Here is a 114,548-nt window from a genome sequence, read left to right as displayed (position 1 = left end):
TACAGAGGCAACCTGTCAAGCTGACAGGTACTATTTGTTGCATTGCCACAGCAGCGTGGTGTTTATGCCTGCATCTGATTGTTGCATCGCTGGGCGACGCAAGGGAATACAGGGAGACTTCACAGGTGTGTGAAACGCGCACCTGCAGCCTGCTCTCGTAATAGCTGCGCGTCCTGTGGTCTTTCGTGGAAAATCTGCCACCCCAGCTTCCTAGACTTGTTCATTCATTCATCTAAAGTAATCTCCATCCTCATTCCACTGTGCTTGCACTACTTCTGCATTACTGAATGTGATATATTTCCTGCATTATTACGTTATTTCAGGTCAAACGCATGTGGATGCAGTAAATTGCAACATAAAAGGTTTAATGTGGGATTCTGCTGTGTTCTGAGCAAAAGGTTAAGGAAGGACCAGAATACAGCCCTGGAAGAATACGTGCCTCGTGGAAGATTGGAGCGATTGTGGCTTCTCTTTCTCATCTCAGTCCCTCTTCTAAGAATCGAAAGTGACTAACAAAGAGAAATACTCCACTGCCTGAGGAATATTCATGATCTGGCTTCCAGGTTAAAAATGTATATGCAAATTTACTACATTAGAGCATGCACAGGTTGTTAATAAATTAGCACGTGGCAGAAATAATTCCGCTTAGCGGGATGAATCTCTGTGCAAGCTGTCAGCTGTCGCATTGTTCTGGATAGAATGTGACGCTGAGACGGCAACACAGCCAGTGAACTGTGATGTTTTAGTGTACCGACTCCTAAATCTCGGGGCACTGGCAAAAATCGTGTCTTTTGTGTGTGTGTGTTAGCGTGAAAGGGATGGTGTTGGTGTGCGTGCATTCGTGAGTGTTTTAAAGCTCAGGATTTATGAAGTAGGACAGACAAAGCCAGTATAATATTACCTCTCTTTGGAATGAAATGATGCATAATTTATTCCGCCTCAAAAGGAAATATCCGCCTTTTTCTCATCTCTTAAATTACGGATATGAATTTGGTAGCACCGTGTCTGGATTGTCTTCTGTGAATTTACAGTCGCCATTTCCTGAAAATGATGCGATATACCTGATCACTATTATTATTTTCGCAACTACTGAAGAAGTCAATGAGCAGTTATACATTTACCCAGAGGGAAGTTTTATTATTCAGAGGTTGCTTTGTCATAGGATTTTAGTTATGTTTTAATATCAACTTTGTCTTAGATATTTCACCTAAGGTTGCTTTTGGAGCAATATAATTATGCAGTTGTCATTATTGTTATTAAATTGTTATTATGCAAACCTACAGTAGGAATTAATAGCTAAAATGTTACTGTTTGCAGATTTCTGTTTTATAGCTCCAGAAATGTAATTCAATCATGACAACTCTCTGAAGATTTTAGCATGGTGATTGGTGATGGATATGACAATGTTAATTTATTTGGTCTTGGCGGAATAGATCTGCTACGCTGCTGCTGAATTGCTGCTGCTGTTGTAGATTGCTATAGCTATAGTTGTAGATTTTTGCTGCTGCTGCAAGCAAGTACAAGAACTTGCTACTGCCAATGCATATGGCGATACGGTGCCGTGAATATTTAAGACATACTGCTGCTGCATAAATAGCATATAAAATAACCCGTAGCAGATCTATACAGGTGGAGCTGGGCAAGGTGGAGGGTTTCAGAGAAACTCTAAAAGCGCGCTGCAGGAATCTCAAGTGAATGCTAGCCAGCCAAAATGCAAGGCAGTAAGCAATCAGCTTGTGCCAAGTCGTTTAACTCTGAATATCATCAGTTACGTTAACAACCCGTCAGCCTGCACCATCTAGAGTTTCATGACTGACCTATATATTTAACTTACTTAACCTAATTATTTTCCTAGGAAACTTAAAGTTATCATTTTTCATTACAGTAACAACTTTAATCTCATTTGTTTGTCCTTGATTGCACTCAAGAGTAAATGCAGAGCAAATTAAGACTTTTACTCGCTGTAAGTCTCCTCAGATGTTTCTCCTAAAATTATTAAAACAGAAATAAATGAGACAATTATTGACATACAGTAGGGAGTGAACACCTATAGCGTTTTGATGTTGGAAGTATTTGAGAAGTGTTTGAGTTAAAATTGAGATCTTTGACTTCGATTGCACTTGTCAGCACAATTTGAGACATCAGTGAGAGGAGAAACAGGAGCCTTGAGAGGAAAACTCGCCATTTTCTCTCCATTTAATCTCATTGCTGTCTAGGAGAAAAAAAATCTTGTTTATGATTTTTCTTCCCTATACTGTCTCTTCAGGTATCCTCAGTCTTCCAAAGTGCAATCCAAGCAGGGTTTACCTATGTGTCTGACCATGCATGAGCGTATCGGTGCGTGTCTGCTTGCATCAGCTCTTTGGACTGCCAAGCTTGTGATTCCGTGAGTGTTTACATCCTGTTGTGCCAGCTGGTGTTGCGTGGCACTTCTTCTTGCCCCGTCCCAGATTAGCATAGCAAGATCTATGGAGCACCGCAGCCTGACATTCTATTTGTGAAGCCCTAGTTGCAGTCGTGTAAGATGTCAAGTGACTCACAGCGAGTTTTAACAAGCTCCATTTGTTCAATCTCCTGTTTAAACATTCCGTACACATCGTAGCATATCCTTAAAGAGGCTGCCCTATCTTTTAATTAAGTCCCAGACTAATGTGGCACTTAATTGACTAATCAGGAGATTTTGTTTTCTCTAATTTACTGGAAAAACCAGCAGCACATAAGCTTTTTAATATCAACAGAATGGGACAGTCACAGCTGCCGCAGAAATTGAAGGTGTCGCTAGGGAAGGGGGATGTTGGGCAGGGGGTCTCTTTATCCTTGGTTTAGTCTGCGACTAAAATTCTTTGACAGCGCTACAATGTGTCAGTTGTGGGTAGATTTCTTTGTTTGTCATAATGAAACTGCCTTCGTAAGCCATTATACTTCTACAGTGTGACAATTTAGGAACTTAACTTGATTTTATCTGTCAGGAGTTAGCTTTGTTTCCATGTTCTGAATATAATTTATGCAAAAAAAATAAAAAATCAGTATACTGTACCACAAAAAAGCAATTTTGGAATACAGCAGAATTTGTATCCCATGTATTTAAAACAAAATTTTAATTGGCAAATTAAATAAATAAATAATCTAAAATAAAATAACGATAATTTATGCAAAAAAGAATTTTAGAATAAAGCATTTCAATTTCGTGCATTCGGGAAAACAGAACCGTCATTGCCAAGCTAAATAAATAAATAAATAAAGTTGTTCATTAAAAGTTATTCTTGAATAGAGCTGCATTTCCGTGCCATGTGTTCAAGAAAACACTGTCATTGGCTAAAAATAAAATAAATTAATTAATATATTTTTTTGCTACAAAGGTAATTTATGCAAAAACTAATTCTAATAAAGCAGCATTTGAAACCCATGTCTCTAAGAAAACAAGAAGAAAAAAAAAACATTTTGCAAAAACTATTTTTGAATAAAGCATCTTTTTTTTATCACAAAAAAGGTTCATTACTTGTATAATAGTTTAGTTCAAATGGTTTTCAAGTTAAAGACAAAGATAAAGGCAAAATCAAACACATGCACTGGTAATACCCCTAAATAGTTGGTGCGTAAATACAGGCTGTAAAAAGGTCTGGGTGGTAGATAGTTTTTGTTTACTGTAGCCGGTAAACAAAGCTCTAATTCAAGCGAAATGATTCCAGCATGTACGACAGAATCTGTGGGATTTAATGATGTGTATCAATGCCTTTAAGACATAACAACTGGCTTGTATAGTGAGTGGAACCGTGTTGCATGGAGTGCAAATGTTTGATACTGTCCACAGACGCCTTATAGGACTTCTGGTGAGACGTAACAGCTTGTGTGTGTGTGAGAGAGAGAGTGTGTTTTTGGACAGCTAGCTTTCATTTCATGTCTACATGGCCCAGAAGAAGAAGAAGAGGAGTTTAACCTTAGATTGTAAAAAGGGCTTGTTCAACTTCAGTGTCAGGCTTCGACATGCATGGATTCTGAGTGAATGGAAAAGTCCTGTCAGGAAGGTTGCTTTGAGGGCAGCTGATCTGAAAAGTCGGTAAACAATGACCCATCGGCATGTGCCAGAGCGAAAAGGAAGGAAGGCAGATCTCCTGTCCATGTCGCTCACAGGAAGAACGCTGCGGCCTGGACAGAGACACAATCAGGCCTCTGTTTTAGTCTTGCAAATCAGAGATGCATGCTTCACGAGAAGCCGGCCATGCTGTGTAATACACAGAAGGTATTTTCCTATCCACTTTTTTTTTTTCCCATTTCACTTTTTCAGCAGAAAGAGACTTTTTCTGCAGTGCATGTTGTGATGCATGTGGGCTGGGCGATACATTTTATTTTACATTTACATTTGTCGCTAGTAAGTCAGCATGTTTTATGTGTCTCAAACACATGTGAGGCCCGATGTTTTCAATGTCTGCATCATGAACTTTATCTCCACAGCTGCTCTGTGAGACACCTTTCAGCTTTTCACCATGTCATTTGAGAAAAGCTACCATCAATTACACAATGAAACTCAAACGACAAACCGCCAAAATAAAAGTTTGATAACAGTATAAATGTATTAAAACGTACTTTTCAAAGTAGTAATAATAATAGTATTTTTATTTTTAAGGAATATTGTACACCCGAGAGATATTCTTTCATAATTTGTACGGTTCTGTTGTGCAGCATCTTATTTCACAAAATAATAAAAAAATACAACATTTTATTGTAAATCAATTGTTGCATTCATTTCATTTCATTTAAAACTTTTATTAATTAATTTTTATTATACACAATTGATGATAAATTTGTATTAAATCATAAAACACATAATTTAGGGCCCCTATTGGAGTTTAATTGTGAAAAGCATTTCCTTGCCCGTTATAATGATGATAAATGTCATATAATATGGAAAATAATAGTATTTTTGACCATATCGCCTAGCCCTAGCCAGTTCACATATGCAAAATAAGATTTAGTGCATCTCTAATCATAGCGATGACCAAAGGTGACCAGATTGCATACTTTTTCTGGTAGATTTTCAAAATGTGTATTCTTTCTTTGTGTTGTAAAAGATGAGGTTGTGGCATAATTGTTTTGTTTTGGCTGATTCTTTCTCGTTGAATGTCCTGTTTTGTATCTGAAATATGTCAGATTGCGGTCGAAAGTGAGAAGCTGCTTTAGTGTTGACTTAAAATATATAAAGCTACATGACTTGGATAAGCTACATTTTAATGCTTGCATGTGATGAGGGAGACTCAGTTTTATGGTGTGGTTTTATGTCTCACTACTGGTTCATTGTCTTATGACATATTCAAAAGTATGTACTTCATCAGAGATGTACATTCTATTAGTGTGATTTGGAACACAGCCACGCTCATTAGCTGTAATAAATATAACAGAGAATCAGTGTATAAAGTAAACACACAGAGTCATTAAGACAGCAGTGCAAATACATCAGACGTTTATTAGCATAAACACTTCAACCAATATACGTGCTTTGAGGTAGACGCTATCACACGTATGCGGCAAACATACAAGAAGAAAAACAAAATCCCTGGATAAATAATTAAATCTCTTGTGACAGCACACAAAGCTTCTGTGATACATTAATTGGGTGAAATTAGCATGAATTAAAGCAAATAAGTGTAACGTGTAATTTATTACTTTCTAAGCATACTTTTGCCGTGGAAGTCTCAGATTTCCCCCAAGATTGCTTTAACAGCTATAATGCATTTCTTAATTTACTCTGTGGAAAATCAATTTTTTCAGAGTTCATTAAGCACCAATATGTTACAATGCAGCTCCCCAGAGCATGCGGCTACAGAAAAACATTATGCAAATTGCTGCGAGCGCATTCTCAGTATGTAAATAGATACTAACACCAGTGTCAAGTCTCTGTGGAAAGCTTTGTTAGTGAAACCTTTTGTTTCACTGCTTTCTGCGATATTGCAGATGAAAATAGCTTTCACCTCGTTGCTTTCGAGCAATGTGTCTACAAGTTTTGCAGTTTGCAACGTTCTTTGCTTCGGTTTTGCATCTGTTCTGTCATTTTTGGCAGTGCTTCTGAATTCCCTCACTCACGTGGACTGTAATTGAAACATTCTGGTCCGTGCCAGCGAGGGGCCGTTGTCCAAAGACCTCACCATGCAGCCAAACCTTGAGTAGAAAACCCCCTCTGTAAAAAGTGGAAGTCCGTGTTTTAAAGCAGTAACAGGCCACAGAGTGAGCCCACAGCACTTTAATATGATCATCAGTTTACACTCAAATATGCTCTTTTCCATTCCTTGGCCTTAATGTTTATGTACCCACATGAGAGTTTCATGGCACAAGCTCCATATCTACCTCTCTCTCTCTCTCTCTCTCTCTCACTCTCTCTCTCTCTCTGTTCATTCATCCATTTTTTTCTACTAAATCTGTTATGTAGCTCTTTTGAAATTCTGAAAGATTTGCAGTTGAGAAGAATGTCAAGGAAGTATCATGGATGGTATCAGATAATGCAATATTATATTTAGTTCCAATCATATTTCACCTCATGCAAAACAAAGAAATAAATTATATTTTTTCCATCTATTCTATATATTTTTCTTTTTCATAAGGTGACATCTTCAGAATTAGCATGACGCTAAAATATACATAAAATAATAAATGAGCGAATGTATGAAGAAATAACTTCAATAAAATATTATTAGTATGTATAATAAAATATATTAGTAAATGAATTAATAAATAAGTAAATAAATGAATGATAATTCATTTTTTAATGATTCATCACTGTATCACAGTATGTATGTGTGGCGTGCATGTAGTGTATATGTATTACAAATTTAAAAAGACAGTTCTACTAATAGTAATATTAGTAATAATACAATTTGTAGCACTTTTTTGCATTTTTTTATTACAGTACTGAAAATTGAGAAACATCTCCAAAACATCTAAAAAAAAAAAAAAATTAAATAAAATGTACTTAAATACAAAAATAATGATCTCGGAGTGAAATATAACCTAGTCATTTATATTATATATTATTGGTAACACTTTAGAATAGGGAACACTTATTCACTATTAACTACGACTTTTCCCTCAATAAATTCCCCCCAACAGCCTTTTTATTAATAGTTAGTAAGGTAGTTATTGGGTAGGATTAGGGATGTAGAATAAGGCATTAATATGTGCTTAATTAGTACTAATAAATTGCTAATATTTTAGTAATATGCATGCTAATAAGCAACTAATTAAGAGACCCTAAAATAAAGTGTTACCATATTATTTATTAATATAAAAATATGATTCATTGTCAACTATTATTCTGATGTATTTCTAGATTGTAATGTGTCTTCAGGAGCAGTGGCTCTCATCTGTGCTGCTATAGAATGAGTCGCCTCACAATAATCATGTCTTTAACGTCACTTGTCCTTAAGTATAATAAAGTCATTATCTTGAAGTCCCATCTCTGTCAAACCACCGCCTGAGAACAATAGCATACCCAGCTCTTCAGGACACATGCTGCATTTAACGTCTTTCTATCTCTGTATGATCAGGGATCAGAAGTACGTCCTGTAAAGGACACTGATGACTTCACCCTAAGAAAACAGAATTTGGAGAAAAAATAAAATGGATTTCATAGGGCCCTACTGTAGACCAACTGTGATTCACTCTTTGCAGTCACACATGTGCAAATTGAACTTGTTCCAGCACTTCCAGTATTTTTCCTATTTGTGATCAGTATGTTTGGAGTAACCTAGAATAACTGCCAAGAAAAACATGATTATGAGCCACATGAGTCATTGAGCATCTGTTAAAATAGCACTGTTTTTGTAGAGAAATGATTGTAGTTTAATGTGTGTACTACCTTGGTTAAAAAGTACCATAGTGTTACCAAAAGTGTTCTCTGATACCATTGCTGAAGCATGTTACTTCTAATAAGATGTCTTTAGAACCAACATTTGATGCTTCTAGGTCTTGCAGCTTTTGTGGTTTGCTGCAGAGATGTTGTGTTTTGTGGTTGCTCAGGACAGCTGAAGTCTTCCCACTGCCGCCCATGTGCTCCTAAGCTGGAGGAAGTACTGCTAGCCTAAAGGGGAAGAGAGAACCACAGGCAACAGGAAAGAAAACCTGCACTGATCCTCTTTCTGTGCATCGCTGACATAATGGCAGCTTTTATTCATTTTTTTTTTTTGCTTCCTGCAACGGCTGGAATTTAGTCGTTACATTCTTCTTGTTTTTTCACGACCACATACACACACTATAGCTATTGTTCGTATTTTTAAATAAAAGTGAAGTGAATGGTAGAATAGAAATTATGAAGTAACCAAAAATATTTGGCAAATCAAAACTCTTATTTTAGTTTCTTAAAAGTGATCCTCCTGAAAGTCATCCTTGAAAGTCATTTTCCTTCCCAATTTGACCCAACTTGTCCATAAACAATATAAATAAATAAATAGAGTGAAAAAAATTATATTAATTATAAGAAATATTAATAATAATAATAATAATAATAATAATGCACTTTTCTCATATCCAAAGCGCTACAATGTTAAAAATATAAAAATTAAAATATAAAATAGTTTTGTAAAATATATATGCACAGTTTATATTTGCATTAAAAGAGAGACATACATTCTCACATTTATAAAACTAAGAGAACTAATAATAAGATATAATCATCTAATTAATCATTCTTAGTTCTTTTGAGAATTAGTTTGAATATATAATAGTATAATATAATATAAATTCCAAACGGTATATCTAATATTTGATTTTGCTCCAGTGTAGATGTCATATATTCAGTTTACAAATGAAAATGAGGTTCTGATGGTCAGATGTATGGTCTGTTCATTATGTCATACTGCCTTAAGGTCTTAGGTCCTGTTTAATTTCCACAACTCATTTTCCAGAGTTTATGACCACTGGAAATTTGACGTTTTCAGTGTTTTTTGGCTGAAAGGGATGGCATATTGAACAGGCTGTACTTTTATCCCAAAGCCTCGTTTTCATTTGTTGAATTGAATATGGCATCTGCTCTGACTAAAGTCTACGAAAGTAAAGTGTAATATTCACCACAGTGTCTGAATCTCTGGTCTCACCATGCTGTGAGTGCTATGGAGTCTATACCACATTATAATAGATGTCAAATAAGACCCACCAGACTGACTGGGGGGAAAAATGAGCAGCAAGGGTTAGACATGCAGGAGAAGTCTGCCATCAACTTGGCATGCTCCATTAAATGACTCTGTGTGTGTGTGTGTGTGTGTGTGTGTACTGGACCCCAGCTGCAGTCGAGCAGCCCAATTGCCTCTCCCCTGACAGGTAGTCATGTGTCCAGAGTTGGGCTTTGGGAGTATGAGATGAGTTTAAGCCCTTGGGCTAAAGACACTCAACCCAATGGGAGATCACAGAGCTCTCCAAAATCAGCAGTCTGGGAATGGCACATCGCACTGGAACTATCGCTCGTGGCAGCTGTCCACATCAATATGACCCGTAAACACACTGGGAAGATGCATGAATGTGATAACAAAATGGAGCCAAGAATTTTGACCTATCAGGGATCAATCAGCCGACAAACTGAAATAAAAAGTCTTGTTCTTTCTATGTTTTGACAGTATGTTTTTAGAGGGTGAGTTCACCCTAAAAATGAAAATTGCCATTCACACATCTGTGTGTAATGCCAAACCTGTTTGACTTTTTATTATTATCATTTTGCAGATGTTTAGCTTTCTGAAGTCATGATAACTTTGTGATAACACAAAAGTTCAGAGTCAATAAGATTTGCTTCTGAAACAAGTCTCTTATGCTCACCATGGCTGCCTTTATTTGAACCAAAATACAATGAAAACAGCAATATTGTGAAATATTTTAAAAATTTAAGGTAACTTGATTTCTATTTAAATATATTTTAAAATGTAATTTATTCCTGTGATGCAAAGTTGAATTTTCAGCTCCAGTCTTCAGTGTCACATAATCCATCAGAAATCATTCTAATATACTGATTAGCTGCTTAAGAAACATTTCTTATTATTATCAATGTTGAAAACAGTTGTGCTGCTTAACATTTTGTGGAAATCGTGATACTTTTTTCAGAATGTTTTGATGAATAGAAAGTTTAAAATAACAGCATTTATTTGAAATGGAAATGTTTATAACATTATAAATGTATTTACTCTCTCTTTTAATTAGTTGCATCCGTGCTAAATAAACCCTAATCTTTCCATTTCCACGGAAGAAAGAATCTTATGCAGGTTTGGAATGATATGAGGGTGAGTAAATGATGCATTTCATTTCATTTCCTTTTAGTAGTTCAAGTACTCTAAATGATTTTCATCTTACGTTCTGTATTCCACTGGGTTCAAGTTTTGTTTACTGATGTTAATTTTACCTTTTGTTTAAGTCTAAAGTGTTTGCATGCATTTCCAGTGGGACATTTGCCTGTCATGCTTGTTTATGTGATGTACCCTCAAATGAGAGCGTTTTATTCCTCTAGGTGGTCCTCCATTGTGTTCCTCAGCTTGCCACTTTGATGGATCCACCTGAGAGATTCCTCTAAATGGGTCTTTTCCCCCCAACAGCCTCTCTGCTCTGTGCTTGTTTACTGACAAATTTCCCCATAGCAACAGTACATTTCTTTTTTCTTGGTTTATTTTCAATGTATAAAGTTAAGACTGTTAAATTAGGAAACAGAAACATTTATTTCTCTCATTCTGATTCGCACACTTCTGTCCTCTGGAAAAAAATGGAAATACGGGCCTTTCTCAATGTCCCCGGCTCCCAACTCTTGCTGTCTGGTTTGCCTAATTGCACTAGAAGTAGCCAGCATGCTAATTGCACAGGGCCCCCTGTTGTCACAGCATTTACATGGGCTGCTTGATTCTGAATTTAATCTGCTTGAAGGGTTTGGATTTCATGCTTGCTTTAAATTCAAACACCCCTTGGGATTTAATATAGCATAGAATGAGAGGAACGAAAGGAAAAAATGTGACTAGTTTTGTTTGTTTGCAAATTGTTGGCACACATTTACACGTATTTAAGTGCAACTTATCCACTAAAGTGTCAGATCACTGGCTGATTGCCAAAGTTTGGCCCAAAGTCATGCCATTTTTTCTTTTTAATACACACTGAAATAGCTCTGAGCGGAGAAGATGTGCAGGCTTGCCCTCGATCCTGACTATTGGAAAGCTGGACGAGTTTATGCAGTACACAGTTTGTGGCCTAGCCTGGTGTTTCACGTTTGATCCAAGGCTGAAGGAGCTCATGATACGGTGAGATATGAGCCCACGTGCCGCAAAGCAATCAAAGACGGGCGGCTATTTCAGATTCGGCGAGGTTCAGTAGATTCGAGTTCAATACAACCACCGAGGCCACACATGACCATATCGCTGAAATCACAACCGTAGCTCCTCAACCGAAGCAATTCCCACAGCGACAGAAAACTCCAAGATGGTTTGTGCTGTAGTTTTCAGTCTAAGGTATTATATTTTGCGGTTTTATTAATGGAAAACACTAAGCAGAGATGTAGAAGCAAACCTTTAGGTGACCTAGTTGTCAAACGCTGGCCCTCTGCTGAGACTTCCCGGTTTGATTCTTTTTTTTTTTTTCCAAGGCAAACTGTTTGTGTCTTGGAAAAAACATGCCGTCATATCAAGTCTGCTTGCTCTCTTTCCCTCCCTTTTTTCTCTCTTGCTCTGTCGGGGCAGACGGGGAAGGCTGACAGCAGTCCGGAGAGAGCTGTTTTAGACTCTCAGCGGGCCAGGCAACAGAAGAATAATGAAGCCATTGTGGCTGTGTCCAAATTCCTCACCCTGAAGCCCTTTCTAGAAGAATAGTGCCCACTGTGTGGAGATTTACTCCGCCGCAATACTCCGAGGACCAGAGGAGGCTCGGAGCTCCTATTTGGAGAGGAGATGTTGATGTTGGATGGCCCTGTCGAGGTTGTTCGGCGGGAAGAACGAGGGAGTCACCCCTGTCAGGCAATATATAGCATACGTCTTATGTAAGACAGATGCAGTCTGGGGTAAAACGTGCACGACAGCCGTGCAGAGACGGACACTGCTGCTTCCTGCGCTCTCAAATGCTTTTCAGTGACGTTCTCGGGTTCTGGATCAGGTTCTTTTGCGTTTGGATATCCGGTTCCAAATTTTCCCCGCCGTCTCCCCCCTTCGTTTCACTGTCACCTCCCATTACGCGAGAACCGGCGAGCTCCCGTTGACTTCACCCTGAACCCAAGGAGCCGTGCGCAGTCCGCAGAGGACCGCACCGCACGTCAGCGCTGACAGCTCCAAACTGAAATAGCTCCACTCATTAACTCGCGGAAAAAAGTGGCAGCGCTCAAACGCTAGCCTTATTTATCAGCGTGCCATGCCATCTGCATGCCATATTGTGCTCTAAGATTTACAGCGCTGTCTCCTTGCCTCCCTTATTTCAATAGATGCAGTTGGCAACTCAGCGGCGCTGATATCAACCCAATTATAAATATTTATAATCTGCACATTTTAAAAAAAAAATCCTGTCAATCACAAAGACAAGGCCAGATAAGCTCAGAGTGTATCCGGGATGCAATTTGCATGCCACAGAACTTGTGATCCATTTTGTTTTTTTGTACTTTGCACACAAGACGTTCTCTGTGCAGATTAAATATAGAAGTTTTGTTCTCGGAGAGAGCCAAGCTTATTTTCCTCTTCTCTGCATGTTGATGCTACGCTGATGGCGATTCATTATTGAGAGGGAAAACCATCGTAACTGAGCTCCGGTTTGTTATGTGCCCTTTTTTGTGTTCTTGTCATCTATTTTGCATGGTTTTTTGTCAATCAGTACAGAGAAATAGCTCTAGTGTTCTTTCTCTCTTAGGGTGCGTGTTTGTTGGAGTAACCGTCCTCTGATGAAGGAAGTTGTTTTGTGTAGCGGAACGAGAGAAAGAAGTTGCGATTGGAGTCTGAGCTGCTGGAGTGCAAAGTACCACATCTGTGAGTTCAGTTTGACTCATATTTGTTCTCTAAAAGTTTTCACTTTCTGAGCAACTTCAAAACTTATACATTCCTCACAATCCTCTATGGGCAAATGTTTATTGTAAGATAACTTTGGAGTCAGTAAGAAATTCATTTTTTATATTGATGAGGATGCATTAAATTGATCAAGAGTGACAGTAAAGACATTTACAGGTGCTGGTCATATAATTAGAATATCATCAAAAAGTTGATTTATTTCACTAATTCCATTCAAAAAGTGAAACTTGTATATTATATTCATTCATTACACACAGACTGATATATTTCAAATGTTTATTTCTTTTAATTTCGATGATTAGAGCTTACAGCTCATGAAAGTCAAAAATCAGTATCTCAAAATATTAGAATATTTACATTTGAGTTTGAATAAATGACCATCCCTACAGTATAAATTCTGGGTATCTCTTGTTCTTTGAGACCACAATAATGGAGAAGACTGCTGACTTGGCAATGATCCAGAAGACGAACATTGACACCCTCCACAAAGAGGGTAAGTCACAGAAGGTCATTACTGAAAGGTGTGGCTGTTTACAGAGTGCTGTATCAAAGCATATTAAATGCAAAGTTGACTGGAAGGAAGAATTTGGGTAGGAAAAGGTGCACAAGCAACAGGGATGACCGCAAGCTTGAGAATACAGTCAAGCAAAGCCGATTCAAACACTTGGGAGAGCTTCACAAGGAGAGAACTGAAGCTGGAGTCAGTGCATCAAGAGTCACCACGCCAGACGCCTTCAGGAAAAGGGCTACCAAGCCACTTCTGAACCAGAGACAACGCCAGAAGCATCTTAACTGGGCTGTGGAGAAAAGAACTGGACTGTTGCTCAGTGGTCCAAAGTCCTCTTTTCAGATGAAAGTAAATTTTACATTTCATTTGGAATTCAAGGTCCCAGAGTCTGAAGGAAGAGTGGAGAGGCTCAGAATCCATGTTGCTTGAAGTCCAGTGTGAAGTTTCCACAGTCAGTGATGATTTGGGCTGCCATGTCATCTGCTGGTGTTGGTCCTCTGTGTTTTCTGATGTCCACAGTCAACGCAGCCATCTACCATGAAATTTTAGAGCACTTCATGCTTCCTTCTGTTGACAAGCTTTATGGAGATGCTGATTTCATTTTCCAGCAGGACTTAGCACCTGCCCACACTGCCAAAGGTACCAAAAGCTGGTTCAATGACCATAGTGTTACTGTGCTTGATTGGCCAGCAAACTCGCCTGACCTGAACCCCATAGAGAATCTATGGGGTATTGTCAAGAGGAAGATGAGAGACACCAGACCCAACAATGCAGATGAGCTGAAGGACCTGGGCTCTCATAACACCTGAGCAGTGCCACAGACTGATCGACTCCATGCCACGCCGCATTGCTGCAGTAATTCAGGCAAAAGGAGCCCCAACTATGTATTGAGTGCTGTACATGCTCATACTTTTTTTTCATACTTTTCAGTCGGCCAAGATTTCTAAAAATCCTTTCTTTGTATTGGTCTTAAGTAATATTCTAATATTTTTAGATACTGATTTTTGACTTTCATGAGCTGTAAGCTCTAATCATCAAAATTAAAAGAAATAAACATTTGAAATATATCAGTCTGTGTGTAATGAATGAATATAATATACAAGTTTCACTTTTTGAATGGAATTAGTGATTAAATCAACTTTTTGATGATATTCTAATTATATGACCAGCACCTGTAGGTTACACTTAATTTTAAAGGGATAGTTCACCCAAAAATGAAAATTTTGTCATTAATTACTTTCCCTCATGTCGTTCCAAACCCGTAAGACCTTCGTTGATCTTCGGAACACAAATTAAGATATTTTTGATGCATTCTGAGAGCTCTCTGACCCTCCTATAGACTGCAATGTAATTACCATGATCAAGGTCCAGAAACGTAGCAGGGAGATTGGTAAAATAATCCATGTGACATCAGGGGTTCAATCGTCATTTTACAAAGCTACGAGAATACTTTTTTGTATGCAAAGAAAACAAAAATAACGACTTTATTCAACAATTCGTCTCCTCCGTGTCACCCTAGCGCCATTTTGGAGAGTATCCACTGAACGTAAACAGCATACGTTGTTCTGTGTCAGCTGTGCCATGCGGATACATTGTTTTCGTTCAGATCAAAGTGTAAACGACGTAAACAACGAATCCACGTGACACAGAACAGCATACGCTGTTTACGTTCAGTGGATACTCTCCAAAATGGCGGAATTTCATTTTTTGGTGAACTATCCCTTTAAGGTGTTCTTGTGTGCTTAAGTACTGAGTAACATTAATTAACTACATGTACTTACTATATGGTTAGGGTTAAGATTTGGGTTACTTGCATGTAATTATGCATAATTTATTGTTATTATAGTAGTAAGTACATGTAACTTGCAAGGACACCTTAAAATAAAGCGTTACCGACATTTATAATGTTATAAATGATTTCTATTTCAAATAAATACTGTTATTTTGAACTTTCTATTCATTGAAGAATACACAAAAAATAAGCAGCACAATTGTTTTAAATATTGATAATAATACATGTTTCTTGATCGTTAAAGCAGCATATTAGAATGATTTCTGAAGGATCGTTTGACACTGAAGACTGGAGTAATGATGCTGAAAATTCAGCTTTGCATCCCAGGAATAGATTACATTTTAAAATGTATTAAAATGGAAAACAGTTATTTTGTTTTGGTAGAATATTTCAATATACCGCTGTCTTTGCTGTATTTTTGATCAAATAAAATGCTGCCTTGGTTGACAATTCTTTCAAAAACATTTAAAAAAAAAAATCTTTCCAACCCCAAACTTAGTGTATAAAAAAATGTGAGTTGTGTGTACTGTTTTGGAATGGTTGTCAGGCAGTGCTATGCATTTTGCTTTGGTGTTCTGGGGATGTTACTAGGTGATCGCTAGGGTGTTCTTGGGCCCACATCCAAATCTTTGTGATATTCTACTGTAGATATGGCTTTTTTCACCAAGCTTAGAAAAGTAATAACTTGGTTTGGGGTGTCAGTCACATGTGTTGCTTGAGGTTTGATCAATAGTATCAGTATCAGTATCACAATCTTAGTGTGATAAATAAATTCTAGGCTATTTGTAGATAATTGGCGTGTGTTGTTTCAACTCACCCGAACAGAGTCTACAAACCGCAGGCACGGCCACCTTTCTTCCATCCAGGAGTTCAACTTTATTTAGAGGCCAAAATTCACGTGGCAAAGCTGCAGCGACTCTTGTTGTGTGGCATTCTCGGCTGATTTCATGCTTTGCTGATGGAAAATTAGGCCCCTGCGTATTGGCGAATGAAAAGAGAGGGAGGGATAGCTCCTGTTATCGCCTCAGGACACTCCACCCCGACAACAAGAAAACTAGAGCAAAGGAGGCTGAGGCGCTGCCTGCTAATGCACTCTAAACAAGATGATGAGCGCTCGCAATCCCCATGTGGAGCGTCTGCAGGCTTCAAAAATATCGGCTGTGTTTTTGTCTCTTTCTCACTCTCTGCCTACTCATACAGTGTTGTAAACCATAGTTATGTGTCTGGCCTTTTAAACAGGCTCCAAACGCATCCTATGCCTCTGAGGTGATTTGACTGGCATGTCATTTGCATTCTCTTTGACCAGTGAAGTACTGAGGAGAAGACGGTTAAAGTGCTGCTCTGATGGCGTTTGGAGTCTCTGGGTGTGTTTTGCACAAAGTCATTTGAAGTAGGTATTCGAGTCTACTAATATTGTGTTTCTGCATTATTTTGTTCAAAATGAATCTGGACTCTGTGAACATCAGTGACAGTCTTCTGTAACAGTTGTGAGTGAGTATTATTTGTCCTGAGCAGCACTCTTTGGTTTCCCAGCATGCTCTGCACATATGAGTTTCTTCCCTCATCGGCTCAATGATATTGAAATCAGGCTTTGCCACTCAGAATGATTGAGAGAATACAGCTATCACAATAGGCTACAAATAACCATTAATGCTTGAGAAAGTGAGACACAATGTCAAGAACAAAGAATCTAAACAGGATAACACATTTTAGCATTAAAATTTTGGAACTGGCATATAAAATATATGAGAACAGGTTGTATTTATTTCTGTAGCCTGCTGTCATTTATCATTAGAAAATGATTTAGAAAAATCCGTCAGTTTTTTTAAATAACCAAAGATCACATTTACAGTAACAGTCTCAGTGAAGCATTACAGGATGAACATTTAAAATATGCACTGTTTCAAAAATATAATTGTGGTAAATTACACTTGTTAACAAGACTAGTGTGAAATTGTTTAGAGATAATTGCTTTTTCTCTTATTATTTAGAGTAAACTCACTAGCTGCAAGAAGATACAATAATGCAATATATGTAATCAAATGCAGACAGTTCTTTCATGAAATATATCTCATTATAAAATCAATTACTCCAAATAGTTGTCAGTCATTTAACACAAAATTGAGCACTTAATTCAACAGACAACCTTATTTCGATGAAATGAGATATGGTAATACATCTAAACTGATTTAAATCAGTTTAAACTTTAGAATGCTCAATTTATGATATAAATGGGCAAAATTAATGTCTTTCATTACTCAGATGTTTTCGGCATGTGTGGTGTACTTGTTCTTTGTTTTCAATTGAAGTCAGACTCATTCCTGTTAGAGAGGTATAACACTATACCTCACAGGCACTGGTATTTACTGCTTACCCATCATCCTCTATTTCTTTTCCAGAGACTTCAGCTGTAACCTGTGTGTGTTCAGAGGTTAAAATGACCTCACCTCAAAATTACCTGAGAGTTCTGTGGCACAGAGCAGCAGCTGGGATTGTTCAGAGAGTCAGCTACGCTGGAAACTTCATTTCATGCCAAAAGTGACTGTTTAATGGTACAGTATTGTGTGACACTATAACAACTTTTTTCACCCAAATATGAAAGTTCTGTCACCATTTACTCACCTTCGTGTCTTTCCAAGTGTGTATTTAGCATAAAAGTGACCCATATTACTTGTTCATAGTCTGAACCCATTCGATAGGCCAAAATTTAAAGCCATTATTTGCCTAAAAACTTCTATTAAAATCTCATTTGTGTTTGTGGACATTCAAATATGGTGCACGAAGACACATTATGGCATTTTATATGTAAATGATTACAAGGACAATTGATTCTCATGTGATTTATGACCAACTAACTGTACCACAATTCGATATGTTAATCTAAGCAAATAATGACTTGAATAATTTTTTCCTTCCTCACATAAAGGTTTCTCAAGACCTTGGAATTTTTTTTATTTACAGGTTTTTGTACTTTTTTTGTTCTATCTATCTTTTGGATAAACATTAGACACTATTTTATGTTCCACAGAAGAAAGACAGACATACAGGTTTGGTATGTTGTGAGGGTGAGTAAAGGTTTTAACTATTTTGAACAATTTTGAACTCTTTCAATGCAAAGCTTCAGAGTTCAGAATCGAAACATTTCAATGATAAATTCAAGCTCACTTTAAGCACAGAATGCACTGAAAATGCAGTTTGAAAGGACTTTTAAAGGTGGCCAGAGATATTCTAACCTTAAAGGCAGGTCTTTCTTAATTACTATGACCTTACAACTTCCCACCGCCCCACAACCAGAAACACAGCAGCACTTTTCCTATGATAGATGAGCCTTCAGTCATTTTTTTTAGCACGTGGGTGTGTAGATGCTGGTCCGCTTCATATCACACACCGTTGCCCTCCCAGCGCCGTCTGCCTTACCCCGCGCAGGAGCGACAGGCTAGAGACAGTGAAAGAATTAAAAGAGCGCAGCAGCACCCTGTCACACTGCCTCAGTCTGTCAGTACTCCATCTCTCTCTGTCCTGGAGGCCATTATAAGCCTCGAACAGGACACCATCTCGGCCCACCCCCTCCCGGACCCTCGGAGTCAGTATTCTCAGGGACTAGAGGAGACGAATAATGACGACTGGTGTGATAGCGCCTCTTCCTCACCGGGTATCTCACCTCCAAGCTGTTCATTTGTACGTTGATGGCGGGATCTGAGGAAGAGGGCTCAATCATTCGCCTCGACACTGATTCACCCTCACCGTTCTGAATTTACTCTTACCGGGGGGTGAATTATACTCTCGCTCTCACACACACTCACGCATGCACACGCCACTTGATTTCTGACTAGGAGCGCAGGTGATTTGCATCCAGCAATCTTTCCATTACACACCACTTGGTCACAAAATTGAAATTCAATTTGATTACATGTTTTTACAGTGGATTGCCTCTTGGGATATTAGCATAGTGGTTTTTCATCAATGTGTTGTGAAGTTATATCGTTTTCTTTCTTTTTTTCAATTTTTTTTTTAATGTTGTTGTTCATTTAATAAAGTAAATGCGAATCATATATAGATATATAAATATATATGAAAAATGTAAATATGAGCATAAGCAACAAACAGTTTTGTAGTGCACTGTCCTGTTCCTTTTAAAAATTTATTTGATGATCTTTATTTAAAAGGTCTTTTTAAAATTTCAAATAACATTGCTAATGCTGTTTTGAGAATCTAATTCAAAGCACATCAGAAACATCAGAGATTTTTTAAAACAATCTGTTTTGAAATGACTATGATAAATTTGAACTAAGTTTAGGCTGTTAGAGGAAATTGTACAAAATGAGACCATCACCGACAATGCTCCCCAAAAAAGTTCCTGGCTTTTCACGCAAAAGTCCATTTTTAACCATGCGAAATGCTGAGTTCTTTCTTAATAGATCTCTATTCATTTTCAAATGAGTTGATTAGCCAGCACAATGTCGGTGGATTCAGGGGCCCATTACACATTTATGACAGTAAATTACTGTACATTTACAATCCAAATGAAATTTCATGAGAGTTGATATTGGAAAAAAGCCCTGTGTGTATCTCCTCTTCATTTTGTGTGGCTGCAAATGCATCACATCAGCGCCCCCTGTGGTCAGTCCTGTAACTGCAACGGGGGGATGGTATTGAACCAGCATCTCTGTAACTGTTCCTAACCGAGAGGAGAGGTGCTTTATTTTAAGGATGTGCTCATTTACATTTATGCTCATTCAGTGTGCTGTATTGGATGTTCATTAAATATGTTCAAACATTACAGAGACGTGTAATGAGGAGCCCACCTCAGCCTAAAGATCTGTAGGAACGGATTCTGTTTGAGTGCGAGCAGGTACGTTGAATCCGCTCTGCGCTATACCAACTGGAAGTTCATGTTGGGCTGCACAGGGATCCTCCGTTTTCTTTCCTCCCAAAGTGCCACTCTGTTTTGGCTTCTTTCGTTTTCCATACATCAGTTTAGCAAATGAACAGTGACACACATTAGTATAATCAGGGGCAACTTTTTCTTGTAATGTGATCTTTAAGGAGAGACCAGGAGCGGGGCAGCCTCACGCTTGTGCTGCTCGTCCCACAGCTCTCCGCCTCTAAATTATTCATCATCCAATCAATCATCTTCTCTTTGTTTTGGACCCCGGTGCAGGAGATGAAACGGCAGACTGCCAGAGCTGTTTTTCTTCATCTGAGGTCTGGAAAACATGATCTACTCAGATTACACTCACCCCCAAAACACACACCTCCAGTACCCACGTGCTTTCAGGAAATACACACACACAGGCAAACAGACACCCCTGAGTCTTGCATCTGTATACATACCTATAGTGTAGCTGTACCTATTGTGTATTTCATGTACACCAAACACCACTTCCATTGCAGTCAATCACATACTCAAGGGTTTTTATTATAATAATAATAATGAAATAATGAAATTTCAAAAGCATGCATGTTACTTTACATATTTTGTCTTTCCGAACAGTGAAACTGCAAATTGACCACATTTAAATAGATGTTAAACACCATAATTAAGCATTAGGTTGTGCTCTATTGTGACTGGAACTCCACTGTATTTTTATATTGTGCATGTGTTATCTATCTGAGACTCCTTTATATGATTCGGATTTCCACAAAAATGGGAATGAAAAAAAAATATATTGAATTTCTGACCAGCTGCCTGCTTATTAGCTGTAATAATTCATTCTGCCGTGTTCTTGTTCTTCTCGGCCCTTTTAGCAGCTCTGCGGTAAACATGGCATTTTCAAACGCACTCAGCAGCGGCTGGGTGAACACAAGTGAGCTTTTGTTTATTAGTTGCGTACCAGCTTGCGTCTCCATCCCTGCGTTACATCCCCATCCTCTTTTCTCGCCTCTTCACGCAGAGCTTTGACGGACATGTCACCACGCGGCGTAATAAAAGCAGCTAGGCTGTATGATCTATCAGCTGTAACAGAGAGGCCCGCTTAGCACATCCAAAAGGGGCCCGTCTGCGTCTTTAAGCCTGTGTGGGAGTGGAGCACTAATAGGGGGAAATGTCTTGGACAACTGATTTGAAGATACTTCGCTCAGAGCACGGCAGGTGACGCGGTGTCTCCCCTTTTTGATGTGGCACAACACAGAGTCGCGTCGACTGATAGCTTCAAAACGCACAAGAGTGAGACCTTATTCAGCCTCCTGCTAGTGCGACATCAGAGGAGCTGACATCTATTATGGTACGGAAAGACAAGTGTTTGAAACCAAATTCAAGTGTGCGTGGAAGTGTCAGGATTTACTACAGGCCCCGGCATCTTTTTTTTTTCCTTTCTCGTTTTCTCTCTTTCTCTCCCCCACACGCACACCCTCCTCCTGCAATCCCATTTTTATTTTTTTATTTTCTTTAATAAGGTGGTTTAAACCAAGCATGTCTATATGAACTCCACAGGAGAAAGCATGAAAGGATGCTGCCAGCCCATGATGAAAATATTTTAGTCGAAAAGCTCGGTCAGTTCCTACTGACTGGAGACAGGAGGGGAAATGGAAAAACAGCAGACTCTTTCATGATGCTTTTGGTGGAAACAAGTTTATTTTCATATAGTGGGAAATCTTAAAAAAAAAAAAAAATCTGTTTTAATAAGAAAAAGTTATTTTTAAATCTATTATTTTAGATTTATCTTTAATGAATAGTAATTAATTATTAATAAAATATAACTATTTTATAGTAGTGTTATTGAGGATAGTTATAGTATTTGATTATCTCAGTATTTTGAGATATTGTTAATCTTTGTAGCACAAATAAGTTACATGCCAAAGTGTCTAAAATACTAAAATTTTGTCATTATTTATTCACTCTACACTTGGTCCAAACCTGTATGAGTTTCTTTCTTCTGCTAAACACAAATATTTTATTTTGAAGAATGTTAGTAACCAAACAGTTGACGGTAGCCATTGACTTCCATAGTATTTTTTCAATGTACAATGCCAATGGCTGCCTTCAACTGTTTGGTTACTAACTTTCTTCAAAATATCTTAAAAAAAAAAAAAAAAATCTGGAAACAACTTGAGGGTGAGTAAGTGATTAAAGATTTTAATAAGGGGGGGGGGGGTGAACTATCCCTTTGAGGTTCATGCAAGGACTACAAGAAAGATTTTAAACCTTTTTACTAACCATTTTAACTCTTTTTAAGCTGTTAAACAACTGTGATCATCTGAATGTCTTTTTAAGTGTGTAGATATTCACCCGGCGAGCGCCAAACACATGTGTATACACACTTCAGTTGACGAATGGACTTCGAGGTGAAATATTGCACGAGGGAATCGTAGCGAGTGAGCCGGACGTCTGGAGGCAGATAAATAGCTTCGGTTGGCGGTTAGGACACATCAGCCGTAAACAGTACCGGCAGCCATAAAAAGACGAACAGCTTTATTTCCCCAGCCCTTGCAGACACATCAGTGAGATGGACACAGCGCTCAGAGTAAATAAAACAAGCTGACTGGCGGGGCGGTTAGACTGGGAGCAGAAACATCGCTCCGGGTCCCATAATAATGCCCCGTAGGGCTCACGTCAAGACTCTCCAGTGGGACTGAGCAAGTGCTTTCACCTCCCTGTTTCACTCGCCAACTTAACCCGGTATTCACTCTGATACCAATAAAAACACAACATTTGCTTTCTTTTCAGTACTGCTTGCTTGTATGATTAAATTACACATTTATAAAATGCATAATTCCAGATTAAAAAATGTATCAACGAGCCATTTTTGAACACTTTTTGATATAACGGCATCACTGACCACCTATCAGTTCAGTTAATTCAATTCAGTGCAATTATAAACTAGTAAAAATGAACACAGTAAATGAACTACAGTTATGCTAATTCACAACATTTTCTAAAATGGAAAATAATAAAAATTAAATGTAATGACTTATTAATCATGGGCTCTTTTGGGGTCTTAATGTTATTGATGATGATAATAATAAGAGACCCCAAAAGACCTCATGTTTAACAAATAATTGCATTTTTTAGTAGTAGTAGTAGTATTGGGCATTGGGTCTTTTGTCATATTGTCATTTATTACAGTAATTTTACCAGGTTAAGAGGGTTTTAGGCTCTGCTTCATGGTACATAACTACAACAGTTAACTGTGGTAAAATCATAGCAATGTTCTGCAGGTTTTTGCTTATTTCTTTACTATAGTTAATGAGCGTAGTCCTTGTATTTAAAATATACAGTTTTTAATGAAAGAACAAGGTCTCAAGCTGTTCATGATTTTGATATAGACATGTATAAAATGAATGCGAGTAAAATAATATTCCTGTACATTTTATGGTAAACCCATTAAGCGCTGAGACACATGATTGAGTGAACATATGAGTGTTAATTTAATATCTCTTGATGTTTATATTAATTAGGATTTAATTGTCAAAAATATTTAGCTCAGACATGCAAGTTGGACAAACGGGAAAATATTAGCAGCCCTTGCATTATTCCAGTTTCATCAACCTCATTTTAATTAACCTCTTTGAATAATTAACCACACATTATCAAATGAAGCAAATAATTGAGGTGCTGGCTCGATTTGTAATTTGACGATTTTCTACCTTTTTAATTCACGTGTTTCCCACTTTGAAACCAAGGAAAAACATTTTACAGTAATGACCTTAATGAACACGGACTGCGGAGAGGAGAGGGAGCCGGAATAACACCGTCTGTAGTCAGTGAACACAGACAGACTGGTCAATCCCTTGAGGAGTCTCTTTCTCAGCGTGTGTGTGTGTGTCTTTCTCTCTCTTTCTCTCTCAGGAGGAGCTGATAGGGCTCAGGGGAACTCTGTGGAGAATCTCTATACGGCTCAGTATGGGGAGAAGACAGGAAACGGCCTTTCATTACAGTATAGAGGCTCACACATGGGGGAGCGATGTCAGAACGACTCTTTCCTCCAGTCTGCAGGCATCGCACCCGTCCACTGGTCTGCTAGGCAAATCCTCTCCCTTCAAACCACCTTGGGACCAGGATTACTGAGATTTTGAAAAGGTACCGTTCCCCTTTGTGCCCTCCAAGTGTTGACTTCCTCTTTGTGTCCGGCTAGCTGTGCAAAGCCACCTCTCATAGCAAAGCGACTCACTGCACTATCAGCTGGCATTTAGAGTTCTTTGGTATAGAACAGACACCATATGGCTCGACTGACCCCGGTGTCAGATCTCAGCTGGTTGTAACACAGGTGCTCTTTCCCCTCCCACTCGTGTTCTGTAGGAGGGTGACGGTGGCCTTCCCTCAAGATGCTTCATCATGGGTCTCGCCGGGCTCTCGCTCTTTCAGGCGGACGTTTAACTGCCACGCAAAACTGAATGCTTCACTGCTTCTTCAATCATTCATATGACAGTTAGCAGCCAATGGTGGCTAATGATTTTCTGTCATGTTCGGCGCACGGCATAACTGCGTATTAGATATCGGCGACGGATGGACACATCAACTACTAAAATGGCTCCATTCCCAGGGCCATCAAAAGGCACAGCTGTCCCAAAGTGGATGAAATATTCCGCCACCAGTACCTGCATGCATACAGTTTGATTTTTATTAGTCACCTGCCCGGTGATCTTTTTTTCAAAGCATGAACGAAGAGCCCTTTTAAACCTTTTTTTGTATGTAAAGTGGACTCCCTGGTGGAAAAACTAAGTTATACTAAGTTTAGGTGGTCAAACTGTGTCTTGGAACATAGTTTAAGTCAGAAATGACATTTGCAACCCATTTTACTTCGTAATGTGTCATATTTCAGAGTAAAACAGAATATTCTATGTGAAAAGCTTTACACGCTGGAATGGAGCCAGAACTGAATGTGAGTTCACAATGTCCCATCCTGAAACGCCACCGGATACCACTTTTTAGACTTTTTGTCTGGGAGGTTGAGGCTGAAGGTAAAGTTTGTCCTCAAGAGCATCTCAACGATGATGATTCTGTTTTTCATTTGTATTTGCTCAACTGCATTAACTATAGGCAAGGACTGCTGCATTGCATACAAAAGTAAAGGTAATTATTTGACTATTAGTTAACTTTATTTTTTCCATCCTTGCAGCCAGAAAGGAAGGTCAAAAGTCATTATGAAGTTTCCAAAGCCATATTTTTCTTCGTATACTGATAAATTGGACAGACTAGGGAAGTGTGTTTAGAAAGTAAGTGTGGCCATTTGTTGTTATATTAACTAGCCAGCACTAACCAGATTGACAATTTCCAATGTGAATAGAGTTTTGTACCAGAACAGAGCCAGACCTGCGGTCTTCTAGCTCTAACCATGCTGACCAAGATTGAGGATGCACAGTATATATGAATCATGTTGTTTTTTGGATGTAATTAGAGATTTTGAATTTATTTATAATGATAAACCCCTTGATATGTATCTTGTCATTTTTATAAATCATGTCATGTATCACAAAATACAAAAATCGATACATCAACAATCCGACACAATAACAATTATTAAAGACTTTGTAAATATAGAACAAAGGGGTCAGCTATAAGATCAGTTATAAGTTAATTAGATTTTACCTGTATCAGTCAATATCATGTATTTATTAATTTCCTCTGTTTTTAAAATTCGATCTCCTAAAGTTAATAAAAAATTAAAAAAACCTAATAATTTAATAACCCAACTTATACAAATTTCAAATTTGACTTCCCTCCAGAACAACTTCCAATTTTGTCACAGGCAACAATAATAATTTTATTAGAAATCTATACTAGGAAACTGTTAAATTTTGATATCATCTGTAACATGATAGTAACTGATAATCAGTCCAGAAATTTAATATCCAAGATAGTCTACCAGGTCACCTCGGCCATATCAGCTAGTAATCCAGCTAATGACCAGCTAGAGACAATTTTTTTTCTTCCTCTAGTGGGGTTTTATACAGGTAATAAGAGACCATCTCCCAAGAAAACCAGTAGAGAAACTTCCACAGACTTGGTCAGCAACTCGGGAAATGAATGTGGCAAATTCTTTTGAAAGACGCTGCTTTTCCTGCAAAAGTTTATTCCCTCTCAGGATGTGTCAATTTACGCCAGAGAGAAACTCCTGCACCTGGAAATCCGGAAGCTGCATTGATGTCTCCTGTATACCTTATTCATGGCAACATATGTCGGGGCCGGCTTTCCCCACACATCAACATCGTTTTCTGGGCGCGCGTCTCTGCAGGCACCCTGCCACTCGAGTGCCACAAGTATTTATTATTCAAACAACTGTGTTCCTGTATTCTGTTTTTTGGAGCAGAGGAGGAGCAGAGGTCTGTGTTTGGTGTTTTGGACATGCTCAGCTACCTTCTCCATCAGTGACAGCTCCACATCAAACCTGTCCCTGCCAGACTCCCCCCTCCACCCTATTAGCCCCACAGCTATGAGTTACAGCGGCCGCCTGTGCTGTGCACACCAAAACTTCTTTGATTATACGGACAATTAAATGCAGAGTTGATCCTATTTTGGGAATGTTTTTGTCTTGTTTTCTTGCTTGGAAAAGAAATTAGCACATTATTGCTTCACATCTTAAAGGGAAAAAAACAACATCCAGAGGTTGGCATGTTGCGTTAGAAGAATAAAATAACAGTTCTTGCTTGGGTAAAAAAAAAAAAAAAGTGTCACTCACTCAAGCATTTTCTTGGTTTCACACAAAAAACTGCACACAAAAAAACAGACAAACGCACACACATCTCCACTGAGTAAAGCCGTCTTTGAGGAAAAGCCTTCCTCTGTATATCTACGGCTCCTTCCTAGCCTCCCTGTGCTGCCAAAAACTAGCTTCACTTTGCATACAATATTCATACCGTGTCTGAAAAATGAGGCTTGAAGGTCTGGTCATCTGAAAGACCGGGCAATCAGCGACTGTCTCTGGTCCTTATAAAAAAGAATGGTTCCTCTCCGTGCGAGGAGACGGCTGTGAATGGAGTTTTTTTGATGAGTGACACCCTCAGTCATACTGTTGCGTTTTATGTGTGCTGCTCATTAATAAAGAAACACCCCAGAGAGGGCAACGGGGGAGAAACTCTGTCAGCAGAGCGTGTGCGCGCGTAACTTTTTTGTCTTTTGAAATGTCAGGTGCAATTTCAGCTCTGTGATCTTCTGAAAGCAATGCTCGGTCCCGCAGTCGTGTAGCTGTTTACCATCTCTGCTTTTTTTTTTTGACTCCTGTCAGTTTGCGTAACGAGGTGACATGTTTGTGGGATAGATGAGGCGGTGGAAAGAAAGGGTGCGGAAATACTTTAAGCATACCTCCAGGGGTGTATGGAAAATAAATCATTAATGTATACACAGCTAACCAGTGATCAAAGGCACTGGCGTTTACTAGTAACAAACGGGTGTGATGGATATATTTTGGGCCCTATAGTAAGACCCTTAGATTGGCAATTAGGACTAACAATTGTAATTTATATTATAAAACACATATAAATAACAATTCAGTAAAAAAATAACATTAGAAGTTGTAACTTTACAGAGGCATCTTAAAAAAAAAAAACATTGCATTTAATGGCATGTTAGTCTGCATATATATGCAAAAGTTTGGGAACCCCTTGCAGAATATGTGAAAATGTGAAAAATTTTAATTAATGCATGTTATTTTTTATTTAGTACTGTCCTGAGTAAGATATTTTACTCCATGCAGGACATGGAGGATTTTTCTGAAGAACAGTGCTCAGTTTAACTGTTTAGAACAAACAAGGGACTCATGAACAACCATCACAAAACGAAAAACAGTCGTAAATCATCCAGGTAACCACACACAGTATTAAGAACCAAGGGTTCCCTAACATTTGAAGAGGGTTATTTTAATAATTCCAGCTATTTTGTGGTCTTGTGGACTATATGTAAACATCTTTTATGTAAAATATTTTACTCAGGACAGTACTAAATAAAAAAATAACATGCATTTTGTATGATCTCTCTTATTTTGTTAAAATTATTCACATTTTCACAGATTCTGCAAGGGCTTCCCAAACTTTCGCATGCCACTGTATATGTATGCATGTATGTATGTATGTGTGTGTGTGTGTGTGTGTGTGTGTGTGTGTGTGTATATATATATATATATATATATATATATATATATATATATTTATACATACACACATTTATACATATTATATATACATGTACATATACACATATATAAATATATACATATACATATATGCACACACACATATGTGTGTGTGTGTGTGTGTGCATATATGTATATGTATATATGTGTTTATAAATGTGTGTGTGTGTGTTTGTTGAAAAACATGTGATGCAATTAACTTCCTCATACTATGTGATTCATTTGAATTATTTTTTAATATTACTTGGCAGCCCTAATAATTTCTTGCTATAAAATCATGCTGTAATGATTTTTGTTAACAGTGGCAGTTTTGTTGCTGTATGTGTGTGAGTTTGCATGCTTCTGCTAGTGACCATGTGCTGAACAAGGTAATATTCTGCAATTTTTTTATATAAATGTTACGCACAGATGCTATGTTATACAAGAACATACATGAATCTCTTAACAAGACTTTTTTTCAGAATCACTCCTGCATGCAAAATACATTTCTGCGCTCAGCGAGAGGAAAAGTCATTTAAACCTGTTAGCTTTTAGTGAGCATATTAAATGTGTCAACTTGTAAGTAAAACGGTGTAAATGCTTACAATATTCATGTTTTTCTATTTGTCAACCAACAGTTCATCACAAATTCATGACAAAAGCCTCTCAAACGCCTGCAGTGGGAATGCTCCGTACAGCACATTTATTTTTGAAAAGACATCATCCATTATGGTTCATCATTGGAGATTTGCATCCAGCGTTTTCAAAACGAGATAAATATTTTTCTATCATAAATTCTTTAAGCTCGTAAGCCATGAAAAAATAAAAGCTAGCTGCTCTTCTGCACAGTAATTTTGTGTTTAAAAAATCACTAATGGACTTGTATGTCAGTTCGTTTACTGAATAATTAACAGCCGCATCGTGTGCACAATGCGCAGCCATATATTATTGATCCCTTGGTTGTTTTTGACTCCTCTAGAGGGTTTTTATTTCAATTAATAAACACTCTGTGGTTGGAATATGCACACATTTCTAAGCAGCATGGTTTGCTATATTTTAAATAATGCTGTGCATATGCATTCATTTTTTAATCAATTTTCCCTTTTCTGTCATTTTTGTAGAACATTGCTGGCTGAGAACATTAGGAGCTTTGTGTATTTTCCAGGCATGTTGAGCTGTGATGATTCTCATATGGATAATACAGGTTTGAGCTCTTCAAATTGCAAAAAAAAAAGCCGTTCTGAAGGACAGTACACAAAACTAGAGTGACATTTAACAATATCATCTGAAGAATAGCAAACAAGGCCAGTGTGGCCTTTTCATCCAAGGGACTACTTGAGTTTAGCTCACGGTGGAAACCACGCCTAAACCCTTCACACTAGTAAACTTGTGGTGGGATATAGATGTAAAAAAGAACATGTTGTGTAGATGTAGAAACAGGAGGGTCATTAGGTCTCCGTTGGAAGGTTTCAGAAGAGCTTTTGTTGCTGAGACGGTGGTGTTGCAATGTAAAGGAGGCCCCAGTAGTGATTTACCAGCTTAAAGTCTGCATCTCAAGGGCATTTACATTATCAATTAATGGAATATTTAAAGGCTTAGCTTATGGAAATGTGGCTGACTGAAATGGCTATCCATACCTCTCAGCAGGGGCTGTAATTACATTTTCAGAGCATTTCAGTGAGAGAAGGCCAGTGGAGGAGAGCTCTCAGTAAGTCACCTGACCAACCCCAGGAAGCCATATTGGAGCTCACAGCTGTACAATACAGCCGCCGCAAGCTTCTAAAGGCATACAGGTATATGGAGCACAGCGAGTCTGCTTCTGTGTGTCTGTGTGAGGATTTCACCTATCAGATGATCCTGAGCTTAAAGCTGTGGTGAATCTTTTGGATCTTTGTGGAAATAGACGTTGTGAAAAACTATTGCATTTGTTTTCTGACAAAACCTATTGTAAATTGGTTAACGTCACTACATTTCAAGAGGAAAGTAATCTAATCATATCCAATACTGTAGACGTTATGATTTCACACATTATATTTCCCATGCAAATAAATAAATAAACCATTTTCTATTTTAATATATTTCAAAATCTAAATTATTTCTGTGATGCATAGCTGAATTTTTAGCATCATTACTCCAGTGTTTAGTGTCACATGATCTGTCAGAAATCATTCTAATATGATTTGATGTTCAATAAACATTTTTTTTTTATCATTATCAATGTTGAAAACGTTATCAGTGTTGTACTTCTTAATATTTTTTTACTTTTGTATTTGCCCCCATTTTTCAGGAGCTGAACTCAAAGATCTAAGACTTTTTCTATGTACACAAAAGGCCTATTTCTCTCAAATATTGTTCACAAATCTGAAAACCAGTCAGTATCTGGTGTGACCACCATTTGCCTCACGCAGTGCAACACATCTCCTTCGCTTAGAGTTGATCAGGTTGTTGATTGTGGTCTGTGGAATGTTGGTCCACTCCTCTTCAATAGCTGTGCGAAGTTGCTGGATATTGGCAGGAATTGGAACACGCTGTCGTATACGCCGATCCAGAGCATCCAAAACATGCTCAATGGGTGACGTCCGGTGAGTATGCTGGCCATGCAAGAACTGGGATGTTTTCAGCTTCCAGCAATTGTGTACAGAACTTTGCAACATGGGGCCATGCATTATCATGCTGCAACATGAGGTGATGGTCGTGGATGAATGGCACAACAATGGACCTCAGGATCTCGTCACGGTATCTCTGTGCATTCAAAATGCCATCAATAAATGCACCTGTGTTCGTTGTCCATAATATACGCCTGCCCATACCATAACCCCACCGCCACCACATCAGCAAACCGCTCACCCACACGACGCCATCTGCCCTGTACAGTGAAAACCGGGATTCATCCATGAAGAGAACACCTCTCCAAAGTGCCAGACGCCATCGAATGTGAGCCTTTGCCCACTCAAGTCGATTACGACGACGATCTGCAGTCAGGCCCCGATGAGGACGACGAGCATGCAGATGAGCTTCCCTGAGATGGTTTCTGACAGTTTGAGCAGAAATTCTTTGGTTACGCAAACCGATTGTTGCAGCAGCTGTCCGGGTGGCTGGTCTCAGACGATCTTGGAGGTGAAGATGCTGGATGTGGAGGTCCTGGGCTGGTGTGGTTACACGTGGTCTGCGGTTGTGAGGCCGTTTGGATGTACTGCCAATTTCTCTGAAACGCCTTTGGAGACGGCTTATGGTAGAGAAATGAACATTCAATTCACGGGCAACAGCTCTGGTGGACATTCCTGCAGTCAGCATGCCAATTGCACGCTCCCTCAAAACTTGCGACATCTGTGGCATTGTGCTGTGTAATAAAACTGCACGTTTTAGAGTGGCCTTTTATTGTGGCCAGCCTAAGGCACACCTGTGCAATAATCATGCTGTCTAATCAGCATCTTGATATGTCACACCTGTGAGGTGGATGGAGCATCTCGGCAAAGGAGAAGTGCTCACTAACACAGATTTAGACAGATTTGTGAACAATATTTGAGAGAAATCGGCCTTTTGTGTACATAAAAAAAAGTCTTAGATCTTTGAGTTCAGCTCATGAAAAATGGGGGCAAAAACAAAAGTGTTGCGTTTATAATTTTGTTCAGTGTTTGTGTGTGTATATATATATATATATACACAGTGGGGCAAAAAAGTATTTAGTCAGCCACCAATTGTGTAAGTTCTCCCACTTAAAAAGATGAGAGAGACCTGTAATTTTCATCATAGGTATATCTCAACTATGAGAGACAAAATTAGAAAAAAAAATCCAGGACACATTGTAGGATTTTTAAAGAATTAATTGGTAAATTCCTCTGTAAAATAAGTATTTGGTCACCTACAAACAAGCAAGATTTCTGGCTCTCACAGACCTGTAACTTCTTCTTTAAGAGGCTCCTCTGTCCTCCACTCGTTACCTGTATTAATGGCATCTGTTTGAACTTGTTATCAGTATAAAAGACACCTGTCCACAACCTCAAACAGTCCAACTCCAAACTCCACCATGGCCAAGACCAAAGAGCTGTCAAAGGACACCAGAAACAAAATTGTAGACCTGAACCAGGCTGGGAAGACTGAATCTGCAATAGGTAAGCAGCTTGGTGTGAAGAAATCAACTGTGGGAGCAATTATTAGAAAATGGAAGACATACAAGACCACTGATAATCTCCCTCGATCTGGGGCTCCACGCAAGATCTCACCCCGTGGGGTCAAAATGATCACAAGAACTGTGAGCAAAAATCCCAGAACCACACGGGGGGACCTAGTGAATGACCTGCAGAGAGCTGGGACCAAAGTAACAAAGGCCTCAAATCCTGCAGTGCTAGACGTGTCCCCCTGCTTAAGCAAGTACATGTCCGGGCCCGTCTGAAGTTTGCTAGAGAGCATTTGGATGATCCAGAAGAGGATTGGGAGAATGTCATATGGTCAGATGAAACCAAAATAGAACTTTTTGGTAAAAACTCAACTTGTCGTGTTTGGAGGAGAAAGAATGCTGAGTTGCATCCAAAGAACACCATACCTACTGTGAAGCATGGGGGTGGAAACATCATGCTTTGGGGCTGTTTTTCTGCAAAGGGAGCAGGACGACTGATCCGTGTAAACGAAAGAATAAATGGGGCCATGTATCGTGAGATTTTGAGTGAAAACCTCCTTCCATCAGCAAGGGCATTGAAGATGAAGCGTGGCTGGGTCTTTCAGCATGACAATGATCCCAAACACACCGCCCGGGCAACGAAGGAGTGGCTTCGTAAGAAGCATTTCAAGGTCCTGGAGTGGCCTAGCCAGTCTCCAGATCTCAACCCCATCGAGAATCTTTGGAGGGAGTTGAAAGTCTGTGTTGCCCAGCGACAGCCCTAAAACATTACTGCTCTAGAGGAGATCTGCATGGAGGAATGGGCCAAAATACCAGCAACAGTGTGTGAAGACTTACAGAAAACATTTGACCTCTGTCATTGCCAACAAAGAGTATATAACAAAGTATTGAGATGAAATTTTGTTATTGACCAAATACTTATTTTCCACCATAATTTGCAAATAAATTCTTTAAAAATCCTACAATATGATTTTCTGGATTTTTTTTTCTCATTTTGTCTCTCATAGTTGAGGTATACCTATGATGAAAATTACAGGCCTCTCTCATCTTTTTAAGTGGGAGAACTTGCACAATTGGTGGCTGACTAAATACTTTTTTGCCCCACTGTGTGTATATATATATATATATATATATATATATATATATATAGCACAGTACAGTATAGTATAGTAGAGTACAGTAAAAATGTATATCTGACAGGAATTGATGGGATAAAAAGGACTGAATGGAGTTGGGACCAGATGTGAACCTGATTTGAACCCACATATCCCACATGAGCACTACAGTACTACGTGCTAACCATAAGGCCATGGCCCCGCTGAACTGAATTGAGAATAGATCATCACAGAGCCATCGAAGGATATGCTTACACCTCATTTAAGGTTTGTGCCGTCTGGGATACTAATGGCTGGCGTCTGTGGAAAACACCAAGCAGAAGCTGTGCAACACATTTCATTTGCCTTGTTTAGTGAGGAAAATCCTGAAAATGTGTTTTTCTGCTCCCCAACTGGTCTGGCACTGAGACAAAGACATCGTATTCCTCATGCACAGTTAACCTTTTCATTAAACTACATTGCATAATTATCGCAAGAAGCCCCGGCATCCTCTATTGTTGTTTAATTAGCCAGTTAATGTTGTTAGTCTGTGCTGCAAACCATTCATTTGTCTTGCTTAAGGAGCCTCTCTTGCCGTAACGGGGAGGAAATTGAGTTTGTTATTTATTGTGAACAGAGACAAAGTGACGGTTATTAAATTTTAATAAGCTCCAGTTTACACTGCTGAGTTGTTGATGACAGCGAAGGCTTTATTACAGGACGCCGCTAACCACCGGCGAGCAATGAACCGGGGTTTTTGCCATGTGATACGAGCTTCCTAGCTTTTTCACGGAAATGGGACTTCCTTTCCGTTCTGTAAGTTGTCCTGTGAGAAGACATGGCGTGCTATATGTGAAGTTGCAGTCGCGTATTGATCCTGGTAATATTCCTTAGCACTTAACCTTTACACTAGCTGGACGGGATATGAAGTCCCTTATTGAATGTGTACTTTTATTCCTTCCTCTTGTGACGGGCCTAATCGATAGCCTTTGCTTCATTAGTTAGCAGAGCTCTCAGTTTTCCCTCCTTCAAAGCTGAAATTTATCTACGTATGGCAAGAAGGGAAACCAGGTGCTTGTTAGACCAGGTGTTTTATGTCAGTCCAGTTACCGGCGTACAATACTAAATCAATAATGGTCTTGTTCGGTGCCAGATTTACGATTATATTTAGTATGATTAATAATAGGGTGTTCCTTCAACTTGGGGCTTTTTTTAGTCATATGTATTTGTGGAAAATCTCTTACAACACACTTACAATCTTTTCACTTTTTTTCACCCAAAATCATGAACATTTCCAAACTAATTAAATTTCTGCCACCTCTATTCAATTCAAACTCTTATTCATCCATTAATTGCTAACATAAAATGCAGTGATGAAAATAACATTTAAAATGTTAAAATTATTTAAAATGTTGACCTTTTTTTAAAAAAAACCTTTAAGGCTGTTGTTTATTAACTTTAAGGCTTATTTAATAGCTAGCAATTTTTTATATCATAAACCCATACTAAATCATACTTTTTCATACACACATTAAGTCATACATACATAATTTGACAATTACAGTTTGACTGGAAATGATGCACAGTAAAAACAGTAATATAATTATATTTGTCTCATTTCATCTCATTGCTTAGACTTTTGTCTCACTCATTTCACTTTTGAGAAAAAAAAAAGTTCATTATAAAATCATTTGTTGTGGAGGAAATGACACTTGTTATAACGTGTGTTATTTACTTAAACTTGATCTTTTTCACACAATAAATATCGAAATGATTTGTTTATTTCACTGTTTGTTTTTGATACTGATTTTTAGGGCATCTGAAATTTAGTTCATAATATTTAATGATATATGGATTGTGAGTTGAAGAAACACTCAGTAATGCTTGTGAATTACCGATTCGGGTGTCTTCGAACCATGAAGTCTTTCGGATAAAAAGTTTTATCCTAGAGGTTCTGTACTCTGTTTTTATTTTCATTCCCCTTAGCTGTTTTTTTTTGGATACACGCGATTAATCACCCTCATACCCGCATCTGTTCCTCTGCACACCTTCACCTGAAATTCTGCAGTCGGAGTCCCCGAATTGCATCCATCTTCCCTGTGCAATTGGTTGACACATTATCTCATTAAAATGTACAAAGAAAACTCCTTCTCTTTATCTGCGATAATCTAATTAGCATGAGGCAGATGGTTTAATAAGCGATATCTGCGCCGTTTAGCCTCCCAGACGCCCAGGTGGAGAGCCGGGGAGCCTCCTCTGGATGCCTCTTCTCTCCCTGCCTGTGAATGGCTCTCCTGGGCTCATATTATTGCTTCCTCTGCCTGAGGGTAGCAGCGCTCGTTGCTCTCCAGATATGAATACAGAAGAAGAAGCTGAGGGAATCAAACAAGATGAAACCCTAATTATTTAGCTTATTAACCAAGCCTAACTAGTTAACAGATGTTCGGAGGTTTGCGCTGCAAATTAATGCATTTTTTCCTTCTATTTTTTTCTTAATTTTAGATTGTTTGTCTCGTCTACATGGTTATCAGCGATAATAGCACTTGCCCGCGGGTGAAGATCAATATCATATTATGCAATCGGCCCCTTCTCCTTACCTCGTGAGTCTATCAGACGTGACTAGGAAGAGCAGAAGGGCAGAGAGAACGAGAAAGGCCGTCATTAAGTAGAGGAAAAAGTCCAGTGACCAGATTACATTACAACCTTGTTTTTCCCACTTCTGACAGTTCTACCGGCTGATAATGAGGCGACGAACCCACTGCCCAGACGTGAACGCTCAGATGAAGTCCGGCCGACAGCCCAGCCATGGCCACTACATCCTGAATCTAGGCAAATAGGAGCCGGGCAGGCAGCCTTCGCTTCGGGTCTGAAGCGCAGGGAAAGATCCGCTCAATTACCTCCCCAACTTTCAGCTGAGGTCTTCTTACTGACCGGCTGAGAGGAACCGTAATGAGAGCGGATTTAGAATAAAAAAATGTGCCCATCTACAAAGTCAGAAGGCAGCTTGGCCTCAGATTGATGGCTGGAAATGGTGGGGAGGTCAAGGCGAACCCGTGAAGCGTCACCCCAGTGAAAGATATGGCAGAACGGCCTAGCAGAGCCAGAGAGAAAGGTGGTCCGCTTCCCAGCTCACCCAAAGCCTCATAAGCAACATAAATGGAGCTTTGCTTCACTCGTCTACACTCTGGAAAGACCTTAACGGCCCCCATTAACACAAACCAAAAGGAAGTCTTATGGAAGGCAGCCATAGAATTACTCCAAAGCTGAAATTTTGAGGATAAAGACTTGGGAGAAACAGATTTTCTTTCAACCAAAGAAGAGGATTCAAACTTAAATCTTAGCCTTAAACAATTTGGCTGTATTAATATATAAATCTTCCAAAATTTCTTTCAGTACTTTGAAAATAAATAAACTACCTGGATTTGGCATCCAAAGTTACTGTATTATTAGCTTCTCATTTCAAGATCGTTTGCAAGTGTGACCTCTGTCCTCATATGATCTGAACAACATGCCAATTAAACGCTCTGTGAACTAATCAGCCTCAGAAACACTTTCAAAGGAAATTGATTATTTCTGAAAGAAAACATGAAATTAGTCCTGCACTTCTTGCCTTAGGTTAGAGATTAGAAATCGTGCTCATACTATCTAATTCAAACCAGTGCCAGCTCGCTCGGAGAGGAAGGACCCCAGAAGTTAATTACACTCAGCTGTGAATTGAAACAATATCTAATTGCATGCTGGATTAATTACAAGCATCTGTGGTGTGCATGCCTAAACAAGAGCCCTCATAAATAACAGCAGGTACATCTACACAGATGGGAATTCTCCAGCACAGCCCTCAGTTTACTTGGAAAACGCGCTACTACTGTACTTCTAGTTTGGTAAGGCAAAGTCTTTGGCCTAGAATTGTAATACTTTCTGGTTATTTACCCATAACCAAACCTATTTATCCTGGTATTAATATTTGTCTCTGGTGATCTGATCACAAGTGGTCAGCTGAGACAGATCACTGTTTACACCTGGTATGTAATTCGGACGTCTTAAATTGCCTTCTGTGACCACTTCTGAAGGCCAATGTGTGTGTGTCTGTATATGCGTGTACTTTTGTAAGGTTTTGCTTTCTTTATGAGGGCCAAATGTCTCCAGATGTTTCCAGATGTCCTCATAAAGAAAATGTGGCTACATTGTTGTCCCCATGAGTAAAGCAGCATCATAATGGAACTAAATGCTTGTTCATGTCTAAAAATACCAAAACTTTAGAGTGGAGTTGAGCTTTGGGTTAGTTAGTTAGTCTACAGTAATTATAATTAGCTTAATTTAAGAACAGTAGATGCCAGTGGGAAGACCCCGGTACATTTTCTTCATTATTTCTTCGGCATCTTGTGTAGGGTCTAGGTTTCAGACAGATCATCCCTTTGCTCTCCTCCCGGGCGCCGATCAACTGGCATGTTTACATACAACACTCTTCAGTTTAAAGGAATTTGCATAGTCAAATCCCTTCTCATATTATAAATGTAATTAAATCTCTTAACACAGAGGCAACCTCTGAATGTTTTCGCTGCTGAAGCACTTTTTCCCCCGCTGTTTTACAATCAATTAAAATGAAGGAGATTCACAGTCATCGCCGAAGCGCTCTGATCAGCATCAGCTGCGAGTTTATGATGTGCACAAGACAGTCACAATTAATGCGAGCCCCGTGCTCGCAGGTGTTCTGCGCCTCAGGCCGCCTCAGGAGAATCATATCTAACTTTGTGCGGACCTCAGTCAAAACTAAGACTTTGCACGCGTCAGGTTTGCATTAAGAATATTAATGCCCATATTAATTTTGTATTGACCTTTCTTGGCCAGCTTCATCCGGCAGTCCAAACAGAGAAAGAGGCAGTTTTAATTCCCCGGTTTGAAGGCAGAGAGCCTTCGGCTAATGAAAAAAGGCAGTCAAACAGAGCTGCTCACACAACATATTAAAATAGCAAGATCAATAGTCCACTCTATGATTATAGCCAAACATTCCCATATTCCCAAACAGCAGGCAGGGAAGAGTACAGCCCTTTCTGTAGGATGCCAGCAAATGAAATCAATAGCATGACTTTAAGCTCAGGCACTGAAAGTAATGGGTTTTAAATATTTGTGATGTCTCCGGTGAGCGTTTTGTGGAGGTCTATTTTAGGATACTCTTACTGCAGATATGTGCACAATTCGCTGTATTTATGCCATTCTCAGCAATATTCGGAAAGCTTGGCCTCATGTTGAAGCGTGTTTCTTAACTTTATGGTCCTATTATTGTAGGATCGTACATATATTTCTACAGTAGGGAATCTTAAATTTTTGAGCTTCCAAAATGTTGGCAACCCCTGTAAAAGTAATACCTAAACTCTTTAGCATCTCCGTTATATTCTTAATAATAATACATTTTGGCATTTTTCTTTTATTTTTTTTTATTAAATCAGCCTCGTCTTGTTCCATGAGTTGTGTTTTTAAATATTTGAGAGTTTTTTTTTTTTTTTTTTGTTACTTCCTGTGACTAATTTTATTCATGCTAATGCAGCCCGTCCAACCTTGAGATGAACACTTATGTTATTCAGTCTGTAAATAATGTATATTTGATTCCAAATTATGTATAAGAAATCACAATATATCTCGGAAAAGTTTGTGATTAGTTAAATTAATAAGACCTAGATGTCACGCGAGCCCAAGCCGAGAAAGTCTGAAATCAACACATTAAATATTTGCCTCTCAGGTGAATGAACACTTCTCAAAGTTCATCGTTTCATTATTTTTTAGGTTTCAAGTACACTGGCCGTTGTGTTTAGTCGCAAAATAAACTTCAGCAGCGACAAAGGGGACGAAAGGAGACACGTTAAGACTTATGTTGTGTTTTTCTAAAGTCGACTTTCTGTGTAAAGATCACTCAGGAGAAATTACATTTCTGCTTTGATTTAATTAAAGCTAAATATTGGCCAGTCGTCAACGGCCGGCCTGGCGGATGCTTGACACTATAATTATCTCCTGAGGTACTTTGTCTTAAAGGCTGCGCTCGAGCGTGAAACCAATTCCAGCGTTCACTCATCAGAGGCCACGTCGCTCGGCTGTGTTTGCTTACCGTTTCTTTAAGTCGTTTCTGAATTGCACCATTGGATCAAACGGGACCGCTTTGTGACTCACATTGGCCGGGGAATTACAACCACGCTGCTGTTAATGAAGAAAATAATTCAGTCTGTTTGGTGGTCTAGTAGGTGGTAATTTTGAGCGCAAACGTGCTATGTTTTATTGTGAAGGTTGAAAGAGCCTAATATCTAGACCCCAATTCAACAAAACAGCATTCACAACCCATTGTACTTTGTCAGTGTGATGTATTTTTGATTTCTGAAAAATGTATGGCGAGACATCAGCAATCCACTGGATCATTAAAAGGGCTCGTGAAACACAGTTAGTTGTGAGAAAAAAAAGTGATTTATGATGTTTTGATGAAAGCCAAAAAATTTTTTTTCTAAAATAATGGAATTGATTTTTATATGTATGTGTATGTGTTAGCTTTTGTGTGTGTATAATGGGTAACTAAACGACATTTCTAATTTGAGTTTAGTTTACCTTGATGTTCTAAAATAACTAAAACTACAACTGAAATAAAATTTATAAAAACTATATAGACATACAAAAACAAACTACTAAATATGACAAATACAACATGCAGACTAATACTTTTGAACTCAAATGAAAAGGGAAAATATAAAAATAAATTTACAAGATATGAATGATTACAAAAACTGATGTGTAATATCTAATGTAGTATGTATGTGTGTGTGTGTGTGTGTGTGTGTATATATATATATATATATATATATATATATAATATAATATAGTTTTTCCAGTGTCATTATAGAAATGCATTATTTAGCCATGATTCCTTCATTCTTATTATAAAAGTGTTCGAAAAATGGGGAGGGGAAGGGAGGGGGGGGGGGGGTGACTGATCATGTGATCTTAAGATAGCGGCCTCCATTAGGAGACCTGCTCCATGTAAAATAAAACTGCTTTTATTGGGCTACTGACACTCAATTATTTCCACATTCAACACATTTTTCAAAGTATTCATTTTTTTGTCTATGTTCTGTCATAAGGAAAAAAAATAGCGGGTATGCCTTTAAGAATCTTAATTTTAGGGTCAACTTTAATTTCAGAGGGATTGAGAGGCCATGATTTGTGCTCAGACAAGCAGACGGATGCAAATGTTAGCAGATGTGGCCTCCCAGACCAGAAGTATTGTATTGCGGTGATGTAACTTGTAGACACTGCAATATGTTGCTTTTGATGGCACAGCAGCAGAGTGTTACGACAAGCCGAGAGTATCCACCCATACATGTTCTATACTTTTTGTCATTGACTTATCTACTCCCTCTCTCTTTCCCCCCTCATTCCTTCTTTCTTTTCTTGAATTATTCAACAATGTCACAGCAGTGACCTGTCCCTTGTCAGCACTACCTGCAGTACCTGCAACTCTGAGGCTGTGGTGATGTGAGGTCTGTCTCTCTTCTTTGCTTTCTCTCTCTCTCTCTCTCTCCTGGCTGTAATTTGTGTCGGTGACAGCAGGTTGACGACTGAGCGGCAGAATATGTTTGTGTGTGTGTGTGTGTGTGTGCGTGTGCGTGCACGAGGCCTCCTAACACACATTTTCTCTCTCTCGCTGCCGTGTCATTGTGAGAAGCCTGGAGGAGACAGGCCGCGGGTTTTTTAACCCGGCGCTCCGCCGTTCACAGCTGCGACTTGTCACATTAGTCAACTCAAATTTTAAGAAAATCAATTCCAAAGTTTAATTCGCTCGACTCCCATGCCTGTTCTCCCTCCGCACCTTGGCCGTGGCGCCCCCCGCCACCCCCCAGCACCTCATGAAACAGACTCCCAAGGGGCACAAGTCATCAATCTTAAATCACGTCCTCAAAACTAATGGCGGAGCTCTGTGCCGGGCCTGCTAAATTGAATTATTAGTGGATTGACAAAAAACTGCTGGGATTATTTTAGGGACATGCAGTGAGAGGCTTAATGACAGGAAGTGGCGGGGGGTGGAGGGAAGGGAGGATGTGGCCAGAGTGAAGTAAGAAGGGAAACGATTCAGAAGGGTCTTCGCTTCCATCTGTAAATCATCGAGGCATGTTCACCTGTGCAAGCCAGTCTTGGGCCGAAACACATTCTCTATGCGAACGCAGATGCTTTATGCAAGCAAGAATGCATTGCACTCTCAATGTACCACTAGGGGCGCTGGAGCGTGCATTGGCTTAAACTGTCCTTGTATAGTCAGTGTTCCCTGTCAGGTCAACTGGTAGAGAAACAGTATGAAGTTTGACACATTTGTTGCTAACTAACTGAATAATATCACATTTAAAGGTTAAAAATGTTTCACCACTTTTAGCAATTTGAAGCTACGTTAGTAAAACAAAATGATTATGAAATGCATCTTGACTTTTTGTCTCTTTCTTGTCTCTGTAGATTCATCTTGCTTTCAACCGAGTGCAAACTTCACCACCTCAGCTTTATAATCTCAAGAGGAACAGGTGACTTTTTAGGGAGGTATGAATATTTCTGAATCATCATGAATGCCGAAGTTGTTAAAAATTGCATCCTTTTTAATGTGTGAGAGTGTTGAGAAGCTGTGGTTTTGCCACTGATTACCACAAAATACTGTAATAAAAAAGCAATAAATACATTAACACATGTAACACATCCTGTTTCTACTGGATTGACTCTGCCAACTAACTCTCTTTGAAAATGTTGATAACTTATCTGACTGTCTGGATATATTTGAAACCATGTTGTTAATTCAGAAATTGCTCTCACAAATTTAGTGGACAGTTTGAGTCTTTGGATTCATTTAAATTAAACTGATTCAGAGTCATTTGTTCTGGAGTCTTTTGCAAATTCATAACTTTGTTAATCGTTTTGACTGATTAATTAAAATAACTGGTTCTAAGCAATCACACATTCTTGATTTTTATTTTTTTTTTATTCAAACTTATCACTCTGGAAATAGTGAATCTTGTTAACCGATTCATTAAAAGAACTTGTTTTTTTTCTCCATGAATCATTACATATTCTGTTAAATGATTGTAACAAATTGTAAAAAAAAAAAAAAAAAAGATTGTATGAAATATTTGGTGCAATGTCGAAAACATACTGTTTGCTTAAGAACAAATGACTCTTATGAGCCAGTTATTTTATTTAATCACACAAAACATTTGAATCACACTGAATTTGTAAGCACAGTTACTGAACATCTCAACTTTCTTCTGTATTTCGTAAATACAGTATAGTTTAGTATGTAGTTCAAAAACTGAACTCTATAGGAAAAGCTTGTGATTCCCATCACATCCTGCCAATATTGAGTGGTCTGGGCATGTAAACTGATGTTGAGGTGTATTTACAGGGGTTTTCCCTCCTCACAGGGGTCTTGTGTTGTGTATGAGCATGTGTGTTTAGAGTTACAGCTGTGCTCCCGGCTCATGATGGTGATGGATGAAAGTTGCTCTATCCCAGAGCGCGGCACTGAATTAAATTGAAAGGTACTGTTGATTCCCCCCGTTACCGCCTCAGAATCAAGTTTGTTAGAAATTGATTTAAGCCAGGGGGGTCTTTGTGGAAAGAAGAAGGCAGCGATTTCCTCTTGATGGGAAGGGATGATTAGATTTGTTTTGTCTCTCTTTTTTTCCCCCCTTTGCTGGTGTCAGCAAATCAGATCAGCTCTCCCTTGTCAACACAAGCTCCTTGTTGAGCAGTCAAAGCTAATTTGCAGACATGCCACTTGTTATTTTTTGTCTTACTTCCCCCGATACCCCATTCCCTTTCTTCTCATCTGTCCGCCGAGATGTTTTGACACTAAACGTTGAGTTATCCTGTTCCACTGTTGAAGTATTGTGAGTGATTTGTATCCACTGTTGTAATCCACTGTTTAGACTGCACTCTTAAAAACAGGTTCTTTATTGACATCTATGGTTCCATGAAGAACCTTGAAGAACATCCATGGAATCTTTATAGATGTTCTTATAAAATGTTCTTCACACTAAAATCAATGGTTGTTTTAACAACTGTTCAATAAAAGGTTCTTTGGAGAACCCAAAATGGTTCTTCTATGGCAGGGGTGTCAAACTCCGGAGCCCTGCAGAGTTTAGATGCAACCCTAATTAAACACACCTGATCCAACTAATCAAGTCCTTCAGGCTCAATTGAAAACTGCATAGTATGTGTGTTGGAGCAGGTTTGGCACAAAACTCTGCAGGGCTGCGGCCCTCCAGGAACTGAGTTTGACACCCCTGTTCTATGGCATCACTGCAAAAACCCCATTTTGGAAGATTTTTAAGAGTGTCGATAAGGAGTTAGAAGCTGTAGAGGTTGGCTGTCATCTTTCCTACCTTTTCTACAGGATGGTTTCCTTTGGGAAAACAGAGCTTCTGACTCGTCATTCATCACCGGTGGTTCTGGTCTGTTTTGCAGTCTCCAATGTCAGGAGTCTATCTCGGTCTCATCCATCTTCAGGCCAAAGTCTCACCTCAGCACTGCAATTAAACCTCAACCTCTTGTGCGTAATAAACAAGTGGGCCATGTTAAACCAGATCAAATGCGGCTTATCATATCTTCAGCTGTTTAATTCAATTCAAAGATGAGCCGTTACCTCCACTCGGTTTTTACCATCGGCCCCATAAGGTGTCAGTCAACGTGTCATCAGGCTCTCCCCGAGCTGCCCCGGGACGGTGTCCTGTTTTGAAGACTTCAGTCCTTCCCATCACAGCGATGGGGACTAAAAGAGACTAGCGCCGTAAACCTCCATGTCTGTGCCGTCCACAAGAGATTTGTCAATACACTGAGCCATATAGGTTCTGGCAGGCTTTCTACAGGGACGGCATTTGCCTTGAAGTACTGTCTTTTCTCATCTTCAATGTCAGCCCGCGGGCTGGAAGACAACATATGTTCTCTTCATGTCCACCAGACACGGCCCCACCAGTCACATGACACATTATTGAGCTTAAATGCATCACATATTTCAGCTTTCTTCACTACTATGAGAACAGATGGCGCAAATTACTGTGGCAGAGATACTTTGACAAACACGCGGTGTCCCGGCACCGAAATGACAAAATCATTAATTGGTATCGGGTACGTTGGTGATTTTTCGCACAGCGTGAAGGCCTGTCTGAAACTCACAGATGTAAAAGATTAATCTGTTGCCTTCAGGTAGGTGAGATGAAAATCAATGCCCGCGATGACGACTCCTGACTGTTTGGAGTTGCTCTCCTCTTTAAACAGAAGAGGAAAGCACTTCCTCTTCCTCCTGGGGAAGTCTCTTTTTTGTCCTTGAACGGCTCTGTGATGGTGACCCCTCTGGCTGTGGTAATTATGACAATTTGAGGAATGGCCTGCAACTATCAGTGCTTTCCTCTCATTTACTCAACGTGGAATTTAATTGATTTTACCACCCAAGAAGCCAACTAAATATAATCATATTATAAACCCTTTCTCTATGTAGAAAGTGATTTTTGTGCTCCATTTCTGTGACATGCGTTTTGCTGCTCTAAAACTATAATCAGTTTTTGTTGTTTTTAAAAAAATTGCTGTTTTCAGTATTGTGAAAACTTTTTTCAGCTAATTAATTTATTAATGGGTAATTCAACATTATGTAATTAGTGTCGATCAGTTTCATGAGATTATAAATATGAATCTTTTGTCTTCCAATTAATATTTAAATACTAATTACAGAATATAAAGCTTAATACATTTGAGTAATAAGAATAATTTTTGTATATTGATAGTAATTGTTTTTGTTGTTGTTTTTTGTTTATTTTTAAGTTTATCAAGTAAACATTTTATTAATAAATAATTAAACGTAATCAGTTTTAGATCCGTTTCATGATATTTTAAATATGAATCTTTGAAAGGTCTATATTTTTTTAAGTTTATTTAAATACTTATTATTGAATTGTTCTTTATTTATTAGTATATATTTGCAGTTTTATTATTAAAGTATAATTTATTGTTGTTGGTATTGAAGTATTTTATTTTGTTTATTTAAATAATCTAAAAATTATTTAAAATTAATCTGAAAAGAATCAATATGGTTATATGACATGAGACAACTAGCAATAGTTAGTTACGCAGTTTAGTGATCATTATGCAAACATATTTGACCACAAAATGACATAATTGACTAATCAGACGCTATTAAATAAATATTATAAAGTGTTACTCGAGTATTTCATAGCAAGTTACCATTACCATTACCCACTGTGTATGAAAACGCAGTTCATTTTTTAATATTCATTCAAGTATTTCAGTGCAGCCATAACCCAGAGTCCCATGTTGAGAGCTATAATCTTGCGCCTCTCTGGATGTGTGGAGCCCTTGTTAATGTTAAACAGAGATTAGCCCTTTCATTTGCCATACAGCTCAGTTCTCGCCCCCTCGTCTCCTCTGCCCCCTTCAAGTATTCAAAATTAATACTACCCTCAGCTCCGAGGCCACTGTCTGATATTAACAAAGTAATAAAGAGAATGAATTTTTTAAAGCATATATTCTTAGAGGGTTAATATTAGACTGTTATCAATGAGAGGTCAAGTGATGTGGGGAATTTTGCTGTCCGTTGTAGGAGCTCTGCAATTTTGATAGCTTAGTCGTTACTCATTTAACTTTTATTTTATATGCCTTAATATATGGCGTATAGGTGAGCAGCCTTTTTTGCAATGAGCTTTTTATGGTTGGTAGTTATTTTTACCACCAATTTGTGAAGAGTATGCATTGTTTAAATGGATAAACAGATAATTAGGATATATACAGTATTAGGATTTCTTTATTACCCCTTTCTAGATACAAAGATGTGATGCCATCTTTCCTTCTGCCTCTCCAATATCTCAGTTCCTCTCACTTCTTCTTTTCTGTTGTCCTCTCTCTCCATTAATCTTTCTGAAAGGCCTGATATCATCCATCTCCCCAGTCGGCTATTCCCGAAGGGTAAATTACTCCAGAGGCCCGCGTGGCCCCGCTCTGTATCAGGTTGACCCACGTCTTGTTTGCCATTTTGTGTACGCCGCTGTTTATTTAACAAGGAGCAGAGTGAGAGGGCCTTCCAGAGACGGTCCTTTGATAGTAACTTTGACACCCGAGCTGAATAATAACCCTCATTATGGAGTGGCTGACAGCTCCTGAAAGAGCTGATTTATGAATATGCTGGGGGCTGAAGCCTGCTGCCTTTCCCTGCTCGCTCTCCGCGGCTCCGCTGGCATCTCGGGCCGACACCGTCCCTGTGCTTCCACCTTCCTCTCCTCTCCTTTTCCCCTTTCTGTGCTAGTGATTACAGGCACGTTACTTCAAGAGATTGTAGGCTGATCTGAGAGCCTGAGATCTGAAATCAGACCAAGAAATAAACACATTTCCTCTATTGGTGTTTAGATGAAAAAGAAAACAACATATGGGATGGATGAATATGGATAGAAGGATGAATGGATAGATGTGTGAAGAGACAGATAGATAGATGAATAGAAATAGATGAGTAGGTAGATAGTGTAAATGGGTAGAGATGGATGGATAGATGGGCGAAGAGATGGATAGATAGATGAATAGAAGTAGATGAGTGGGTATATAGTGTAAATGGGTAGAGATGAATGGATGGATAGATGGGTGAAGAGAAGGATAGATAGATGAATAGAAGTAGATGAGTGGGTATATAGTGTAAATGGATAGAGATGGATGGATGGATAGATGGGTAAAGAGATGGATCGATAGATGAATAGAAATAGATGAGTGGGTATATAGTGTAAATGCGTAGAGATGGATGGATGGATAGATGGGTGAAGAGTAGGATAGATAGATGAATAGAAGTATATGAGTGGGTAGATAGTGTAAATGGGTAGATATAGATGGATGGATGAATGGCTTGGTAGATACTATAGATGAGTAGATATGGGTAGATATGGGTAGATAGATAGATAGAATTACATGGGTAGGTAGGTACCACAGATGGCTAGATATGGATGGTTGGACAGATAGGTGGATAGATGGATAAATACTGTAGAAGCAGATAGGTTGGTTGAGAGATGGATGGATAGAAGTAGATGGGTTGGCAGAGGTTTGGATGGATGGCTGAATAGAAGTAGACTGGTTGGTAGAGAAATGGGTGGATGGATTGATGGATGGATGGATAATCATTGTGATCTTTTGTCAAAACATAACTTGTTCATAAACAATTTTCCTTTTCACATGATATCACCAAGCGCTCTGTTTTTTTTGTTTTTTTTAACCCTTCCCTCCAAGCATCTGTCATGTGCAGGCCAGTTTTGATGACCCAAGTCATTTCCTGCTGGATAAAATGCCTTATTTCTTCCTCAATGGATACATTCTGAAATATGTAACATTAAAGTAAAATGAGTAGCAAAGTGTTACATATTTAAAGTTTTTTCTTTTTCTTTTGTAGAGCAATACTCTCTGCGGTTCTCTGCATTCATACTGTCAGTTCATGTTCAGTCAGTCAGTTCATAATCAAGTTAAGAATCTAAAAAGTGGCATTTCTCTAAACTTGCAACTATTTCTTTTTTATTTTTCGGATAGTTGTTCATGAAATTTTAAACCCACCCATGGGAATTAAGCCTTACACTGTATGTATTAACCCTTTTTAAATATCACCCATATCAAAGCTTGCCTAAATAAATTATGAGATATATACTTCTCTCTTTTCTTTCTTTTTTTGACACCCCAGCAGAATCAATTAAGCATGGAAGGGAAAGGATCTTTGGGAAGACTGTGGGTTTGGAGAGGCCTTGAGCCCGAGCTTTGGACACCGTGGAGGTGGGATATCCAGTGGATATGCATAAACGGGTTGAGGAGGATGAAAGCTGTTCAGCAGATAAAGCCATAGCAGCCTGTCGGAATCCTGCCATGCTGGCCTTGATTTATGACCATCTCAGTCAGACTCCCTACCAAATCCACCTGCTACCTTTTTTTGCTCAGTGGAGATGCTCATGTTTGAGCCGATAGTACAACCAAAGTTCACAAACACACAAGGTAAAGACTTGTACCACTAGACTGTCAATTTTGTTTTCAGAAGATAATGGCAAGAAGAAAGACTTTTTTAATGCTGCTCTATTACTGTATATAAATCTTCTGTTTACATAGAATCAGCCACTTGCCATGTGTAATATTTACTGGCCATTAATTGATTTTGATAAATTAATAAAATGTATCATTTATTCAAATTTTATTTTAATGTATTTCCTAGCAGACATTAAACATTTTATTTTATTTTTTCATTTTTATTTCATTTAAAAAAATACATTTAGGTCCTTACATAAAATTCCTGTGGTAAATTTTGAAATAAATCTACTCATACTTAATAACATTTTTATTAGTAATTATTGGTGTACTTTTTGCAGACAGGTCACAGAGAGTGCCAAAAAATTATGTGATTGCATCGCAGCTCTGACAGAGCTTTCTTAAATCTTAAAGTTTAAACATGAAAAAACTGTTCATGTTTTTCTTCTTTGTCAGTCTGCATTTCCATAAATACTGTATGAAAACCAAAAAGCGGCACAAAAACTTAATTGACACCAAAGCTCAAACATGATGCCTATTATCAGCAGTCCACTCTGAGCCAAAAAGCACCTCTAGAGTAGCAATGCTGTATTATTTGGTGCTATTTTCGTGTCATTAGTGTAATAATGATGTGTGCACGGTTTCCTCAGGGACGTGGTCTGGTTCGTCACACTGAACCTGAGGACACAGCCGATGCCTCTGAGTAGCACTCTGATGTTCCCAGTTTCTCCTCTCTCGCACAACATTAAAAAGTCTGGATAAAAGGTAAGGAATAGGCTTTATTAACTTTAAATATGCATGATGTTTCTGAGAAAAGTGCAGTACGGCATCGAGAAACGTCCAAAAGCTTGACTACTTATTTCTCCTTATTTTTTTCCCTCTTCCTCTCTCCTTCTCAAAAAGTGTAAATAATTGAAAACCGAGAAGGGAAGGAAAGGGGGAAAAAGACACCAAGATTCTGACACACTCTGCATAAACATCTCCTTATTAGTGACCCTAGATGCCCAGGGAGATTCTGCCGCCACACACACGCAGTCACAGCGGCTCTTGCCAGCGTGACTGAAGCGCCCTGCTGAGAGCTCCGATGTCAGGGGTCAGTCTTCACCATCATAACCTCTACAGACGTGTCTTCCGGTCTTTCACAGGTGACTCACAACTGTGAACGATTAAGCAGTAAGGTCAGAGAGTTTGTGTAGTATTGTGAATATAGCCATGGCAAGAAAGCATTGTTAGGCAAAGTGTTTCTTTATAAATGTTTTGTCAGGTAACTTAAAATTACTTATATAGTCTATTTATTATACAGTATACAGAGAGACACACTGCTGTTCAAAAGTTTTGGAAACACTTTTTATACAGAAAGGACACGTGAAGTTTATAACATTTGACAGTAAAGACATTTAGAATGTTACAAAGGAGTTCTATTTTAAACAGATGCTGTTCTTTTTAACGTTCTATTCATCAAACATTTTCAACATTGATAATGATGAGAAATGTTTCATGTTTCAGCATTGCACCACAGGAATAAATTACATTTTAATATATATTCAAATAGAAGGCAGTTATTTTAAATTGTAAAAATATTTTTTTATTGTATTTTTTTTTGTTCAATTAAATGCATCACAAATGCTACAAAATCTTACCGGCCCCAAACTTTTGAATGCCAGTGTATATTTTGTTTCATAACTCTTGCTCTATCAAGTCTTTAGCATGACTGGAACCGCATATTGACCGATCAGAATATGTTTTACAAGAAGTATTGAAATGCACTGATCAGTGATTATATGTTTATTGATTTATACTTAACCTGTGAAGCCAGAGAGGAAGGACTCTAATAATTATTATTCAGTGGCTAAAGTCGTTAACATCATGAAAGACACATGTCTGTGAAACCTCCCACTCAGTCGATTCCAATTAACATAGTTGTGTTGGTCGTCTGAATAGTGCAGTGTCATGTTCTTCGATTAGGATGCTTCTTTATCAAAATATACAATGTATTTAATATTTTAAAAGGGCTTATGATGCTTAGTTTAAGCTAATGAAAATATGGGGAAGAGAGATCTGTGTCGACTGTCTTAAAAGAATACTTCACCCAAAAATGAAAATTTGCTGAAAATGTACACACGCTCAGGCCATCCAAGCTGTAGATGAGTTTGTTTCTTCATCAGAACAGATTTGGAGAAATTTAGCATTACATCACCGGCTCACCAATGGATCCTCTGCAGTGAATGAACATCACAAGTAATATACACCACTCCAGTCCATCATCATTAACATCTTGCGCAGTGAAAACCTGATTGTTTGTAAGAAACAAAGCAATCAAGACAGACCTCTGTCCTGAAGACTCTCATTTTCATTCGTGCCTAATTGAACTTGGCATTTGCTTTGACTAAGGTCTGTACTTGGAAAAGAACGAATTGAACTTGAATTGACCTTTTAAGTCAGTCACTTAGTACTTATTCACAGAAAACATCTTCTCTGCTTCTTAGTAAAGAAACCATTTGTAGTAGTAATAGTTGCTATGAATCTTTACGTGTGATGGGAGTCTTTCTTCATCCCACACACTCTCCTCCTTCCTCGTCTTTACTGAAAGTGTCCGGTCAAATGGATAAGCGGCGTGTATTTACCCATCGTCACGATACTGTCAAACATGCCTCTGTACTAGCGCTCGCTAGGGTATTTATGACTCTCATTCACTGTCTTCTATTTATTATTACCTACGCTGCCTTTATTATCTCATGGCCTCTCACTAGCCAGTGATACATGGACCCACCTCTGAATTTTAATTTCAGAAATGTGTGATTATTCCTGCCAGGGCCTTGTAAGAGGACGTCCTTCATGGTTCTCTCTCAGTGATGGATTAACACCCAGTCGGTTAATGAATGGGCCTCATAAGTTGTTAATGCTGTTTTAAGGTGCAATTTCTATTAATTTTCCAGCCAGTGTGACTCACATTTTCTCTTATTCAACACTTTTTTTGCAAGCATTTCTTCTGCAGTTTGCATTACACACACGCAAACACAGACATATACACTTTTGGAAATTTTTATTGTTAGGAAAGATTAAAATTTTATTTTAGCTTAATTAAATATTGTTATTTATATATTTTAATTAGTGTTTTTATATTTTGTTTATTTTTAAATAAAATATTTAAGTTTTTAACTAATATATTTTATGTATCATTTTAATCTGAAATTAAGCATCATAAATTTTTATTTATCTTTACATTTTTCATATATATAAATTTATATATATGAAAAATGTAAAGATAAATAAAAATTTGCGATGCTTAATTTCAGATTAAAATGATACATAAAAATATATTAGTTAAAAAACTTAAATATTTTATTTAAAAAAAAAAAAAAATATATATATATATATATATAAGCTTTTAGCTAGTGTGATTTTTATTTATTTTTTGGCCAATTTGATTCACGTGTTCAATTCAAGTTTATTTGTATAGCACTTTTTACGATGCAAATCGTTGCAAAGCAGCTCTACAGGATATATTTATATATTGTAAAAACTTAATATATTTAACTTATGGCAAAATTTGGTAATTCCGTATGTTGTCTTAGGGTTGGCATCCTCTTGAGGTCCTCTGAGGGGTTGGCATCATCTCTTCTCAGGTGTTTGGTCATCTCAGATCATTTAAGGGTTGGATCCAGACTGAAGCTTCTGTAATTCCTAGTTCCATGGCAGAAACAGAGAAACAAATAGAGACATAATTAGCGTAGCTGCTGTTCCATCCAAGCCAAAATTATTTGTTCAACCCAAGCTAAAGAATAATAATGTGCGTTTGATCAGCTATAACTGCAGTACAAGATTATAAGATGCATTATGTGAATGCTTGGCTAAAGAGATGTGTCTTTAATCTAGATTTAAACATAGAGATTGTGTCTGAACCCGAACGTTATCAGGAAGGCTGTTCCAGAGTTTGGGAGCCAAATGTGAAACGGCTCTACCTCCTTTAGTGGACTTTGCTATCCTAGGTACTACCAAAAGTCCAGAGTTTTGCGACCTTAGGGAGTGGGTTGGATTGTAGCGTGGTAGAAGACTAGTTAGGTACTCAGGAGCTAAACCATTTAGGGCCTTATAAGCAAGTAATAATATTTTGTAACTGATGCAGAGACTGTAAAATTGAGGTAATATGATCATATTTTCTTGACCTGGTAAGGACACTAGCCGCTGCATTTTGGACTACCTGTAGCTTGTTTATTGAAGATGCAGGACAACCAGCTAGCTGTGCATTACAATAGTCCAGTCTAGAGGTCATGAATGCATGAATTATCTTTTCTGCATCGGAAATGGGTAACATATTTTGTAGCTTGGTAATGTTTCTAAGATGGAAGAATGCTGTTTTTGTAATATCGGAAATATGATTTTCAAAAGACAGATTTTTTTTAACACTCTGTTAGCTTAGATAATTTTCATAAATTTCATCTGGTGTTGTTGAGATATATAGTTGAGTATCATCAGCATAACAATGGAAACTAATCCCGTATTTTCTAATAATATTACCAAGGGGCAACATGCATATTGAAAATAGCAGAGGACCTAGGATAGATCCTTGTGGTACTCCATACTTTACTGGTGATGATTGAGATGACTCCCCATTTAAATAAACAAAGTGATAGCGATCTGACAGGTAGGATCTAAACCATCTTAAAGTCTGCCCTTGAATACCCGTATAGTTTTGTAATCGATCTATGAGTATGTCATGACCTATAGTGTCGAACGCAGCACTAAGATCAAGTAAAACTAGCAATGAGATGCAGATGGTCTGACGCGAGAAGCAAGTCATTTGTAATTTTAACAAGTGCGGTTTCTGTGCTGTAATGGGGCCTGAAACCTGACTGAAACCTGGAGCACAACTGAGCAGACACAACTTTTTCAAAAATTTTAGACATAAACGAAAAATTATAAATGGGTCTGTAATTTGCCAGTTCACTAGGATCTAGTTGTGGTTTCTTAATAAGAGGCTTAATAACCACCAGCTTGAATGGTTTTGGGACGTGACCTAAAGATAACGATGAGTTAATAATATTGAGAAGCGGTTCTTCTGCTACAGGTAACAATTTAGTGGGAACAGGATCTAATAGGCATGTCGTTGGTTTAGATGCAGTGATAAGTTTATTTAGCTCTTCCTGTCCTATATTTGTAAAGCACTGCAGTTTTTCTTTGGGTGCGATGAATGAAGCTGAAGTACTAGACGCCGTAGAATCTACATTTGTTATTGTATTTCTGATGTTATCTATTTTATCAGTGAAGAAATTCATAAAGTCATTACTAATAAACTGTGAGGGAATATTTAGAACGGGTGGCGTCTGGTTATTTGTTAATCTAGCCACTGTACTAAATAAAAACCTTGGATTGAATGAATAATAAAATGAAAATGTTTTCTCTTATTCATAAATTTTTACAAACATTTCATCTGCAGTTTGCACTATACCCAAACACACCTTTGAACATTTTTATTGCTTTGATTATTTATTGCTCTGATTACTACTTGATTTTAACATAAAATTAAATATTCTTGTATTTTTGCATTTTAATTACTAGTTTCTTTTTTACATTTACATTCATGTTTGAATTCATATTTGAAATGTTGCAAATTTTTACATTTATTTTTTTGGTATTTTGTATTATATTAAATATATTTTTATTTCAATTTTAGCCTGTGAACATTTTTATTGCTAGCACAAGAAATTATGTAAATGTCGCAAGCCAGACTCGAAACTCAAACTTTTCACCTTTTTATATTTGAGGGTGTTAATGTGGATACCATAGAGGATTGTAGGGTCAGTTTCACACCGTATCCACACAACTGCGCTCCATACTAGCCTCTCAGCGCTCCGTCATGCATTTTATTGGCAGGTGCTGTAATCTTAGGATCCCCACAACACACCCAGCACATATGTAAGCTGTCAGCCTCCGAGCCCGGCCTAAATTACAGCATAACAGGCTAAGCTAAAAGCTCCAGTTAGAATACGGCATGCTTCAAAAAGCCCACGCTGGATGGCTAAATTACTGAGCGGCTGCGTCAGAGTGCGAGCAGGGGGATGCGATTCCTTCTCGCTCCACTGGGTAGATTATTCTCAGGTATCAGGAGCCAAGAAAGAGGATTATTTCGGTGCGAATAGAGTTGTCAGTTTGGAAACTCCAGATGCAATCATTTCCATCTCGGGATAATTATGGGATCAGGAGTGAGGTTTGGGTTGAAAAGCTGGCGCGGGATGAGCTATCACTCTCTAATGAAGGATTTTACACACTGAGGGTGAGCAAAGTGTCAGCTAGTGTTCTCTCCTGATCCACACCTTTTTTCCTCCATCTGTTTTAATAGCAACAGGCCTGTCTGACCCGTTGGAGAGCAGTCATAATTGTATGCTTTGTCTCTTCTTGTCTATTAGGGGGTTAAAAGTGTCAGGAAAGTGGGTACCATTGACCTTTAACCTTTTTCACAGAGCTGTTCACATTAAAGACTCGAAAGGGCTCTTTGTTATGGCCTTACGGTGGCCACCTCCACTCCAGACTGGAGTATCCGCTCTCCTCATGTACAACAGAGCGAGGTTAGGGCATCCACACAGTGAATGGTTAATTTTTAGTGAGATTTTAATAATGAGAGCATAAATTTGGAATAAAATAAGAGTTACAGTTGTTAGGAAGCAGTGAAAACGAATGGGTTTTGCTAATGCATGTGCTTTGTGTTTTCACATCTAGGCGTTCTTTCAGTTAATAATAGTTAAGTGACAGTGTCAACGTCAAATAAACACTAACAGGATGATCAGGACCCCAATTGTCACATTTAATCAGTTTTAAATGAAATACATTTTTCTTTTTCTTTTTTTAGAATTTGGTTACACTTAACTTTTAAGATGATGTTACAATGTAACTACATAAGTACAGAGTAATATTAAGTAAGTACTTGCTATTGGGTTAAGGCTATGCTTAGGGTTGTAATTATGTATAATTTACTGTTATTACTGTAGTATATGCATGTAGTATATGTATATGCATATATATATTTTTTTTTATAGTTTTAGGGTAAAACAATGCAATCTATATATAAAAGGTTGTTGAAAAAGGTAGCAAAAATATAGTGATGAAATAGTTAAATTGTTTCATTTGAATAAAAATGTAAATATTATAAAAATCTATTTATTAATGCATAATTGCCAATTAAAAGTCTAATTTTGCGGCACAATTTTCACATTTTTAATAAATGAGGCAGGGCAAGGTAAATCAAAGCAATTCATACCTACAAGCCATTTGGAAAAATAGCAAAAACATAGTGGATAAATCTGTTACTTTATTATTTAAATCATTTTAATAAAAATGTAAATATTCCTAAAATATATTTGAATAAATTATTTATTAATGCACAAGTGCCATGAAAAATCTATTTTTCTGTGCAATTTTCACATTTTCAAAAACAAGCCAGGGCAAGGTAATATTTTTCAATGTAAACTAAAGTTTGTGATATTTCTTGCATTTGAGTGGCACAGCTTACCCCAAAGTAGTATCATAATTTTTTTTTTATATAGTTTAAAAGGTAACACAAAAGCCATTGGAAAATTAGCAAAAATATAGTTGAAAAAAATGGCAAAAACTGTTATTATTTAAATCATTTTAATAAAAAGGAAAAATGTATATATTTTCAAAATGCATTTTAATAAAATCTCAACAAAAAGCATGTCCGAAGTCAAAGAGCATTGCTGTGAATTGTTGTGCAATTAAGGTGTTCAGGGTGGTTTTAATGTGTGGTTGCTTGTTAGGTTCTTCCTGGTCCAGTTTAATAGATGACTGAAATCTAAATGGTATTTTGATCTTTAGATATTTTTTCCTTTTTAATTAGTTATAAATTGTAAGTCTGCAATCGAAACAAGCTGTTGCACACCTTTCCTTAAGGTCCAAGGTTTTGAGGCATCATTCATATCATAAATATTGCTCAATTAGTTACACAAGTACGTTTCCTATTTGGTGTGGCACTGTACACCTCGCTGTAAACCCCGTCTTGAATTGTCTATAATAATTATGAATCAAAGACTTATTTCATAGTTTAGTATTGAGCATTCATTCCCTCCGGTGTATATGACACATGAGGGGGTTCCTGCCAAACGCGGTGGCTGGATATGTCGCGCTGGGCTGTGCACGCTTGGAAAAGGTCACACATTTGAAGGGATGGCCATTATGTTGGTGTCACTGCATGATGATGTATCGTCGGAGCCGGGCTCTACCTGACACACAGCGAGCACGAATATGATTTCAGAGAGCATTAAAAATTCAACAGCCTGACCTAATTACGCTGTAATATTCAGATGAAGGGCTGCACATCACACCAGGAGCTTGCTTTTGGAATCCATTTCTAATTTTATTTAGTTTGATTCGTCATTAGCAGGAATTGTAATGCCTGATGCGATGCAGTGCTTCAATTGTGGAATTACATTGTTTGTTCATTCCTTCACCTCTGTACTATATACTAATTATATGCAAATGATTTTCTCCCAGGTTGACATTTATGCTGATATTTTGATTTATCAGTGAAGAGCGGGGTAAGCTGTGCCACTTTTTACTTAAGTTGTTCACTAAGAGGACACTAATATGCCTATAATTGTATTTCAAGACATCTGCTATTAAATGAAATAAGAAGAACTTAGCAGCAGTGATATGGAAAAAAAGTGGTCCAGTTATGAACTAAATATATGAACATAAAACAATTTACTAATACACAAAGCTGTTTTAAAGTCTTGTTTTGCTGAGTAATTTTCATGTTTTCATAAATCAGGAATAGGTTTACTATTATGAAATTTTCAATGTACAGTAGTGCAACCAGTGTTACAGTTTTTATTAATAGTTTGACTTAATTTTTCTTTTTTTCTTTGTTAAAGTTTCAGTATTTTTTTCTTGTTGTTTTTGTCAAAATGTCTATCATTTATTTATCTATCTATTTATCTGTCAGTTTTAGTTACTTCAGTACATCAAGTTAAACTAAATGGCAATAAGAAATGTTTCCTTTCCTTATTTTTTATGGTTTTAGTTTTAAAGGGGTGGTTGATTGCGACTTCACTTTTTTAACGTTAGTTAGTGTGTAATGTTGCTGTTTGAGCATAAACAATATCTGCAAAGTTGCGGGGCTGAAAGTTCAATACAAACGGAGATATCTTCTTTTAAAATTCTGGTATGTAATAATGCCTACAAAAAAGCTGTCTACAACGAGCTACTTCCTGGGTCCGTTACGTCACGAACCCAGATAAACCCCACCCCTGGGAACATGTAACGAAAGGGGCGAGGCCATGCTGTGCTGCTTGGTCACACTTTATATTAGGTGGCCTTAACTACTATGTACTTACATCAAAAAATAAGTACAATGTACTTATTGTGTTCATACTGTATTGCAAAACACGTTTGCTGCTATTAAGGTGGGATACGGGTAAGGTTAGGCACAGGTTTGGTGGTTTGGGTAAGTTTAAGGGTGGGATAAGCTGTAAGGGATGGGTCAACAGTGTAATTCTAAATTTAATTACAGAAATGAATTACAGATGTAAAAACATGCATGTACACAATAAGTGAATTGCATCAAATGATTAATTTAAATGCAAGTACATAGTAGTTAAGGCCACCTAATATAAAGTGGGACCTGCTGCTTTAGAGAAGATGAAGAGAAAACTAGGGGTGCACGTAAAAATCTATTCATAAAACACGATTCTGTCTTCTAGCGATTCTAATGGATTCACAAGTTTCAAAATCAGTGTTCTAAAGCAGCTGATCTTAATCCTGTTCATCGCGTCTCCTGCTCTGCATCTATCTCTCTCTTTCTCTTTCTCTCTCCAACAATGAAATGTTCCTTTTATACACTTATTTTCACACAGCTATGAGAAGCGTTATACATGGACGCGCGTCCAGGTACCGCACTGTATTAAAGCTTTAATTGGGATAAAACCGTATATTAAAAGCTAACAGAAGCAATAGCATTTACAAATAACAGCATATCTAAAAGTATGAAACAACAACAAACAAAAAACCTACCATTAAGAGCCATGCTTGCACAGGTTCTGCGCGATCCTCTTCACTAATATCCTCTGCGACGCAATCGGGCTCAAATTGATAAGCAATATTGACTACGTCATTGTTTACAATACAACCAGAGCACATGCCGCTGAGCTGAGGGGCGGGGCGTTTAGACGCACACTAGAGGCGGTTTAGCCAATCACAACACACTGGACCAGCTAACCAATCTGAGCCCATTGCATATTTCTGAGGGAGGGGCTTCATAAAAGCAGGAAATGATCAGCATGTTTAGAGGAGTAGGGCCAGAGCGGTGTGGAATAAAGGTAAATTATAAAAAAAATCGTTTAAAAAAACGAAGCATTAACACATGTTAGACTGCACCCCATAAACACAATCAAGCCTAGAAAATTAGTAATTATTAGTAAGTATTTGTAATATTAATAGTATTTATGAATGTATCTCTGCATTTGAGTGGCACAGCTTACCCCAAAGCATCTGACACACTTCAACCTACACGTCATATTTTGGGAAGGATGCTTAGTTTATCAAAAAATGATTTATTAATGACTTTTTAATTTCTTTTTCTTGTTTTCCAGTTAAAAAATAAATAAATAAAATCTAAAAACAAGATGAATTTACTTGAGAAGCAACACTGGATAATATATTAAGACTCGTTTTTTATATATTATATTTGAAATATACTGTAAGTGTATTTTGTCTTACCAAATTTGTAACTTTTTATTAAAAATGTATCTTAAACGGTGTTGCTTCTCAAGGATTTTTAGATATTTTAAATGTAAAATCAGATAATTCTCATTAAGAATAACTGTGTTGCATTGCACTGACACATCTCATCCCTCTCCCCTAGTGTTTAGACAGTGAAGTCCTTCACTTAGCATGTGTGGTGTGTAAAACGCCAGGTGGAAATCCTTATTTACAGCGTCTGTCTTGCTTTAGGCCCACGGTCTCCGCTAAAGACGCAGAGAAGCTGGGATTACACTCAAGATAAACACTATCTCTGCACACAGGCAGTCTTAGAGAAAAGCGTTGCGTTTCCTGGCATTGTTCTAGAGTTAAATCAATTCCCCGTGGCATTCAACTCCCTTTTCTTACCCCGCTGATCAGGCCCGGTTACAAACAGCTATCATTTGCATGAGAAAAAAGAAAGCTCAAATGGAGAGAGTGGCGTATTATCAATATTACAAAGTGTTGCAGGTAGCTCCACTGAAGTCAACGAGGAGCCCGGCTTTTCATGTCTGTGCGCATTGATTTAATGCTACTTAAAACGAATTGCAGATCAATTGGATTACCCAGAGGCAGATTTAATGAGCCGCACACTGCAGAGGATGTTTGTGCCCCCGTCATCTCAGCGAGAAAGACTCGTCATTCTCTGGGAACACTTTCTAGCACATGACGTCTTGAACGGAGGCCATAACAATAGCGCAAACTTTGTGAAAGACTTTGAAACATGAGAAAAAATACCATGGTTTTACTATGGTATTCTATCATATACTTTGGAGCACCACAACATTATGTTCTTTAACAAGGTACAATGATAATATGATCATATGATTTTTAGACATGTACCATAGTATTGCCATAGTATTCTATGAAGTGCATTGGAGTGTCACTGTATCACCAGGTTTTGCTTTAGACATGAGACCGCCATATGCCATGATTGTTTGGAAATGGATAATTATAATACCATGGCTTTATGGACATATACTATGGTATTACTGCAGATTATTATTGTAAATCCATATTTTTTGGAAATTGACCATGGTATTACCGTAGTATTCTCTGAAATACTGTGGAATATTATGGTAAATCCATATTTTTGGACATGTACTGTGATATTACCATAGTATTCTATGAAATATTTTTGAGTACTAAGGTTACTTCGTTTTTTTTTTTTTGTTTTTTTTTTTTTTACATGAAGCATGGTAAAACCGTGGAGTTTTGTACATACCATGGTATTCTCTGAAATACCTTGACTTTGGTGGTATGGGACTACTACTGTATTTTTTTTTTTGGAAATGTCTTGGAGCACCTGAAAAAAGTACTGTGGTAGTACCATGGTACATTTGTGGTTTCAGAAGGTGTTTTGTAATATACATCATGGTACTTCCATGCTATATATCAATAAAACATTTGTACCATGGTTTGCGGTACTTGTCTGCAAGTGTACTTTATACAGTAAATACTTCAGTACCTGGTATCTATAAAAGAACCGTTCTTGGTACCATCAATATCTGATACCTTCACTGTACCTTGGTACAGTCTTGAAGTGAACTTCTCCAGTTCTGTGCCAGGTCTGCAGTGAGTTAAACCGGTCTATATTTATACTTAGAGTTAATTTTGTAAGTGATGTGATGCCCAGCCTCATACGTCATTATCCCATTTGTCATTTCTCTGCCAGCTTTCCATTTCTAGCTCATTTACCCATCATCTCTCACAGACTGGGTTCATCTTGATACTGGCATAAACTCTCTCTGTTTGACAAGCATGTTTTGAGTGGCTCTATACCATCATAGAGAGATGCAGGATAAATATTTATCCTTGGCTGCTGATCCGCACCTGGGATCAATAAGGCTTTTTCTCTGTGTTAATCAGATTGCCTCAGGATCATATAATTACTGTTTAATATCCCGTTACAGTGAACAGAGGGAGAACGCCTGTCTGCCAGCTCATGATTCCCTGCTCTGTCATTGGATCGGTGTTTATATCTAAGGGGCTGACCGCAGGACGGCAAGCACTCCCACGGGCCGCCTGACGCCACCGGTTCACTCATCAGCCGATGTCTTCAAGTTGGACACAGAGTGGTCCTCAAATTTAGATCAGGTTCCTTGTTTAGATCAGAGAGGGAAACTCTGGAACATTAAGATGGAAATGAAAGTGTGCAGGAGGGAAGTGTAGAGAAACAGAAGGCCTTGTGGAAGTGCTCGTCTTGAAGCAAAGTTTAATTTGCTTCTTTGGATGTGTTTTAAATGTAGATAATATCAGAATTTTTTGAACATATACCATGGTAGTAACAGTTTTCTTGAAGAACAAATGTTTTTTTTGTTTTGTTTTGTTTTTTTAAATAATCTAAAGAACCTTTTCTCATTATGAAGAGCCATGGATGTTAAAGTTTTTTTTTTTTTTTTTTTAATGGAACCATCAACACCAATAAAGAACCTTTGTTTTTAAGCATGTGGCAACACACTATTTCCTAAATGGTTGCCATTCAGAATAAACATAAATGTCCTTAAAATCAAACCCTTTGAATTGCACCCTTCCTTTGGGACCAAACCAGGAAAATGTCTTTCTTAAACCCTCTGGAATATGCACACAGTTGTATGTTTTGAAAAACTTTATTTTTCAGTTTAAAGAAATAATAGAAGTAAAAATAAATACATGCATCCATAAAAAAAAAAAGAAAGAAAGAAAGAAAAGGTACAGAACCTGACTTTTGTGTTTTTGCAGATCATCTTTTTATCAATAAAAAGTTTTATCTAAAATAATAAATGTGCATTTGACACCTAGAAATAGAAATGAAGTTGTTTTAAATTTGAGAATGATATAACAACTATTAATATTTATTAATGTGATTCAGCAAAAAATGTTTAAATAGTTATTTGTTAATGTTAGTTTACAGTGCATTAACTAATGTTAACATATAACTTTTGATTTTAATAATGTATTATTAAATGTTCAAATGAACTAAGATGGTCCCACTTGATATTAGGTGGTTTTAAGAACTATGTACTTAATAATTTGATACAATGCACTTATTTTGTACATACAGTACGTTTTACATTGTACTTATATTTAAAAAAAAATACCTGCATGCAATTACATCTGTAATTACATTTATAATTACACTGTTGACTCATCCTTTACAACTTAACCCACCCTTTAACTTACCCGTACCACCAAACCTGTCCCTAACCTTATCCCAACTCAACAGCAGCAAAAGTGTTTTGCAAAACTATATGAATACAATAAGTACATTGTACTTATTTTTTGATGCAAGTACATTGCAGTTAAGGCCACCTAATATGAAGTGGGACCACTAAAATAATAAAAGCTAAAAAAGTAATAAATAAATTCTAAAGTACTGTTCATGTCAACTAATGTAGTTATCAAATGAAACCTTAAAGTGCTGCATAAACTGTAAAAGTCCAACCATATGCAAAATTACATGCAAAATCAACAATTTTATACATGCATAAACAACAGCAGAAGTAAATTATGGATGGCTAGATGGTTAGCTGCCTTTTATAATTGTCATTTAGCATTATTTTCCCCTTGCTGTGTACTTTGAGATCATTGTGGAACTTTGTGTTCCAAATTGGATCTCCATTTAAGTTGTCCATTAGTTCCTCACCTTGTTAGTGACTCAAACATTATTTCACCTCAAACAGCTCTGACCCCAGGGTACCGGACCCCGTGGATGCACGTGACCTTCCCATGAAGTACATTTGCCACCTGAGGAGAAGTCACGTCGTGCAGCCGCCAGTTCGGTTCTTGGAAATCACGCCTCAACAACGCACATCAAAATTCAATCACACACGAGCACCATCCAGGCACCCACCTCCACCCCCTTGTTGACTTGATTAAGGTGAGTGGGATCACTTTAAAACCTTCACACACACACACACTTGCACACAAACACAGGAGGGTCTCATAAGTCTGATTTCAAAGCTTCGTAATTGGGAAAGGATCTTTTAGACCTGGTGTGGAGCCCCGTTCCATTATTGTTTCCTGATTTTAATGCGCACGGGGCACGATTACGGTATGAGGGTCCATTTAAAGAACAACTCGGCACTGAAGATGAAGAAACCGCGTCAACAGCCATGTCGTACCCTGCCATTACCGCTTCGGTTCCCTACTCCTATCCTGCTATTTGTTCCCATTAAAAAAGCCTACTAGAAGGACTGCAATTCATTCAGACGTATTGTATGTGGTAATGTACACTATTAAGTACCAGTATATTGAAACAAACCTTTGATTAAATGTATTTGAATCACAAAGAAACAGCAAGAATCCTCCCTTGCCTTTGTTAATGAGGGCCTCATTGTGCTACCTGTGCTCACCGACTTTTGTGCCTGTGGTTTCAAGAGGCCTTTTTTCCGCAGTTCTACTCTAATATTAAATCAAATCAACTTGGGGAGAGAAAAAAAGGCTTTTGTTCACATTTGAATAATTTGTACATATTGTTAGTTATATTGGCTGATCTCGTAACAGTACAAGGCAGGAAAGGACGTTATTTATAATTGGCATTAATATTATGGCTATTTTTTTTTTATTATTTAGGTTTACTTTGGGTATAATTTGTTCATTATGCATTTGTGTGATTCATTATGCTAATTTGTGTTCGATGTTATTTAAATAGACCAACATAAGCAAACAAAAACAAACTCGAACTCATGATTTTTATTCGTGGCGCGAACTGAAAACCGAAGTAAACAGCGTCCAAAAGGGTACAAAAACAAGACTTTTAAACACTCCAGCACCTTAAATACACAACACAAAGGCATTGCTCAGCCATACCGAGAAAGGCGTGCAAATCTATGTAAGTATCATACTGTTTGCATAATAGATTAGAAATTAGCATTTTTGTTCATTTTCCATGTATGCACAGTGCCCTGGAAGAAAAACGCTCCATGCATATCAGATCAGCCAGCCTTCCATTTTGCGCAGTATATTATTTGACAATCTAAAATGTGTAATTTGCATGAAATTGCTTAATTAAAACACAGTCACTTGGGGTATTAATTTCTTTGTCTGCCGACGGAGTGCGGCGCAGGCAGATGTAAAGGGCTGTCAGAGAGGAATGTCAGGGAGTGAGAGGGGGGACACCGTCCCAGCACGCCGTGTCTTGGCTGGGGAGGGTTACGATGCCTGGCTGCCCGCCTGCCTGCCTAACTGCCTGCTCTGGGCACGCTTGGTAAACAGAGGCCCCTGCACTGGAAGGATAGAAAGGGGAGGATGGCAGGGTGATGGAGGAGGAGGACGGCTGGCAGCGTGCCATCGGCATGCGAGATCTGAAAGTTGGCGATATCATGCACTCAGTATCGATGCACTTGCTGCTTGGGCCACAGGAAACACACTAGGCTATAACGTGCATCTATGTATCAGGATTTTTTTCATCCTGTTAATGTTATAATAGATGTTTAGTATGCAATCACATGCAAAATATAGTGTTCTTGTGGCAAATGTTTGTAATTTGTAAAGTGTTGTATGCCGTGTAGAGAGAGAAGGAAATGAACTAAAAGTTAAATTCAACCAAATCAATTAAGGAAGGGATTGACTTGGTTGACTTGTTTTATTTTTAAGCTTTGGATTTTAAGGTGGCTTCTTTTTACTGTATTTTAAGAAATAAAACTGGACACAATTATTGACAAACTGAAAAATGTATGTGGATAGTATATCTCAGATAATAGATACTCGAGGATTTATTAAAAAAAAATATATATATTTAAATGTTTAAATATTTTCGAAAGTATAAAAATGAAAAATAGGAAAAATATTTATTCATTCATTCAGTTTAGAAAATAAAAAAGTAAAAATAAATATTTAAATATGTCATTAACTTTAAGATTACTGGGATTTCTGTTCTCGAAAAAAAAAAAGTGGCAGGAGGGACTCAATGTTAAATTAAGTTGATCTCCAAATAATCTCATTGCTGAATAAACTTTAAAAAATGATGAGTTTCACAAGCAAATTCTATTTTATTTTATTATTCTATATTTTATTTTATTCAAACTTCAAATTTTCACATTTAATTTAATGTGTTACTTGCCATGTCTTTGTGTAGAAACAATTTTTAGAACTACAATGTTTTTAAATTTAGGAAAAACGAAATGTATGATTTTATTTAAAACTGAATCTGACATGCATAGACACATTATTAAGCATATTGGTGGGCACATTTATAATGTTCTGTCGAAACTTTGTGACAAATGTGTTATTATAGAAACGAATCGCAATAAAATAGCTGTTTTGGAAGAGCATCTGACATGCACAAACACACTAAAAGAAATCAGCCGCTCAAACACACGCTCTGAAAGTGTATTGGTAGATCATGACGCGTCAGATGAAATGTCCCGTTTCCAGTTTGTGAAGTGTCACTGTAAGTCTCACGCTGTACCCTTTTGTCTTAAATATCAAAGCCAACATGGGCACGTTAACATTTGAATATTTTCCAGTCCTTCATAAGGGGAGATCGTACAATAGGGTGGGGGGGAAAGGGCTCGGTGTAGTGAAGTAGCACATATCAAAATGAAAGAGCCCTTTCTCTTTCTCTCTCTCTCTCTCAATCGCTCTCTCATTCTCTCTCTCTCACATCAGTGACTGCCAGTGAAGGGCTTCCAAATCACAGTCCTTGTACCATTCAGCACATACAAAAGGGCTGTGTGAGCCTGAGCAGGCAAGGCCTAATTAAAATCCTTTAACAGAGAGAGAAAGAGAGGGGCACATGGAGCTGGGCTGGGATTGTAAAGGAGGCTGTCAGTGAGTTGGGGCGTCGACAGCCACACACAGACTCTGTGACAGCTCTCCAGAGCAGCTACCACATACGCCATTTGCTCAGAGGGCCTTAATTGGGTCTTTGATGTCCCTAAGAAAGGTGGCAGAGAGATGGAAATGTTATCGTCGCCCACTTTCATACTGCCTACCAGCTTAGATTGTTTATGATTTACAAAAGATGTGCTTCTCCTGCTCGCTGTCTTTTTTCACCCACCTCTTTCTCTCTTTCTAATAGGGATGGGTCAGGATGGTCAATTTAGTGAGGTCAACAAGTGAGTTTAGCTGCTTTTACTCCCTTTGTTTTTAGAAGCAATGCTCTATTTTAAAGTAAAATATTATTGCTAAATATAACAACAATCATAATACATAGTTGTTATATTTTTGAATGTTACAAGAGATATATAGTAATTATTGTTTTGTTCAAATGCTATTTCATCTTTTAATATTTTTAACTAAAATATTATTGCCAAATGTAACAAAAACAACAGTGAAAATAATAAATATTATATTTTTAAATGTTAAGAGATAATAATAAAGTATTTACATTTTTGTTAAAGCAATTTCAGTCCTTAATTTTAGCTGAAACATTATTACGAAGTATAACAATGATAATAATCATAATAAATAGTTATTATATTTTTAAATGTTACAAGAGATGTACTTTTTCTAATAATAATAATAATAGTTATATTTTCAAAAATAAAAATAATAATAATATATATAGGGGATGTATTGAGGTACATCTGCTCAAGTTGCATCTGTAAATTCATCAAAATACATTGTTAAAACGCCATTTCATCCATTAATATTTTAGCTAAAATATTATTGATAAATGTAAAAAACAAGATATTTTTTTATTATTATTATTATTAAAGTAATTTATCCCTTAATACTTTTTAGCTAAAACTGTATTACTAACAACAAAAACACCAGTAATATAATAATAATATTAACAACAGTAATAGTTATTATTATTATTATATTTTTATTATTTTTAGAGATTGTTTATTATTATTATTGTTGTTGTTGTATTTTCTAAAAAAAATTACTAGGGGATGTATTGAGGTACATGTACTCAGAGAGGGGATTTTGCATCTGTAAATTCATCAAAGCACTGTTTTTGCGCAGTGTGATTGCCTCAAAAACATATCAGATCTGCATAATGGACTTTAATTCATGCAGTAAATTATGCAGTCCTTCCTTAAGACTGACCAGTAGACTACTGCTTCATGCATCCCATCGACTAGCTGTAGTTAAAAAAAAATGTCGTTTTTCACATCTCTACTTCCAAAGTCATTACGCCATTAGTTCGCATTTTAACTCCTGTCAGGGTCGTAGCATCTGTAACTTCCACTCCATACTTAATTCTCTCCCCATAAATTCACAGCCATTGCAAGGGAGCAATAAAAGGAGCGCGTATGTATGTGTGTGTTTGCAGGGAAGGCTAGAGAGGGGCGAGTCCCTGCTGCCACCGCTGATCAAATGAAACAACAAGGGCAACGGCAGCTAATGCGGGGAGCTGTTTAGTGCAGGGCTGCCTTTTGAAATGATGATGATAATGGATTCAGTCCGCTCATTAATGGAGTCCGAGTGCTCGTTAGAGTGAACAAACAAGCCAGCCTGTCAGCACTGGAAATGCCAAGTGCCGGCAACTGTCTCCGTTTTATGTGAGGACACCGCGTTCTCGCCATTTACCCACCTACTCCACCCCCAACATCAAAGTCGGTGGCGGGGACCACCGCGACACACCACCACGCCACCCTCGGAGGCGGCTCTGGCAAAAGGGGTCGCCGGGTCAAGAGGGATGAAATCGATTCCTCTCTTTTGGCACTGTGCTCTGTCTAAGTACAGAGTTTTAAGCTAGTGTGTTCGCTCATACATTAAGTAGTTCATGCAGTAACTTTGCTCATGCAGTAACTAGTGGGAGTTTCTCTTTATTTAAATGATGTAATGATGTGATTCTCATGTAATTCCAAACCTGTGTGCACTGCTTTCTTCTGCAGAACACGTGCACACACACAAAAAGATATTTTGAAGAATGTTGGTAAACAGTTTTGGTTCCTATTGACTTTTATTGGGAACCAAAACTGGTTTCCAACATTCTTTAAAATTATCTTCTTTTATGTTCCACAGAACATAAAAAAAAGCTCATGCAGAAGTCACTTGCAAACCAAGCAGCTTTCTGTTGGTCAACGCAGCTAATCTGCGTGTCCAAATTGAACCCAAAATCTTTAGCCCTCATGTCAAATTCACCATGGATTCCCATTTAATCAAAGAGTTTTTTTCTTGGTCAACATGGCAAATCCAACTTGAATTTGTTGTGAAACCTTTCACACGAAATTTATGATCACACGGAATTTGCTATTGAAAGGACTGGATTTCGCTCAGGGAAATTCACCAAACAGTGGTAAATGTGACTACATTTACAAGGGATAGTTCACCTAAAATGAAAATTCTGTCATTAATTACTCACCCTCATGTCGTTCCAAACCCGCAAGACCTTTGTTAATCTTTGGAACACAAATTAAGATATTTTTGATGAAATCCGAGAGCTTTCTGACCCTGCATAGACAGCAATGCAACTGAAACGTTCAAGGCCCAGAAAGGTAGTAAGGACATCCTTTTGTGTGCAAAGAGAACAAAAAATAACGACTTTAATAACGATTTCTTCTTTTCCTTGTCAGTCTTCGAAGCGTGTTCAAAAGAGTACCATGACGCGCGTGTTATTTTTGTTTTCTTTAGGGCTTTTCACACTTTAAATTGTTAACCCTGGGTCATCCTAAACCCCGGATAAGCAGAATCCTGGGTTATCTGTAATCACGTTTCACACCGCTCATACTATGCCTGGGGTTAACCGTTAACCCTGGGTGTTCATTAACAGACGTTTCACACCGTACATTCCTAAACCCCGGTTAACGTTCTTATTTGCATATTTGCGGTGTCACTGTCTCTGATTGGACTAATAGCACAGCAGGCAACCTGTTTACACGGCTTTTCCCGCGTCTTGCCAGTTATTAAAAACGCCGCCGCTTATGTCTTTAGATCAGCGAAGATTGAGGAACAGCTGATCAGCTATACAGGCAGGGCTAGCCATTTTTAAATAACTTTAGTAGCAGAGCTACTGCAAGCGATTTAGTGCCGGAAATCCATTTATCCTTTACTGAAACTTCTGCGTCTTCATGAAGAGCGCAGGTCATGGTTGCTTAGCAACAGCAGATGCCATGTGAGCGCAAACTACAGAGCGCTTTGGAAAGAAGGAGAAAGCGGCGAGCTTAGCGTTTTAAACACGTTTTGTGTCTGTTGCCAAGCGTCCAGCAGCAACAAGCAAACACCGCTCCGTTTCACACTGAACAAACTTAGCACCGCAATGCGGGGTTTACACCACAAATGCGGTGCTAACCCTGCTCCGGAGCAGGGTTTCATAACCCTGGGTAAAATGCGGTGCTAACACCGCTTCAAATTACAGGTGTGAAATGTGTCTTTACCCGGGGTTAAAAGCGGTGTTTAGAATGACGATAACCCGGGGTTAAGCGCAGTGTGAAAAGCCCTTTTGTGCACTACAAGCTTTCTCGTAGCTTCATAATGGTAAGGTGGTAACCACTGATGTCAAATGGACTATTTTAGTGATGCCCTTACTACCTTTCTGGGCCTGGAAACATTTCAGTTACATTGCGGTCTATGCAGGTTCAGAAAGCTCTTTTGATTCCATCAAAAATATCTTAATTTGTGTTCCAAAGGTGAACGATGGTCTTATGGGTTTGAAACAACATGGTTTTTTTTTTTCATTTTTGGGTGAACTCCCTTGAATACTTTTAATATTCTTGTATCCCAGCAGGGTTGTATTTCTTGTAGGGGTGGCACGGTACATGTATTCGTACCGAACCGTCACGGTACGGACATCTCGGTTCGGTGCATGAGGCCTTACGACGAATACAGGCAATTCACCCCCAATCCAGAAGGGGGCGCCCGCAGTAATGCAACGCTGTTTGATAACCGCCAGCAGAAGAACAGCGAATGCCATGAGTTGCGCGCTTGCAAACAAAGCCCCCTAGACAGTGAACATGTGCTGATTCTGAACGCGTCTCTCACATATAGACTGACAAGGGTGTATACTTTAAAGGCTTGCGCACTCAACTGTTTGCGAAATGGAGCTTTGTGCTCGTGTATCCTACCTCTCTCATTCGGCACAAATCCAAATATTCCATAATATTTCCATATTTGCGATGTAACGTATCTGAATGCTAAACTATTATTTATTATGTAAATGATAGGCTTTGTACTTCAGTCGCGTTCCAACAGTGACACAGAGGCGGGCGCGCTGATGTTTGGTTCACTGTATTTTATTTTGATAAAGTACCAACTGCGCTGTCAAGTTAGCAATGCTGGAACTGATGTGTGTGTGTGTGTGTGTGTGTGTGTGTGTGTGTGTGTGTGTGTGTGTGTGTGTGTGAGCGCGCTCCCGCGCGATCACTTCAACTGTTTCCTTATACCAGCAGAATCAACTGTAAACACTTATTGTCTTATTAATAATCACTGTATAAAGGTCTGCTTTTATTTGTGTACACTCAAAATGAAAACAAAACAGATTTTATATATATAACATAATAATATTTAGTATTTTCACATCTAGATGGAAAAAATTTGTAATTTGCACTACTGTCTGTTCAAAATTAAATGAAAAGAAACGGAGCATAGTAGATTTTTTTTTTCCCCTGTTGTACCGAAATCGTATCGAACCGTGACCCCTGAACCGAGGTACGTACCGAACCGTGACATCTGTGTACCGTGCCACCCCTAATTTCTTGACAAGCATAATCAATGTGTTTTTTTTTTCATCCCAAGATTGCATTGGTTCACACCATTGGCTCAACCAAAGGTGGTGGCAGGACTATTTGTTTGTCCAAACAATGGAAACGGTAGAAATGTTTGGCTGAGACATTGAAGGAGGGACCCGTACTCAACGGTGTGGTTAGTTTCTCTATTCTCGCATGTCCTTATGTGTGAAATTCTTACACGTTCTTACGTTCGTCTTTCTCTGAAAACAAAGAAATTATTAACAGGCCTCACCTCCACTGGAACTGTAGCGCGGCACTTTCATAAAGCAGAGAGGAATGATTTTTTCCCCCTACATCCTTCAATTAAACATTGGCTGAGTTAAACTGAGTCATCTACTGTATGTCAGACGATCCTCGATCTCCCAGCGTCTTTGAACCCATCAAAAAATAAAATGACAACATCTTGTCAAGGAAGTTGAGAGATCAGAGGACTTTGGTTCCAGAGATAAAATCACTAGGGTCTGTCATTTCATAGAAGTTCTAGCTTTCACCAAGAATGTAATGAGTGCACGTTGGCTACTTTTTTGTGATTTGTAACGTACCTTATCTTTCCACAACAGATCTTTGCTAATCAGCGCCTCTTTTTTGAGTCGCGTCTCAGTACTCGTCTTGTATACATAATCATACCTCTCCATATCAGAAATGAACTGTAATACTGATTAAGTTTAGGGATTCGTTTTTTTCTTCAAGTGCAACAAAGTGTGAAGTTTCAGATAACACTCTGTTCTGCATGAAAGGAACATTTGATCATATTATATAGTTTTTTTGGAGAATGAAAGAGAAAAAAGATCACCAATGAAAAGTCATTGCCCATTAAAGTCAGGCAAAATTACCCGGGTTGCATTAAGGAGCTTTAAAAAAAAAGAGAGAGAGATATGTATCATGCATGTGGAGATGCATAAACATGACGGGGCAGCTTAAGTAGAAAATGAGATCTGATGCCTTACTGAAGAAGAGACCTCATGCTCAGAATGCATTTAAATTTAAATATTCATATCATTATAATCCAGAGGAATATGTAACGACTGTATGATATTTTATTGAGGAGGTTTTAAAAATGAATGCTGTCCCAACTCCTTAATAAAAATCCTGCCAAAGCTCTTAGTAGTCATACTGAAGGCGTTCCTCTTTGGTGTCATGCCAGTCAAGTCTGCTACAGGTCCTCGGGTGCTTTGCCCGGGCCCCACACACACACTCTCTCTCACAGGAAGTCTTTCTTCTAGCTGTATTTACTTCTTTCTTTGAATCGTCAGATTGTTCTTGTGCGTGTATATTTTCAGAAAAACATGTCAGAGAGTGGATGCACATGACAACCCTGTGTGTGTTCATCCCCACTCTCACGCACGCACAAACGTTTACTTTGCTGTCTAAATGATGACTTATCATAGACTTTAATTTAGAGGTTTTTTTAATCTTATACAAAAGTAATAATAATGGCTACAAAATAAATTAATTTACATATTAAAATATTGTATTATTTTATATGCACACCTTTTGATTTTTTTATTAAATAATATCATGCAAATAAAATAGTTTTCCCCCATTTTTGTTTTACATTTTTAGAATCCAAACACCATATAAATATATTAAAATAAAAATATTATATACATATATTTATGCATTATTTATTTTTATGTGTTTGTTATATTTTATATGTGCACTGTTTGCATTTTTTTGTGAAAAAGAATATATAGCTAAATAATTACTATAAATGAATTTTTATTATTTCACCAGATAGATAGATATTCTCCAAGTGCTTCTCCATTTGAGAGCATCCCCAAAAATATCAGGTTAACTTGACTTCATTTTTGAACACTGTTATAAAACTAGAGGCACACAGAGTACTTCTGTGGCTCCATGCATATGGCAGTACAGCTGCCTCTGCAATCATTGTAACACACTGTCTGTTTGTGGTCCAGGTGTGATGTGGATTCAGTGCAGTGGTCTCCTGTTGTGCGTGAGGTGTGAAAGGCACTGCACACTTCTTGAGGAGTTGAGGACAGATTGAGTTCTGTACTGCTGAACAGCTGTCATTCCCTGCTCACTGTCAAACAACATACAGCAACGCTTGGGGTTCTGACAGCTCTACCGCCATCCACAACGTTTATTTATCTGAGGAGGAGAAAGAGAAGCTGGAGTGGATGATGGTAAGAGATGTACAGTTACAATATGTGAAGAACGTCATTTCATGCCTACATGAAAACAAAGTTGGTTTTCTGTCAATATTAAAGTCAACCAGTGTTATTCTAGTATTATTGAGGTACTATTATATACTTAATACTTTGAATTATTTTATATTTTTCATTTACTTAATTCATTTTATTTTTTGTTGTTTTTGTCATTTTATTTATTTTTTTAAATATGTCCATAGTTTTTATTAATCATTATTTCAGTTTTAGTTATTTTAGTACATCAACTGAAAATAAATATAGCTGAAAAATGTTGCCTTTGCAGCTAGATAAAATGAATTAATCAATTCATTCATTCATTCATGCTTATTTAATTTCAGGTAAAGATGTTTTTTTTGTTCGTTTTAGTTTTCTTCGGTATAATTAACCCTGTATCTAACCCTGATTTCAGCACCTTCAAAAAGCTATTTCATTTTTCATGTTTAGAGTTATTTCATGTTCATAATGCCGTAATGTGTATGTATGCATGTCATATTGTAGTTTTAATTGAGTAGCAGTTTTAATTAAAAGTGATCTTTTTTGACTGAGGACTTCAGATTTGGCAGATTTTTCCTGCCAGACTTTGTCATTTAGTTGACTGTCCATTGTTTAACTTCATCTTGATCGCTCTATATTCACGCCTCAGATTCTCACACCTCTGGCTCAGCGTTGATATCTGTTCAGAGAGCGGCAGAGAGAATGAAAGAATGGAAGGAGGAGGTGCAAAGAAGAGGAGGAGGTAAAAATAAATTGCATTCCCCTCCTAACAGGGAGCCTTCACTAATTATGCTGTTTGAGTCCTCACAGAAGCCAAGTCTTCTAAATAGACCTGTGCTCGGTGAACCCTGAGTCGGGGGGTTCCTGGCGGTGCCCAGCCGGGCTCGGCTGCCCTACTTCCTGTCGTTAATTATCTTTTGTTTGCCCTTGATAATCCGCGGCCCGCCGTGCCCGTAATGAAAGCTCTGAATCACTGCTAAGTGTAAAAAACAATGGCATTGTCATTACCACATCATCAGCGCATTATAAATAATGAATGAAACGTGCATTAGGCAGACAGAGGGAGAGTTTATGAAAATGACTTGTGAGAATAGATTAAATTACAACTATTATTACTTTTCCTTTTGATGTAGTGCATCAGAGTAATTACAAAATTGTATAAAAAGGGATTCCATTCTCCGCGAGCGGTATAAAAATAAAATTTATGTTACGAGGGAATTGTGTCTCGAGTTGACAGTACTTAATGTATTATTTTAAATAACATTTTCTTAAAAACATCCCTTTCATATTCAGAAGGACATCATTAGGATGAGAATAAAGCATTCATTTTCCACTTGGCCAAACGTGAATGCGATCCGTGCGTGTGTGTGTATAAACGTGTGGCAACGAATAAAACCCTTCGTGTGATAAGCAGCCATTAAACGTCTATGGGCCTGCTGCATTCTCGTCCCTGATTTTCCTTTACGATCTTCATAAATCTGTCGGCAAAACTTGTCAAGTCACAACGATAGACCGCGTTGGGCCATTAGTTTGCAGTAGCACCTTGTCCTTTTTGGCGGGAAATGCGCATCGGTTATAGATTAGAGTTTCATAAATCTGATTTTGATGCTCAGGGTCTGGTTACAGATGCAAAACGAAAAAGTCAACACTGTTTTTCCCGATCAGCTGGGATTATCTCGTCGGAGATGGAAATCGACAATGAGATGACATCCACTCCGACAATTCGTCATTTGTTCATGGAAGTTTTCAAACTGTGAAAATGATATTATTACTGGTTGGCCGCATTGTGCGGGTGTAATGTGCTATTTGCCATGCCAGGCCTGGGTTTTGCAGATGGAAATTAAAGGGAGAAAATTGCTACTAACTACTCAATTACAGCGCTTGATGGTTACGCTGACCTCGGTTGGCAGCAATGGCAACACCGGGCCAATCATGTGGCCCAGATGGCATTAAATTAGAATAGGAAAAGGGGACGATTGCACATATTCATCGCACAAAAGACATTTGAATTACCTCGGACGCTTCGGCTTGATATCGAACAATTAAGTGCAGTGATAGGATTTTATGGGACAGTTTAGAGGCAACGTGCATACAGGAATCACAGTGCGGCGGAGAATTGGCTTTAGATTTCAAATCTGTCAATTAAAGGCCTTCTTATTATTCCCCAACTGGTAACTCTCTCTGGTGTTTACCGTTTATTTAATAGCTTTATTTTATGTACTTATTTCAAGATGAGGAAAAGAGCTTGAGCATATAAGGAGTCGTCTCATATGAAACTGGCAGCGACCGTCATACATAACAGATTACCCAGGAGATGGTCGGCCAAACTTATTTTGATATAAATCAATTACAGATCTCGGTATTGGATCGCTTCTTTCTTGGCCCGACAGTTGTTTGTATTCCACCTTTAGTGTTGATTACATCATGATGTGTGTACATAGCATATATTATTTATATCGAAATTCTGCACAGAAGGATTTACAATTACTGAAGGCACTGGACTGATTAATTCCATTGAGTTTTGCTGTCGTGTTGCTGCAATGTGAAAGCCATCATTTGAAGTAATTTTCTCTGAAGTCTCATCTCTTTAGACTGATAAAGTGACTTTATGATTAGTGTTATGATTCTGATATTGTTTTTTACTCTTCTTATCTCTCTAGATTGTTCATATGCACACAAAAACGTACCAATAATTATTGGTATACTTTTTGGTTTTATGCGTTTAGTTCACATTTCTGATTTTTTTTTTTTTTTTGTCATATTTAGGTAACTATAAACAAAAATAAGCAAAATATAACTTTTTTATTATTTTTTCATTTATAAAAATAAGCTTATGATATGAAATGTGTGTATGGTGTTAAATGTAACACCATACACACTATAAATATATAGTACATAAATAATTTAAGGCCAAATTATTATTTAAAAATAAATAAATAAAAATGTATTAAAATAAAAATTAATTAAAAAAATATAGAAATAAATATTAAAATAAAAATAGTTTACTTTAAATATATATAAATTCAATAAGAATATAAGGAATTAAAAAAGTAAAAAATAAATTATAGATAGACAGACATATATAAATACATACATTTTTGAAAACTGTAAGTGTTTGTCTAATATCTAAAACTATACATTATAGGCAAAAATGCCAATTTTCTCAAAATTTGTCGCTTATTGTGTAAACTTATTGTGATGCACCATCTTTATTAAAATCATTGCATTCACAGCGTTCTCTGTCTCTGCATGAACTCTCTTATCAACCTTCTATATCAACCTTGTTAGCATTATTCATACAAAATGTCTTATGATTTATAGTTTGTAGAGTGTAGATCACATCTGTAATAAATCCTGACTGATGTAACCGGGCTTAGTCAGACAATCTCTTTAAACCTGTACAATGCTTCTGGGTCATTACAGGCCTCCGGCCTCCTTGAAAAGCCTTGATTCTTTGTTTGTCTTGTGGTCTCGCGGAGATGTTCTATGGATTGCATTCAGCTGTAATTCTAGGCAGCCACTAAACCCGGCCGGAGTCAATAGCCCATAAGTCTCTTGTTTATCACCAGATCAATTGCTCCACTTCACAAGGGAAGGAGAAGACTAATTGTTTTAGGAATAATCTCTCTTTGTGCATGCGGATATGGCATCGACTTGCAGAAATGGAAAACGATTTTCGCCTCTCAAGCTAGAAGAGAAGGTGCAATTCTGTTTGCTCATGTTTATACGCAATGAGAACATTTGAGAGTTTTGTTAGTTTGAGATGATTGCAGCTAACAAAAACTCTTAATTTAGCCCATATCATGTTTCATTTACTCCCAATTTTTGACTCAATCCTGCTCTTTCTTGACCTCAAATCTTCTCAAAAAATGTCATTCCAGGCTTCACTCCAATACATTAGTCACTAAACTCTATTTTGACGTAACCAGCAGTAACTTCAGGATGTTTTCATTCATTTTCTCCCTCTTCCTTGTGAATAAATGCCAGTGTAGCTGAACTGTAATGCACAGAGGGCTGTTCCCCTGGTCTGTGGTGAAAGCCCTTCCTTTTGGGATCAATTACTTGGCATTGGGATCTTTAAAAAAGAAACCTGCCTGATTAGAAGTCCACACAGCACCCTGAGATCCCATGTTTGGGGTTCCTGGCCTCGGCACGGCTATTTATTAGCATATAATATTTAAAGGTCAGTTGCTGTTTTACATAGGCGCTCTATTAGATGGGGGTCAGTTGGGCCATGTGTATTGTTTCATTGCAAGCATAAAATTTAGCGTTTTTGCTCTTTGCTTTCAAAACATTAAGATTGCATTGCCACCCTCTCAGGGGAAAATGTGAAAAGCACTGTTGGTTTTGCCTCTGAATGTAGCCTTAGACATACAGTAATACTCTCACATTGTAATGCATTTAGTTCATCATTGTGGCTGAGGGAGTCAATTTTTTTGAAGCACCGCACGGAGAATACCCACAACTCCTTGGGAAGGCGTCTCTATTGGCAAGTCATTGGAGAATGCTCACAAAAAGAAGGTACCGTGTTCGACATAGCCGCTGATCAAAGAGGCCGGAGGCTGGTGGAGATGGAACGGCTCTCCTCCATGGATAAAACTGTATTATAGTGTATTAAACAAAACCAGTGAAGGAGCAGAGGAATCCCGCCAGTGCTTTCAGAAGTGCTAAATGCTGGGTCCCTGTAGAGTCTATTAGACCCCCATCCTGCACTGGTACTGCATTGTAGAGAGTGAGTGAGAGAGGATGAGATATCTTACTTTGTGTCTTCCTAGAACAATATTTAAGCTAGAAACTCAATGTAGAAGGACTAAGGTGTTTTACCAGAGACTGCTGGTGGTGATAAAAGGCTTACGGTTCACTGAAAGGTTTTTCAGGAATGATGTCAACCTCGCCATTGCCGTTTGCTTTTAGATTTTTCACTTTTTTTCCCTCTTGCTGGATCAATTGGCTTTTTTTTATTTTTTTTTATTTTTTTTATTAATTTATTTTAAGTCCATTTATGCAAATCATGGTTTCTTGCATGGTTTCATGTCGTAACATACAGTTTCCTCCAACAATTTGCAAACACCCTAGGCAAAGTGGGATTTTGCAAAATATCATAAATATTTATTATTTCTTGGCATAAATGCATTAAAGTAACAGGTTTCTTTTTTGTAGACAATTGGGTCAACAAACCTTTATGGATGTATTACGTTTCGTTATGTTATGAATTTATTAACTTTTTTTTTTTTTTAATAAAATTTTTTTCATTGTTTGTATTATCCCTTATCAATGTAAAGTCATGACAAAATGGTAAGGATTTATGCTGATATTGTCCAAAAGTGTTGCCGTGGGCATTTTCAAAGTTTTTGAGTGCACTGTAGTTTGTTTTTAAATTCCAATTATTAAAGGAGGCATAACACGCACAGTTTCACCCAATCTCATGTTAATCCTGAGTACCTATAGAGTAGTATTGCATCCTTCATATCTCTAAAAAGTCTTTAGTTTTATCATATTTATAAAAGAAAGATACAGCTTTACGATTCTCTCCGAAAAAAGCCGAGCTCCTGGAGGCGCGCCGTGGGCGGAGCTAAAGAGTGACGAGCACTTGAGCGCCGATCACCAACAAAACACAGACATTTGATGCCGTTTCACTTACCGTCTGCAGTTCTGAATCATGACCGGGATCTTTTATAGCTGGGACTGCTCCATCTTTCAGTATCAAACGATGTGCAAATACAGCGTTGAACTGGGCCTTGTTTATAAAACGTTCATCAACAAACACACTTGAGAAACTCCGTTGCTGCCCCGGAAAAACAAACTGCATCCATTGTTTAGGTAACGCTGGGTTCTTTGGGAAGCTAAACAAGGTTATCTTTCCTTCACAACAAAAAAACACACTTCTTTAGAGACATTCTTCCCAAGCGAGTCCCGTAGTGCAGCCGAATGAAGCTCGTTGATGGGCGCGCGCACTTGCTCTCGCTCTGGTCGATGCGTGCACGGGCGCGTTCTTCCGGGAGAAATGTCCATATAAGGAGTTCCACCCTCGTTATCAAGAGCCATGATCGTCTGTTATACGTCCAAATTGTTTTTTGAAACTTCATCCATGCTTAGCATGAGAATCCAACTCTTTAACAGTGTAAACAACTTTGGATGCATGAAACAGCATTGCACCCCCTTTAATTATGAATACATATTAGTATTATGGATATTAGTATAATGGACCTGATCTAACATGAACTAACGATCAACATTTGTATTTTTATTAGATAACATTAAGAAAGATTAATAAATGCTGTAACAGATGTATTTCTCATTGTTAGTTAATGCATCAATGTTATTACTGATAGGACCTTACGTTAAGTGTTAGCCATTTTCTTTTTTGCTACTGTAGCCTTTAAGTGTACTTTCTAGTGTTGAAGATGTAAATGGCAGTAGTGTTAGTATGCAAGTCCGACACAAGTATGCACGCATGAGCAGTAACAAGAGTTAAGTCCTTACTTTCAAGATTTATCAAGTCTGTAGTGCTCAAAGACAAGTTGAGAGCCATGTCAAATCAAATCACTGTAAGTTATAGGGGAAACGATGCTTACTTGTCACTTTTTTGACCATTTTTAGTCATTAGTCATGTCGCATTCTTTACTTAGTCAAGCAGTCCCTTAATTTGCATCAAGTCAAATCATGCAACTTGAATCAGTCATCCACTTTTGGTAAATGACATCAGTTTTTGGCAGCACACAGCAGTTCATCAGGACAGGTCAGTGTGTTCATGGTAAGGATGGCAATACTATTACCGTATTTTGAACATATTTTGGCTGTTTTAGCAGCTTAGTGTTCAGAAATGATGCACTGGAAGTAGAGTTTTGTGTTGTGAAAGCACATCAAACTATTATTTCAAAAGAGCAGCAAAATCCTGTTTTCCATGTTATGCCCCATTTAATAATCAGTGAATATCTTCACAATATGCTGCATTCATTTATAGACTTGCATTTTTTAAGTAGATCGCTCAGAATCAGAATAATTGGAGCTCTTGGTCAAGCAGTAAGAAAATGTACGGCACTCTGTTATTAGATCTGACAGCAGAGAGGCTTGATTAGATAGTTGCAGCGTAAGATAATCAAGAGTCAAATCACATACATTTTCATTTTTGGAGCTGTATGATCTCTCTCTCTCTCTCTGTACTTGTTTCTGCGACATGTTCTCGCTGGAAAGCATGTAATTACGGCTTGCCCTGGCTGATAAACAGCTCCTGAGCTGCACTCCACCTCGTACAACAACACATGCAACATACTCCAGATCATACGTGTAATCATGTTGTTGAGTCTGATGGATGCAAGTGCAATTACAAGAGAGGCGGTCAGGTGGGCAAAATTAGAGCTGCCATGCTGCTGTTTGGTCGTGGAAGCAGTAATGACTACTTAAAGCTGTTTCTGACTAGGGCTGTTTACTCAGAAAAAAAAAAATCGTCCGATTAGAGCATTCAGGGCCAATAAATGTATCCTGTCTCTCACTTTATTTCCCCGGTTCCCTTCTGTTCCTATACTAGAGTAAGTGAGTATGTACAGTGCTATTTTAAACTCCTTTTCCCAGTAGAGCTGTGAATAACTGGTGTGATTAAACAAGGTGATAAGCTTCCGTTTTTCTTCCTGAATGTCATTGCAGGTTTGCTTTATCGACCTCACTCTAATTGGCAAACCATTTCCTTGTCGGGTTCAAAAATAATGAATTGATTTGGGCCTCTCTTCTTTGTTAGCTATGTTTGGTCTGCCAGGATGTGTCTGTATATTTGCTTATTTTCCTATTTAATGAGCACATCAGATGCGTTCTGTAGGCGTATGTGTGTGTTTGTGTGCGTATGGCGGTGGGTGTAATCTTTAATTTATTGAAGTTTTCATTGATGATGGAGCCTGAGCTTCAATTTGAGTTCTCCTCCCAAAGCGCAAAGTTCTCCACGCAAAGCGCAAGGCCTAGATACAGTGTTTCAGGCTATTAGCACTTTTTTTGGTTCTTTGTTGATTTGAGAGGAGAAAACACTAGCTTCATTGTTTTCTCTTTGCTCTCATTTCCTTTGGTTTAGGCACGGAAAGGCAAGTGTATTTATAGAGCAAATTTTATACACAATGTTAAAAAGGGAATTTTTTATGGGCAAAAAATATATATATTTTAAAATTGAGAAAAATTAAAAACATGTAATCAAGATATAAAAAGAAATAACAAAAAAAAAATGTTTATTAAAATGAAAAGTAGAATTAAATATGCAGTTACAAACATGAACTGTACCCAAATTCCACCAAAAAACGTTTTTGTAAAATGAGGAATAAAAAAATTTGGTAATTTTATCATTCATCATTAATATCAGTATCATTATCATTTCATTCATTCATTCATTCTTATAAAGTGACTCATAAGAATCATTTGTTCATGAATCAGTTCACACGGGAAACGTTGCATATTATGCCCACCATCGAACTTGATAATTTAATTTGAGAGTGTATATTTTCCTTATTGCTGACATTAACACAACACCATTCTTACAGTTCTCCAACAGTTTAAAAACTTTCACAGCAACTAAACAAACCAAACTCCCATCAGACAGACAGAAACCTGTAGTATGAAAGCTCTCTCAGCTAGACAGAGAGATTGTGACAGAGCGGAAAAGGCAAAAAAAAAAAAAGAGATAGTTTCCAGGACAGGGATCTACTGCATGGCCAGGCACTCAGCCACATCTGACTTTGATTAATTACAACCTCTCCATCCCCCTCATCCTAGTACCTGACAGGGAAAATCCAGCCCTGTACAAGCACAGCAGACCAGGAAGCTCCGCCACTTCACTTTCTCACACCGCACTCGTTTTCTCCCTCAGGTTGTGCTTTTCAGAACACACTCGCTGAGAGATACAGGGCTGCGCTCTTTTGTCCGTGAGGATGTGGAGCTCTGCCCAAAACAGATCATGCTGCATTAATCAGAGCTGGAAAGTACACAGTTGCCTGGCGGCCCTTCCATCGGATTAGTCGTGCAAGGCTTTAAGCGTTCACATCGCAGGCCTTTTATCAGCCATAAGCGTCTAATTTATGAAGCGCTCTGGCCTTTGCCTTCAGTCAGCGTGAAACCACTAAAAGTGAGAAAGGACAGACCACGAGCCGCATCGTTTTATTTAATGCAGATCATTTTGCGGCATTAACTCCCGAAGAGCTTTTTGCAGCCACTGTGTGGGAGAAAGCAGCGCTAATGCAAGAACTTAAAGTCCGTAATAGGGCTGGAATTAGCCCGTATTAGAATTGCCGAATGAAGTTTCTGGACTTTTCATTCGTTAAACCCATAGTCTACCTCTTTGTCTTTGGGTTCCCGTCCAGAGTGGACGATGTGCAGGGTTTTAGAGGCGCGTGGGTGAAATTAGCCAGACGTGAAAGCATATCGTTAATCAGAGGCAGCCACGTCACTTTGATTTCCTGTCGTAAGGTCGGAGACATTTGTTTAAGGAAGACGGTCAAGTGTTCGTGAAGGACATGTCTAAATTCACACAGAGTGATAACTTCCTAATAAACTAATGCAGAACGAGAGGGAAAGGGTTTAGGGACGTTCTTGGTGGGTCTTAATTAATAACGTGGGCCGTAGCGGAAAGGTTAGGATTCAGTCCGATCCAAATATCAGGCGGATAAAAGCCACCATCTAGATTGTTGTTAATAAGACCTCAAACTACAGCAGAACTGAGTGCCGGTCGGCTTCCATTGACCGATTTGTTCAAATATAAAATTGACCTTCAGCTAAGCTGCGGGCGCATTATTGTAATAGCTCAGCGAAAGAACAGCCACGCGGCGCTCGTATGCCATGAATTTGTCCCCGTTCCTTAACATCGCCTGGGTTCCTGGGTGGGAAGAAATGGAAAAGCGACACAGAAACGGGGCTTGCCGTTCCACTCTCTGGGTGTTTAACCAAGCACAATTTGCAGCTTCAATGAGACAAAGCTTGTGATCAATGCATAATAGCTCCTTATTAACCTCAATTACCACAATTAAGCCCGACTGCCACTGGGCTGCTTTGATGACTTAATTAATCTGATTCAGTGAAGAGGCCACAGTGTCCCCCCCATAGTTCCAAGCCTTGACCGACCATGTGGCCCCTGTTAAAAGCACATCTGGTGGAACAAAACATCTCCTCGTTGGCAGACAAATGCCTCCACTCTGTGAATGAAAGGCAACCCTCTGCTCTGTGATGTTCATAATGAATGGTACAAGCCCCTTGGCACAGTGCCTTATTGGGTGGCTTGGATAGCTGCCCAGTTTGTTCGCGGCTAATTGCTTAATTGATGCATTGTTTTTAGTGGCGATATGAATTGCTCTCATTTCGACAACAAAAGGCATTACACGCCATTAGCGAGTCACAGCTCTCTATGTGCTCTTGTTTTAAAGATTTAAGGTGCCTTTTAAGATTTTGCGCATCAATGTGATTAGTAAACACCCTCTTGGAACACGTCACGCTCTGTGGCTAATACGCCTGCGGCAGGGTTGTTCAAAACTCGCAATTGAAGAATTGGCTCATTTTCAATTCCTGAGTTAGAATGTGAATTGAATTAGCCAAAATACTTAGGAAGTTGAATTGGATTGAATCATGCTTTTTCAAAACTTTCAAACAAGTCTTTCTCGAACCAACATTCAAAGTTTTGCTTTTGTACTTCAAACTTTGAGTACGAATTCGAACACTTTTTTGCTACCACAATTCAAATTTTAGAATTTGGAATTTTAGAAGGCATTCAATTCCGAATGGCGCACAACCACGGCCAGCAGCTGCTTCTGCCAACAACTCCTGTGGTTATTTTGCGAGCCGAAGATGCATTTACACTGTTAGTATTTACAGTTCCCTCTTCGCAGTTAAAGGAAATGAAATGGCATTTGACTCAGTGTTGGAGCTGTTTAATTAGCAGGCTAAGGGTTAATAAGTTCCTCCTCTGGCGCTGGAGTGTCTCCTCAGGAGAGTTGACACTTCCATAATGCATTCCCTTTCCTGCTAGAGTGTAGCACTTCCACCCCCTCCTCCGTCTCTACATATTCCCACTGAAGTCTAGGATAAAGAGCTGTTTTTCCCTCTCTCTCTGCTGCATGTTTGTCCCCAGACCCTCAGAGAGCATTCCGGAAAGCCGGCAGCCTCAGTGGAGCGTCTTCTACTGCCAGGGGATCTCGTGGAACTTGCAGGGATGAAGAGAGCGCCGGCCACATGGAGACACACTGTTACTTATTCATCAGTTCGCAGTGCTCTGAGAGAGGAAACAAGGCCTGTGTGCTGTAAACACACTGCCACACAACACAAAGACTGAAATAACAAGAGCTCAGCCCGGCATCCGAACTGACAGAGATGGGTGCCAGGCAGGTTGTGGATTTGGTGTGTATGTTTTGGAAGGGAAGATTGTGCGCAGACTCCCTTGATCATCTTTAGGTGCACCAGACTGTTGTGAGAGGAAATGTTGATGCGTGTTGCATATACAACACGAAAGCCATCTCTCTTGTGACCAGACAAATGCCAGTTTTGAACATTTTAATACGAACTGATTGGGGCCAAACGCGCCGGGAACGTGCATAAGGGGCTCTGTTTTGGTGAGATTTGGGATTTCACGGGGTATAAAAATAGATAGTTGCCGCCTATTATCTCAACAAGACAGCGCCATACGTGCCTTTCCCCTGTGGTGCGAGACACCGACATTTACATCAGCCTTGCACGGCAGATAGGAAATTACCTGCTTTGTGATTTGGTTGTCTGCCGCGATTACAGCATTATCATAATGTTACGGTAGGAGAAGCGTACCTACGAGGGCGTCTGGCCTTTTCTCCACCCCCTTCTCTCTCCAAGCAGGCCCCCTCCAGAGAGGAACCGAGGGCCCACACAGACGCGTGTCGTGCCGGGCAGGTGGAGGATGCGGTCGGAGGCGTCCCCCCAGGGAGCTGGCGGGTGCAGATGCTTGACAAAGCCCCCGTGTAGGCATTCTGATTCAATCAGTGCTTTCTGCTGCAGCAGCACACAGCGGCTCATCCTACTGTTACCACAGCAGCTGCTGTGGAGAAAGTCTGTCATAAGACTAGAGTTGCAATGAGGAAGAGTAGGTGGATTACATTAGGCCAGGGATAGGCAGGGATGTCGGTCCTGGAGTGCCGCTGTCCTGCAGAGTTTAGCTCCAACCCTAACCAAACACACCTAAACAAGCTAATTAAGGTCTTCAGAATTACTAGGGCTACAGGCAGGTGAGGGTTTTTTTCAAGGTTGGAGATAAACTCTACAGGACATCGGCACTCCAGGACCGACGTTGCTTATCCCTGCATTAGGCCTTTTTATGTTGATTTTTTTTGTTTGTTCTGTAAACACATCAAATTCTTTGTAATTTATAAGTCGATTATGTTGCTCGTTTATGTCATGAGAAAAGCTCATTTGTTTTTTGTCATTTGTGATGGACACCACTGGACAGGTTCTCATTGCATAAGGGATACAGTTGTGAGTTTGTACAAGGATCAAAGGTCATGATTTGTTGTGAAATTCACTACAGTGATGCATCTCTCCCAGTCTGTCTGTGTTAGTATCTCATTCATTATTGCTGTTCTTATGCCTCTAACAACATACAGGGAAGTAATTGCAAAGCCACGCTCTCATCTCCTCACCTCTTTTGCTACTAGTGAGAATACACTGCTACGTGTTTGGTTACAAGGTCAAGTGGGCACGAAAAGCAAGATCTTGCCTAGTAACTACACTATAGTTTGTTGTAAGACGAAAATTAAAATGGGCAGATGCGGGCAGTGGAATGGGGAGACAACACAAGGTCTATAAACATGTTTTTTTAAGTTATTTTATCTTGAGCACTGCTTGTTAGAATGCAGTGCCATGAGTGAGATGCTGCAAAAGACATGAGAGGCAAGTGCAACGGTCAAATTCATCCATGTAGTGCGTTTACATACAAACAATGGAATGTGGAATGGAAAACAGTGAACTAACCCCTAACTCTGGTTTCTATAAGGCAAAGTGTGTTATTTGTAATGAAAACAGCACTGAAAAACCTTTAGAAATGGTACCATAGCTGTATTTTAAATGAACTTGATTTTCTTTCTCCCCTAATAGATCATTTATAATGAATCTACAATATTTCTTTAAGTGGAGTGTATTTGTTTGTGTTAATTATCTTTGATAATTGCCAACAAATCATGCTTAGGCCTATTTACTATTCATTTACTAACAGTAGCTGTAGTTACTATGGTATAATGCCAAATACTGTAGTAAATTTGTGTACGGGCGGGCTGCTACAGGCCCTAGTTTTGCACGAGAAACATCATGTTAAAACCAGCGAGCTGCGAGCCGACTATCATCTGCTTTCGTCGTTTCATGCAGTCGGAGCAACACGCATTGCATTTGCGTGTGTTTAGCAAGCCATCACAATCAATTAGCTAACAAGATGTTACAGGTTACATTTAGTTGTGGATTCAGCGTTTAGAGCATCAGAGGGAAAATCTTATGAATAGTGAAATATTCATGATGTTTGTTTAAATGCTTGGCGCACGGCGTTAAACTGTTTATAAATTCTAATAGGCTGCTTTGGAGTCCTTGCACTCAAGTTTTCTAGCGTTTAGCAGTGATAGGCGGGGAGTCTATGAAACATAAGCAAAGGCCTGCCAAGCCTGTTATGTTACACCTCTGAAGTGCAAATGAGCGTTTTTCTCCCCAACCAACGCTAGATTATGTTTTTATGAAACGGCAACATCAGCAGACGCATGTTTATTTCACTTCAGATTAGCATAGCGCTAAGAGTGAGCATGACAACATAAACAAAATGATGTTAGTGCCTTCTTAGTGGATTTAGCTTTAGTTTTTCTCTCATATCTGTAGTTTTCTCTCAAGAGTGCCCTGTTATTTATTGGTCGATGAGATCTGAAGCTTCAGAGAACATTAAGTGTGTTCAAAAATACAGGTAACTTGGCAGCTTCTATCTCGTTAAAGTTAGCCTGCTTGTTTATATAGCAAGCTTGTATTGACCACAAATTGAACATGTTTTTGCACCCAAGAGGCCAAAAAATGTGTGTGGGTGTTTTTCTGAGTTAGTTTGGTGGTTGTTATGTTTCACCAAGGGGTCGTCTGTCTTTCTCTCTCCAACAGCCCCAGTGTGGTGTGTTTCTTATTGAAATAGCTCGAATCAGACTTTGATTAAAGGATGGGGAGCTCGTCATCTTTCTGCCTGGGTGGTTGAAGCTGCAGCCTGGGGAAATTTGATTTGGATCTAACTGATGTGACTAGATTAAGATCATAATTAGTGGCGTGCGGGATGGCGCTGATAGCGGCTCGGTCCGGCACGGGAAGAGGATTAAAACATTTCCAGAATGGCAGTCTGTGTGTGTGTGTGTGTGTGTGTGTGTGTTTGAGGGCGCTGTCAGCTGACAGGGTGGGCAGTCCGTGTGTCAGTAAGACAAGAGTGTGACTGCTAAACATTTCACATCATGTCAGAATGAATACCCGGCATCACGTGTAATGGGCGGGTTAGATTTAGGAACCTGTGCCTGACGCGGGCCCTGGCTGATTAGCGCAAAGGGGCTCAATTATGCGAGTAAGGCTTCATTTAGAAATAAAATGAAGTTCTGTTGGCCCAAACTGTCACCCGAGTGGAATACATCATCCGGCCGATTGTGCCTTGCTTGGAATTGCTTCCTTGTCAGTGCAGTGCAGAATGAGAACGAGAGCGAAAAAAACATTTCCTGTTTTCACTCTTGAGTGCATTATTAAGAAATTTGTGACGGTGGGATGTGGGTGATGTGGTAATATCCTGTGACAAAAGCTAATATGATGGGGGTGATATTAGCGGGGCCTTGTTAGGATAGACTGTTTTTTTTTTTTCCCGGGCTGTGTTTTAGGAGAAAATAACTCCCCTCTGTGACATTTTTGACTGGAGCCCTCGGGGCGCGAGGGGGAATCGGACAGGGTAATTGCGCTAGGGTTTCTCCTTACTAAATTAACCTCTGCTTGGAAATTTATTGGCCTGCTGTTTTTGAAAATTATTTAAACTTGCACTTTTTCCTGATTCAAAGCGTTTGGTGTCAGACCTTTTTACTTTCCAATAGAGGTTTGATTATACCAGAGAGGATGTTTGGAAGTGGAGACGGTCTGGATAATTCATTGTGGACAGGATTTGGCCCGGCAATGTTTTTAACTGCTCACCTGTGGAAATATACATAGGCTGGGGTAGCCATGACGACTGGGTTAAGTCAATACACGTTCCCGGGTCATTGGAGGCACAGCCACTACTCGGCATTAGGGTGATTCATGTTTTATGGGACATCGTCCAAAAAGCGTATGTCTTTTACATTGCTATCTGGCAGCACTGTAAAGACATTACATCATGCTCCAATACTAGCAATAAATTTAAAATTGCTTAATTTCTAATCTCGTGTGAGGCATGGTCGTGTTGTTTGAAGTTAATTCCCATTGCCTCAGAAGGAAACGAGACCAGGTGTAATGACTGAATTTGACTTGACATTCAGATGTTAAGATTTAGACTTTATAGGTACAATAGGGAAAAATTATATTTTTATATATATATATATATATATATATATATATATATATATATATATATATATATTATTTTTTAATATTTATTTATTTATATTTATTTATTTATTTATTTATTTATTTTTGCTATACCTGCCAGTGGATTATGAATTGAGTAATTAGTGGTTCTTTCTTTTAATCTGAAAATTATTAATAATTTAAAATAAAATGTTTCTTAATTTAAAAAAATTATATATATATATATATTACTAGTGCTGTCAAGCGATTAATCGCATCCAGAATAAAAGTTTTGTTTGCATAATATATGTGTGTGTTCTGTGTATATTTATTATGTATATATAAATACACACACATACAGTGTATATTTTGAAAATATTTACGTCTTTACATGTTTATATTTATATTCATATAATTTATATTATAAATAAATATATTTATTATATAAAAATAACATATTTTTCTGAAATATATACATGCATGTGTCTGTATTTATATATACATAAGAAATATACACAGTACACATACATATATTATGTAAACAAAAACTTTAATTTTGGATGCGATTAATCATTTGACAGCACTATATTTTACCCATAATTTTTTATGGGTACTCTAAATACATCTAGGCATTTTTCTAATTAGTCACAACATATTCTTTTCTTTTTTAGTTAGTTTGTATGTGTTTGATTTGATTTACATGTCATACACCTGTGAGGGTTGTAATATTATGTATTATATTTTAGTGCCTAATAAAGTTACTGACCAACTGTCAGCAAAGCCCATAGTCACATTTAGGACTTGGTGAGTGTTAATTTTGATCCAAACCACTAGCCCATAACAGACATTGTTTGATCTGATTTTATCCACATATTTTCAGTATGTAAACCACAGTGTTTTTTTTTTTTCAGTGCTGGACATTTTATGCATTGTTGGAGTTGTCATTGTTTCGTAATAGTCTTTGCTACGAATGCTCTGCTGTTGATGCTCCTCCACCGGCCACATACGGTCTGAGCGATTGCTTTTTATGGCACATTAAAAACGATCATGTGAAAATCCAATGTGGCAAATGCTAACACTTAAAAAGGATATTAAGACATCCTGAGCCATTAGTTCCCTGAACCCGAGCTCACTAAACTTCCCCGACAACCCTTTAAATATGGGTTAGATAAATGATACAATCTCTCAAGCTCTTCCGCTCTCCCCTCCTCGAGCATATTAAACCAGAATAGGTGGACTAATGATGAGGTGTCCGTTTTGATGGTTCCGTTGCTGAAATATGTTGGCTGGCCATTGAAGCGAGACGCTTTGAATAAACATCAATCTCAGGCTCTCTCTAAGTCGAAGACAATTGTCCAAACCGTGCAGCGGAGACAGCCGACAGGAAACTGACAAGTAGCCGGGGAAACGGTCAGCCGATCATGATTTACATGCTATCTGGCATTTTGGCCGGCTGACGGAGAAAACTATCACTCAGCTCTATTTGACTTTTTCCCTCTGACAGGCCCTGAAGTCATCCTTGTGTGTCTATATGTAAAGCGCTCCTTTTTCTTTCCACTTGCATTCTTCCTTCTCCTGTTCCTGCAGTCGTTTGCTTTCAGGGCTGACCATCTCGACGTAGCGATGCCAATTTGGCGCGTTGGCCGTGACAAGGAGAGAGATGTAGCATGTTGTCTTGTTCCGGCCGATAAAGCATGGGGGTTGTTGTCTGCGCCCCAGATACCCACCAACAACCCAGGCACATCGATGAACAAACCCTCCCCCTCTGCACAAAAACCCCCCCTAAATCGTACCCGGCGTTTGACGCCAATTTGTTAATAAGCTTGCAGGCTCATAATGAAGAGCTGATATTAAAACGGAAGCGTGTAGTACCACACTGACCTTTCAACGGGAGAATAACGGCTCCTCATAATCAGCTCTGTTGAGTAAGCAACCTAGAAGGCAAGGTTATAGTCTGGGAAAAATAAAAGGCTGTCCTGAATGCGATTTCACAAGTCAATAAACTTCCCGGGTGTGCGCGTGTGTGGCCGCGGCGGTTATGCTGATGTGCAGGTTTTTAAAGAGTCAGGACAGCGGGATCCCTCCAGACATTTGTAACGCATCAGATTGGAAAGCATCAATCTCTTCCTCCAAAGTGCCCCGAATTTAACACGGCCAGAGGCAACGCGGGAAAGGAGAGCAGTTAAATGTTCTTTATTTATCTCCCTCGGAATTCTCTCGGTAGGCTGGAGGGGTGAAATTGATATGGATGCGTTCCAGGGTTTTTATTTCGCATCGTGCTGTGACTTTGCGGTGTCTTGTTTTGTATCCACTTATTTATTTATTATCTGTTTTCCCTGCCACTTTCATTTGTAGCACTGTTACCGGTTTTGTGTCACTGTAAAATGAATTTCCATGCATTGCCTTGAACACAAACCCAATAACTGGAATGATATTTCACGGAAATGTGGTGCAATGACACTGTAAATGAAATGTTAATATGAGAATATAGTGTAGGCTCTGGTAGAAGAGGAATAAACCTTGTCTGACAGTCCGTGTGAGTGTGTGAGAGAGAAAGAAAGTCAGAGTTTTCTGTTGGAGCGTAACAAGCTTTCCCAAACAGTGGCACATGTTTTTTTTTTTTTTTTTTTTGCGGTCTCGTTGTGACTGCATCGGCAAGTGCATCTTCCTCTGCCTCTCTGCCTTCCTCCACGCATCGCAAACTTCTGCTGACACCAGCAGAGAAACATCTTCTTCTACCCCTTAACAATTTTAGCCACTGGTCCATCACTCTCGTCAAACCTTGTGTTTTGAATTTTTACCTCACTGCAGTTGATAGTTGACCGCTGCACGAGACTTCAGACTGAGCAGCTCAGACTTCAAGAAAAATAGTGGGTTCAGCTTATGTTACTCGCACCTGGAAAAAGTTGACTAGTTGACGGTGTGAGTTACTTTCATTAGGTAAAAAATGTTCCTGATTCAGTGCGAGTTAAACTCTATCAAGAGCATTGAATAAATGTTAACGTAGACATTATTTTAAAAGTCTTCGACAACTGTAGCTCAAAAATGTATGTGCTTTATTTAAGCTTTAATGAAAGCTTATTGCTGTTTTTAAATGTTACCTCCAGCCTAACCACAGCTTCTTGGTGGTTAGGGATAATTTATTTACTGTGATGATCAATATTGTGCTATAAATGTTGTCTTAAGAGTACAGTAACTTGAACTTATTGAACCTGGAAAATTCCTTTAAAGACATTCATGAAAAAAAAACCACCAGTGAACAGCTTGCGTTGCAAATGACAGTGATTTTTGCATCACTCTTCGGTTTTCTCTTACTGTGCGTGTTTCTTTGTGCACACACAGAGGAAACAGACAAGGGATTATCAATCTTCATTTTGTAATTCATGAAGGCCCGCTTGTCAGGTATCCAGCGGTGACTGAAACAACTCATTCTAGCGTGCTGCGGTAGAAACCCGAGGGAACGGCAGCCTCCTGTATCTCTCCTCCACCTTACCGCTGTCAGCTCAATGCTCACCGCGCGGGATTAACCCCTCTGTTCCTCACACAGGTGCGCGGGCACCCGCGCGTCCACACTCATTAAGACGGAGGGCAGACTGGTGCTGCCTCAACAAATGGGAAAACAAGTGCCGCCAGCGGTGGCAGGTCCAGCTCTGCGGAACCACGTCCCCACCGATGGGAGTCTCTCCACGGGCCTCTCCGCTAGCCCGGGACACTCAAACACGGTTAATTATTCAAGCACTGATGCAAACTCACTTGAGACGCCATCAAAGAAACATTTAGCTGTTTTTTGCACTCTTTTGCTTGTTGAACACTTTTCATAAGCAGCATTTTGGGGAATTTGGGTCTTTATATTATCAAAGCCCTTTTCTGCCACATAAGAGAAGCATGAAGTGTCAAAATGATAAAAGATGATGAAAATGTCATAATTATAACAAGTTTAAATTTGCAACAACAAAAAAGTGTCATAATTATGGCAAAAAAGTACAAAATATGAGATAAAAAGTCATAATTATAACAAAGAAACATAAGTAGGGCAAAGTCAAAATGATGTCAAGAAGTTGATATGACAGAAGTTGAAATTTATAGTCATAGAGATAAGGCATAATTATGACATTTTAGTAATTTTATGAATCAGGGCATTTTCATAATTAGGATTTTGTCATAATTAAGACTTGGTATCTCTTAATATCAATTAGAATCAATTAAGAATTATGACTTAGCATCTCATAATTTCATTAAATCATTTATTATATTTTCTTTTTTGACCTTTGTCACTTCTGACAATATTGACAGATGAAACAGCATCAGGAAAAGTTGGTAAAGTTGGATTGACCCACAGCAGCACCACAGCTCATGGTGTTGGGAATTTACCGCTAAGCCACAGCTCATTAACATCAATTATTATATTTCATATTTTACCAGAGTATAAACGCACGTTCTTCATCTCCAGTGGACTTGAAGTAGTTTCAGCCACATCGTTTTTTAAACTTTAGTGAGGACCACTAATGTAATTTGAAAGAACACATTTAATTTCCGCCTTTTCGTTTTTGCACTCTTTTTAGGGGGGATGTGGGTGATCAGAAGCAGTTTTAAACTAGTTTACATCATCAAAAGTTCACTTACTGTGGATTTCACCATCAAGGTGGAGAGCAAACTTAATTACCCAGCCAGCGAGGGTGTAGCCGAGGTCCGCTCTTAATAAATCTATCATTAATATTTCGAAGTGCATAAATCTGCAAATTTGAAAATCACTTTGATCGCATCTCACTCTTACTCTCTCCATTTGCAGTTTTTCCGTGCTTCTTTTTTCCCCTTTTTCCTCTTCTCTCAAACCATTAAAGATTGAAATGTACTTTTAAAGAAGCGGGCCCAAGAAAGAGCGGGTTCGGTTCATTTCAGAGGAGTTAGTTTGTGGCGACCTTTTTCCCTGTGAATAATTCACTCTCTTAAGGAGCTCAGTGGGCTTCCTCCCTGAGCTTTGATTGAGGAAAATGTGCTGATTTGCAAGCAATAGCCCCAGGCACCCACCCTAGAGCAGCCTTTGGGCTTGGGGGGCCCCGTCCTGCCCCCCACCTCCAATCGCCATCCCGATCAAGCGGTTGGCAACCCTAAAGTCCGGCCTGAGAACGCTAACTACAGTCCTTTAAGGATTAGTATAGAGTGGTGAAACTCTCGAGTGCAGCTGCTTTCAAATCCACCCCCCCTCCCAGGATCGTGGCCTGATCTAGGAACTGATCCTCTGAGAGACGGTCACTGATAGCTCTCCTGCGCTGGCCGAGAACCTTCCTTCACCTCAGGCTGCAATTTGTCGCTTGACCTGCCAGGGGCCCTGAGAAAATCCTCACCGGAGGAGAGGACGGGTTTCTGCTCCTGCCGGCTGTAAACCGTGGAGCCAGTGTCATCCTCGACTGTTTTTATCCCGGTATTTATGCATGTGGAAAACTTGACCGCCACAAGCGTTTGAAGAAAACTCGCAGCACGCCCACGAGTGTGTTTAGGTGCCATGTTTATGTCTCAATTTTAGACTGAGGATTTGCTAAAGGATACAGGCATTCTTTCACGCTCCATGTTTCTTTTCTTCTGTTCAGGGTTATTATTGTAATCTTAAACCTAAAACTTACAAAGATTGCTTTTGAAAACACTTTTGTAAGATTTACATCTCAAAGCATTTCTTAAAACTTTTCCTCACTTATAAAAATCATCATCTTAGCTGTACAACAAACGGCCAAGAAATTGGACTAATATATTGTTCCCTGTGACTGGGATTCCTGTGTTTAAAAAAAAAAAAAAAAAGCAATTTGTTTTTCTTATATCAGATGAAAATCCAAACTCTGCAATGTCCTATTTGTTAAGGTTTAATTATTACTAATTATTAATGCAATTATATTAATAATATATTAATAAATATTTTCGGGGTCATTTCTAACCTTTTATGGGGGATTTTTTTTTTTTACTAGCCATATAAATAGATCCTGTGTCATTCTTTATTGTCAAATACTTCAGCCAACACTTTTGCGTATATCAAATGTAAATCCAAACTAATGTTCTTTTAAAGTTTCTTAACTATTACTGATTACTAATAATTGCTAATATAATTATATTAATAATATAAGTATAGTAATCTAATATATATTTTAAATTTACCATTTGGGACATTGTTTTTCTAGCCATATAAACATATCCTGTGCCATTCTTTACGTCAAATACTTCAATATAATAAATGAATACACCAATTAAATAATTAAATTGAGAATGCATTTCCTATTACAGACTGAAATCAGATCAGAAGCACAAAATCACATTACATCCCTGATGTTTTGAATTTCACAAAATACCACAACTAAACTGAAATGTAAAGTGACTTTGAAAATGCAAAAAAAAACAAAAAACACTTTGTTTGTCTTCTGCTTGACATCCATTTGTTGCAATTAATGGAGTGGCATGAAACTGCCTCTAATTGCTGTTGGATTTGCTGCTGCTTCACAGTGGCACGACAAAACAGGAAAACTTGATGATTGAAGACAGAAGTCTCAGATCTTCATCTGACTCACAGACTCACCCCAAATAACCATCCATCCAAACCACCATAAGTAACTGGATGTCCAGCCAACGGCTTTTGCAGGGAACATCTAGTTTCTGACTCCAGATTCAGCGGTCTTTGGAGTTGCATGCACACGTTGACTTGCAGATCAGATGTCTTGCGTTAGTTAAGAAGGTAAGAGCAAGAACAAATACGCACACAAGATGCCAGGCCTGTTCAAATCTCACCGCTCGAATCTAAATACCACCTGTCCGTCTTTCTGGTGAACATCAGCACTTTTCACATCAAAATTAATTTTGGTTGGATGTGGCTCCTCCGCTCTGCTTTGTTTGCCCGGAGTCTTTGCATCTTCAGAAAGATGGGAACAGGAGGATAAAAGACACTTTTATAATCAACATTTTGTCCTTAAGCAGTCTTTTTCTTCTCAAACGAGTTTTCATTATTTATAAGTGCTCCGGAGGTGTAACTGGGCTGGGATTTCACGCAAAGGTTTGATAGGAGTTAGATGAAGCTTACAGAATTGATTTGAGAAGCATGGAAATTATTATCTGCTCCGCGCATTGCACCGTTAACACATTTCGCCTTGTATCCCAAGAAAAAAGTTGAAATCTCAGCGTGTGGACGCATGCGTTCAGCTGTGCTTTTGTGTGCAAGTGAGAACGCAAGTGTCCACTTGAAAACCGCGTGACTTCAAAGATGAAATGAAGTGCTCAGAAACTAGAATTGAGATGAATTTTGTACTTGAAGAGGTATCAAAATATCAAAGAAATCAGCTAATTTGACTCTCGCATGCATCTGTCCAAGTTTCATTCCCTCTCATCCAGCATCTTGCACAAAGCTTTTTAACTATGGAAAAGAGGATAAATTCAGGCATAGTTTTTAATGAAACTCCATCTAAATGCATACATAGGCAAGCACACATATCTCTTTTTCAATACGATAAATATTTCAGTACTAAGAAAAGCAAACTGATTCCAGAGCGAAGAATTGAGGGTCAGTGATTCTAGTTTTAAAGTAACTTCACTTTTCTCTCTCTTTCTCTCCTTTTCTTTTTCCATCTCTCTCTATCAGTCCTATATGTCGGCTGCGGTTTCTTTCAAGAATGTTAATGGCGAATAAAAAATGACAAGAATGACTTAGACATACGTGTCAGGAAAAGAGGTCATCTCATGGCAGTGGGATGTTAATTCTCCTCTATTAATGAAATTTATCCTCTTCACTGTCTAGTCGCTTCAAAAGCAGGGACCCTCAAAAAAAAAAAATATGTAAGAGGGAGAAATAAAGGGAGAGGGGCTAAAATACTTTTTTTTCTTTTTTTTTTTTTTTTTTTGAGGGCACCGGGGGCAGGGCAAAAGGAAGAGACTGACAATCGTCAGGTGATTAAGAGGACTTGGAGGCTAGGTAGACCTACAAAATGAATAACCGTGGACCTAAAACCACGCCATAAGGCTCAATGGTTTGTGATTTGCAAGTTGATAAGACAAGAAGATTAATAATGCTGCATGATAATGGTTGCTGGCGACTCAGCTGGGGAGATGGTAATGATGTGATCCTGCTGTAGGAGCAGTTCAGCATGCCGCAGCGGTGAAGAGACGGCAAAAAAAATAAAAAATACAACGCCAGGAAAAAAAACCACTCATCCCAATTGGCCCTCAGGATATGGAGAGTTTGAAAAATGAGAATACAGTTATCATTTTAATTAGATATAAAGTTTTTTTTCATATAATTTTGCTGAAATGAGGACTTCAAAGAATGCATTTTGCAGCGTTCAGCCCGCTGTAATTCCTGAGTGACAGTTTTGTTAATTTGTGAGGTGTTTTTTTCCCCCCCTGTTTGAATCAAACTTTTCCTTCAGGCGATTTGAGGAGGGCATTATAAATGAAAATCAGGCAGTTGTGTGTGTGTGCGTGCGCTTCCGGCGAGGACGGGAAGACTGAAATCTCAGCTGTGGACACATTCGATCTGATATCGTAAAACTTATAGCAAATCTTTTTCTTGCTTAATAAGCAGGGATAGATATGGATGGATTTAGGGATTCTTTAGTGATTCAAATGTATTTATATCCTACTTTACTTTGATTATAACTGATAGTGATGCTTTAATCCACAGGGATCCAAACATCGATATTGATTTATTATCTTAATTTTTGTTGATGGATGGATGGCTAAATAAATAAATAAATAAAGCTATATTTTATTTATTTATTTTAACTGATAGTGTTGCTTTATTCCACAGGGACCCAAACATCAGTATTATTATTATTATTTATAAGGCTAATATTAAGGTGATATAAATATTAACTATATATTGTTATATAATTTTATTCGGATTTTTAAAAATAACTGGCAATTTTGCTTTAATCCACAGGGACCCAAACATTAATATTGATTATCATATTTTTTTTTTTTTTGGAAGGGAAAACAACAATAACAATAATATTAACTTTGTATGGTTGTTTTAAATTTTTTTGTATACTTTTAAGAATATTATATTATTTATATATTTGATTGTTTGCATTTCTACAATACCATTGTTAGGAATCTAAGCCACTGATTATAAAAAATTATATTTATATATGTTTTGATTGCTGATCACCCTTTAAAGTGCCTGAAAATTCATTTCTCAATGCCTGCAGTGCTGTTTCTTTGACCTTTAACCTTTAGTTTGTTCATCTTGAAGTGAAAATGAACCCAGAATATTCCAACTGTATTAGCATTCGACTGCAAACGTGTCTGTTGTTTTGTTGTGTCACATGACAGCGGCGGTGTCAGGTGACGCCGACGTGTTGATAAACCACTTAGTGTTTTTGAGCAAACAAATTAAACGTGAAAAACAAGTCGTAATAAGTTTGTTCACAGGATCCCCGAGTGCCGACATGTGATACGGCACGTGTTAAAACTCTATGTTGGTACGTGTGAAATGAGAGTGAGAGTTTGTTTGTGTGTGTGTGTGTGTGTGTGTGTGTGTGTGTGTGTGTTTGGAACGAGAAGCATAAGCTGGAGACTCACACCGAGCATCAGATATCGTCTTAGATACTCTGATACCTCTCCCATTTACAAAACAAAGTATGCGGCTTTTGCCAACAGTACCGGGTTCATTTAAAACAATTCAAACAAATGAAATCTCATTTTTCCTTTCTTTTTTTCACGCCATGGCTGACACACAATCCCTCCATTTAGATTTTAATTTGAGGCACTCTAGTTAATTATTGCAGCTGGGTTGTAATGACGAACTCCGCATTTGCATAGGTCACAATTAAATGAATGAATTTTCGGGAAATATTCTACCATTGAAGTGTCAACTTTGCTAGAGGTCACAGTAGCTACGAATGCTCCCCCTATGCCCTGTAATGAGTTAATAACTGCTATTAAACTCTAATTAAAAGGCCAGCGCTGGGTGAGTGAAACAGTTAATAGAGCAATATCTCAGATGTTTCTCTTAATGCATAGCCAAAGCAGAGATTGCCTATTCAAATTAAACCTAGCAGGGTTATTGTCTGAGAGCCCGGCCGCATTCTGACACTTTAATTACGACGGGGGAGGAAGTTGCATTTTTCACCACGACACTTTGCCTTGGCGTGACTTCGTATCGTCGGCGTCGCAGGAAGTGATACCTTACGTAAGTTATTATACGTGTCAAGCGGGCGTTTAAGAGCGCCAGGCTAATGGAGCTCTCGCACTGTGTATCTGTATATGGGGCCGCTGTGTTAACATACTGCGTCGGTCACGCTTGCCGCGGTGGATATTTGTCCTGCAGTGGGATTGACATCTATTTGAGCGTGGTGGGCTGTCAGTTTGACACAAAGCGAATGAGGCATATTAGACGCACGCACGCTCCTCCGGTTTACGGCCTTTAAGTGGCACGCAGATGCACTGATAGCTACCAGTAAGCAACGATAAGTGCCGGGAGAAGTGACAATGTCAATAGTCATAATCTCGCCCGCCAGGAAATGATGAAACACACGTGGCGTATCTGCTAAACATGCCCCTCAATATCCACTAATAAAATGAAGGGGAAAATTTCTTTGAAGAAGAAGCCGGAAAAAAAGAAACAATCAATAAGCCATCGGATGATAAATATGAAATTGGCGTGTAGAGTGAATATATTTGCTCCCGCGTGGACGGTCGTCAGATCGGTATGAAGAGGGCTAAGAAGCCTATTTGTATGTAAATGTGGGATTGATTATATTTATTTGTAGGCTCGTGGAGGAGATGCGCTAGAGGGACGGATCATCTCGTGGCTCTACCTGCAGGGCTGTGTGAAAAAAAAAAAAAAAACCCACAGATACAGTAAGAAGCGTTTCAATTAGCCTTTCATTGTGAGAGCTGTGGCTTAGTGGTTAGCACAGAGGGTACAGACGTGTTGAGCTGTGGCGCACAACTGGGAAATGCAGGTTTGAATCTGGCATACGTTCCTGTTTTCTCTCTAGTGTGTGTAAATTAATAAAACAAAATTATATGAAAATAGTCCTTCATTTAACCCTTCATAGGATAATCGTTTTGATCGGAAAGGTGACTTGTCCTGAAGTGTGACGTGCTATACTTCATATAAAACTATATTAAATGGCATTTTGCTAATTAATGTTCTTATAATTATCATGCTTTCAAGAAAAGAAAAAAAAAGTTGGTGTAGAATTCAGTTTTCAAAGGCATTGCAAGTAACATGCTGAATTAAACACAGAAAAACTGAACTGTATTTCCTTGTAAAGTGTACTCCAGTAATCTTCATTTAAATAAATAAAAAACATTTTTAAAGTGTAACACATACTTTACTTTAGATATTTATGTAAGTTTTATTTAATACATAACATGCCCATGGACTATATAAGGGTATGTTGTGGCAACAGAAAATCCAGAGATGACGATGATTTAAATTATCATTAATATTTTTGATTATTATTTATATTTTTTATTGTTATAGTAATAAATATTATTATTGTTATTGTTATTAGTATATATTAAATGTAATTTTTTTAATTATTTAGAATAATAATTCATTTAGAATTATAATTTTATTTGAATTAAATAACATTTTATAAATGGCATCATCATATTTCTCCTCCTCAGAAATCTGAATAATGAAATAATTCTCTATTTCAGCAGTCACGTGATTCATCCGGGTCTGGTTCGGCTACTGGCAGTAACCTCCAGACCTCACTCCAGCGTGCCGGTAGTTTTCACCTCTCAGCGTCAGTGCAGAGCCGCTAGCCCAGGGTAAGCTCACTATTCCAGCTCTCCAGAACATTCTAATTACCAGTCCACCCTCATTATGTTTGCCATGTCATTGTGTGCGGACGAACGAACGAAGGGAGGGAGGGAAGGAGGGAGGAGAGACAGAGAGAAGCAGAGAGACTGCGAGCGGTTTGGACCAATTTTGTAATTTCTTAATCACTTTTTTGGCAACCTTTGCATGTGTCTGGGTTAATACCATAAATTGAATATTGCTTTGGTTTTCTCCTAAATAGGCTATCATGCCATTGCCGTGGCGCTTAGCGAAATCTATTATTGTAATTTGCATAGTCCTTTTTAGTGCAAAGATCCTACAAAGGCTAGAAGAACAAAGAGCTCATGAGGGAGAAAATAGGACAGGAATGATCCGGCTCGCGCCTCAAACGTGACGTCAGCCCCCTAATGAAATCCTTTGACTGAGACCATAGCAAATGGTGAAATTCATATCTGACACTTAATGGTTTGCATAGAAATTAGAAAGCTCCCGTGCTTGATGTGCCTGATTAATTTACACCACTTTTGTTATGTCGGCAGCGCCGAAAATAATTCGCCGGGTGGGGATTTTATTTTTAATAATTGGAATAATAATAATAATACTAAAAAAAATTCAAATGTGATTTAAAAAGGGATTATATAAAATGCCTAATTGCCAAAAAAAAAAAAGAAAAAAAAAAAGCAGCAAGCACATTGCATGTGTGCCTTTTGGGAGAGCTGGCCACTTGATTTCCTATGAAAATTAATCGGCTATCAAACAATCTTCGTCTGCCGAGGATGATTATAAAGCCAGAAGAGAGAGTGAGAGAGATGGAGAGAGAGAGAATGCCCTTTGTGTAGGTGAAATGTGTCGGAGACTGTCATCGTAATATAGCTCAGTGAAATGAAGGTTAATTCTGATGTACAGCCTGCATGGCAGTCATTATCAGCGAATCATGAAAATAAATTAAGCCACTGAAATAGATACGTCCTCCTCGCGCACACAGCGGGGATCCTGTGAGCGATGGACGGATGAACTTTACAGATTATTATTGGAAAATACTGCCGAATTCAATTAATGCACCTAAAAGACACCTTTATAGAGGGCAGCCATAATTTAAATGACAGCGAGTGTAATTTTGCTTGTTATAAGTCAAATTTGCAGAGTTTCATGTTCCACATATTTCATTTTTCCCACGTTTCCCGTCCTTTTTTGTTCTTCGTTCCTGGAAAAGTGTGATCTCTTTTCCCGTGCGTTCGCGATTCTGTCTTAACGGAGACATCTACAGCATTTACAAAATAAAATCCTCTGAATTTATGCCTGGGTCCGCTCCGTAATCCCTTACGGCAGACTCCACACATCCTCTCTCCCTTCCCGGCCCTGTTCAAAATGAACTCGTACGTCGCCTGTATGCAGATCGCCTGCCTTCTCGCCTCTCATCGAGGGCCTGCCGATAGGGCTAAACGGTTGACCTCTGACCTCGCGACAACGGGAGGGAGAAAACGGGAAGCTTGGGTGTTAATCCACGCAGGCATCTGACAAGCGCCGAGGAAGGCTGGGAGTCCATATCAGCCTGACCCCGGCGCACAGCACCTTTATCTGTTAATCTACAGCTCTCTTTAACAGCTTGCTGAATTAACACCCAGGCAGGGCAAGAGGGCTCCCGATTAACACACATCAGCCCCTCTGCGCCGAGCACAAAAGAAACGCTACCTCGTCTTCCTGCTTGTGTATGTAAGACGTCGTACCGCCCACACTCCTGAAGAGCCGCTCTCCTCCTGGGCGCTCGGGAAGTTAGGGAAAGTTGCGTTTATGTCCTTTGAATATGATGATGGTGGAATGTTAAAATGGGTTAGTGTGACAAACTGCTGCGTATGTTCATTTGGAATATAATTATCGTCTTTTTGGGTTCATGTGTGCTAAATGTAAGACATACAAAGATGTTTTTATAATATGTTAAATGTGATGTAGATTATGGTTAATGAAATGTAATTTAAATAAATGGTTAAATAAATGGCGACCCAACACAGTACTAAAATTGCCTACCATAAAAATATACACAAATATACATTAAAATGTATTAATATTACAGTATATTAGAACTAAAACCCAATTTTGGGTCGACAACAACTGATATGTATGCTATTTATAATATATGATAAACTTATTTTAATTATGTATATTATATAATGTATGTCATAATATAATATCGACATATATAATCTGTGTCAATTATATAAAAGTGTGTGTGTGTGAAATTTGACATATTGTATATTACAATTAAATGTGAAATATATTTTAATTTCTCACTTTATCTCTGACAACCGCTGATGTTTAGTAAATTTTAATTATTTAAATGAATAAAATGACACATTGTGTTTAAATTAAACATGCAAAACATTTTTCATTTATTTCTCTTTTTTTACTTATTTAATATATATTTAAAAATATGCATATTTAAATGTCAAAAAAAAGTAATTGGTTAAAATCAATTTAAAACTTTGCAGAAGATAAAACATTTTTAAATATTATTAAATAGTATTTTATAAAGGTTTTTGTAAAAGTAGATAATGGTTTGACCTCTCTTCCTTAAATTTTTTTATCTTTTTATATATAGATCATACTTTCCATTTCCAGTTTCTGCTAATGAAATATAGTTGCTGCATCCGTATGGATATTGAACTCATCTTTGGGTTGTGGAATTGGACGTGGATGATCACTCATTGCAGCAGATAGTAAAATCAATACGTATATTGTGTGTGTGTGTGTGTGTGTGTGGCATATCTTTAGTACAGCAGACTGTGTTCGGGAGAGACGCGGCAAGAATAAAATGTGAGGGAGTGGGGCCACCTTTTGACGACAAGAACGCACAGACAGCTGCGTTTCCCCCGCACACGCACACACATCCCTTCTCTTTCTCACACACACACTCTCAGGCAGGGCCCTTAGACAAAGCAGGGACGGCTAATTCCAATGAGAGCCAAATCAATCAGCTTTTTTTAATCACAGCACTACTTTTATAGTCTGGCAGTAATGATGAAATCCTACATAGGGTGATCCCCTAAGATACACACTCTCTCTCACACACACACCCCGTCAATTTCAGTACTCCAGACACTTACTGTGATGATTTTCATTTTTCAATTACATTATCTAGTCAGCCAATCAATCGTGGGGCTTATCAATAATTAATGCTTCAATGACTATTAAAACTCCTAAATAAAACTGCAACATGGCCTCTGACAACATTTAATGATTTTAGCTCCGTGACATATTGCTGGGGCAAAATAATCTCCATATTTATTTTTAAATTGATAATTTCAGTGATTCATTACATGTGGAATGAGACAAACCGCATATCTTTATTTAAATGATGAATATAATACACGACAGATGATTATTAGCCCTCGCCGTGCACACACAACACACAAACAGCCGTGTTATCCCGTCTAGGCTGAACAGATTGAGCTGCTGGTAATAGAAAATGTTTTTTTCGCCACAGGCTCAGCTCCACTCAGAGGGGTGTTAACGCGTGCGGTTATGGGTCGGTGTTTCGGTCTGATACTCTCGCCTGTTGCTGCCGCCTCTCGCCGAGCTTGGATTTGTCCGTGATCCAGCTCAACAGCCAGAAACAACTGTTTATAAACAGTCTTTGGAGCCCGCAAGGCCTTGAACTAACCCAACCTCACAGCAGATGCAGCTTTGATCCAGCTAATCGGAGGCCTGAACTCTCTCTCTCTCTCGCTGTATATGAGTATGTGTGATGTCTGGTTTTCAATTTGTCAGGATGGCAGTTGTTGGTAGGCAAGATTATACTAGTTACATTTCGTTTCTTGAGCTACAGAGGTGATTGTTACATGTAGGAGAGATTTGCTATATTGTTTTAAAGCACAAGCAGGTTCACAGTCACTTTAAAGTCAGCGTGAAATGACATTCACAACTGATTTTACTTTTATAAAAAGTTGGACAGTCGATAAGGAAAAACGGCTTAATTTTATCCAAATATTTTCGTTTATGCATTTGGAAAATGCCTGTATCCAGTTGAAGCATTTAAAATTGCGTACATGCATTTCATACATTTTAGCAGAACTGAACCTGTGACCTTGGTGTTGCTAGCGCCTGTTTGAGCTACACTAAAAAAAATTATTTTTGAAGAATATTGGAGTACATTTTACAAAAAAATTCTATTCAAGTCTTTCTGCTTTTACATTTACTGTAATTCATTGTGCAACTTGGAAATTTTTTGTAGTTATTTGTGAAAAATTTTTCTACAACAATTTTTGGATCGTAAAAAGCCATCATTCTATAGCAGATGTTTGGTAAAACTATTTCTAAATAGCAATTTGGCCATTAGTTAACTTTGTCCTAAATCCTGCATGACCTGAATAAGCACATGAATGCATTTTGATGAAGGATTGTCCAAAGTCACCACCTTTTTTCTTTAAAATAACATGCACTGATGAATTGATCACCATAAGACCAGGAACGTGTATCAAGAAAGTCAGTTTTGATTTCGTGTTGACTTTAAAGTGAAAAACTCTCTCAGAATCATATATAAATGTCTGACGCTTGCAGATGTTGGATGTGGTGTGTCGTCGGGAGGGAGGGAGGGAGAAAAGAGTGCGAGGCGAGGCAGGAACATCTGTCAGCACTCAGGCCGGTGTGATGAGGAGTAGTGCTGGTATGCAGCCGCCCAGCGCAGAAATCAGCAGGGCCGTTGAACTTGGCACAGCTTTGTTGTTTATTTGGCCTGACCTAGCGTTCGCCGCGAGGCTACGGCAGCCGCTCTCTGAAAGAAGCTTTTGTCCTGAAGCAAGAAATCTGTTACAAATATTTACCGTGGGGGGAATGCAAAGGCCTGGCCCTCGGCCAGCCAGACTGCGGCTATAAAATTCACTGCACATTCTTGAATTAGTCGTCCTTTCAAACTGAGCAAAATTTATACCCTCCCTTTATTAATGAGATCACGCTGTCAAAGATTATTGGCCATTTACGCTGTCAATGTATGGATTTCACGATCCCATTCAAGCGAGAGCTGTGCTATAATTTAATATCTTTGAACGGAAATACATATGTGCTTTTCTGAAGTCTGGACATGGCTAAAATATGAATGTTTCCTGGAAAAATGTGTAATATTTCGAGCCATCAGATTTTTTTTTTGCATATTCTGTGTAAAATGATGGATATTTTCCCCCATGCTTTTTTGCTTTGTCTTTTATTTTGCACATTCAGTATCTATCTATCTATCTATCTATCTATCTATCTATCTATCTATCTATCTATCTATCTATCTATCTATCTATCTATCTATCTGCTTCCCACATTCATTTTGCTTTCTTATTTATTATTATTAGTACTATTATTATTTGCACATTCTGTATATATAATTAATTTTTATGTAATATTTTGTTTTTAATTATAATATTTTTGTTCTGTTTTAGTTTTTTGGTCTATGATATTTAATGTATTAAATTGTGTATTTTTAATTTTATTATTATTATTATTTTGTATTTTTAATTTATTTGCACATTGATATTCAGTGCATCAAACACGTCTTTTTTAACCTTTCTTTTTCGACATCGATATTCAATGTATAAATGATGAATAGTTTTTTCCTTCATTATTTCCGAGAGGAAGAATCAGAAGAAATCCTTCTTTTTTTTTTCTCCTCAGGCTCACACTTGGGTCAGTGGTAACAAACGCTATTTCAAACACTGCATAATATCACACAGAGAACGTATGTATTTCAGAGGTTAAAAAAAAAATTCCATAACGGTCTTACAGCTTGAATACATCTGCCTTAACCGCCGATCTTGTCTTTTACCCTTGTAGCCGGACCTTGCCAACAGCTTCTCCAGCACATTGACATGCAACAAAGCTAATGGTACCCAATACGGGAGGGTCTAATCTCGACTAACTGACAAGATTTAAATCGAGGAGACATGTTCTGCTGATTAGCTTCCACACCCACAATTATCCAACTGGGGTGTCAAGCAAGGTTTAACATCTCCACTGATTCTTCTCTCTGGAGAGATCCGGCAGGAAACGCAATCGCTTTTAATAACTGCAGCCACCTCCAGCAACACCATCCAGCGACTGCAGCATTCCCAGCCATTCAAACTCCCTTCAAAATTAACCTTTCCAGCAAAAATATAATTTCGAGCAAAATGAACCACCGAGCCCTTTTTCTCGCCCCTCTCTTTCTCTTTCTAGCGCCAGTCGCCCCCCTCCTTCGAATAATTTATTCAAATTGCCCAACTCAGAACAGTGGAGCAATCTGCTGCCCCTGAGAGGACCTGTGAATTCAGATTTTATTCTGGAAAAAGAAAAAAAGAAGTTTATATACCTGGCCGTCTCCTGACAAATAAGGGACTCATTTGAAACGTCCCCTCGGTTGCGTGCGAATGAGTGCGCCTCGTTAAAATTCGCCTCATTTGAATATTCCGTGCAAAATATTATTTGATTGCTGGGCGTGTCCTGCGTATTTCCACGCATACAAAGCCCCGTTGGGCAGCATATGTCACCGACGACTTTGAAACAGAGATTGACCCCGTTTCGCGCAGGTGCGGCGCCCTGGATGCCGTCGCGACAAAGAAACGTCACCTGACGTGACGGACAGCCGGTTTAATTCCGCCCCTCCGAAGCTCTCGCCGCATCAGTTCGGTTTTGGTCTCCACTCAATCACCTGCCCGTTTCCCACACTAACGAACTGTTTTTCTAATGCTGATGAAACCGGGACACAAAGCAATGCGATTAATAATTTACTGTTTAGTTTTACTAATTGATCTGTTTGGGGAATGAGGATAAAAGTGAAGCTGCATCCTCAGATCACAATGCTTTCATATGGCATTTATACACAAGCCGCAGCAGGTTCCCACAAGATGAATAATGAACTAAACAAGATCAAATAATTATCACCGGGGACTTGAAGAGCACACCGTAGACAACAAAGTTGCCAAATAGCGAAGGTTCAGTCCAAAGGAAAGATGTGGAAATGAGTAGGCTGTTTATTGGTCTTCACAGTAACATCAAAGCGTGTCCTCTTTGTTTTTTTGTTGGTCATTATATAATTTAGGGTACATTTCATATCCATTGATGATAATTATGTTTTTTCAATTTTCTTTTGTGCACCCTGTTTTTCAGTTTTCATGAAATTGCCTTTATGTCTCTTAAATTTTTGCAATATCCGCTATTTGAAATGAGGAAGTCTTGAGTTCAGAATAATGTATTAAAATGTTAAAGTTAAAATTATCTATATTAAAATTCATCTGAATAAATTTTCTTTCAAATTGGAAATTATTTAATTTTACTTGTGTGCACAAAAAATGTCAACTATGTTGACCAGATACCCTGTGAATACTAAAAAATGGTTTATCATATCACATGATGTTGATCAAGAAAATTACATTTTGAACACATTAGGTGTGTTCGACTTCATGCAGCACTGCGCAGACCTATCGGCGAGAGCAGCCGCTTGCAGTCGGGGGTGGACTTGAAAGTGGAGACGTGAAGTCGGACACTTTCTGCTCCCGGTAGTGATGCTCTCGCTGTGTTTGCGTACTCTATCACAGATGAAGTGTCTAACATACAATATTTGTCAAATGCACAGACGTTTCAGAGACGTTTTCATGAGCAACAGAAACACTTTTTATATACTGCTTAATACAGCGCTATCTGTTCAAGAATAAAGTTCAACATAAACATATTAAATACCAATAAAGTGGGGGGTACATTTGCTTTTATCAGTGTTTTTTCATTAAATGTGACTCAATGTAACATTGCGACTACAGTAAAAAAAAACTTTTACTGTTCTAAAAACAGATTTGTGAGCAGTATTGGAATTGAAGATGTTAGAAACACATATCATTGTTGTCATGTGGCGAATTTGGCCAATCGTGAAACAGCTGTGTCGTCATCAGCGCTCCTGCAGTCGCTCTGAAAAAGCTGCGCCAGCTGAGTCAGCCGGCTGCTCTCAAAACGCTATCGCGGTAATTTGATGCCATACGTGACAGTGATGTGCCGTCGGCGCCGGTTGAAATCATACAAAATTTCTAACCGGCATGCACTGTTTCAAGTCATCCGCCGATCGGTCTGCGCAGTGCTGCATGTCGAACACACCTATTATGTTAAATGTCCTCTTATTTTTTTTATGTGACCCAATGACCCATTGTCATGGAGTATAATAATTGCCTGTCAACAATATTGCAACATTTTAATGATTTTAAGTCAAATATTACAATTTGGGGTGAACCTGATCATATGGAACATTTGGTTGGCCAGACAAGGCCTGCCATTGAAATTATGAATCAAAATGGTGAAATTGTCAACTATGTTACTTGTCAACCCATACAGTTTGTCAGTAACATAGTTGACAAACTCACCAGTAATTTAAAAATTGTGTTTAATAAAAATGTTAACGTCAAGATTATATATATTATTTGGAATATCTTAGAAATTTAAAAAAAATTTTAAAAAAAAATTTAAAAAAATACAAATAATTTTACTCATGTCCACAAAAATGGTCAACTATGTTATTAATCAGCCACCCCCTAAAAACTAAAAGAAAAAGTGGTTAATCATAAAACTATGCGACCTGTATGCGATGTCATTCTCTTCAGCGGTGGACAGTCACAATGGTGAAATTTTCAACTATGTTATCCTATACAGATTGACAAACTCACTGCAAGGAAAAAATCTTTTTCTTTGTAATACCAAAATTGTGTTTAATGATGAAACCGAAACCAATTGTTTTATTGAGAAAGCATATTGTTTTTACACATTTCTTTTTTTTCCTGATGTGAAATGTATCGTAAATTATAGAAGGACTCTCATACCGGCCTTGGGTTTACTGAAACATTGTCAAAACCATAATTAAAGGGTTTATATTCACACATCCAAGATGAGCTATTTTTGAAACTGTGAATGGCTGTGAATAAATTAGGCAGATTACTTCACTTTGAGTCAAAGCAAATGTGAGCCATGTTTAAGACTAAAGAAATTAGCCGCAATCTATCACCAGATCGTTAGTCCGCACAGGATCGTACTGGCTTGTATCTTATGAATATTTGTATGTGGATTTACATGTGCGTGCTTCCACCATTATGAGCTCAAGTTTGCGTTGTGGGCCTGACATCCGTCTCCACAATAGCTTAATATCGTGTCCCAAGGTCAAACGTTAAGCCGCCGTCTGGCTGATCAGAATGGCCCCCGCCATCCCGAGGTGCTGTTGCTATTAGCAGCCAACTCCGAGACATTCAATGTGCTAATTTCGGAAAGAGGAGGAGGAGGAGGAAGGGAAGGGCGGCACGGAGATATGAGCTCCTTAGTAGCATCGGCGTACGGAGTGGGATTAATATGGAATGGGATACATTTCCGTGGTCTTAAAAAATCTGGATGAGGGAAAGAGATATTCATCTCGGCTCGCTCACGGATGAAGAACTCCAGCTGCATTACTCCAGATGCGTTCGCAGTGTTTTAAAACATTAATACCTCAATAGATTTAGCCTACTTTGTATTCATTAACTAGTTTACAATCCATAATTGCGTCTGTAATAAGCCCAAGCCAAGCGGTAAGTGTGAAGCGAATCAAATACACCCTACCTAATATTCCAATTCCCTCTTGTATTTAGAAAATAGGTATAAATTTGTGTCAGTGTGAGTGAATTTGGCTCTTTTTCACGTTTGCGATCTGTTGATTGGATCGCGACGTCTAATCACTCGACTTGCCGTTTATTTGCGACAGCTTTCTCCGCTCTCTCTTTATCTGCCACATTGAATGAATGGGCTAAGACGACATGTGTTCACTCCTCCAAATATAGCGTTAGCATACAGTTGTGCGATATATAACCACTACGGTGGGCTGTCATAGTTGTACCCGCATCTACATATGAAACCAGACAGATCTATTTCCAAAGGTGAAACTGAGGCTTAAACAAACCCTGATGTCAATCACAGGGGCGATTCTTATTTTAGCAAAGTCAAGCACATCTGAATATGCATTATTTATGATGGAAATAAGCTTCTTAGGCAGTTTAACCCGAGCGTGCTGGCAGATATTAGCAGGAGACATACTTTTCATCAGAGCTCGGTGTTTGAAGTCTAAATAACGCACATGTGATTAGACCCAAGGTAGCTGCCGCCCGTCCCGGGAAACTCTTTTCTGAGCTGGAACAAAGAATTCTGTGTGTGTCAGGAATTTTGGGAGTTTCATTCGGCAACAAACTCTCTTTTTCATGCGCTTTTCCCTCTGTTGTTCGGTTGCGGATACTCGCTCGCTTTCTGTTTTCTTTCAGATCACCTTACCGACAGACAGCAAGGCTGATATATGGCGAGTTTGTGGAGAAAGCAAAGGGTTGTTGACCCATGTTGTTTTAATGAACAGTTCTTGGTGAAAGGCACTCTCTGTGGCCCTGTCCTTTGTCTATGTGTGTGTGTGTGTGTGTGTGTGTGTGTGTGTGTGTGTGATTTCTCTCCTGCCTCTTTGCCAAGATTTATTTCATTCATAATAGATTTGCGGAAACTCTGGCTTGTGTCTTCATCTGACAGTTTTAGAGTCTTTCTTTTTTTTGTCCTCCCTTTCCTCTATCTGTAATATAGCAGAAATGCTCTTGAGTTTTTCCACTTGAGTTTACTGGATTTCTTCCAGCTCTAGAGACAGAAGCTGCATGACACAAATTCGAAGACATCTGTACTAAAACAAGTATTTACCTTGGGTTGTTTTGCTCTACGTGACCTTTGTATGTTTTTAATTTCCACACATGGAATTGCTAATTAGGAAAGTAAATAGACGTCTGGAGTATATGATTTTATAACATCATGTTCATATATCCAAGGGCGGTTCTAGGGTCATTGGATATTTGGAGACTTAGACCAGACCTAGACCTTTATTGAAGTGTCTGGGTCCATTCTTTTATGAAATACTGGAATACACTGAAAAATAAATGTTATGAAATGTTATATAAGTAATTATGCAGTTTTGTGATGTACATCTATCAGTATTAATGGAACTAAATTAGTCATGAATTTTCAGTCTCAGCCTCAGACACCCAAAAGTCAGATTTTTTTGCAAGTTTAAGTTGATTTTTTTGAAAGAATTTATTTTAAAAAATCGGTTGAATTCGACATTTTCAGGTAAATAGTTACATTTTAAAAAGTGCAAATAGCAATAGCAAAAAAATGTTTCCATAGTATGACACATTACACACTGATTAGTTTTGTATTATTGTTCATCTGATGCTAGAAGTTGCTTAGAAGTGCTTATAAGAAATTTAGAAATAAATAAGTAGTTATTTTGCAAGAAATCATACATGAGAACAGCGAAATATTTCATTCTGTTCATTTTTAAATGTCTCTGAAATATTCAGTACTTATTACATACAAATGTAGGTAATCTTGACGCCAATTTACACTAATTTCTTCTATATACATATTTATAATTTATATATATATATATATATATATATATATATATATATATATATACTGTATATACACTCTAAAAAATGCTGGGTTAAATACAACCCAGCACTGGGTAAAATATGGACGAACACAGCGATTGGGTTGTTTAGACCCAGCGGTCGGGTTACTGCCCAGAACCCAACTGTTGGTTGAAAACAATCCAGCATGTGTTCTGTCCAATATTTACCCAGCACTGGGTTGTATTTAATCCAGCATTTTTTAGAGTATTTATACAGTATATCACAAAAGTGAGTACACCCCTCACATTTCAGCAAAAATTTTAGTATATCTTCTCAAGGGGCAAAACTACACAAATGAAACTTGGATATATTTTAGAGTAGTCAATGTGCAGCTTGTATAGAAGTACAAATTTACTGTCCTCTAAATATAACTCTACATATAGCTATTATTGTCAAAATAACTGGCAACAAAAATGAGTACACCCTAAGTGAACATGTCAAAACTGTGTCCCAAGTGTCAATATTTTGTAGGGACACCATTGTTATCTAGCACTGCCTTAATCCTCCTGGGCTTGGAGTTCACCAGAGCTGCGCAGGTTGTTGCTGGCATCCTGTTCCACTCCTCCACAATGACATCACGGAGCTGATGGATGTTAGACACATGGTGCTTCTCCACCTTCAGCTTGAGGATGCCCCACATGTGCTCAATAGGGTTCAGGTCTGGAGACATACTTGGCCACTCTATCACCTTCACTTTCAGCTTCATCAGCAAGGCAGTTGTCATCTTTGCGGTGTGTTTGGGGTCGTTATTATGTTGGAAAACTGCCATTCAGCCCAGTTTCTGAAGGGAGGGCATCATCTTCTGCTTCAAAATGTCACAGTACATGTTGGAATCCATGTTTCCCTCCCTAGTACTAGCAGCACTCATGCAGCCCCAGACCATAATGCTACCACCACCATGCTTGACTGTAGGCAAGACACAATTTTATTGGTACTCCTCACCAGGGCGTCACCACACATGCTGGACACCATCTGAGCCAAACAACTTTACCTTAAACTCATCAGAAATCAGGACATGGTTCCAGTAATTCATGCTCTTGGCCAGGTTGTCTTCAGCAAACTGTTTGCAGGCTTTTTTGTGAGCCAGCTTCAGAAGAGGCTTCCTTCTGGGACGACAGCCATGCAAACTGACTTGTTGCAGTGTGCGGCGTATGGTCTGAGCACTGACAAGCTGACTTTCCACTTCTGCAACCTCTAAAGCAATGATGGCAGCACTCATGCTTCTGTTTTTTGAAGCCAGCTTCTGCACCTGACGCACAGCACGAGGACCTATGAGAGGCCTGTTCTGAGTGAAACCCATCTTGTAAAACCTCTGTATGACCCTGGCCACTGTACTTTAACTCAGTTCCAGTGTGTTACCGAACGTCTTATAGCCTAGGCCATCTTTGTGGAGAGCAACATTTCTAATTCTCAAATCCTCAGAGAGTTCTTTGCCATGAGGTGCCATGTTGAACATCCAGTGGTCAGTATGAGAGAATTGTACTCCAAGCACCAAATGTTAACTGCTCTAAAACAAGATACACAAATTTGTATGGTCCTGTCAAGCAGACAAAAACACGAACATGATGAATAGGACATGTGGCTTTGCATGGTTAAACGACGTATACTGTAGCTGTTTTGACGTAGGGTGTACTCAATTATGTTGCCAGCTTTTTTGACAATAATGGCTGTATGTTGAGTTATTTTCAGAGGACAGTAAATCTTTACTGCTATACAAGTTGCACATTGACTACTCTAAAATATATCCAAGTTTAATTTCTATAGTATTGTCCCTTGAAAAGATATACTAAAATGATTGCCGAAATGTGAGGGGTATACTCACTTTTGTGAGATATTGTAAATTCATGCATATATATATATATATATATATATATATATATATATATATATATATATATATATATATATATATATATATATATATATATATATATATATATATATGTGTGTGTGTGTATATATATATATATATACACATACACACAGTATCTCACAGAAGTGAGTACACCCCTCACATTTTTGTAAATATTTTATTATATCTTTTCATGTGACAACACTGAAGAAATTACACTTTGCTACAATGTAAAGTAGTGAGTGTACAGCTTGTATAACAGTGTAAATTTGCTGTCCCCTCAAAATAACTCAACACACAGCCATTAATGTCTAAACTGCTGGCCACAAAAGCGAGTACACCCCTAAGTGAAAATGTCCAAATTGGGCCCAATTAGCCACCCCCCACCCCGTTGTCATGTGATTCGTAAGTGTTACAAGGTCCCACCTCATGGCAAAGAACTCTCTGAGGATCTGAAAAAAATAATTGTTGCTCTACATAAAGATGGCGTAATCTATAAGCCAAGACCCTGAAACTGAGCTGCAGCACGGTGGCCAAGACCATACAGCGGTTTAACAGGACAGGTTCCACTCAGAACAGGCCTCACCATGGTCGACCAAAGAAGTTGAGTGCATGTGCTCAGCATCATATCCAGAGGTTGTGTTTGGGAAATAGACGTATGAGTGCTGCCAGCATTGCTGCAGAGGTTGAAGGGGTGGGGGGTCAGCCTGTCAGTGCTCAGACCATACGCCGCACACTGCATCAAATTGGTCTGCATCGCTGTCATCCCAGAAGGAAGCCTCTTCTAAAGATGATGCACAAGAAAGCCCACAAACAGTTTGCTGAAGACAAGCAGACTAAGGA

At 38.4% G+C, this 114,548-nt stretch overlaps 1 long non-coding RNA gene across 1 annotated transcript; it reads left to right on the top strand.

Moving 5' to 3' along the window:
- The first annotated feature begins 11,733 nt into the window (after window positions 1-11,733).
- Window positions 11,734-64,987, top strand: LOC131539646 (uncharacterized). The gene is made up of 10 exons (XR_009270935.1): window positions 11,734-12,736; window positions 12,835-12,950; window positions 16,596-16,679; window positions 17,689-17,841; window positions 24,078-24,308; window positions 42,028-42,108; window positions 48,275-48,579; window positions 49,257-49,371; window positions 49,598-49,751; window positions 63,018-64,987. It is a non-coding gene; the product is annotated as an uncharacterized LOC131539646 (long non-coding RNA).
- Window positions 64,988-114,548: the final 49,561 nt, after the last annotated feature.

The sequence above is a fragment of the Onychostoma macrolepis genome, chromosome 04, assembly GCF_012432095.1.
Source record: "Onychostoma macrolepis isolate SWU-2019 chromosome 04, ASM1243209v1, whole genome shotgun sequence".
Lineage (NCBI taxonomy): Eukaryota > Metazoa > Chordata > Actinopteri > Cypriniformes > Cyprinidae > Onychostoma > Onychostoma macrolepis.
The sequence above is the reverse complement of the archived record's forward strand: the minus strand, read 5'-3'. Positions and strand labels throughout refer to the sequence as shown.